Source organism: Salmo trutta, chromosome 23 (genome assembly GCF_901001165.1).
Source record: "Salmo trutta chromosome 23, fSalTru1.1, whole genome shotgun sequence".
NCBI classification, from domain to species: Eukaryota; Metazoa; Chordata; class Actinopteri; order Salmoniformes; family Salmonidae; genus Salmo; species Salmo trutta.
In genome coordinates this window covers 6,046,969-6,191,147 of record NC_042979.1, presented here as the reverse complement: position 1 = coordinate 6,191,147, position 144,179 = coordinate 6,046,969, and the positions used below count along the sequence as shown (strand labels likewise).

The 144,179-nt window shown below is 43.3% G+C and overlaps 4 protein-coding genes across 6 annotated transcripts in view; 1 reads left to right on the top strand and 3 right to left on the bottom strand.

Moving 5' to 3' along the window:
• LOC115159168 (proline-serine-threonine phosphatase-interacting protein 2) overlaps window positions 1–12,656 on the bottom strand; it is a 20,684-nt gene extending 8,028 nt beyond the window's left edge. For all 3 annotated transcript variants that reach the window (XM_029708626.1, XM_029708627.1, XM_029708628.1), the window contains exons 1-6: window positions 12,508–12,656; window positions 11,494–11,594; window positions 3,431–3,505; window positions 2,527–2,561; window positions 2,287–2,393; window positions 1,956–2,018 (exon numbers count right to left, since the gene is read on the bottom strand). In XM_029708626.1, coding sequence (XP_029564486.1) covers window positions 1,956–2,018; window positions 2,287–2,393; window positions 2,527–2,561; window positions 3,431–3,505; window positions 11,494–11,594; window positions 12,508–12,540 — 414 coding nt within the window. In that variant the 5' untranslated portion in view covers window positions 12,541–12,656. The remainder of the gene's footprint in view (window positions 1–1,955; window positions 2,019–2,286; window positions 2,394–2,526; window positions 2,562–3,430; window positions 3,506–11,493; window positions 11,595–12,507) is intronic.
• Window positions 12,657–13,034: 378 nt separating this feature from the next.
• LOC115159167 (activated RNA polymerase II transcriptional coactivator p15) lies at window positions 13,035–25,225 on the bottom strand. Its single transcript, XM_029708625.1, has 5 exons — window positions 25,073–25,225; window positions 22,930–23,011; window positions 21,119–21,247; window positions 13,804–13,912; window positions 13,035–13,428 (listed from the first exon to the last, which is right to left on the bottom strand). Exons 2-5 carry the CDS (start codon window positions 23,008–23,010, stop codon window positions 13,349–13,351), a joined length of 399 nt encoding a protein of 132 aa, XP_029564485.1. The 5' UTR covers window position 23,011; window positions 25,073–25,225; the 3' UTR covers window positions 13,035–13,348.
• Window positions 25,226–30,234: 5,009 nt separating this feature from the next.
• Window positions 30,235–43,989, bottom strand: LOC115159166 (Golgi phosphoprotein 3). Its single transcript, XM_029708624.1, has 5 exons — window positions 43,904–43,989; window positions 43,552–43,758; window positions 42,875–43,006; window positions 32,578–32,692; window positions 30,235–32,305 (listed from the first exon to the last, which is right to left on the bottom strand). The coding sequence occupies exons 2-5, from the start codon at window positions 43,753–43,755 to the stop codon at window positions 31,881–31,883; spliced, it is 876 nt and encodes a 291-aa protein (XP_029564484.1). The 5' UTR covers window positions 43,756–43,758; window positions 43,904–43,989; the 3' UTR covers window positions 30,235–31,880.
• A 22,201-nt stretch (window positions 43,990–66,190) lies between these two features.
• LOC115159164 (integrin alpha-1) lies at window positions 66,191–135,867 on the top strand. Its single transcript, XM_029708623.1, has 30 exons — window positions 66,191–66,529; window positions 102,814–102,934; window positions 107,179–107,291; window positions 108,639–108,727; window positions 109,397–109,511; window positions 110,602–110,729; window positions 111,562–111,710; window positions 111,859–112,009; window positions 112,504–112,678; window positions 112,998–113,071; window positions 118,008–118,152; window positions 119,135–119,277; window positions 119,750–119,893; window positions 120,165–120,425; window positions 120,707–120,837; window positions 121,974–122,149; window positions 122,399–122,544; window positions 125,249–125,356; window positions 126,757–126,833; window positions 127,010–127,136; window positions 127,823–127,903; window positions 129,730–129,806; window positions 129,918–130,007; window positions 130,132–130,240; window positions 131,325–131,438; window positions 131,672–131,776; window positions 131,856–131,960; window positions 132,065–132,160; window positions 132,261–132,374; window positions 132,563–135,867. Exons 1-30 carry the CDS (start codon window positions 66,487–66,489, stop codon window positions 132,620–132,622), a joined length of 3,567 nt encoding a protein of 1,188 aa, XP_029564483.1. The 5' UTR covers window positions 66,191–66,486; the 3' UTR covers window positions 132,623–135,867.
• The last annotated feature ends 8,312 nt before the right edge of the window (window positions 135,868–144,179 follow it).

Sequence of the window (144,179 nt, the reverse complement as noted above, 5' to 3'; positions counted from 1 at the left end):
CAACTGTGCATAGACTACAGGGAGCTGAACAGGAAGACTCACCCTGACCGCCAGCCAATACCCAGAGTACAGGATATCATGGACAGCCTTGGAGGACATTCCTGATTTTCACTCTTGGATCAGGGAAAAGCGTATAACCAAGGGTTCATTGCAAAGGAAAGCAAGCCCATGACAGCCTTTGTGACCCCCTGGGGACTGTATGAGTGGGTTCGGATTCCGTTTGGACTCATGAATGCACCAGCAGCCTTCCAGCGCTGTATGGAGGAATGTTTGGATGGCTTGAAAGATGAGATCTGTATCCTGTATCTGGACGACACCCTTGTCTTCAGCAAGACCTTTGAGAACCATATCAACATATTTCGAAAAGTACTACAGAGCCTAAGAGAATATGGGATAAAGCTGAAGCCCAGAAAGTGTGAGATATTCACAGCGGAGGGATCGCTCTTTAGGGAGAATAGTGTCTGCCAAGGGAAGCAAAATCGATCCCGCTGATACTGCAGCAGTCAGAGCTCTGAAGGACAAAAGACCAAGTACAGTAGAAGAGCTCAGAGGAACCATGGGGCTGCTGAGCTACTATAGGCAATACATCAAAGACTTCTCACGCATTGCTAGCCCGCTCTACAACCTGCTCACAATGTCTCCTGAAGAAGTTACAGGTACACACAACAAAGCAAAGAAATGGCAGACAAAGGGGAAAACAAGAGGATTTCACTCTCACAAATCAATGACGTGTACAGATACGCATCAACAGTTAACGGAGTGGCTGATAGATCGCTTAGTTCAGCCTCCTGTACACGGTTTCCCAGACTTCTCAAAGCCGTTTATCCTTCACACAGACGTGTCAAACAATGGTTAAGGAGCTGTGTTGTATCAGAAACAAGACAAAAAACTGAGTATGATAGCCTATGCATCTCGGACCTTGACTGCACCTGAGAAAAACTACCATCTCCACTCAGGGAAATGTGAGTTTCTAGCCCTGTACTGGTCAATCACAGTAAAGTTCCGCGACTACTTGTACTATGCACCGACCTTTACAGCCTAGAGTGACAACAATCCCCTTACCTACATCTGATCGACCGCCAAGCTGAACGCAACAGAGTGCAGATGGGTTGCAGAACTCGCCAATTTCCATTTCACTATCAGATATCGTCCAGGCAAAGAGAACATTGGCGCTGACAGTTTGTCCAGAATGCCAATAGACATCGAAACACTGTTGAGAGAATGTTCAGAGGAGTTGAAATCGGACTCATTAGGAGCAACTGCGCAACTGCGATGCACAACAAGACTCAAACATATCCTGGCCAATGGCAGTCTCCGCTGTGTATGCAGCAACAACAGAAACCAGATCCATCACGCCTTTCTCAAAAGCAGAGATACCGACAGGCACAAAGAGAAGGTGAGAGTATCGGCCCAGCGATGGAACACAAACTGTCAAGTTCAAAACCAAAAGGGCAAGAACTGAAAACATTCAACATGAAAAGCAGATGTCTTCTTCAAGAGTGAGACAAGCTCAACTTGGATGAGCATGGTATCCTCCATCGCAAGACACTATGGGGTATTGTGTGTAGGCCAGTGACAAAAAAAATCTCAGTTTAATCCATTTTAAATTCAGGCTGTAACACAACAACATGTGGAACAAGTCGAGGGGTGTGAATACTTTCTGAAGGCACTGTATGTAATAATAAAATGTACTAACTTATAATAACTTCCCATTCATTCGAGATGCCCCAGGACATATAATGTAACTTCCTATTTATTTGAGAGGTTTCCCCCCCTTATTAACTTCTCATGGCTGTTGATGAATTTCCCACTTTTTAGAGGAAGGATCACTTATATTACAATAGTCTGTTTCACATTTTGGTAACACGATGACTGAAACTAGACATGACTTTAGATGACAGATGGGATGATAACTGGTGGTTTGATTAATAATAAAGGAAAGTTCTCCAGCTTACCTCCATGGTTTTCTTGAACTGTGTGGCCCTCTGTTTGTGTAGGACATCCATCTGTTGTTCTACCTGCAAAGAAGTGTCAAAGATATTATATGGTACCCAAGACGATAGAGATGATATATCCATGATTTGCAATTACAGTGTGCATTATCACATCCATGCAGGACGCTTTGATATAAGCAGTTATAAGTGGCTGATCACTATAAACGCATTCACTATTAAGCAGAGTGCACTGTATTAGCAATGCATTATTAGGTCGATAAGTAATGAAAGATTTAAAAAATGTTCTACATTTATTTCAGGGGTTTAAGTAGTTGATAGAATGCAACGGTACCTTTTTCCTTGTCTCTTTCTGTCTCTCCCTGAAGTCCTCCAGTTTTTTTGCCTCATCCCTCATTGTTTGTGCCAGTTGTAGGTGTGACAAACTCACATGTTCAGTCTCTATGTTGTAAAAGAGGGTTTGAGTGAATGAGTAAATTATGTGGACGACACAACACGCATCACATGGAAATACCAACTCATAGCACGGTCATCATCGTATATCATCAGGCACATTGTTGTGAGCAACACTTACGCAGTTTGAACACATCCAGCGATCTCTTCAGTGTGCTAAACAAACACACAAATAACGTAAAATGATTCAATGTAATTTATGCAAAACAACCTGACCTCACATAAAAGAATCATTAAGAATGAAGAAAATGAGCTGTTTGATGAATCGGTTTAAGAACCCCCCCCCTCCCCCTCCTCCCACCTTACCGGAAAAGGCCTTAACCACAAAACCATTTGAAGCATGTGACCAAACTGAAACAGGATGGACACTCAAACCACTGGCAGAATCCTTCTCAACAGAAAAAGGCCCCAACAGTAACTCAATCGTGTAACACAAATGCACTAATAACGCTCATGCATACTTTTATCTCGCTGTGTAGTGCTGCATGGTCAATGAGCCGTTGAAGCGTGCAGACCATCTTACAACGCGCCAAAAAATGGGTTTGGTCAACTTCAGACATTGCTGTCAGTGGGCAGATCCACAGCCTTCTAGTGTGCCATCTGAAGGCTGCATGCCAGGCAATATCAACAACCCAAACATTAAAAAAACAACAACAAAAAAACAACTGTTTTTGCTTCGTCATTATCGGGTATTGTCTATAGATTGACGAGGAAAACAAATATTTAATCCATTTTTAGAATAAGGCTTTAATGTGGAAAAAGGCGTCTGAAAACTTTCTGAATTCACTGTAAGTTTGCATTTACTTGTCTTGTTTGAGACAGGCTGGCACCAGGGTAATAAGAAGGCTATTAAACATGTTATGTGATGGCTTTTAAGGGCTTCAACAAAGCCCATTACAAGGGCATCTCTACCTTCAATAGCAGGCCTTTCAAATTATGTCTGTATACATTTTTACAGTGCCTGACTGATGGCAAGCAATATCGACTAGAGCATGAATAACATCGGCAACAACAGACTGACTTACTTCATCTCATTGCACCCACACATCTTCTTGGAGAGGCCCAGTAGCTCTTTGGCATACTTCTCCTCTATGGATGCTCTGAAAGATGACCAAACACATCTCTTCAGAGGTGCATTCAACAAGGTAAACCGTTCACAAATGTTATCTACAATATGTGCATGAGAGAACATTCGGCTATAGTGTGAAGATTTGCACCACAGAAGGTGTCCATGAGATAAAGAAAATTAAAATATAGACAACTTTCACCATAAGTGCTTTTTTTTCCCTACATATGACTGCAATATATTTGCAAAACCACACTTTATATCTTTCAATATGACAGTGTTATAATGGGCTGTGTCCTGATTGCACAGTCTGTATTGTGCTTTGATTAATGATTACACAGTAAGTATACCAGGGAGAAAGAAGGAATTTATTTTGTCCCCTACACCAAACGCGATCACGACACGCAGATTAAAATATCAAAACAAACTCTGAACCAATTACATTAATTTGGGGACAGGTCGAAAAGCATTAAACATTTATGGCAATTTAGCTAGTTAGCTTGCACTTGCTAGCTAATTTGTCCTATTTAGCTAGCTTGCTGTTGCTAGCTAATTTGTCCTGGGATATAAACATTGAGTTGTTATTTTACCTGAAATGAACAAGGTCCTCTACTCCAACAATTAATCCACACATAAAACGGTCAACCGAATCGCTTCTAGTCATCTCTCCCCCTTCCAGGCTTTTTCATCTTTGAACTTATATGGTGATTGGCATCTACACTTTCATAGCATTACCACGACAACCGGCAAAACAGTTCGTCTTTCAATCACCCATGTGGGTATAACCAATGAGGAGATGGCAAGTGGGTACCTGCTTCTATAAACCAATGAGGAGATGGGAGAGGCAGGACTTACAGCACAATATGGGTAAGAAATAGAAAGGAGTTCTATTTTAGCCCTTGGCAATGCAGACGCTCGTTGACGCGCGCGAGCAGTGTGGGTGCAATAATTGAATAACATAGATTTCAAAATGTATTTTGCAACGCTCGCAATGCAAGCGGTGTGGTCAGCCTTTAACACGGGACACGTCTGGGAGTGTTTTTTGTGTGTCAGTGTAAATAACGTCGGGTCCGGGAGCCGCAACAGGCTCCCCTGCCTCCGCCAGCTCGTCAGGCTCCCCTGCTTCCTCCGGCTCGTCAGGCTCTCATGCCTCAGCCAGATTGCCAGGCTCCCCTGCCTCAGCCAGTCTGGCAGGTTCCCGCGCCCCAGCCGGCTCAACAGGCTCCCGCGCCTCAGCAGGGGTGACCGGCTGGAGCCGCACGTCGGGAAGGGGGTACTGTCACGTATACTCCCTCTCCGGCCTCTAGGTCATCAGGCTGCTGATTATCCCACACATCTATCACCATCGTCAGGCGCACCTGCGCCTCATGACACTCACCTGGACTCCATCACCTCCTTGATTATCTCCCCTATATCTGTCACTCCCCTTGGTTCTTTCCTCTGGTGTTATTGACTCTGTTTCATGTCGGTGCGTTGTTTGTGTTTCGTGCTAATTGTTTTGTTTGTTTATTTATTAAAACACTCACTCCCTGTACTTGCTTCCCGACTCTCAGGGCACTCGTTACAGAGACAATAAAATCAAACATTTGGTGAACTATGCTGTATCAGTTGGTCAGGAAAGGTTTCTATTTAGATAATGGAGAAATTCTCCCCCTTCAAATCTTGTGGTGTATTACACAGTAACTAGGTGCTATCTAGAACCTTAAAGGGTTCTTCGGCTATCCCCATAGGATAACCCCTTGAAGAACCCTTTGTGGTTGCAGGTAGAACCCTTCTCTACAGAGGGTTCCACCTGGAACCCCAAATAGTTCTACTTGGAAACACTTCATCTCGGGCCTAACAACACCCGTGCCAATATATCCTCCAAACACCGGCTTCTCTGGCATTATCACTTAAATGACTTTCTTATCTTATTTCTTATTTCTGTATTTTCCAGCACAGGAAAAAAAAATAAAAAATAAAAATGTATGAAATTGTATGAAATGTATGCGTTCACTACTGTAAGTCGCTCTGGATAAGAGCGTCTGCTAAATGACTAAAATGTAAATGTAAATGTATCGTGGAACGAATCCTCATGCCCTTTGAAAAGGTCAGCCCACAACAAAACATTGCTGATATTCAGTGAAAATAAACAGACAACAACATGACAGCAGAACATGTGGGCGCTGTCACCTATCTAGAAAAAAGAAACGCACACCTATAAAGGCGAGGTGCTGGCTAGCGGAGCAGAACACTAGAAAATAAAGGAAAGCCGCACACTCTAAGAGCTCAGATGCAACAATTTAATAACCAACGTTTCGACAGCGAAGCTGTCCTCATCAGGGTATCATCACAAACACTGCGAGATGAGTCATTTATATAGTGTCAAGAGACACACAGGTGTTTGTAATCATGGCCAAGTATGGCCTAATATCATTGGTTAACTCAAATATTTAAAAAAAATGGTATACAAAGAACGCAAAGGCGCTGTCACCTATAACAGAAAGATAGCATTCATAGTCTCTTTTTCATAGTATATTCTCTGTAGTACACTGTTAATAAAATAGAAAAAAAACAAACACCATTGTGTCGTAAAACCATGAAAAGTAGTGCACCTATGCTGATATCTGGTGTTCGGAGGGTGTTTGAACGTAGACCCAAGTGTTATGATACACTGATTGAATTTCTAAACGGAAGTACTCTGAAGTGGTTCTTTAATCTGAATAATTGTGTTTTAAGTGAGTGTTGTAAAAACACTTTTTTTCACGTCCTGACCATAGTAAGTTGTTATTTTCTATGGTAGAGTAGGTCAGGGCGTGACAGGGGGGTTTTCTAGTTTAGTTTTTCTATGTTGTTATGTTCTAGTTTTGTATTTCTATGTTGGGTTGTTCTAGTTTTTGTACTTCTATGTTGGGCTTTGTTTGAGATGATCTCCAATTAGAGGCAGCTGGTCATCGTTGTCTCTAATTGGAGGTCATATTTAAGTTGGTGTTTGTCCCACCTGGTTTGTGGGAGATTCATTTTGAGTAGTGTATGTTTCACCTCTGCGTCACGGTTTGTTGTTTTCTCATTTAGTTTATTTATGCATTGCATAGTTTCACAGTATAAATAAAATGTGGAACGACACACACGCTGCACTCTGGTCCGCTCCTTCCTACGACAGCGGTGACACTATTTGATGTTCCAGTGCATGTAAAAGCAGCATCAACACATAAAAAGTATGTTTTGCAAGGCTGTCTCGCATCCAATTTGATGGTTTTAAATTGCAAATGGTTTATTGCATAAATATTGATTGATGATGATTTTCAGTCAATATTTGATTGATGATGTTCAGTCAATATTTTAATCAACATTTTAAAGAAGACACTGGGAATTGAATACTTTTCCTAGGATAGACCGTGGCACTAATTATAGGCTACATTTGCCAGAACCCATTGTAAGATGATAAATATTGTTACAATCAAAATGTTTAGGGCAATCTAAGTTATAGCAGAGGTACCATGAAGTAATGTGTAAAATGGGCCTTCATCACTGGTATTCATGTGAGGTGGATGTGAACCCGGGTCCTGCTTGTCAAAACACTGCCTTAATGCTCTCAGCCAGTCTTCAGGACTAAACGGTTGTGCTGAACCACCCTTGTTATACTGAGCACATGTGGCCCGATTCAGACTTGAGATAAGTAGACCTAGCATGGACTCCATAAAGCATGGATTCAAGTAATGTTGAATCAACTTATCTCAAGTCTGAATAGGGCCTAGGAAGATTTTTTGGGGGGTGAAATTCCATCTTTATTATGGCGTGAAAGTTGGAAAGGCAGAAGCAGGAATTGAACCCTCAAACCTCCAATTTCTTTGGATTTTACCCACTCCACCACACAGTTACATACCGTATGATGAACTGTCACACCATGATCTGTTTCACCTGTCTTGTGCTTGTCTCCACCCCCCCACCAGGTGTCGCCCATTTTCCCCTGTGCATTTATACCTGTGTTTTCTGTTTGTCTGTTGCCAGTTCGTCTTGTCTCGTCAAGCCTACCAGCGTGTTTTTTCACATACTCCTGTTCGCTCTAGTCCCTGTTTTCTAGTTCTTCCGGGTTTTGATCATTCTGCCTGCCCTGACCCTGCCTGCCATTCTGTACCTTACTGACTCTGCCCTTGTTTACTGACCTCTGCCTACCCTGAGCCTGCCTGCTGTTCTGTACCTTACTGACTCTGCCCTGGATTACTGACCTCAGCCTGCCCTTGACCTGTAGTTTGCCTGCCCCCTGTTTTGTTATTAAACATCTGTGACTCGAACTGTCTGCATTTGGGTCTTATCCTGAGTCCTGATACAAACATTGTGCTGCCGTACTGTTCAGAATTTTCCCAGTCTGAGGTATGGAGGTGGAGAGGGGGCATTCGTGGAAGATGTGCCCTCCAGCAAACTCTATGGTCGAGTAAAAAAAACTGCCATGTTTGTTGGTCGTTCACGAACTCAGGTGAAAGCACACCAGATGCTCAGATTAAACTCTCCAAAACAATCCAAGGAAGTATGTGTCAATGAAAATGTGAGTACAAAATGTTATCACATTAAGGAAGGAAACAGAAAAGGAATTCACTCAATAAGAACATGGGTTTGTGTAGAATTTCAGCCACTAATGCTTAGTAGTCAAAGTCGAACAGCAATTTTGATGAATTGATCAGTTTTCATGATGCCACATGTCATTGTTTGCAGTTTTGCACCTTTCGTGCACTTGTTTTAAATTTAGGCAGGCTTTTCAGTTAATACTGCTGGCTTGTTTGCCTGGTAACTTTATGAGCTTTGTCTATTATTTGATGTATGACCCACATGTTATGTGCTACAGTAAATTTAGCCTGCTCTAGCATTTGGCCTACCCCATTCATAGATGCTAACTGCTTTAGCGCCGATTGACGATCCTTACCAAAGCCAGTGAAGACAAGAATCACAAACTAATGCCAACTGAATTGTCAGCTGTCAATCATGTCATCATCTCAACTCTACTGTCATTCAATCCATGTGAACAACTTTCCATGACATGTACCATCATCTGAACATAAAGACTCAGGTCTGAGACATTAAGGTAATGGATGACTTGAGCCCTGGGCTGAAGGTTTGTACAAGGTTTGTTTAAGTGCTACTGCTCACATGAGCAGTCATTGCATGTCTTTTTCCCCCATTGATATACAATATAATTCTATATTTCTGAAGAATATTAATATGATAAATAGCTTCGAGATCTTTGAACTGTCTTTATGAATATAAAAATATAAAAGACCTGTTCAAGTTGTCATTTGATCGTTTGCAAAGAAAAGAAAACATTTGAAGCTTCAGAATCATGTCTTGAAAAAGTAATTTTGTACTATTTAATTATCGTTCTGGACTAACGTATTCATTTGTTCTTTCACAAAACAATCTTGTGTCCTATGTTAAAGTGGAATGTACATTTGACCTATTGGAATTACTGTAGAGTTTGTCAACATGCCATATAAGAGCAGTGAATAAACACTAAGAAAAGGGATAACCATTTACAGTATTTGGAAACTAATTCTGCACTAGACAGTAGGCTTAGGCGGTATATCGTATATACCGTATACTGAGGTATTTGGAAATAGCCATTGGATTGTTTTTCAAAACCGTTGAAACTATTTATTTGAAGTTTTTCAATACATTAGTATATTTTAAAAGTTTTTAACCTGAGAAAAGTAGGCTGGCTACACCGAGAAAAGTATTGGAGAAAAGTAGCTACACATCAGTCAGAGCCAGGGTGACCACATGTCCCGGATTGTGTGGGACAGTCCCACATTTTGTCCCTTTGTCCCGCAACAAAAACAATTATGTGCCACATTTTATCAACAAATGAAAACACCACTAATTTAGACAAAAGGTTGATTTGTTCCGTATTTCATTCAGACTTCCCATTAAGTCGATGACAATTTACATTCCAACCTCTCTTTTGTGGCCACTTTGCGCTTATGACATGATATTACATCATAAGGATGTGGTGTTGTGTCACGCCCTGATCTGAGAGAGACGTTTTTCTCTGTTTAGTAAGGTCAGGGTGTGATATGGGGTGGGCATTCTATGTATTATATTTCTATGTTTTGGCCAGGTATGGTTTCCAATCAGAGGCAGCTGTCTATCGTTGTCTCTGATTGGGAACCATACGTAAGCAGCCCTTTTTCCCTCCTTGAGTTGTGGGATCTTGTTTTTGGATAGCTGCTTTTGAGCAGCCCCAGAATGTCACATTTATTCTGTTTATTGTTTTGTTTGGTTTCACTTCTAAATAAAGGATGTGGAATTACCGGCATGCTGCGCCTTGGCTTATTTATGACTGGGAGTTCGAGGACAGTGATTGTGACATGCTGGTGATAAATACTTCTCCAATCATTGTTGAGATCTGATATTAACAATGTCATATCGTCAACCAATCACATTTGTCAAATCCTTTTAGACTAAATTCCAGCTAAACTTGGAGAGGACAGTTAACTACCGGTACTTACAAAAACTGTGCATCTTACGAAAAGCTTCAAAAAGTAAGCAAATAGCCATATTAGACTGAATGATAAGATAATTTCATCAAACTCTCAATGCTCATTAGTTGCTCATTCAACATATTTGCTGATACTTCACTCAAGACCGTTTTAAAAGTCTCCCTAACTAAGACCAACCAGAAATGTTTCCTTGGCCACATATTCCCAGATTGTCATAAAACTGCCACAGTCTCTCATTTATGGATCACAACATTTTGTGGGAGGCTTGCTCGTTGCAGCGGGAGGGAGATTTTTGTGTATGTGAAAAACATATTCAGGTGTAGGCTACACTATACTGCAAATGTCCCACTAAATCTTCCCGTTGTCCCGCATTAGGGTATTTTAAATGTGGCCACCCTAGTCAGATCGCTGTCTGCTGACAGAAAGCCCGTTTGTGAATTCTCATCCGAGTGGAAAGTGCAACTGAAGCACAAAATTAGTCTGATGCCGAGCAGAAATTACAAGAAGCATTCTAGATCTTCGTTTATAAAACGCAGCAAGATATTTCTTATGAGTAACAAAAAAAAATTTGCGTGAAATATGCAAAATTCTGCATTAATGCGACCCCTAATTTATAGTGTTCGCTTTCTTAATTGTTTGAGAAGTCAAAGCCTTTTGGGTGAGTTATCTGTACAGCTGCCACTGCTCGATTTCCTTGCGTTTTTTTCTCCTCTCCGTTCTTGGCCTGTCTGCTCTGAGCAGAGTACAGTGTGTACACATGCTGCTTCAGAGTCAGTACTGTTCTTCCTTCAGACAAGCATGTGTCAAAAGTTTGTTCATTTGCACAATGTCTCTCATTCACATTCGCTTGTAAATGTCCAATCTCACCAAAAAATAACATTCGGTAGCTCTTACCTATATATTGATAACTTTATGAGCTGGATTGACTGTCTTTGCAATTAGTTTACTTTCATTTGTGCTTGTTAGCATATTTAGCAATCAGCCTCCAAGGAAATTCGCAATTACTTGTGCTAATTTCGTTAGCATTCTGGTACTAGACGCTCAATGGGCTTTTTTGCATTCTTGACTCCACTTACTAAGCCAGTAATACTCTAAATCACAGTATGAGCGAAGGACTGTATAACCTTATGAATATCTGGATACCGCACAACCCTACTAGACAGGATTTGAAACACCACAATAGTGTTTTAGAAGTTTTAGAGAGAGGAAACGACACCAAAAGAGATGTAATCTAATTCTTCACCACATAGGACTACAAACGCCATAATTTCAACCTTTTCCGGGATAGTGCTCCCAGGCTATGGCAAGGTGTTGCACAACTCTTGATTATGTGGTGCTACAACACGCCACGTCATACTCCATAACACCTCAGGATGAATGTTTCAGTACCCTCACAACCATGTTTCAATAGCAGCAAAATTAAGACTTTCTTTAAGGTGGTGGCAGTTCAGTTGGGCACTAGTTAGTGTTACAAAGCACTTCATTTTTAACAGTGTAATCTGAGGATTCAATGCATGGTTTCTATTGGACGATATCTTAGATGATTTCTCACCTGGCTTTCATGAAGTCTTCTATCTCCTTGCATGTCTTCTTGCCATTGTTGAGGTGCTGGATGATACTGTCATAACCCCCAGTGCTGGTGAAATCCCCGTTCTGGCAATTTGGGGAATGTGGAAAAGCAATACATAATCACAGAACACCATGGAATGCCTCTCACACCCTCCCAGTAGTAGTCATTCCAACTCCAATACACCTCACTGCATTGCCTTTTAACAGTCTATCAAAAAGGAAACAACTCATTCCAAAAATTCAGAGAGAAGACCCCCAAGTGCTCCAACCAAAATGATCCATAATGTAAAAGGTCCCCAATAGGCTACAGCACACAAGACATCAAACAATGGAAACAATAAAGAAAACAGTAATGAAGCAATAGAAGTATTTTGTGAGCCTGAATAAATTGGTGTTTTGTGTGCTAAACTGCAGTTGAAGTTACCTGTAATGTATGTCTGCATGAGAGAATGACATAATAATTTTAACCACATGTGATTTGAGAGGTACAGTAGGCCTACAAATGTAGAATATTTAAATTTGAGCCAGTTCGCTACAGCAGGAAAATGATCCTGCAGCAAGAGCAAATGCGAATTATAAAGGGGATTGCAATTAATGGACAGTTTGTCAGTTTACAGTTTACGTATGGTAAAATCAAATGAGATGAAATGACCAACCACAGAATACTTTTTAAACCTCAAATGCATTACAAGCTTTACATTTCCTGCATTGATATAGCCTACACTGTAGCGGTACACTCCTAAACCCTGCCATTCTGATTTGCATCGAGACATTACAAGGTTTTCAAAAGGACCAGAACCAAATCCATGCAGTATGTGATACTCTAAAAAAGTTAAATTACGAAACAAATAGACATAGCTAGACCTGTTCCATTATTGTGTAGGCGTATGTTGTTTACCACCTTATAAATGAAAGAACACATTTGCATAACTTATTACATGAAAATCATATTTAGATCTCTAAAAACAAATAGCTCTGCAATCACATTTGTACTCACCCAAAAGCAATCCTTAAAGTTAAGTTCTCTCATTGTAGACAAGAATAACGGCAGTAGAACTCTTCAAATTCCGCAGCTTGTTACCGTGCGAGCGACTGACGAACTTCTCAATGGAGGGTGCGTTTACGACTCATACCGCAACGGAGCACTAAACTCCTTCTCTGGGTCCTGACGACCGGGGAGAGACTCCTACCGACCTACGAGCAAAATAGATTCTGTTGGATTTGGTGCCACTTGGTGGTCACAAGCAGATGAGCAGGAGAAGGAAGGACCTCTATGAGTCTTGCCAATTCATCTTATATTGGCTCTTGGTTCCTCTTTTATCTGTATTTATACCATTCTCTTGTACATTTTACATTTTAGTCATTTAGCAGACGCTCTTATCCAGAGCGACTTACAGTAGTATGCTTTTAATAGAGATGATGAAATCGAGATATATCTGGAGAACAGTCAAACATCCTCATTTACAAGCTGACATACAGAAGTGATACAAACTACTGTAATAATAAAAACATTTCAACAAAATGTTGTCCCTTTAAATGGCTTTTATTGATTACTTATTATAGCAAACCCAATAAGACAAACACACACATACGGCTACATCTGAAGCACTCAACAAGCATAACATACATTGGGTTTTCAAACACAGCACAAGAAGAAGTAAACAGAAACTTAAAGCTTAAAATATACACAATGTTGTCTTGGTCGGTCACTTAAAAAATGTGGGTCTCTTCCTTTAAAAATGTTTCAATAACAATATAAAAAATGGTGGGAAAGTTAACAACAAAAACAGAATGTATGGTTGTGGATGGTAAATCCCAGGCAGCCAGATGCCTCCCTCTTATATCGCCTTCACAGCGTCGTCTATCTCAGAGATTTGATCCTTCAGCTGGTTCCACTGCTCTGGGTTTAGTGAGATACCTGGGCACGGAACAGAGGAAAGTTGGACAGAGGAAAGTAAACTGACCTAGGTTCAGTTAATGAATCCAGAAAAGTAGCGTCACTGGGCTTGATGTCAAACATGGGTGCAGTGTGTCTCGGTATAGAGGTGGAAAAATACACATAGAAATTATGATTACACTTAACATTTGTTATCCTTTTAAAAATGTTTGTAAAGGGCTTATGGAGCTGATAAATCATTAAAAAAAATCAGTTTTAACTCATTGTTTGAAGCACCGAAACGACGATAAAACTATTTCAAACAATGATTCATCATTCCAAATCCATATGTGTGTTTGCAGAGTGACGGCATGACGGTGGGCTCAGGGGCCAGGGTCCTGCTGTGACGGATCTTACCTTTCCTGCCCGGCTTCATCTCTCCCTCCTGGTCCATCCAGTACTCACGGATGTCGATCAGACACTTCCCTTTGAATTCACGAACACTCACATACCTCATCTTCCCAATCTGAAATGAAAAACAAAGATGCACGTGAAGACAACCATATCGCAGACCTTCCAACTTTGAACCGTTTTTACGAGTACCACATCAGCGCAACGGCGGCCCCCACCAGCCCCCATGCGCGCAACACCCACACTCCTAAAATCATGGGCAAATGCACTAATTTCTTATTGACCTAATAATGATATTGGCAGAAGACCGTCTCAGCAGGAACGGTAGCCTACAAGGTGTCCGTATTACCGCCACATTGGCAGTCAGGAGTCACGACCTCAGTCAAATTCCATGTGACCGCTGAGACACCGTAGAGCTCGGATGCCCCTGATGGTCATTAGTAGAATACCAAACGTGCTAACTGCCAGTTGCTAACGGCCTGGTACTCAGCAATCCATTGTCCCTGTAATCGCTCTGGCATCAATGCAAAGCGACCGAAAAATCCTATCAAACTCTTCATGAGAGCCTTGGCTTTCAAAGTTTGAGCGGAATAGGATGACCTGTAGCTCAGGTAGCGCCAGCTCCTCATAGCTGGTTGATGCAATGTCCCTGTCGTGCGACATATCTATAAGGCTATGCCATGCAATTGAGTGACAAAAGAATGGGACTGACGAAGTGTGTGCAGCCTGCACAAGAAACAGAGCAGAGCAGTTCCCTTTCATGAAACTTTTTTTTTTTTTTTATCATAAATTTGTCACATCATGCAGCCTTGGAATGTATTACAAATCAAAACATATAGCCTAACGTTTGTATCACAACAAAAGTTTCATTAAAAAAAACTAAATGAAGCACGTAGGAGCACAGTGAAGCACCTGTTTGTTAACCGCTCAACACAGAATAGCCACGTGCGCACACTCCCTCAGAAATCATTTGGGGGGGAAAAAATAGCCTTTCTATTTTATTCAGCTATGTTCATTGTATTTTTCTTATCATAAAATATAAAGTAATGCCACAGGAATTATAAGCAAATCGTGTCTGCTAAATGAACTAGTGTAGCCCACAGCATGGCCAGATCAGGACCTAACATAAATGACAACTCAAGAATATGCTATTCTGTTCTTCTAAATTAGGCTACATTTTTTTCATATCATAAAGTTTCTTTATCCCTGCCTAAAATAAAGATTGGATTTACTGTGATGGTGTAGGCTATATTAAATGGATCTATTACTTTAAAAAAAAAATGGATGTAGGCTTGATGTTCCAAAAGGTTCGCATCGGTGGCTCGTAGGCTATGCGTGGAAGCCGGAGAAGCTAAACATGTTTATGTTAGTTAACGGTCAGTTACCGTGAGACCGGCAGTTATTTGAATGACAAATCACCGGCTGACAAAATTTCATGACCGCCCCAGACCTGGGCTACACTCTCAGAAAAAAAAAGGTTCCAAAAGAGTTCTTCAGCTGTCCCCATAGGAGAAAGCTTTTTGGTTCCATGTACCAGGAACCAGAAGGGTTCTACCTGGAAGAAAAAAAGCTTTCTCCAATGGGGACAACTGAATAACCCTTTTATGTTCTAGAGAGCACCTTTTTTCGAAGAATGTACATCGAGTTATAATTTCAAATGAATAGGTGCCTTTATGTGGATAGTGAATTGACAATGTAAACTGTCTTCCAAATTTTGTTTGGGGAGAAAATCTGAATAATTCAATTACTGGATACAATGCAGTAGTCTAACTTACTGTAGGCTATTTGGAATATGAAACAACTGAACTAGACCTACTGTATATGAACTTGTTTCAGGATCTCCATCCCGGACCTAATCCATCAAGTTAGGTTTGACTTCTAGGTTACCATTCATTCAACATGCCTTATTGTCATTGGTGACAAACCATTCATGAGGCAAAGTTGTTCGTCAACTGAAATCACAACAAGTGACTTTAAAGTTTCAGCATGTTGGAAAAGATGGCTCTTTGAAACTAGTTGTCTTCGGTGATGCTTCGCTAGGGAACCTTACAGATGGAGACACACAACTCGTTTCAAAGAGTCATCTTTTCCAACATGATGAAACTTTAAAGTCACTTGTTGTGATTTCAGTTGACGAACAACTTTGTTTGCCTCATGAATGGTTTGTACAGTGGCGTGTTTTGTGTTAGATGCCAAGTTGTTTTGTGTTAGATGCCAAGTTGCAACCATCAGGTCTACTTTGTCTCTGGAATTAAGTTTCCATTTTTTCTGGCAGATCACTGTCATCAGCAATCTGAGTGACTCTGAGGCATATGTCAGTGAGTCTTTTGGGAGTTCTTTAGCAGCCAGCTCCTCAAAACCTCTAGATGTGCTTTAGGCACTATTCCAGTTAAGGATTATTTAAGGGTACACACCCACCTTGTTGAGACACATTTTTGGCCAATGTCTTTGACTTCCTCAAACACTAAATTTTTCCTCTAATTACTGAGCTCATCTAGCTTAGCTGAGTCAAATGACACATCCTTTGTTTCAAGTACATCATCATTTTGAATGTCATTCTGTTTTTCTCAATTTTCCATTGGTTCAATTCTGAGATGATCTACAAGTGACAGGTCAGCTGACCCTGTTGTACCAGAAGGTGTAGCTGGTTCAGAGTACTGCAAGTTGTACCAGTTCTGGTGTTTTCTTTTTGCTTTTCCTGCTCGTCCAATGACGGTTGCTGTATGTGGAATACCACTTTCTCTGTCCATGTACACTGCTCAAAAAAATAAAGGGAACACTTAAACAACACAATGTAACTCCAAGTCAATCACACTTCTGTGAAATCAAACTGTCCACTTAGGAAGCAACACTGATTGACAATAAATTTCACATGCTGTTGTGCAAATGGAATAGACAATGGGTGGAAATTATAGGCAATTAGCAAGACACCCCCAATAAAGGAGTGGTTCTGCAGGTGGTGACCACAGACCACTTCTCAGTTCCTATGCTTTCTGGCTGATGTTTTGGTCACTTTTGAATGCTGGCGGTGCTTTCACTCTAGTGGTAGCATGAGACGGAGTCTACAACCCACACAAGTGGCTCAGGTAGTGCAGCTCATCCAGGATGGCACATCAATGCGAGCTGTGGCAAGAAGGTTTGTTGTGTCTGTCAGCGTAGTGTCCAGAGCATGGAGGCGCTACCAGGAGACAGGCCAGTACATCAGGAGACGTGGAGGAGGCCGTAGGAGGGCAACAACCCAGCAGCAGGACCGCTACCTCCGCCTTTGTGCAAGGAGGAGCAGGAGAAGCACTGCCAGAGCCCTGCAAAATGACCTCCAGCAGGCCACAAATGTGCATGTGTCTGCTCAAATGGTCAGAAACAGACTCCATGAGGGTGGTATGAGGGCCCGACGTCCACAGGTGCTTACAGCCCAACACCGTGCAGGACGTTTGGCATTTGCCAGAGAACACCAAGATTGGCAAATTCGACACTGGCGCCCTGTGCTCTTCACAGATGAAAGCAGGTTCACACTGAGCACATGTGACAGACGTGACAGAGTCTGGAGACGCCGTGGAGAACGTTCTGCTGCCTGCAACATCCTCCAGCATGACCGGTTTGGCGGTGGGTCAGTCATGGTGTGGGGTAGCATTTCTTTGGGGGGGCCGCACAGCCCTCCATGTGCTCGCCAGAGGTAGCCTGACTGCCATTAGGTACCGAGATGAGACCATATGCTGGTGCGGTTGGCCCTGGGTTCCTCCTAAGGCAAGACAATGCTAGACCTCATGTGGCTGGAGTGTGTCAGCAGTTCCTGCAAGAGGAAGGCATTGATGCTATGGACTGGCCCGCCCCTTCCCCAGACCTGAATCCAATTGATCACATCTGGGACATCATGTCTCGCTCCATCCACCAACGCCACGTTGCACCACAGACTGTCCAGGAGTTGGCGGATGCTTTAGCCCAGGTCTGGGAGGAGATCCCTCAGGAGACCATCCGCCACCTCATCAGGAGCATGCCCAGGTGTTGTAGGGAGGTCATACAGGCACGTGGAGGCCACACACACTACTGAGCCTCATTTTGACTTGTTTTAAGGACATTACATCAAAGTTGGATCAGCCTGTAGTGTGGTTTTCCACTTTAATTTTGAGTGCGACTCCAAATCCAGACCTCCATGGGTTGATAAATTGGATTTCCATTGATTATTTTTGTGTGATTTTGTTGTCAGCACATTCAACTATGTAAAGAAAAAACTATTTAATAAGATTATTTATTTCATTCAGATCTAGGATGCGTTGTTTAAGTGTTCCCTTTATTTTTTTGAGCAGTATATTTAACAGTTTGTCCAGTTTTCTGATTAGAACAACCATGTCGTCTTAACACGTGGCTGTTGTTGAATGTTTTCCTCATTTGAACGCTCAACAGTATTATCTGTGGCATGGTTGAAGGCCTCTGCTCAATTTCCTGTGTCAGTTTCAGTGTCCATATCATTGGATGCGTCATCTGGTAGGTTTGTGTCTGTTACTGTGTCCTTTTCATTAGGAGACTGATTCTCAGCAACAGCCCCTCTATCTTGTTGATCATTTACTTTCCGCAATCTTGAGTGATGCACCCTGACCATGGTGCCTCTGTGCCTCACAAATGACAGTCAACTTGTTTGTAGTACACTTTGTTTCCAGTTTCGTACTTCTCATCGGTGGGTCGTCGCTGTTTACGCAGAGCCCTGCGAATTCTCTCTGAGCACTCTGCTTCAGTGAACGCTTTTCTCGCTGCATGTAGTGCTGAAAGGTGCTGTCCCACCCATGCACTCACGCTGGTCCCTTCTAGTGCTGGTGGCTTGTCAACCAATACAGAGGGAAGATTAGGGTTCTGCCCAAACACTAGTTGGTATGGGCTGTAATCATGAACAATGTGCAGCGAGTTTTTTGCCATCAAAGCCCAATCTATGGCTGTTTTCCAGTCACATTCATTGCCTTGCTTCACTTTCAGCATGATCTCTGTGAGTGTTTGATTGTGTCTCTCCAGAAGTCCATTGCTCCATGGACTGTATGCAGCAGTTGTCTTTACTTCCATGTTGAATTTCGCTGCCATTTCTCTTATTTTCATTATTATTGAATTCTCCTCCATTGTCACTGTACCATTTCTGGGGAGGGCCATGCACACTTACCCAGGAATGCATGAAGTGCTTGACGATGTCACTGGGTTTCTTTGTATTCACAATGCTTCCAGCGCTGAAGCGTGTGAAGTGGTCAATTATGTGAAGGTACAACACACTTGGTCCTAACTCATGTAGATCTACAACCACTGTTTCATTGTACTTGGAAGCTAGTGGCAAACCAACAGCTGGTTTGGGCTTAGGTTTACTGTATTTTGACATGTCTCACAACTGTTAAATATCTGCTGTAGAATGGAAATACTCTCATCATCATTATTCCCTGAACCGTTGAGTAATTTCTGAAGTCTGTCAACTGTAGAATGTCCAAACTGTTTGTGAAGCTTTAACAATACTTTGTGTTTTTCTTTTGTGTTTATGTTCTCTGTGACTGTCAGAATCTCCATGTGCTCTGTGTCCATTAGAATCTAATTTTTACATGGACTCTCTGTGATGTCTTTGTCTAAAATGTTCACACAATAGTGGCCTGAGGTAGTAAGTTCAAGAGTCACTGGTTGTTTAAACATCACTGCCTTGTCATTTTTTATGTCTAGTACAGCCCCTGCCTTCTTGAGGGAAGCTTTGCTTAATAGTAAGGGGACATCTGTAGGGAACACCTCTGTTTCAATGTGACACTTAGTCTGACCAATGTTTGCTGGTATCTTAACTCTCTTGGTAGAATGGACGATTCTCCCATCTCCAAATTTCAAAGCGCTGTTGCTTGGTGTGTCAATCATATTTTGTACTTCTTTCATATTTAGTTCACTGACATGGCTATCAAGCCATTTTGCACCACACACTGTCCGTGTCCATGCAGTATCAATCACAGCAGATCCTAAGGATTCAACTATAAAAATCTCAGTATCAGAAGCAGATTCGTTTGAAAACAGTGTAATGTTACACTGCTCTCTCTCTGTGTTTACATTTTCCTCTGTTAATTTAACTTGTTCATTTTTATGAGGACAGTCTTTAACCCAATGGTAAGTGCTTTGACAAATAGCACATTTCGATCTCCTTCCATATTTGTCCAGTGGATTTGTGCCGGGCAATGGCACCCTCTTCTGGTTGTCTTGAGAACGTGACTTGTTGGCCCCCTTTTCTCTGCTGCTCAGTGTAATATGCTGCGCTACTCACTTGCATTCCATCTGTTATTGGCGCGACAGACGTCAATAACATTATTATTTAGTGCCGACCTCATTGACGCAAAAGTCAGCACAGTACAAGCAGTCAAAGCCAACTGTTTCTCCCTACCATCTAGACAGGCAGTATCTAGCAACTTGAAAGCTAACACTGCATCTGGGAGAACCATGTCGTACTTGCGCATCCTATTGTACCTCTGTTCGAAATCAATGATGTAGTCCGTCATTGCAACCAAAATATCTCCCGTAACACTGTCAAAGTTTGAATATGCCTCGTAGGCACGGTCTTTCTCTTTAAGAAATACAGAATCCAGTGCTCTGATCAAAGTTCCCATACCGTCATCCTTGTTCAAATCCTCAACGGATATTTCCAGTGCTGTATCTCTCGCTCTTCCCTCGAGCGATAATACCACCGCAAGTGCTTGCTTTTTCACGTCCAGATTAGTAACCCGTGTCCAGATTCCAAGTTCATTTTTCCAACTTTCGTACGACCTCTTCTCGTCGAAGCGAGGTGGCACATTGTAGTTATTAAACATCCTCTGCTACCAATGTTAACTCGAAATGACACAACGGCAAGGTTCCAGTTTAACAAAGTTTACTATACCGTATGAACACACTACAAGGTAGCCATCGCACACCAGGCTAGGTCCATCAACAGAAAGCGTTCCCGCGCAGGCGCACTCTTGACAGAGTGATAGCCCCGTAATAACAGGGATACTTAAAACATGAACTTAACAGATAGTACTGCGACTACGGGGCGGACGGAGCGGAGAGCTAGAGATGTTTCTCCTTGCCCGTCCTCCAATTGTCTCAGCTCCAACTTCAGACAGTTGAGTCAAAAACCACAACGTGCAAACTAGAAGCCTATTTTTTGTGTTTTAGGGTCATTTTTCATACCAGCATGCTTTGACCTCAAATTTCATCCATGGTATGCAAAAGGTCTGATATCGACATGCAACTAATGTTGCATCTTTTGTACTGGGGATGGACTGACACGGTGTCCTTCTGTGCTGGAGTCTGGTCGAGCAGCAACACAGAGCTCGGATCTCCTTACCTGGAACTTGTTGTCATCCTTGTCCTTGTTGCCGCTTCCCTTGGAGGTTCCACCAGGTTTGGAACTCTCCCCCCCTTTCGGTTTCTTAGCTGCTGGTTTCTCTGGGGCTGCTTGCTTTCTCTTCTTGGCCTACAACAGGGGTTCATTTCGACACATATAAAAATGGACTTTCTCTTCTGTGAGTACAAAAGTCAACCTCTGATTATAATACGAACTGTAGCAGGTTAACGTTTTTCGTCATGAATCTTGTTCTGGAGGCAGCTCTGCAGTGGTCACTAGCTGGCAAGGCCACAAAGTCATGAAATCTGAATTTAAACTTTACCCTAGCTTTAACCCTAACCACACTGCTCACCCTAACAGCTAACCATAACCTTAAATTATGACCAAAAGGCACATTTTTGTTTTCATGAATTTTTACAATATAGCCCTTTTTTTTTTACTTTGCAGATGGCCTATCTAGCGGATATCGCTCAGTTCTGCCTCAAGGACAGGACTCATCCCAATAAACGTCAACCTGCTTTGGGCTCCCGAGTGGCGCAGCGGGATAAGGCACTGCATCTCAGTGTGAGAGGCGTCATTACAGATACCCTAGTTTGAATCCAGGCTATATCACAACAGGCCGTGATTGGGAGTCACATAGGGCGACGCACAATTGGCCCAGCGTCGTCCCTGTTTGGCCGGCATTGTAAATAAGAATTTGTTCTTCACTGACTTGCCTAGTTAAATAAAGGATACATTTAAAAAAATCTAATATATTCAGCTATACAAAAACACAGCTTTGAATCTACGTACACTACCGTTTCAAAGTATGGGGTGACTTAGAAATGTCCTTGTTCTTGAAAGAAAAACATTTTTTTTTGCTATTAAAATAACATCAAATTGATCAGAAATACAGTGTAGACATTGTTAATGTTGTAAATGACTATTGTAGCTGGAAACAGCTGATTTTTGATGGAATATCTACATAGGCGTACAGAGGCCCATTATCAGCAACCATCACTCCTGTGTTCCAATGGCACAGTGTTAGCTAATTCAAGTTTATCATTTTAAAAGGCTAGTTGATCATTAGAAAACCCTTTTGGTTAGAGCCAGTTTGCGCTGTTCTGTGAAGAGAGTAGTACACAGCGTTGTACGAGATCTTCAGTTTCGTGGCAATTTCTCGCATGGAATAGCCTTCATTTCTCAGAACAAGAATAGACTGACGAGTTTCAGAAGAAAGTTATTTGTTTCTGGCCATTTTGAGCCTGTAATCGAACCCACAAATGCTGATGCTCCAGATACTCAACTAGTCTAAAGAACCCCAGTTTTATTGCTTCTTTAATGAGAACAACAGTTTTCAGCTGTGCTAACATAATTGCAAAAGGGTTTTCTAATGATCAATTAGCCTTTGGATTAGCTAACACAATGTGCCATTGGAACACAGGAGTGATGGTTGCTGATAATGGGCCTCTGTAAGCCTATGTAGATATTCCATTAAAAAACAGCCGTTTCCAGCTACAATAGTCATTTACAACATTAACAATATCTACACTGTATTTCTGATCAATTTCATGCTAATTTGTAAGTCGCTCTGGATAAGAGCGTCTGCTAAATGACTTAAATGTAAATGTATTTTAATAGACTTTTTTGTTGTTGTTGCTTTTCTTTCAAAAACAAGGACATTTATTTCTAAGTGAACCCAAACTTTTGAACGGTAGTGTATATCTGAGCATTTTGAAATATTTGTGTCCTTTTCAGTTCTTTTGACGGAAACACAATGTCTTTACTTTGTGGCTTTGGATACAACACAGGAGCAGGGGGTGTCTGTTTACCTTGGTCTCAGCCTCACTGTCTGAGTCACTGGCACTGGCACTGCCAGAAGTAGATGACAGAACTTCCTTTGACTTGGGCATCCTGGAAAAAGATGATGCAACGACTGAATGAATACCATATTTTCGTAAGACTTCAATGCACAATGTTATCAAAATAAATCTACATACCGAAGTGCATGATTTTGTGCTATTGCAGTGTAACCTCTGATAATCTGCTTTATTATGTCTGTTTGTTACTGTGTGCAATGCATTATACAATAGTTAGCAGATTAATGATTATCAGTGACCTAGTCTATAATGCACTCTTAGAAAAAAGGTGCTAAGTAGAACCATACAGGATTCTTCGGTTTGTCCCCATAGGGGAACCCTTTTTAGTGCTGGGTAGAACCCTAGCTAGAACCCTCTATGTACGGTTCCTCAAAGAGCCCCATGTATATGGTTCTACCTAGAACAATAACCATTTTGTAATCTAAAGGTTCTTCCTGGAACCGTCTATGAACGATTCCACCAGCTTTACCAACCTTTAAAATGGTATTATTTAGGACAAAACATTACATTTATCATCAGGCCTTTCTTTGAGGACCTAGTCAAAGATTTGTATAACTTAACCAAGATAAACCACACCCTGTCGTTTCAAATGGGAACAAATGAGCCATAGTGGGCAGAACAAGCAAGGAGATTGGCAGAGTCAAGCACGAGCTAGCGAAATCCTATTGGCGCATTCTAGCATGCATTTGCATATTTCCATTGGGGAACGCCTACTCTGTAAAGTGCATGTGTGTAATAACTCAATTTTCCTTTGAACTCCTTCTAAACAACCCAACTTCGGCAAAGGATAAAGTCTACAAAACTTTGTCCACTGTTCGTAACAGATTGTAGTTTTGGGAACCGAAAACTGTATTGAGATCAAATGCTTAATCGATGAGTAAATTAACAGAATGTCGGCCAAAATCCATCTCGTTCCATCACTGCCGGCCCCTGGCTTCGTCTTGCTACCATATTTGACGGTGAGTGTAAACGCCAACCGGGTGCTTCACATTTATACATCCGTTGAAATATCTGTCTCATTGTTCTATCCGTGGCCTAGTTATACTCTGACACAGTGGTGTTAGGAATCTCCTGGTTTACAGGCCACATCAGGCCTTCAGGTCACATTATGCGGGTTTGCAAAGTGATGTGTATTTCCTATTGGAATCCAGCCTGAGTTAGCATATCCAGTAAGTGGAATTGTTAATCCCCCACAACCTGCATTCAGAATGACTGCCAGGGTAGGGAAAACTGAATACTGAGACTACCTCAATCATCTAAACTGGAACAACCATCTAAGTAACGGGTGCCATAAAACCAACAGATTGGATTAGTTTAGAAAATTGTATGTTATTTATCTTTGTGTAGCATAAAATGTATTAACCAATCATGTTGGGAGATTTTCAGAATTGTTTGTTTTACTGTAAAATATGTTTTTGCATGCAAACCATATTTTACAGTAAAACAAACAATTCTGAAAATCTCCCTACATTCTGGGAAACATAGATGGTTCTATGTAGAACCCTTCATGCCTTCCAAAAAAACATCCAAGAACCCTTTCTTCCAAAAACGGTTCTTAGGATGTTAAATGTTTCAGATAGAACACTTTGCCTAACAAAGCATCCTTGTCTTCCAAAAGGGGGTCTCATCAAAATGGTTATTGATTGAACCCTATCCCTCCGCAATGAACCCTTTACTACAGGTAGATAGATAGATGATGTAAAACAACTGATGTCGATATATACAGAAATCTATAACATTTCCACTGGACATTTTCCTACCTAAAAAAATTGCTACACGGTTCCCTCACGCTGATTCAGATGTAGTCCACGTGACCACCGAATATGTAAGTTCAAGTAATTTTTATGTTTATTATTACCATTTGCAATCTAGGACTGATTCGCTCGAATTATTGCACAGCTCGTCGAGCTGCTGTAGAAAATAGCACGCGCATACTCTGGTTAGGTAGGCCTGAATTAACCAATAATTCAACAATGTATCACGATCAATCGAGTTTGTAAAGTTCTTGCAGCACGGTTACAATGTTGCATTTAGGTTTGCACCATTGTTTGCTGCAGCTAGAAAATCTACATAGTAACAACAATACAGTACTTACGTGCAATATTTCACTGTATTGAGCTCGAGTGTCGTGTACGCGGATACTGTGAAGGCGCGAGATAAAGGCCTGCAAATCAATAATTTCTTGTCTTGTCAGAACCTGCGCTGTTTACCAAATCTTCCTTTCAAATGAACTGGACGAAGTGAAATCAGCACGAGGCTTTCTTCCTGTTCATGTGATCTAGAAATCAGTGGCGCAAGTTTACTGCAGCTTCGATGCATCCGGAGGTAAACGGTAGTTGTGGGAAATGGTGTTCCCTGATTGTGCTCCTGCTTTACCGTTAAAGGCGCTGCATGGTCAATTATATGTTTTTATTTTACAAGGCAGTTAAGAACAAATTCTTATTTACAATGACGGTCTAGGAATAGAGGCAGAACGACAGAAGTTTACCATGTCAGCTCAGGGATTCGATCTGATAACCTTTCAGTTACTGGCCCAACACTCTAACCACCAGGTTAGCTGCCGCCCCATGTGTCTGCATTTGCGGTGATATGGCCTCTGCATAAATCAGGGCATTCATGCTTCTTGAGATTCGCCGATCAGCGCAGAGCTGTCGTAAAGGAAGTTGACAAGGAAGTGAGTTTGTGTTTATACAGGACCTGCAGCACTCACCTACCGTCAACCAATCATGTCAATGGAGAGCTATTCGGAGACCTCCTCATTGTTACAACATTTGAGACGGTACAGAGCTAAATTTGGCCTCTGCGTGCTACATGTACAGTCTTTATGCCATTACATAAAACGTATGTCTACAGAAAGTCTCTGCACTGTCAGAAAGCATACATTTGGTAACAGTTCAAAAAAATAAAAATGCATACATTTTGGCAATCATTATGAAAGTAATAGGGCCTGAATTATTCTATCAATGACCTTGTAATAGACTTGTAGTAGCAGCACATAATAAATAATAATTTGGTGGGTGCTTATATTTGTCAAATTTCACACACATGTATGAATTGGATTTTTTGCATATTCCAACTCGCTCCTACGACACATTCAGAGAGTGAGGTCATAGCCAGGGTCAGCAATTATCAATGGCGACCTTGGAGCAATTAGGGTTAAATGCCTTGCTCAAGGGCACATCAACAGAATGTTTACCTTATCAGCTCTGGGGTTTGAACTAGCGACCTTTCGGTTTGTGACCCAAAGTTCTAACTGCTAGGCTACCTGTCATGTTCTGTGAAGTACAGTATATAATGTGATACAGAATACTGTGTGATAGTCTTATATTCACTACAAACACATTTCCTTTGCATCAGTTCATTATAAAACTAAAGGTAAAAAAATGATAGCATTTAAAAAAAATAATTCATAAGCAGAAGCATGTTTGCTCCAACTCTAATGTGAAACGGCGCAGGTCCTAATCCAGGCACTTGTCATCTCCCGTCTGGATTACTGCAACTCCCTGTTGGCGGGGCTCCCTGCCTGTGCCATTAAACCCCTACAACTCATCCAGAACGCCGCAGCCCGTCTGGTGTTCAACCTTCCCAAGTTCTCTCACGTCACCCCGCTCCTCCGCACACTCCACTGGCTTCCAGTTGAAGCTCGCATCTGCTACAAGACCATGGTGCTTGCCTACGGAGCTGTGAGGGGAACGGCACCTCCGTACCTTCAGGCTCTGATCAGGCCCTACACCCAAACAAGGGCACTGCGTTCATCCACCTCTGGCCTGCTGGCCCCCCTACCTCTGCCCTGCAAGGCCCCCCGACTTCTGCGGAAGCACAGTTCCCGCTCAGCCCAGTCAAAACTGTTCGCTGCTCTGGCACCCCAATGGTGGAACAAGCTCCCTCACGACGCCAGGACAGCGGAGTCAATCACCACCTTCCGGAGACACCTGAAACCCCACCTCTTTAAGGAATACCTGGGATAGGATAAAGCAATCCTTCTAAACCCCCCCCCCCCCCCCAAAAAAAAGATATAGATGTACTATTGTAAAGTGGTTGTTCCACTGGATATCATAAGGTGAATCCACCAATTTGTAAGTCGCTCTGGATAAGAGCGTCTGCTAAATGACGTAAATGTAAATGTAAACATCCTCTAAAATCTTCCTTGACACACTGTTTAGGATGTGTCATAAAGTACACGTAGTTGACCTTAAGGAAAGATAAGATGATTCTGCTAAGTGCCTTGGAACAATGGTTTATTGGGCCTCTGGGTTCAACCAAGGGTCATATTCTTTAGGCACCAAACGGAAAGAAAACAGACTGAAACAGGGAGGGACTAGCTGAACTTGTCCAATAAGAAACTCTTGTTTTCATTTTCTGTTGCAAAACGTTTTGCTACAGTGTGCATCAATGAATATGACACAGGAGTCAGCTGACAACAGGTGCACTCATTGCAGACACTGTAGAACTGTACAGTACTTCCCCACATCTGATAGGCACGCCCACAATACAGGACAAACCTGTTAGTCACTGCTATTACTGTTGTGACCAGGGATATGAGAACACTCACGATAGGAGGGAAATTATGTCCACATCAGTTCTGAATTTGGTGCAAGTGCAGGCCTTTGAAACATATGTAATATTGTTTGAAAACCCATAAGCAGTGAGTGCCCTGGCCTGAAATAAACCTAAAAAAAATTACATATTTGGGGAACTAGCCTAGGGTCAAATATGCTCCGTAATGTTCATTAGAAACAAACTGCCAATCAATATTGCACAATCTAGCCTTATCAATCATCGTTTGACATTTTATCAATTGAGGTATGTTCCAATCACAGGTGAACTGTTTCATAAGACATGGACAGATGCTCCTGTCCTGTGTTGTTATTCCGTCTATCAATGAGTACATCGAGCAAACCAATTAATCTTAACAACTGTTTTACGTAAGTGTGCAAGCTTTCTCCCAGTGATATCAATCAAATAACATGTTGTGTCCTAACCCAGCATGCTATTAATTGCAGGTGTGGTGTTTCTAACATACACAGCGTCACTTTTGACAGATTATGTTGACAGATTTGATGGACTGTCGCTTGCTGCGGTGGAAAGTGTACTGTGCCAGTCAACTTTCAAGTGGAGACCAAGAGAATATCCCTAATTTACATTTTCCAATATTCCATTTAATTTGGTAACTGTCTAGTATTTTATGAATCAATATTTCAGATATTTATGAGTATCTTTTTGTTCCACAAAATAATATAAAATAGTGTAACTATCTATAGTCCTTTATTCATCTTTACTTGGGTAATTGATCAGTGAGGGCCAAAGGAATATCCAGAAGTAGTTTATGGATAGTGTAATGTATGATTTTTTTCTAGGCCCACCCCACGAACTTCCTAGTGAATTAGCCTACAATGATAATCAGCTGCCTATTTGATTGCAAAGTAATCTTTGAGGAAACACAGCACACAACATTGTAATAAAAAACGAGGACTGAGCATAACTGTAAAACAGCAGCTGATTAGGAGGCGAGACTTGCACAAGGGATCCACAATTTACGTCACCAAGGCTATATAACGAAGTTAACTTCTGACTTTAGCAGAAACCTCACTGCTGACTGATAAGCCTTACAGAGCTTCATAAATTCGGATACTCAATCGACTCTGTACCACAAGCACAACATAACTCTGGAAGAGCTCAACAAAGAAACAGAACGCAAGTCCAATCAATATGACTGGAAAAGGTAATTCATATTTCTGCTATTTGATTTTGTACAAATGAGACATTATCCTATGCTAAACTGACCGACTAAACGATTACTTTCTTTTCTCTCCAGATCTAACTGCCGTTCTGGACTGTGCACATCAGCTGCGTAAAGTTGGAGACGGCCTCGCTAGTGACGTCCTGGACTGGAGATCCAAATTGTTGGAAATATTGACAACCCATTACAAGAACATAATCAAAGTGAAGTGAGGAACTTCAACCCACTCACTGAAGATCACGGAAACAAGAAGACGGAATACTACCTCGTGCCTGAGGGCAACGGTTTTGTTAACCATGCTGTGGGCGGGATGGAGGGTTCCAGTTCGCCCTCGGTGATTCAGGGGTGCATTTGCGGCCACCTAAGGTGAAGTCAAGAGGATACTCTGCCTGGACCTGGCCCACAATCAATGCCAAGGTGGCTGGTGCTCCCCACGAAGTCACGGAGAGAGTGAACAGTGAACCTGTGACATTGTAATGGCAAAACCAGTGGACCACCATGTGTTGTTTGACATTTGGCCAGTGGTGGAAAAAGTACCCAATTTTCATACTTGAGTAAAAGTAAAGATACCTTAAAAGAAAATGACTCTAGTAAAAGTGAAAGTCACCCAGTGAAATACTACTTGAGTAAAACTTCAAAAGTATTTGGTTTTAAATATACTTAAGTATCAAAAGTAAATGGAATTGCTCAAATGTAAAATAGTATCACAAGTAAAGGTATAAATCATTTAAAATTCATTATATTAAGCAAACCAATTTTGTTTTTTTAAATTTACAGATAGCCAGCGGCACACTCTAACACTCAGACATAATTTACAAACTAAGCATTTGTGTTTATTGAGTCTGCCAGATCAGAGGCACTAGGGATGACCAGGGATGTTCTCTTGATAAGTGTGTGAATTGAACCATTTTCCTATCCTGCTAAGCATGCAAAATGTACTTCTGGGTGTATGGAGTAAAAATAACATCATTTTCTTTAGGAATGTAGTAAGGTAAAAGTTGTCAAAAATATAATTAGTAAAGCACAGATACCCCAAAAAACTACTTTCAAGTATTTTTACACCACTGCATTTGGCAGACCTGTGGCCAGTCATATGGACGAGTCGACTCAAAAAGGAGGTCCAGAGCCCCCAAAAAATATCATACAAAGTGTGATGAAACAAATTATCTGTTGTTGGGGACAAGTGTCCTATCATGTTCAACTACATGGAGACCAGAGTGGCCTTCAAAGTGCTTTAATGTGTTATGCGAGGCCGGAGGCCTAGGAGTTATTTTTGCTTCCATTAATTACTACATGTGCCACTAAAAGCTGTGTTTAAAAACTGCATCTTGTGAAGTTAGTTATCAATTGTTAGTGTTTTTGATTTTCATGTTAAAAGAAGAAAAGTCAGACAACAGTCCTTTTTACACTTTGTTGTAGTACAATCAATCTGGAGGCGTCTGTTTTGAGTACTGGTAATTCATTCAAGGAATTATCATACAAAGGCGGCAGATAAAGACAGGGGCGCTACACAGTGCTAAATTCAGGCACTTAAAAGATCCATCCTTTATTGTGTGGTAAAAAAAAAAAGCTTACAGAAGATCCCTTTCATTACGCTGTACATTAATTGATCAAATTTGATATTATAATCAGTTCCTCTCAGGAAATCCATACTATATAAATCATCCCCATCCAATCCCTCCACCATACTTTGTCTGTACACCCTCCAGATGAGTCAAATGCTCAAGGTAGAAGTTAACCCTAACCACAGATCTAGGATCAGATAACCCTTCCCCCTGTCCTAACCTTTAGGCAGATCAAATAGAAATCTGACCCTGTATCAGTAGTTAGGGCCAACTCCTAGTGATGAATAGTACAACCAACTAGCAGGCATAAAAGAGAAAATAAAAAAGCCCAAACCATGAATGAAGACCAACTAAATATGAACGTAATCATGTGAATTATATTAAAGCAATAGAAATTGGCTCAGTAGAAAATAAAATATACATATTATGGCATAAAATCAAAAGCGTTAAGATTATACTGCCAGAGAGGGACACGTATAAAATACAATTAGCCCGTTTTAGATATTTCTTCTACCCAGTCATATGCCACAATATCTTTTTTCTCAATACACTAACTACATGACATAGATATTTAGCCAATTTGAGAGAATTTCTTTCTTGGAAACTGTACCTCTTCAAAACATGACTTTGCACACATGTACACCCGAAACCAGTTTGCCTGCAAAGAGGAGACGTGCAATGTCTGGAATAGGATGATAGAGTTGCAGAGAATAGTCTCCCATCTGAAACGGATGGTAAGCACAAGCTACGATTCTTTAGTACATGGAGAGGGGGACATAAAGTAAAACTGAACAGGAATAAAGCATGCACTTGTTGGTACCCTGAACAAAATAAATGGTGCTCGGAATTCAACTTCAATGTTTTTTCTGTTTGTTTTTACAAATAGTAAACTCTTCTATATCCCGTGGTGAATGTGCAAAATGGTTTGGAGATGGTTAACATTTATTAACAACAAACAGACGTGAAATCTATAGGCCCGTGAGATCTATAGGTCATGTCTAAAAACCTCCTCAAAGTGACTAAACGCAAAAGAAAAGACAAAAAGAATTACTTATGTTCTGTATGGTCATATCAGCTCATCATGGTAGGTCTGGGCCATGATGGTCAAGCAAAACCTGGGGGTTTTAAAAGTTCCTCCTAAAAGGAAGGACACAGACCTGGGTGGGTGCCAGCTACTGACGCAAGTGCTTAAAGTTACACTAGGTCTCACAGTGAACAGAAAGGCCACAACCCAAATGGCACCGCATTTCCTATGTAGTGCCTACTTTTGATCAGAGCCATTAGGGCCCTGCTCAAAAAGTGCCCTATATTAGGGAACAGGGTGCCATTTGGGACGAACCCACAGGGTACTTGATGTCAACCAACTGGCCAGGAGATAACAGGACAGTGACTCCGAGAGGTCAGGGGTCACAGCACTGCCAATACAGAGGGAGAGCCGTGCTTCATGATCTTCATCGTCGTCTTCATCACTGCCAACACCATCATCATCATCATCCTCGTTGTCGTCATATCAGAACATGGGAGATCTGAGAGCTCTGAGCCCCAGAGGTCTGTAGTGTTTTTTAAAGTTCCGTCTCACGTTGGTTTCCGGTAGGGCTTCATTTGGTGAAGGCGGCAACCACGGCCCACAGCAGCTCGTTAGCGTTGGCCTTGGTGCTCTCCGCCTCTGGCTCCAGGTCTAGCAGCAGACGTACCCTCTTCATGGCCAGGTCATACTGTTCGTCCAGCAGCGGGGCGAAGGCGTTCTCCAGCACGTCTGACGAGTGGGCCAGGAAGATCAGGGCCAGCACGCGCTTGTCGAAGCGCCCCGGATCGTTCACCCACTTGTCCAGGACGGACTCCTGGACCTTCTTGACCAGCCGCTGTTTGATGGTGTCGTTGGTCAGCGGGTGTGTGGTCATGTCGAAGAGGAGGAAGTTCTGTTTCTCTGTGGTCAGAACGCCTTTCTCGACCAGGTTCTTGGCCAGACGTTCACGGACATTCCTCAGCTGGTAGTGCAGCTTCAATGGGTTCCACGTCTCACCTGGACAACAAAACAAATGACGGCTCATTTCTGTACAATTTTACTTGGAAACCTAATAGGCTAGCTATTGTTTAAAAAGAATATCTAGACAAACACATTTCATTTCAAACAGGACTGGGAAGGGGGCACCGTGTGGTAATATCAAATAATCATGATGATAATAAAGAACAAAACACTAAGAATGGAAGACAGGCAGATATAGCACCAAAAAATACAGTAGTTTAAAATAGGGGGAGTAATGGAGGGTGGGCGTATTCAATATGGCTTCTCACCGCTCAGCAGCTCTATCCAGCTCTGGACTGTCTCTGGGGGCTGGGTGTCTTTGACATGCTTCAGAGCCTCGTCCAGCAACATGTCTCCTGTAGGGGCGGCGGACTTACAGATAACCTGACAAAATAGATATCAGTTTATTTTTTAAAAGGTTGATTTCACACACACACACACACACACACAACAAAACCTTACTGTAACATTGGGATATACACACATAAGCATAAACTGCTAGAGTTGGCAGACTCTACTGGTCTACCACATTGCAATACCACACACAAACGGCAGGTAGCCTAGCGGTTAAAGCCATGGATGATGAAAGCGTTCCACTGGGATGCTGGCCTATGTTGACTCCAAAGCTTCCCACAGTTGTGTCAGGTTGGCTGGATGTCCTTTGGGTGGTGGACCATTCTTGATACACACGGGAAACGGTTGAGCATGAAAAACCCAGCCGCATTGCAGTTCTTGACACAAACCTGGTACCTTCTACCATACCCCGTACAAAAGGTACTTAAATCCTTTGTCTTGCCCATTCACCCTCTGAATGGCACACATACAAAATCTGTGTCTAAATTTTCTCAAGGCTTAAAAATCCTTCTTTAACCCATCACCTCACCTTTATCTACACTGATTGAAGTGGATTTCACATATGGTTTCTATAATGGATCATAGCTTTCACCTGGATTCACCTGGTTAGTCTTGGAAAGAGCAAGTGTTCTTAATGTTATGTACAATCAGTGTATAAGCAAGTGGGTTTGTAGGCTGTTGACACTTGAGAGAGAGAGGTGGAAGAGGATGTTCTGTGTGAAACAGACAGCTGTGGAGACGGCACGTTGGAAGAAGATAAGGAGTGTGTTAGAATGGCGAAAAAGGAAATAAGAGAAGTAAGGTTCCGGTGGAATCTTGTAAAACCAAGTATAGTTCTGCCTCGTTTTTAGTCCGAGTGAGGGTTTTGGACTGATGGGGTTTCCCGGGACATCTGATCAACATCGCAATACAAATCATGGATGCATTGGGTAATGTGGCATCAGTTAGGGTAACAAGAAGGTACGGTCCCTTCACAAAGTATTCACGCCCCTTTACTTTTTCCACATTTTTTTGTGTTACAGCCTGAATTTTAAATGGATTTTTAACAAATTGTGTCACTTATCTACACACAATAGCCCATACATTTTCAATTGGAATTTTGTTTTGTAGATTTTCTTAAAAAAATAAAAATTAAGCACTTTTGGTGGTGATTACAGCTGGGAGACTTTTGGGGTAAGTCTAAGAGCTTTGCACACCTGGATTGTACAATATTTGCCCATTATTGTTAAAATTATTCAAGATCTGTTGTTGATCATTGCTCTGGGGGTGTGAATTCTTATGTAAATGGAATATTTCTGTATTTCATTTTCAATAAATGTGATAACATTCCTAAAAACATATTTTCCCATTGTCATTAGTGTGTAGATGGGTGATTAAACAAATCTATTTAATACATTTTGAATTCAGACTGTAACACAACAAAAATGTGGAATGAGTCAAGGGCCAAGGGATATGAATACTTCCTGAATGTACCGTAGCTGCTTAACTAACAAACCCTTGACCTGCCCATTCTGGTGTGCTGGTGTAGGAGTGGATAGGTATGGCGAGTGGCCGGTCTGCGAGACACTGTCACAGACTATTAAATAACTCTGCATTTGATTGAATAAAGACAATGATGTCAGATGAAACTACTTAGGAAAGAATAGTGATAAATAAATAAAAAAATGAACTGAAATGTACGACTAAATCAAATCTAATTTTATTTGTCACATGCGCCGAATACAACAGGTGTAGACCTTCCCGTGAAAAGCTTACTTACAAGTCCTTAACCAACAATGCAGTTCAAGAAATAAAAGTTAAGAAAATATTTACTAAATAAACTAAAGTGATTTTTAAAAAAAGTAACAATAAAAGCACATAACAATAATGAGGCTATGTACAGGGGGTACCGGTAACGAGTCAATGTGCGGGTGCACAGGTTAGTCAAGGTAGTTTGTACATGTAGGTTGGGGTAAAGTGACTATGCATAGATAATAAACAGCGAGGAGCAGCAGTGTAAAAAGCAAGGGGTGGGGTGGGTTAATGTAAATAGTCTGGGTGGCCATTTTAACAATTGTTCAGCAGTCTTACAGATTGGAGGTAGAAGCTGTTAAGGAACCTTTTGGACCTAGACTTGGCGGTCCGGTACCGCTTGCCGTGCGGTAGCAGAGAGAGCAGTTTATGACTAGGGTGACTGGAGTCTTTGACAATTTTTGGGGCCTTCCTCTGACACCGCCTAGTATATAGGTCCTGGATGACAGGAAGCTTGGCCCCAGTGATGTACCGGGCCGTACGCACTACCCTCTGTAGCGCCTTACGGTCGGATGCCGAGCAGTTGCCATACCAGGCGGTGACGCTACCGGTCAGGATGCTCTCGATGGTGCAGCTGTAGAACTTTGCAGATCTGGGGACCCATGCCAAATCTTTTTAGTCTCCTGATTGGGAGAAGGTGTTGTCATGCCCTCTTCACGACTGTCTTGGTGTGTTTGGACCATGATAGTTTGTTGGTGATGTGGACACCAAGGAACTTGAAAAACTCAACATGCTCCACTACAGCCCCGTCGATGTTAATGGCGGCCTGTTCAGTACGCCTTTACCTGTCGTCCACGATAATCTCCTTTGTCTTGCTCACATTGAGGGAGAAGTTGTTGTCTGTGACCTCCCTATGGGCTGTCTCATCGTTGTCGGTGATCAGGCCTACCACTTGTGTCGTCAGCAAACTTAATGATGGTGTTGGAGTCGTGCTTGGCCACGCAGTTGTGGGTGAACAGGGAGTAAAGGAGGGGACTAAGCGCACACCCGAGGGCCCCCGGTGTTGAGGATCAGCGTGGCAGATGTGTTGTTGCCTACCCTTACCACCTGGTGGAGGCCCGTCAGGAAGTCCAGCATTGACTTGCAGAGGGAGGTGTTTAGTCCCAGGGTCCTTAGCGTAGTGAAGAGCTTTGTGGGAACTACGGTGTTCAACGCTGAGCTGTAGTCTATGAACAGCATTCTCACATAGGTGTTCCTTTTGTCCAGGTAGGAAAGGGCAGTATGGAGTGCGATTGAGATTGCATCATCTGTGGATCTGTTGGGGCAGTACGTGAATTAGAGTGGGTCTAGGGTTTCCGGGATGATGGTGTTAATGTGAGCCATGACCAGCCTTTCAAAAGCACTTCATGGCTACCGACGTGAGTGCTACGGGGCGGAGGCCATTGAGGCAGCTTACCGTTGCTTTCTTGGGCACAGGGACCATCGTGGTCTACTTGAAACATGGATATTACAGACTCGGTCAGGGACAGATTGAAAATGTCAGCGAAGACACGCCAATTGGTCCGTGCATGCTCTGAGTACACGCCCTGGTAATACATCTGGCCCCACGGCCTTGTAAATGTTGACCTGTTTAAGAGGTCTTGCTCACATCAGCTATGGAGCACGTGATCACAGAGTTATCCGGAACAGCTGGTGATCTCATGCATGCTTCAGTGTTGCTTGCCTCGAAGCGAGCATACAAGGCATTTAGCTCGTCTGGTAGGCTCGCGCTACTGGGCAGCTCGCGGCTGGGTTTCTCATTATAGTTTGCAAGCACTGCCACATCCTACGAGCGTCAGAGCCGGTGTAGTAGGATTCAATCTTTGTCCTGTATTGACGCTTTGCTTGTTCGATGGTTCGTTTCTTATAAGCATCCGGATTAGTGTCCCGCTCCTTGAAGGCGGCAGCTCTAGCCTTTACCTCGGTGCGGATGTGGCCTGTAATCCATGGCTTCTAGTTTGGATATGTACGTAAGGTCACTGTCAGGACGATGTCGTCAATGCACTTATTGATGAAGCCGGTGACTGAGGTGGTATACTCCTCAATGCCATTGGATGAATCCCAGAACATATTCCAGTCTGCGCTAGCAAAACAGCCCTGTAGCGTAGCATCCACGTCCATATAGAGCGAGTCACTGGTGCTTCATGCTTTTGTTTTTGCTTGTAAGCAGGAATCAGGAGGATAGAATTATGGTCAGATTTGCCAAATGGGGGGCGAGGGAGATCTTTGTACATGTCTCTGTGTGTGGAGTAAAGGTGATCTACAGTCCCCCCCCCCCTTCGGTTTGCACATGTGACATGCTGGTAGAATTTAGGTAAACCGGGTTTAAGTTTTCATGCATTAAAGTCCCCGGCCACTAGGAGCACCGCTTCTGGATGAGCATTTTCTTGTATGCTTTATGGCCTTATACAGCTCGTTGAGTGCGGTCTTAGTGCCAGCATCAGTTTGTGGTGGTAAATAGACGGCTATGAATAATATAGATAAACTCTTGGTAGATAGTGTGGTCTACAGCTTATCATGAGGTACTCTACCTCAGGCGAGCAATACGTTGAGACTTCTTTAATATTAGACATTGCGCATCAGCTGTTATTGACAAATAGACACACAACTCCACCCTGGCTTACCAGACGTAGCTGCTCTGTCCTGCCGCAACTTTATGTACAAAATAAGTTAAACAATGCGGGGGGAAAAAATAAAAATAGCACAGTTGGGTAGGATTCTGTAAAACGGCAGCCATCCCTTCCAGCGCCATTATCAATGTAGACCAATAAGTGTTCTTCAACAACCTATTTAATACCAATGTTTGTACCTTATTTTTACGGTTGCTTTTATAATTATTTATGTTTATGACTTTTTTATTATGGTTTTGTCTCTTTTCCCAGCCATAGGCAAGAGATGGGTTGGTGGGGTTGTGGGGGAGAGGGTAGATGGAAAATTGGGTGAGGGGTGAGGTTAAAAGTGGTTGGGTAATTTTAAAAAATCCTGTAGGATGAATTACTATTACGTCACTGTGCGGGAATAATTGTGAAAACATAATAGCATTTTTTGGTTTTGTTTTATTTGGGGGTTTGTGTGTACGTGGAGCCGAAGAAATGTGCTTTGTTCCTCAAAAAGATATCAGAATGTAATGTGCCGTGTGTGGCTCTTCAATGCAAGGCACCAATCAAGGGGGATTTTCTCTGGGGTGGTGCTGGAAGTGAATGCAGATGTCGACTGACCAGTATAGTGGATGGAATGAAGAAGTTTACTCCTTCCATACTAGAGGTCGACCGATTAATCGGAATGGCCGATTAATTAGGGCCAATTTCAAGTTTTCATAACAATCGATAATCGTTATTTTTGGCCACCGATCTGCCAAATTTTGTATTTTTATTTTATAAATATTTTTTAACTAGGCAAGTCAGTTAAGAACACATTCTTATTTTCAATGACGGCCTAGGAACGGTGGGTTAACTGCCTTGTTCAGGGGCAGAACGACAGATTTTTACCTTGTCAGCTCGGGGATTCAATCTTGCAACCTTACGGTTAACTAGTCCAAAGCTCTAACCACCTGCTTTACATTGCACTCCACGAGGAGCCTGCCTGTTACACGAATGCAGTAAGAAGCCAAGGTAAGTTGCTAGCTAGCATTAAACTTATCTTATAACAAACAATCAATCAATCAATCAATCATAATCACTAGTTAAACTAGTAATGTCATCAACCATGTGTAGTTATCTAGCCTATCCTGCGTTGCATATAATCGATGCGGTGCGCATTCGCGAAAAAGGACTGTCGTTGCTCCAACTTGTACCTAACCATAAACATCAATGTCTTTCTTAAAATCAATACACAAGTATATATTTTTAAACCTGCATATTTAGTTAATATTGCCTGCTAACATGAATTTCTTTTAACTAGGGAAAATGTGTCACCTCTGCAACAGAGTCAGGGTATATGCAGCAGTTTGGGCCGCCTGGCTCGTTGCGAACTGTGTGAATACTATTTCTTCCTAACAAAGACATCCAACTTCGCCAAACGGGGGATGATTTAACAAAAGCGCATTTGCGAAAAAAGCACAATCGTTGCACGACTGTACCTAACCATAAACATCAAAGCCTTTCTTAAAATCAATACACAGAAATCTATATTTTAAACCTGCATATTTAGCTAAAAGAAATCCAGGTTAGCAGGCAATATTAACCAGGTGAAATTGTGTCACTTCTCTTCCGTTCATTGCACGCAGAGTCAGGGTATATGCAACGGTTTTGGCAGCCTGGCTCGTTGCGAACTAATTTGCCAGAATTTTACGTAATTATGACATAACATTGAAGGTTGTGCAATGTAACAGCAATATTTAAACTTATGGATGCCACCCGTTAGATAAAATACGGAACGGTTCCGTATTTCACTGAAAGAATAAACGTGATAGTTTCCGGATTCTACCATATTAATGACCTAAGGCTCGTGTTTCTGTGTGTTATGTTATAATTAAGTCTATGATTTGATAGAGCAGTTTGACTGAGCGATGGTAGGCACCAGCAGGCTCGTAAGCATTAATTCAAAACAGCACTTTCATGCGTTTTGCCAGCAGCTCTTCGCAATGCATTGCGCTGTTTATAAGTTCAAGCCTATCAACTCCCAAGATTAGGCTGGTGTAACCGATATGAAATGGCTAGCTAGTTAGCGGGTGTGCGCTAATAGCGTTTCAAACGTCACTTGCTCTGAGACTTGGAGTAGTTGTTTCCCTTGCTCTACATGGGTAACGCTGCTTCGAGGGTGGCTGTTGTCGATGTGTTCCTGGTTTGAGCCCAGGTAGGAGCGAGGAGAGGGACGGAGCTATACTGTTACACTGGCAATACTAATGTGCCTATAAGAACATCCAATAGTCAAAGGTATATGAAATACAAATCATATAGAGAGAAATAGTCCTATAATTCCTATAATAACTACAACCTAAAACTTCTTACCTGGGAATATTGAAGACTCATGTTAAAAGGAACCACCAGCTTTCATATGTTCTCATGTTCTGAGCAAGGAACTTAAACGTTAGCTTTCTTACATGGCACATATTGCACTTTTACTTTCTTCTCCAACACTTTGTTTTTGCATTATTTAAACCAAATTGAACATGTTTCATTATTTATTTGAGGCTAAATAGATTTTATTGATGTATTATATTAAGTTAAAATAAGTGTTCAATCAGTATTGTTGTAATTGTCATTATTACAAATAAATAAAAACCGTCCAATTAATCGGTATCGGCTGTTTTTGGTCCTCCAATAATCGGCATCGAAAAATCATAATCGGTCGACCTCTATTCCATACTATTGTTCTTTGATGAACAGTCTCTCCCTTCACATATAAAGTTAGGCTTTATGAGATATTCTGTAAGAGCTTTCGTGCTAAATTCCTTCAAGTATGATAAATGCAAAATATTTGGTCATGTGGCCATTTATTTGGCCATGCAGATGGGAAGAGTATTGTATGCCAGAGGTGAAATGTGGTGATGAATATGCTTTCGTTCAGCCAGGGGCCATCCCCAAACTGTTTCCACAAAGTTGGAAGCACAGAATCATCTAGATTCTAGAATGTCATTGTATGCTGTAGCGTTAAGATTTCCCTTCACTGGAACTAAGGGGCCTCGCCGAACCATGAAAAACAGCCCCAGACCATTATTCCTCCTCCACCAAACTTTACAGTTGGCACTATGCATTTGGACAGGTAGCGTTCTTACCCCAGAGAACACGTTCCCAATGATCTAGAGTCCAATGGTGGCGAGCTTTACACCACTCCAGCCAACGTTTGGCATTGCGCATGGTGATCTTAAGCTTGTGGCTGCTCGGCCATGGAAACCTATTTCTTGAAGCGCCCGATGAACAGTTATTGTGCTGACGTTACTTCCAGAAGCAGTTTGGAACTTGGTAATGAGTGTTGCAACTGAAGACAGACAATTTTTACGCGCTGTGCGGTTCAGCACTCGGCGGTCCCGTTCTGTTAGCTTGTGTGGCCTATCACTTCACGGCAGAGCCATTGTTGCTCCTAGACGTTTCCACTTCACAATAACAGCACTTACAGTTGACCGGGGCAGCTCTAGCAGGGCAGCCATTTAACGAACTGACTTGTTCGAAAGGTGGTATACTATGACGGTGCCACGTTGAAAAAGTCACTGAGCTCTTCAGTAAGGCCATTCTACTGCCAATATTTGTCTATGGAGATTGCATGGCCGTGTGCTCGATTTTATACACCTGTCAGCAAAGGGTTTAGCTGAAATAGCCGAATCCAATCATCTGAAGGGATGTCCACATACTTTTGTATATATAGTGTATTACATGTTAAAAAGGTGGACTTTGTATAATTTATTGCAATGGTCATAAACTGTACAGCACAAGTGGAGAAGGAATCTGAGAAAATGTGCATCATTGTGAGTGCGGCTGAATGTTTTTGGACATTGTGATTTCAGAACTGAGGCCTTCGAAGGAATCCTGCTGAAGACTGTTCCACCCTCACAAGACCCTGAGCCTGTGTAGGGTTTGTGGGTTTTGGATTGGACTGTGACTGAAGGAGTTGGATGGGTTTTGTTTGAAGAAATGGCCCACCGCCCCCTTTTCCCGCAATGGATTTAAAAAAAAAATAAAAATGACTACTCCGTACAGCAGGTGGCGGCAATACACCTTATAGGTTGTAGTCTGCCAATAAGACTCAAATAATAAGAAAAAGACGCAAGCACAGTTAGAACAATGAGCCAGATCTTTCACTGGATGCGAAGCATCCGTTTGGCATTACCGCTGACGAGAGGAAACCCAGTGGCAAAAGATGGAGCGAGATGGATTTTGGCCGACATTCTGGAAATGTTCTCATCGACGAAACATCTGATCTCAATACAGTTCTCTGTTAACAAAACTAGAATCTATTACAAAGAGAGTGGACTAAGTTTCGTAGACTATTGCCTTTGCCGAAGTAATTTTTTTTTTTATAAATGGTGTTGTTTAGAAGGAGTGCAAGGGCAAATTGAGTTATTGCACACGCGCACTTCAGAGTAGGCATTGCCTAACAGAAATATACAAATACTCGCTAGCTCATGCTTTGCTATGCCCACGTCCTTGCTTGTTCTGCTTTTTAATGATTCATACTCCCTTTGGAAACAACAGGCTGTGGTGGGGAGCAATGGCAGAAGCATTGTGTGATTCTGGGGCGCGAGTAAAATTGGTGAGAATGAGTGTGGACGACGGTGAAGAGTGCAGTAAAAAGGCCTCAAGTTGGAAATGAGCAGAAGTTTGTTGGAGTGCGATTCACCAGCATGTTTTTTTGGGTGACCCGTTTGCGGTCTCAAAGATCGTGAAGGACGAATTGGGAAAAGTGGAATTGGTCAGAGTGACCAGGCGCGGTATGATGTTGATTTTGTGTGTGTCAAAAGAGCAAAAGCTCTATCGACCTATGACCTATGATGTGGAAAGCTATGATTTTCTGAGTAGAACACTGATTAAAAAGGTGTCATCTCGGGTGTCTCGTTGGATAGAGGCTTCATGGTTTAGGGAGAACATTCCAGGAGTGGTAGGCGCATGTCGCTTGACCCGAATGATAGACCGGTAGAAGGTTGGAAAGTCTATCGGCTTTACTGTCGTTTGATGAAGTGATTCTCCCGACTCAAGTAAAACTTAGGCATGTGAGATATGCGGTGAGACCGTATGTACAAAAACCACTGCAGTGTTACAATTGTAAAAGGTTTGCAGAAGGAATTACATGTCATTGGTGAAGAGTCTGAGAAAGCATGGTGCTGCAATTGTGGCGGGAACCACATTCCCAAGTTCCTGGAGTGCCCTGTAAGGGTGAAGAAGATCGCAGTGTCTAGGATCAGGGCATGCTCCAGAAGGTCTCCTTTGTGGAGGCAGTACAAATAGCTGAAGGAGCGAGTGGAGATGAAATGGTTGTGGATGCCCCACAGCCTGTAGTGAGATGGGGTTCATCAGAGGGATCCTGAAATACTAATAGTGAAGAAAGTGGACTGTTGCATTTTTGCGCAATTGATAAATTGCACTGGACAAACTAATATATACAAAAATATGAAACTAGGCATCATTGTTTAGGTGGCAAAAATATTTTGGGATCTCCAGGACCCCAGGACTGAAACGGTGCAGGGAAAATTGAATGTAGATGTTCCCCCCTCTCAGGCTCCCGAGCCTGTGTAGGGATCTGAGTACACATTTGAGTCTGACTGAAGGAGTCAATTTTTTTCCCCTTTTAGAATACTAGGAGTATGTTTTATTTTCACCTATTATTTCTGTTTGAAAGTTTCTCAGTTTTCAACCTATCCAGTAGGTGGCGGCATGCACATTTAATACTTGTTTGCGAATCACCATAATACCATGGAAGAAGATGACAGACCACAGCCTATCTTGGGTTAGGTAAAATCTATATTTGACACAAGTGTGGTAACCAAGTTAATCAGTGTGTTTTACTCACCTTTCTGGCCAGTAGGCTTTTCCTCCTCATGCCACACGCCTCTAGCTGCAGTCTCCCTCTCAAAGCCAGTTCGATGAGCATACAACCTCGGAGACCAGAAGAAATGCAGTCATTCCAGAATGAAGTGTAGCCCTGTTGGAGGAAATTTGTTTTCAAGCATTTGGCGAATGCTTCACATGACGACACGTCCTGGTTAAATTAAGCAAACATCCTGCTGATGACAGAAGTGACACGCACAAAGTGACACGTTTGAAAACCTTTATGCCGCGTCAAAACAACTGGGAACGCGGAAATCTCCAACTTCGGAGAGTTCAAGTCAACTGGGAACTCGGGAAAAAACGAGCTTCGAATGGAAAACAATAGTTTTAAACGGTCATCCAACTCGGAAATTCGGGCATTTTTCTAGAGTTCCGACTTCCCGACTTGAAGATCACTGACGTTATGATTTTACCTCGTTCCCGCCCCCAAGTTCCCAGTTGTATTGAAAGCACTATTAGTTTGCTATGTTGAATAGACATATGACATGACGGTAAAGCTAGCTAGCTAACGTAGGAAAAGCGCATTAGCTTAGCTAGCTATGTTAGCACATAACGTAAGCTGGTTGGAACGTAAATAAACAGCTACTGTAGCTAGCTAACGTTATAGCAACATGCTAACGACGATAACTAACACCATACCTCTCGATCTTTCAATCCCAATAGCAACACTTCTTCCATCAACGTCAGTCGAGTTTCTTTGGAGTCTCCTTTCTCATCCTCTTCCTCTTGACGTGGCTCGTAGTCCTCATCATCAGACCCCCTCTCCTTATCGGCAGCTGCATTGCGAGAGGCCTCGGTCCTCCTCTGCACCAGGCCCGAACTTCGCTGTGTTAGGGAAGTCATACTCTGGATGCACGTCCCAACAACAGGTAAATACAAATTATTTGGTATCTCCTGAAGGTTTTAGTGTTTCCGATACATAAATAAAACCCAGTTGATCGTAAAATTGGGTGTATATTGAATGAATATTCGAATAACTACAACAGCAAACCTGCAACAGATTTCCACTTCAATACTTTCCACTTCCTGACCCAATATGGCGACACGTGATGAATGGATACACGTGATGACGTCAGATGAGGATGTGCCACTCGCTTTCAATTCAATTCAATTCGCTTTATTGGCATGACGTAACAATGTACATATTGCCAAAGCTTACTTTGGATATTTACAATATAAAAATAAATAAAAATGAGAATCAAAAATTGTCAACGGGACAACAGTAACAACAATAACCAACGGTCAATATAACCATACATTCAACAATAACAATAATCATACAGTTGAGGACATGTGCAGGTTTATTGGTCTGTCAGACACTGTCCCTCAACTTATGGCAGGCAGCAATGTAGTGCGCTGCCAACCCACAGCTCTCTGCGTCCTCCCCCAACAGGATGGGTAGCCTATCCTCATCAGAGAGGTCTTTAAAACCTTGAATAAGGGTTTCAAATTTGGGGAAATGACACTCTCTAATTGTTTTATATTTTTGACATTTTGTCAGGAAATGCAGCTCCGTCTCAGGTTCTGCTGTTGTGCAGTGGTTGCACAGCCTTTCCTCTACAGGGAGCCAGGTTTTCCTGTGTCTACCCTTCTCAATGGCAAGGCTGTGCTCACTGAGCCTGTACTTTGTCAAGGTTTTTCTAAGGTTTTGATCAGTAACCATGGTCAAATATTTAGCCATAGTGTACTGTCGATTTAGGGCCAGATAGCACTGCATTTTGCTTTGTGTTTGTGCTTGTGTTTCCCAATAAGCAATGTAGTTTTGTTTTGACTGTGTTGTAATTTGGTTTATTCTGATTGATTGGATGTTCTGGTCCTGAGGCTTTCAGTGTGTTAGTAGAACAGGTTTGTGAACTCAGCCCCAGGACCAGCTGGGTGAGGGGACTCTTTTCTTTGCTCAGCTCTTGGCATTGCAGGGCTTGGTAATGATATGAGAGGGGGTCACTGTATTTTAGATGTTTCCAAAACTTAATTGCTCTTTTTTGAGTTTTTATTATTAGTGGATATTGGCCTAATTCTGCCCTGCATGCATTGTTTGTAGTTTTCCTCTGGACACGTAGGAGAATCTTACAGAACTCTGCATGTAGGGTTTCAATGGGGTGTTTGTCCCATTTGATGAAATCTTGTTTTGCAAGTGGACCCCACACCTCGCTGCCATAAAGTGCAATTGGTTCAATGACATATTCAATTAGTTTTAGCCAAATTTTAATAGGTATTTCAATTTGAATTTGCTTTTTAATGGCGTAGAATGCCCTGCGTGCTTTCTCTCTCAGTTCATTCACTGCCTCATTAAGGTGTCCAGTTGAGCTTATTTTTAAACCTAAGTAATTGTAGTGTGTACAGTACTCTATATATTTTGTACCAATTGAGAACTTTGGTCTAATTCCCTGAGATCTGGATCTTCTCTGGAAAATCATTATTTTAGTCTTTTTGGGGTTTACTGCCAGGGCCCAGGTCTGGCAGTACTGCTCTAGCAGGTCCAGGCTCTGCTGTAGGCCAGGTGCTGTGGGTGACAGCAGGCATAGGTCATCTGCGAAGAGTAGGCATTTAACTTCTGAATTGTGGAGACTAACACCAGGGGCTGAGGATTTTTCTAGAATAGTGGCCAATTCGTTAATGTAAATATTGAAGAGTGCAGGGCTCAGATTGCAACCCTGACGAAGGCCCCGCCCCTGGTTAAAGAATTCTGTCCTTTTCTTACCAATTTTAATGCTGCACGTATTGCCAGTATACATTGATTTAATTATGTCATATGTTTTACCCCCTACACCACTTTCAATAACTTTGTAGAACAGTCCTGTATGCCAAATAGAATCAAATGCTTTTTGGAAGTCGATAAAGCAAGTGTATATTTTGGTATTATTTTGGTGGACATGTTTATCTATCAGGGTGTGTAAGGTGTAAATATCATCAGTTGTGCGATGTTTTGGTATAAATCCAATTTGGCTTTTACTCAAGACATTGTGCTTATTAAGGAAGTTTAGAACTCTTACATTGATGATACTACAGAAAACCTTCCCCAGGTTACTGTTCACACAAATGCCTCTGTAATTGTTAGGGTCAAATTTGTCTCCATTCTTAAAGATTGGGGTTATGAGTCCTTGATTCCAGATGTCAGGGAAATAACCTACACTCAGGATCAAATTAAACAATTTTAATATAGCCAATTGAAATTTTGCACTAATGAGTTTGAGCATCTCATTTAGGATGCCATCAGGTCCGCAGGCTTTTTTAAATTTGAGAGCCTGAAGTTTCTTATAGAGCTCCTGGTCAGTAATTGGGGAGTCCAATGGGTTTTGATTGTCCTTTATAGCTTTTTCTAATCCATTCAACTTCTCATGGATTTGGCGTTGTTCTGCGTTTGTGTCAATTTGAACGGTGTTGTAGAGTGTTTTGAAATGGGTTGTCCATATGTCACCATTTTGTATTGCTAATTCCTCTTGTTTAGATTTTTTTAGTTTTTTCCAATTTTGCCAAAAGTTGTTTGTGTTTATGGACTCCTCAATTAGTGTCAGCTGCTTGCTGTTGTACTGTGCTTTTTTGGTTCTGAGTGTACGTTTATAGAGTTTTAAAGTCTCACAGTAATGAAGGCGTAATTCACCATTATTTGGGTCTCTGTGCTTTTGGTTGGATAGTGTTCTAAGTTTTTTCCTTATAATTTTACAATCTGCATCAAACCAGTTGTCATCTGTGATTTTTTTAGTTTTGTTTTTTATCAATTTCAATTGTGCTTCTTTTGCCGTTTGCCTGAATATATAGTTCCTGCAATAGCTCTATTGAACAAGGACAATTATAGCTACTTGCTGCTAGGAAGTGTGATTGTGCAATCGGCAAAACACAAAGGCCACAATAATTGCTACAAAACATGACTCCATAAATTTTTTGATCAGACAACAGGCTAAATCAACCAATGATATCAACCAATGTGTGTGTGTGTGTGTGTGTGGCCTGCAAATCTGGAACAGCATTGATCTTTATTGCTCCCTGTTGGGGAACACGAACCTTCATGTTTTCTTCTATGGGAAATAACAGGACGAAATACACATTCAGTCTGCCCGCTGTGAGTCATCTGTGTGTAATACACAATTCATACCGCAAGATGGCAGACTAAAAGCAAGTAATAAGATGATACCTTTTCAATTACTTGCTGTACTGTACTGATACTGGTAGCACTGTTGTTGTAGAAGCTGTTAGTAGTTGTAGTCAGCATTTATCTTTTCAACTGTTTGTCTTCTACTAGCCAGAAAAACAAACATGTGAAATTAAACTTTTGACATACCAATCTAAAAAGGAAATGTATTTGATTTTCATTACAAAAAACAACCCTGGAAATTGCTCCCTTATAAATCCCATTTATTTCCCCTGCAAATAGAGATGTCTTAGTCTTAATAACGTCAGTTTGGGAACTTCAGGGAATCAACAAGTAGCAACGTATATGACACATGTCCTCGGGTGGCACAGTGGTCTAAGGCACTGCATCTTGAGGCGTCACGACAGACACCCTGGTACAAATCCAGGCTGTATCACAACCGGCTGTGATTGGGAGTCCCATAGGGCGGTGCACAATTGGCCCGGTGTCGTCCGGGTTTCGCCGGTGTAGGCCGTCATTGTAAATAAGAATTTGTTCTTAACTGACTTGCCTAGTTAAATAAAGGTAAAAACATTTATAAATGGCCCTTGATTCCCATTGTGAGCAGAAAAGCTGCCCTTTCATGCTCACAATAAAATGAGATAGCTTCAGCACTCTTGTGAGAAAACGGTAGAGAAGCTTCGGCCCAGTATTAGAGTACACTCAATTCCCAGCGTTCAGATTCAGAAAGAATTTCTGGAAACGAAAACTGTGTTTTAGGGACATGAGGATGATGACTATGATGAGAATGAATGTTTTTTTTTTCTTTTTGTGTACAGCAAATTCTCCAGCGTTAAATCAACACAGAATGTTCGAACACTGAAGGCGTGGACCCATATAGACGTTGGAACAGTATTGAATTAACACACTGCTTGGTGTAAAGCCCAATTTCCCAGAGTGCCATACCTTTCGAGTGAATTGTAGAGTTACCACCCATGACTGTATTTGTTAGTGACAGAGATGGTTATTGCGTTCATCTATTTTCAGTCCTAGGGACTTCACCAAGTGAAATCCTGAGCTAATATATCATCATTAAAATGTAATTGTTTAACACTATACAATATGCACTTCTTAAGGCAGGGGTATTCAACTCTTACCCTACGAGGGACGGAACCTGCTGGTATTCTGTTCTACCTAATTAATTGCACACACCTGGTGTCCCAGGGGAACAATGAAAAAATGCAGTGGAACTGGCTTCGATGTCCAGAGTTGAGTTTGAAGGTCGTAAGGCCTTATTTTGAGGGCCTACACTCTAAACATAACAATTCACTCTAAGTGTTGAATTAACCCTCATTGGTCTAAAATAACCCCAGTGTTTCCAGCATGCTCTATTGCAGGTTAATTTTAACAATTGATTGTTTTAATGTCTATGGTTTTGCATGTACATTGATTGATGAATTAATCTTATGATTCTCAAATATAAATGGCATACATTTTCTAAACTAATCCAATATGTTACTTGTACTTATTGCTCCCGTTACTGAAATGGTTGTTCCAGTTTAGATGCTTTAGGTAGTCTAATAATTCACTCTTACCAACCCAGGCAGTCATTCTGAATCCACGTGTTAAAAAATAAATGTTAGATATCCCCACTCCGGCTGGATTTCACTTGGAATTAACATCACTTTGCAAGCCAGCTTAATGTCACAGGTTGTGTCAATAACCTGAAATGTTGGTTGTTTGGGTTACCCAAACATGAGTAAATGTAACCATCAATTGAGGTTTTATTCACTTTCATGCTGCGTTGACCAAGCAGCTGTTTTTAAAAAATGTAATCCAAAGATTATTTTCAGGAGGCGTGGCTTATTAGAGGAATGGCTTTTATATAGTTACCTTTGGCCACCCGTGAGAGTAAATGTCAATCCTGTTAAGTTTGTACACTGCAATGTTACATTTCACTTGAATATTATTGCACATTACACATAATATATTTACATATTGCAACAAAGTGGTTAGTATCACATTGGAATTTGCATAGGCTTTTAAGGAACACATACACTTCTGTAAAATATCATTTTATTTGGCTACTCCAAAATGTATCATAGTTTAAAATGTTCTACAAGTTCAAATTCATCATTCATTAAAAATGCCAAATAATAATCAATTCAAACACTAAGTAATCAATTCAAATTAGGCAAAGACAAATGGTCATCCAATAAAACAAAAGCAATCAATTAACAAAAAAATGATCTGAAAGAAATGTCAGTCCATCCAGTCAGTCAATTAGTCTGTGAGTCCACAATGTGTCTTTGTGATGGGGGAGGGGAATGGGTGGGTTCTGGGCTGGCAGTAGCTAAAAGAAATTGGCAGTTGTGGTAGTTCGGTGCTGTGTCCAGGGTTGGTGCTGGCGTTGGGGCCGGGACTGGAAGTTGTGCTGGGACCGGGACTGGAGTCCAAGGGTTGTTGCTAAGTCTGGTGCTAGGGACAAAAAACAGGAACCGGGAACTGGGGCTGCTGCAGGTGCTTGGTCGGGATCTGGGTCTGTACAGGGGAGGAAGGATAACCTGAGGAACAAGCAGACGCACCTGGAAGCACAAGACTCGGAGGTCAGTGGTGGTACTCCCCTGTGGTATGCTCGCTCCAGGCATAGGCCTAGAGCTTTAGTCCTTCCTCCGCGCCTCTTTTGGTGTGGTGATGAATGGTTCCTGGTCCTGGTGTGGTTCTGTGAGTGGCAGAAGTGTAGAGGGAGGAAGGGGGAAAGGGATGGAGAGGGAGAAGGGGGATGGGAGTGGGTATGTCCATAGGCCTGTGTTGGGGCAGCAGCGATGCGGCAGCAAGGCTGGACGCTGGAAGCTGGAAGATAGAGGGAGCAAACAGAGCCCAGACTCACCTGGCCAAGGAGCACTCACAAATAGTTGGTAGGTGTGTTCAGTGGGTGTGCCTCCATAGGGGCAGCTCTCTATACGTACAATGAGCCATCTATAGATGGATTCCCTTGAGGGGAGGCAACCATGCACAGCTGTCTAGAGAAAATCCTTCTGTTTGGAGTGTGTTGTTATGGTCTTGATGATGGATTTTTGGGGGGAGGTTGGTGTTGGCCATGTCATTGCATATTTGGATGAGGGCATCTAGTGGGTTGTTTGTGTTAGCTGGTTCTTGGCTGTTCCTTGGTCTTGGTATGCCTCCCCACTGACTGCCTGGTGAAACCCTGCACAGTCTTGGTGATGGTATGGGGGATGCTGGGGGGGTGAAGGTGGTTTGGAGGGTTCGAGAAGTCTGGACTGAGGTAGCCTGGTTTGATGCTGTGCGGGCTCAGGGGCCGAGAGGGATCAGGGGTGTGGATCTGGGTTGCTAAGGAGCAGGTGGAAGAGTCAGGGGCAGTACGGGGTATGGTAGGAGGGTCAGGGGCCATTGGTGGTGGGAGTGAGGATTCAGGACAGTAAGGGATAGGGAGGAGCGATCAGAGGGCATCTCAGTTTGGGTTCTGGGGTAGTCTTTTGGTCTGGTCTCTTGTTGGTCTTTTCTATTTGGTAAATTTTGTCCAATTTGGGTCATCGTCGTCATCTAAGAACTGGAGTTGTGTGGTCAGGTGGTCTTCCGGTTGTATGACTTCTCTCGAAACCAGCTCCTCTTTGACCAGGGGTTTGGAGGGGGTGGAGGTAGCTAGGAAGGGATTTGTTGGGAGTATAACGGTGGAGGGGCCAGCAGGGGTGGGGGCTGTGTCTGGGGCGTCTAGTGGGGTGACAGGGATTAGGGCCATTTTTGAGACACATTGGGTGGTTGGTTGGGTGTTGCCTGTGGATAGGTCTGGGTCTTCGTTGTTGTTGTCTGATGGAGGGAGTTGGGGAATGGTGGGTTTGGGATTTGGGTTGATGACGTTGATGTTGGCACTTGCTCTGCCGGCGTAGGAACTGGGGAAGGTTCTGATGAAATGGCCCCCTTTCCCTCACAGGTTGCAGGGGCGTGTGGAGGTACAGTCTGAGGTAGGGTGGTTGTCTTTACAGATCTTGCAGATGATGGCTGTGCAGGCTGCGGCCAGAAGGCCCAGTTGGCCGCAGTTCCTGCACAGTTTGGGCATGGAGCCTCTGTTTCCCAGCGTGATGGTGCTAGGGAGGTGTTCCTTCCGCCCACTCCGGTTGCATCTGGTCTTAACAGTACCAGCCATTTTCTTGCCCCAGTCCAGACGTTGTCTTCGTCCAGGACCCTCCTAGCCACTGACTTGAGGTGGCGAACCTGCATAACCAAACTTGTATGTTGTAGTCCTGAATGCATTCGTTGTGAAACTGTACTGTAACTATCTTGGATTCTGGAGGGTATGCTCTGGGTTTGTTTAACAGGACTGTATCTTTGCACTTTCTGAGTGATCAAAACTGTTCTAGTAACTGGGGGGTCTTGAAACTGGCTTCAAATGATTCCTGTGGCCCTGGGGGTTTCACCAGGCAGTTCAGGTCAGATGGCACAAAGCTCATATCTCTCTGGAGAACTGCCCTGCTGACCTCCAGGCGGGTCATGGTTTCAGGTCTGACGGTTGTTGTTGCTGCTCCCCGGTGATTAGCGGCTCCGTCCTCAGCAGCCTCCTCATTGGGGATTAGCGCCAGCCTCACCGTGTTGTAGCGGCACATCACTCCTGGGTTCATCCCGGTCATCTTGTTCAGGTAGGTGGTGCTGGTTTTTGGGTCTGCTCCGGGCCTGCAGAGGAAGGAAGGACAAACCTCAGAGCGGGCAGACAAACCTGAAAGCCCATGACCTGTAGGTCAATGGAGGGACTCCTCTGTGGTCTGCTTGCTCCAGGCTTAGGTTGGTGTCTTTGGTCCTTCCTCCTCGCCTCTGGTTCTGGTGGTTGGCAGTCTGCTGGTCCTGGTCTGGTTGGTGGTGGCCTGAGGAGGGCAGATGGAAGAAAAAAGAAAGGCAGGGGAGGAGGGCTGCAGGCCAAGGGTAGAGGGCTCGCCTCGGCAGCACTCTACTCGCCTCAAGGCCTGCAGTCCGTCGTCTCCCCTCAGATAGCTAGTTCGTTGCTGGGTCTGGATTCTGGAGGGGTTCCGGGTGATCCCTGGATTGGGGAGTCAGTTGCGGTCAAGCCACGGTTACCCTTCCATCTTCCCCAGTACTTCAGGCTTTCCCGGACTTTCCTGCTGGACCAGAAAGGCAGTGCCAGCTGTGGTCAAGCCACTGTTACTGTTGCTGCCTCCTGGTGCATGCAAAGGAAATGATAGAAGAGAAAGAGAGTAGAGAAAGGGACACAACCAAAGAAAACCTCCACCATGCAGTGTTGTGCATAATGACGAAAAACCAGCGTCAGCTTACATTTCTGTAAGCTTTATTAAAGCTACAAAAGTATTGGTGTTCACCCATTACATGGGATAACAGTTCAACAGAACAGTTTAATTAGAGGGACATTTACTCACACGGGTGGCCAAAAATCTTCTGATCTGACCCGCTGGGTCATATCTCAATAACCCAGCATCAACAAACCAACCTTGCTCTTTTTAAAAAACAACCCAACTAAGTGGCCCAATGCCTGCAACATGGCAGTTTTTAAAATAAAAAAACAACAATAGAAACAACCATGAATAAAAGTAATTTTTCTTGTAAAACATCCAATCTGTAAATGCCATTTAAAATGTGTACGAATGATTTAACAAAAGTTAAACGTTTTTAAAACATGAAAACATATAAAAAAGTCACTTTGTTAAAAAGCTGTCTTCAGTCCTTTGTACGGGAATGGGGTGAGTCCTTATCAAACTCGCCTCCTCCTGCTCTTCCGAATCAATAACCATCCTGTCTTTCAGGGGCCATTGGAGGTCCCTCCCCTAGGTGCCACAGCGCTGTCAGGCCGTGGCCGCCGAGACCTTGGGTCAGACAAACAACCCAGTATTTTTTAGTGTAAGCCCTCAAAACAAGAACTGAAAATGGATGAATGCAACAGTCATGTCTCTGTCACTAACAAATTCAGTCATGGGTGGTAACTCTACATTTCACTTGAAAGGCAACACACTCTGGGAAATATGCAACTAAAGCTTTACACTAAGCAGGGTCTTAAGTCCAACACTTCAGTGTATATACGGGTCCACATTTTCAGTGTTCATTTAACACTGAGGAATTTGCTGTGTGAGAAAGAGTTGGCTAAAACATTCAGATGTTTATTTTAACTAGGCAAGTCAGTTAAGAACAAATTCTTATTTACAATGACAGCCTACCCCAGCCAAACCCAGACAACACTGGGCCAATTGTGCACCGCCCTATGGGACTCCCAATCACGGCCAGATGTGATGCAGCCTGGATTTGAACCAGGGATTGCAGTGACACCTCTTGCACTGAGAAGCAGTGCCTTAGACTGCTGTGCCACTCAGGAGCAGAGATGTACCTCTGTTCATTTAAAAATCTCATAAGAAACCACTTCTAAGATCCTATCATCATGCCTTAGTTTAGTTCCTAGACTGTTTCACCCACATCTGCAGTCAGAGTAAAAGCTGAAGCAAAGCTCAGCTGTGTTGTACAACGGGGAGGCCCAATGGCTGAGAGAAGCCTCAGAAGCTCTCAAAGAAATTATCCCCAAAAGGTATTGAACTATGTCCAGTTTAGACAAAACGCCTCCTGTAGACTATCTCAGCCAAGCGCATGCAGCTCGTCTCTCTGACCATGTAAGTAACATATTTGCACACTATCCAAGATGACAAGATACACAAGCAATGCTCTCTGGAGAGAATCTGTTATATGTAAGAGTAGCTGTCTATGTCCCAAAGGGCAGCCTATTCCCTATATTTTAACCAAGGCCCATAGGGTTCTTTTCAAAAGTAGTGCACTATATAGGGAATAGGGTGACATTTGAGACACAGAATCTGACTCCTAGCTTTATCTTCACACACAAAAAAAGCCAACTGTTGTAAACTGAAATTGTTGCCAGTTTTCTATATTTGCAGCAGGTATTAATCAGAGGAGGCTGATGGGAGCAGCTGTAGGAGGATGGGCTCATTGTAATGGCTGGAATGGAATTAATGGAACTGTTTCAAACACATACAATGAACCTGTCCTCCTATACAATGAACCTGTCCTCCTATACAATGAACTTGTCCTCCTATACAATGAACTTGTCCTTCTATACAATGAACCTCTCCTCCTATACAATGTACCTGTCCTCCTATACAATGTACCTGTCCTCCTATACAATTAACCTGCCCTCCTATAATCTTAACTTAAATTTCAAATATTTAAAATGTTGCTTTATTTATTTCCATCGTGATTGTTTTCTCAGCGTAAAAGGATACATGGATATGACATTGGATATTTTGTGACACAACATTTCCCCTAATTAAACTAATCCTAATGAACAACTTCCCTTCAAATACTTACAATGTTTTCAGTTTGAGATCTCTTCCCCAAAACAAACTATCTCAGAAAATATATATCATCGTTTACAATCTATTTTTGAATTCGATAATAACAAGGTCCTAGGTGTTCTTCTCCAAAACGATTGTTTGGCTTGTACGTATGACTCAATAAAAGCGAAGCACAATTTTTCACTTGCTGAACCAGAGTTCCATAGCCTGACAAGAGCCTTAAAATCACTCCCTGTGGTTTTAAGAGAGCCACACTCTGGCCTATATTTGAGCCATTTCCTGTCTCTTGAGTAGGCGAGAGGGAATGACCTGGACCCCCAGACCCAACACCCAGAGCCCAGGGCTCAGGGCACGCAGTGCACCCCTCTTTTAAGTCAACACCCCCACACTGAGAAACAGGGGAGCCATTTTCCGGAACAGAAGAACAGAACCCAACTGCAGATAGGAAATATCTGAATAGTTCACACAGATCACTGAGGTCACAGGATATGTCTTACATATAATTAATGGGTGTTAGAAAAATGCCATCATCTTTAAAAGGTAATTATATCGCTCAATTTTAAAAGCACAGTGAGGAGATCTAAGTGAATAGAGGACTGACAAAAAGCAGAATCACAGTTTATGGTCTGTGGAACTCCAATGACTTCACAAAGACGTTTCTTGCTCCCTGTTACAGTAATAGAGATGTGGGCTATTCTCTAGTAAAGGTGCATGGAAACATCTGAGATCGGAGATGAGAGAATTAGTGCCCAGTCTATCCATATCCAGGAGTTAGTTTCTCTCTACAGGATTCAGTTACTTGGCTGATCTTGCAGAGAACGTTGGTCTGGTGGTGTGAACCTGAGGCGCGCAGTGAAACAGAAGCCTGTTGGTTTTCTGCTGCTGTGGCTCAATCATGGTCCTATTATGGTAAGAGTCGAGGACGCATTGTTATTATGAGTCCACGTTCCGGGTGGACTTAATAAGGCCCTGCCTTCGCTTCACTAACGTGGCACTAAAACACTAGACAAATGAGGAAACTAGGAGAATGAGAGAGAGAGAGGGAGGTGGGGGAGAGTAGATTGAGTTGAATTGAAAGAATGAGAAAGATGTAGAGAGAGAGAGCGAGAGAGAGGAGAAGAACGAGGAACGAAAGAAAGTGATGGCACGTTTCAACATCTGCTCTTTGCCTCGACAATGGTAGGAAGTGGTGTTCTGTAGCTTCCCATCGGTAGAGTGTACTGTACCATAACAATAACGTTATGGGGAATTTGTGAGGGAGAGACAACAATAACACTGATGCAACCTCTACTTATGGCCATTCAGTAAGAGGAAGTCACTTAGTCAATCGGTGTTTGTTAGAATGTTATGTCATTGTGACTTTTCATATCGGTGTTAAGTGTTACATTCATTAAGGCGATACTGATTGCCCATAAATCTGATTTTCATCTTCTCCCATGCTTAGCTAGAGCATGATTTTCTCCAGGGTTGGGGTCAATTCCATTTCAAAAGCGAATTCCTTAATGTCATTTCCACATTTTTCACATTGAAAATCATTGAAGAGAATTGGAATTTGAATTTCAGTGTACTTCCTGAAATGACTGGAATTGAAATGGAATTGACCCTAACCATGGTTTTCTCCATAGCATTCAAGCCTTTAATGGCATGTAATTCTTAAAAATTCTAAAGACTGGAACAAATTCTCAAGGCAAAAGAAAACGTATGCTACACCTTGGAATATCTCCAGAATATCGACTGTTTGTTTGGTTTTATTCTCATTTGGGGAGGAGGGGTAGTCTTATTGTTCAGCGTAAGTAGGCTACTGTGCGGCTTGCAGCTTGCTGCCAAACACTGAACAGTGAACTACATGATCCTCCCTTTCCTCCACCCCCAGGGGATCTGCTCAGGAAACACTTAACAATAGAACCCCACTGCCTCATAACCCTTCTGAAACCCTTCCCACTCCGCTTTGAAGAAAACACAGTGAGGGAGAGAAACCTACATATAGTCCCCTGTGTGCCAGCATCCAGTCGCTTCATAGGAAGTCACGTGTTCTACTCTCTATTACCTCTACTATAAGGTTGCTTCCCGACTTTCTAGCCTTCTCCCAGATTTTAGTGTAAGCATTGACTGGAGGGAGGTGGGAGTTTCCATCATTGCTAAATCCATGACAGTGAGTGTGCAAATGTGTCTCAAACACAGAGAGGGAGAGAAGGCTAGCACTCAGTCCCTTTATAAACTGCAATAGAGCATGCTGGGAATATGATAATGATGAGCGTGATTTTACAGACCAGTTTGACCGGCTAGCTAGATCATGCTGGACCAGTATACACAAAGTTATTGAGGGGTTCGTTGTCTGGAGTGAGGGCAATACAGCATGTGTAACACATTTTTTGGGGGGGCATATCAGGAAGGGTTCTTTACTGCTGTGATGGTTGTGAAGAATCATCCTGTTCTTTCCCTCTCCACCATGTTTTCCTTTTATCAATTAAATGCTACACCGTTAAAAAGTTCCTGGACATTTACGAGACACTACTGGTTGCAGTGAAAGTATGGTAAATGAAGGTGTTATTGCTGTAAAAGGACAGTATGCTGCTGAATGCTGGTTACTTGAAAATATGCCTCACTTGAGATTCTGGACTCACGACCTCTTGGTTGATAATAACCGGAAATTCCTCTTACGCCAACATGTCTGTGGGCATGACAGAGATTGCATAGTGACTATGCATAGATAATAAACAGTGAATAGCAGCAGTTTACAAAACAAATGGAATGGGGGATCTGTAAACCACTCCCATTGTTGTCATTTTTCCCAGCATGCTCTATTGCAGTTAGATCTTTAGAATTGCTTGTTTCAATAGCTGTGTTTTTGCATGTTCATTGATTGATGGATTAATGTCACGTTCGTCCGAAGGATGAGACCAAAGCGCAGCGTGGGTATCGTTCCACATCTTTTATTTTAATGTGAAACTTTGCAAAACAAACAATAAACTACAAACAAAACACAAACCGTGACGAAAGCGGTGCAACATGCACTAACTCAAAATAATCTCCCACAAACACAGGTGGGAAAAACAACTACTTAAATATGATTCCCAATTAGAGACAACGATGACCAGCTGCCTCTAATTGGGGATCATACAAAAATCCCAACATAGAAAAAAGAAACCAGAACCAAAACAACATAGAATTAAATAAACTAGATAAACCCCCCCAGTCACGTCCTGACCTACTCTACCATAGAAAATAAGAGCTTTCTATGGTCAGGACGTGACAATTAATTTATCTACACAAAGATAAATAACATAACATTTTCTACACTAATCCAATCTATTAGTCGGGTTTATTGCACCCATTACTGAAATAGTTGTTCCAGTTTACAAGGTTTAGATAGTCTCATTCATTTACCTTTCAAACACTGGCAGTCATTCTGAATGCAGATTGTGAGACTCCACTCTGGCTGGATTCCATTAGGATTTACATGTCACTTTTCAAGCCAGCATAATGTGACTTGATGTTGGTTTTGCTTATGCTGGTCACCAGTGTTGAAAATACAGTGAATGCTGGTCACCATCGAAAACAAAATGAAGGCTGTTCTGCTAGCATAACCAGCTAGACCATGGTAATTGGCCAGCAGAACCAGCTACACCATGCTGGTCAGACTTACTTGGCCAGCTAGACCATGTTGGTCAGATCAGCTTGACCAGCATCCAACCATCATTGACAAGCATGGAACATCATAGACCATTATGGACTGGCTTGACATTTATGCTGGTCTATGCTGTTTCTTTCAGCAAGTTTGATTCCTCATTCTCTACGCTTCTCCTGAAGTATTGAGTTCTACCGAAGTATGACTGATTCCCTGTCACGAATTTACAGTAAACACATTGGATTGGTGTAATTATTGGCTGGAGGTGGAGTTTCCACCATTGGGAAACCATGAGAGGGAGCACACTTCAGGAGAAGGCTAGAGAATCTGGAACGCACCCTAATTTGCAAAACAGAGGAGTCACTGTCAGTCCTTTTGAGTTTCGAGTCTCTCCCAGACAAAGTCGTTAGGATATATCAGTTATCCTGTTTAAGCTTTTGTGCAGAATCCACTGTGCTGTTTTAGGTGCAATGTTTATAGTCATGTTGCAGCAGTGTGTAGGAGGGAGATTCCAAGTTGTGGGAAGTGTGCAGGAGGACATGGGACAGAGGATTGGGTAGTTTCGGTGGATGTGTATCAACTGTAGGGGTGCTCATGTTGTTGGGGAACGGAAGTAACGTGTGCGAGAGAGGCCGGTTGATGTGGCCAGAGTCTGAGTAGTGCAGAGGGTGTCGTATGCTGAGTCAGTGAAGAAAGTGGAGGAGGATGGGTCAAGGGTGAGGGTTCCTGAGAGGATCCCGGTGAGTAGTAGATTTGTGTCAGCACAGAGAGATAGGGCAACGAGTGAGTTATGCTTCAGTAAGGTTGGCTTCTTAGCATTCATAGCAATGGTGATCAACTATACAGCAGAAAGGGAACGTAAATAGATGTTGTGGTGGCAGCTGCAGACAAGTATTTGGGTATAAGAGATTTGACGTCAGAAGAGTTACAGGGTGTGTTGAGGGGTGGTGTCCCGTCCTCCCAGGCCGTTGGCATGGTGCAGGAGCAGATAGGGTCAAAGTAGTGGAATGGGGTAGCGGATTTTAATGAGTGTAGGTGGCAGCAGCGGAGAAGCACCTGGGTGTATGAGATTTTACTGCAGAAGAGTTAATGGGGTGATGATGTTTATTTTTATGAAATAGTGGTATATATTTGTAGGTTTAGTTGGTGGTGCAATCTTTCCCTTTTAGAAACAGGAATAATGAAGAGAATTTAATGTAGGTTAGCTGTGACTGGACTCACACTTTAGTACAGTAGGTGGCGTTGTATGCACCTTTGAGTTGGATGCGATCCGCCAACCCAATCCCATAGAAGATGAAGATAAAGAACCTAACCTAGACCTGCTTGCTAAACCAAAAAGACAGTAAATGAAAACCAGTGACAGATGATACAATGAGAACAGAACAACAGTGCTAAGGATAAGCCAGTCTTGTTCCATTTCATCTCTACCATGATTACTCTGCCTTTGGCCGCCTTCTATCCACGGCGAACCTGCCCTCCAGCCTATAGGCTATCTATCAATGGTCAAAGGCTAACTTGTGTTTCAATCTAAAATGAATGTGTTTGAGGGTTAGAAGTCTTCTCAATGTGAGCACCACAAGAGAGCATAGCTACCCGAGTATAGGCAATTTAGCATGGGTCAACTCAGCCTCTACAACATGGTTCAACTCCCCATCACCGGAGAGCAATATTGCAGACACTTGAGGAGATTTGACTCCCCTGAAGTGTACCAATTTTAATGCCACATAGCCCTGGGTAGATTGAACTCACCATGGTCAAAGGAAATCTTTCAAACTAGAAGTAACTAAACGAGAAAAGTACAGTTTAGACTGCCATACTGGTCCCGCATGAGAGATGTTGTTTGACAATCAAACGTGTCACAAAATGAAAGCAAGCAGCATCACTGGTCCTTTAGTTGTTGTTGATGCTGTCGGCTCTGTTGTAATCGCTGTGCTTTACAAAGGGCCACCCATGTCCACATGAATAATTGAAATGCCATGCTGAAGGGGGTGTAGATCCAAGAAGCCTGACATTTGTTGGAATTGACCTTGCAAGTCTGATCCACCGGAGCACTTGGCTACAGCACTCTGGCATGCCATATGTCACACTTGGGACTTCTCCTGTTCAGAACTGCAGAGGGGCAGAATCTGATATCCTCCAATCACACTGAGCGACGGAAATGTGCGCAATGTGATGTCACGTGGTAGACTGGGAGTCGTAAAAAGAAAAGAGAAACAGCCTCTGAGTTCCTCAGACGATATTCTCACAGGACCACTGCTGGCATACTGTAACCTAGGGAAAGCACTGCGGTGTAGCGTGGCATTCATTACAATTTTAATGGTTCACGCCACTTACTGAGGGAACACAACTAATTATTGCAGGAGCTGATTTTTTTTAAATGTTTTTTTACGGGCGCCGGTAGAAGTAGCTTTCATAAAAACGTAAGAGTTCACTTTTGACTCTGCTTTTCAGATCTAAGTTGACAATGTAGTGCATTGAATTACATAATGGCTTCTAACTTTTGAACTCTCCCTTCACAACAACACAGTTTAGCCCCATCAAATATGTCAACGGTGAACGAATCGCAGAGAAAATAGGTTTCACAACACCAAAAGTAACTGGACCATGGGAGAGAGGTTATGACCTTGCTGTAACCTCCAGCTTTGAGCCATTGTTGATAGAGCCAAAAGGCCAGGGCACCCTGATGGCCTAGGCATGGTTGTGAAGACATGAGACAAGGGACGAAAGACTATGTTTGAGCCATTAAGAGAGAGAGACGAGAGACGATGTTTGAGCCATTGTTGACAGAGCCAAAAGGCCACAGCACCCTGATGGCCTAGGCATGGCCATTAGGACAAAGGGGAAGATAGGGCATCCAGGGGCCTCAGGAAGGTACATGGGGGAACCAGAGTGTTTACTTGGCCCTACGTGGCCAAGATAAGGTTGTGTCTCATCAAACCCAGAAAGTTTCAAGTTTCAAAGTTTATTCGCCACGTGCACAGGATACAACAGGTGTAAAACAGCACATTGAAATTCTTACCTTGAGAGCTCTTTCCCAACAATGCAGTGACAATAATAATAATAGAAAATATAATAAAAAAATAACAATAATAATAGAAAAAAAACTCTGGAAGTACGATATAGGTTAAAGAAACATGAAAAATGTGAGTATATACAGGTCAGTGCCAGTACCTTATTCAATGTGCAGTGGTACTAGAGTGGTTGATGTACACTCTTAGAAAAAAGGGTTCCAAAAGGGTTATTCGGCTGTCCTCGTAGGATAACCCTTTTTAGTTCCAGGTAAAAAAGGGTTCTACCCGAAACCAAAATGTTTCTACCTTGAACCAAAAAGGGTTATTCAAAGGGTTCTCCTATGGGGACAGCCAAATAACCATTTTAGGTTCTAGATAGCACCTTGTGTAGGTTTATACATAAGCATGTAGGCTGGAGCCTTTGGCAATGTTTTTGGGCCTTCTCAGACACCGCCTGACATGTATGTCCTGGATGGCTTGGATGTTGCCCCCCGTGATGTGTTGGGCAGTCCGCACCTCCCTCTGTAGGGCCTTCTGGTAATGGGCGGTGGAGTTCTCATACCAGATGGTGATACAACTAGTCAGGATGCTCTCGATGGTGCAGCAGTTCCTGAGGATCTGAGGGGACATGCCAAATCTTTTCAGCCTCCTGAGGGAGAAGAGGCTCTGCCGTGTCTTCTTCAGGACTGTGCTGGTGTGAGAGGACCATGTTAAGTCCTCAGTGATGTGGATACTGAGAAACCTGAAGCTATTGACCCTTTCCACTGCGGCCCCGTTGATGTGGATGGAGGTGTGCACCTCTGTTTCCTGTAGTCCAAGATCAGCTCCTTGGGCTTGCTGACGGTAAGGGAGAGGTTGTTGTCCTGGCACCACAATGCCAGGTCTCTGACCTCCTCCCTGTAGGCTGTCTTGTCGCCGTTTGTGATTAGGCCTACCACCATAGTGTCATCAGCAAACTTGATGATGTAGTTGGAGTCGTGCATGGCAACACAGTCATGTGTAAACAGGGAGTACAGGAGGGGGCTAAGAACACATCCCAGGAGGGGTCCCTTGTTGGGGGTCAGCGTGGCGGAGGTGTGGTTGCCTACTCTCACTACCTGGGGTCAGCCCGTCAGGATCCAGTTGCAGAGGGAGATGTTCAGTCCCAGGGTCCCGAGCTTGGTGACGAGCTTGGAGGGCACTATGGTCTTGAACACTGAGCTGTAGTCGATTATCAGTATTCTCACATACTGTAGGTATTGCTTGTCTCGTAGAGTGATGTTGGTGATTCATTCCCTAAAAGATGGTTCCTGTTTATTTTGTATGAACAGTGTGTTTTAAACAAACTGTCTAAATACCATTCCTAAAGGACAAAGAGAGAAGCATACAAAGGTGAGAAAAAAAGTTGATCTGGAAATAGTCTCAAAGGACATTCAGTAGGAATCTCTCTGCTTTATTTCATACTGAGATGTCAGAACGTAGATTGAAGTCTTTACAATCCATGTCCCCTGTGTAGTAAAAGGTCAGTGACTCAACATCCATCTTGAGCTGAACAGGGTTTCCCTAGCTGTGCTATTCGCCTGTAACGGGGGTGGATGGAGGGTTTCAACAATGGTCAGAGAGAGAGAGACATGAAAGCAGTAAATCAGTTTTAAAAATGAATGAATAGACTCTGACAAAGCAGACTTCTTACTGTCTTTTCTCCTTCCTTGTCATGACTAATTAGATTATTTGATTCAGAGAAGGGAACTTCCTCTGTTCTATCTATCTTCCGTCTTTAGTTATTCACATTAACTATCAGTTTATTGTTTTATGAGTGAGATTCTGATTGACTTCTTCCGTAACAGGCTAGTATAATCGGCTATTAACTCACCACCAAATGACAGCTTAAAAGCTTTTCTTTGAAAATTAGATCATTGGTTTCTAAGAGTTTAACATGGGAATGGATGGGAACATTTGTAAGTTGGGGGTGAATACGTCAAGAGAACATTATAAACATATAACCATAAATAGCTCCAAAACAATAATCAAAGAGGAGCATTGGAGCAAGTCTGTAAGTCAAAGTAGTTTAGAAAAAGATACCACTATGAAGTATGAAGAAAATTATTTCATATAGTTTACATTCAAATTGTATCACTTAGATAATACAGATAAGGTGTGTGTATTTGGTATTCTCTCCAAATATTCTGGGTTCCAAAATGAGTATTTTGAGAATATGAAAACACCACTGAGTTTAGTGTTAAGTGGTGAGTTAAATGGTGAGATGCACATAGACTATATAAAACAAAAGTATGTGGACACCTCTTCAAATTAGTGGATTCGGCTATTTTAGCAACACCCGTTGCTGACAGCTGTATAAAATTGAGCACACAGCCATTCAATCTCCATAGACAAACATTGGCTGTAGAATGGCCTTACTGATGAGCTCAATGCCTTTCAACGTGGCACCGTTATAGGATGCCACCTTTCCAACAAGTCAGTTCATAAAATTTCTGCCCTGCTAGAGCTTCCCCGGTCAACTGTAAATGCTGTTATTGTGAAGTGGAAACGTCTAGGAGCAACAATGGCTCAGCCGCGAAGTGGTAGGCCACACAAGCTCACAGAATGGGACCGCCGAGAGCTGAAGCGCGTAGAACGTAAATATCGTCTGTCCTCGGTTGCAACACTCACTACCGAGTTCCACTGGAAGTGGCACAGGAAGAACTAAACTGTTTGTCCGAAGCTTCATGAAATGGGTTTCCATGGCCAAGCAGCCGCACACAGCCTAAGATCACCATGTGCAATGCCAAGTGTCGGCTGGATGGCATAACCTCAACTAACCTGTACCCCCGCACATTGACTCGGTACTGGTACTCCCTGCTTTTCATGGTTTGGCTAGGCCCCTTAGTTCTAGTGAAGGGAAATCATAACGCTACAGCATACAATGACATTCTAGACGATTCTGTGCTACCAACTTTGTGGCAACAGTTTGGGGAAGGCACTTTCCTGTTTTAGTATGACAATGCCCCTGTGCATAAAGCGAGGTCCATACAGAAATGGTTTGTCGAGATCGGTGTGGAAGAACTTGACTGGCCTGCTCTGTGCACCTTTTCAATGAATTGGAATGCCGACTGCGAGCCAGGCATAATCGCCCAACACCAGTGCCCGACCTCACTAATGCTCTTGTGGCTGAATGGAAGCAATTCCACGCAACAATGTTCCAAAAATGTTGCGGAAAGCCTGAACAGTGGAGGTTGTTGTAGCAGCAAAGGCGGGACCACTCTATATTAACGGAATGAGATGTTCGACAAGCAGGTGTTTACATACTTTTGGTCATGTAGTGTTTATAATGTACAGAACATACAAATTCCAGATTCTTATGTATTTGACAGATTCCTTGTATGTAACAGAGTCCTAGTTGTTCAGAGATAATAAGCATATTGTTTATGTGGCTTTTGACTAATTCGATGACCAATATTGTTATGTCACACAATCCAAAATAATTTAATTCATTTTAAAGGATTTGCTCAGGATATGCATCTTCGATAAGCTGTCTGTAGCATGTACACTTCCAATATCACGATCCACATTCTCCATTCTGCCATCACAGTCAGTGACAGTGGGAAGGGAAGTGGAAAACATGGACACTAATCAGTGTCTTAGAATGTAGTCATGGGAGATATCTGGCGGGCTGAAGACACAGGAAATACTTTTGTGTGTGTGTGTGTGTGTGTGTGTGTGTGTGTGTGTGTGTGTGTGTGTGTGTGTGTGTGTGTGTGTGCGTGTGTGTTGTGCAGGCACATGTGCTTGTACGTGTATGCATGTGTGTGTTTTGTGTGTGTGTGTCTGTGCGTGCATGTGTTTGAGTTACAGGATCCATTAACAGTAAATAACAGTCATCTGTAATGTGTTAACTAACAGATGCAGTGAAACCCCAGCGAATTACATCCTGCGTGTATGAAACATCTAGAAATATTTATTATACGGTACTGAAATGAACACATAGTGTTCATGCCACTGAGTGAGTGTAGAAACAGAGACAGGTGGAAAATGGTCCCAAATGGTCCCAAAAAAGACAGGTCCCAACTGGAAAATGACGTCAAGGTAAATAGGAACACATCTCATGTAACCAGCATCCAAAACCACACACACACACAGACACACCCACACACACACACACACACACACACACACACAGTCTCAATCTGTCTCAATTTGAAATGGAAACCTTCAGGAAAAAGAGGGCTAACAAGAAGAATGTCAACAACGGCGATGGGTCAGTTGTGAGTTGAAGGTTGCCACTTCGGCTATTTCTGTGGCTGCATTGTTCTCTTACTTATTATGAGATTTTAACAACAGGAGGTAAATCACAATCTAGCCTGGAATCCAAACTGATATACTCCAAAAGAGAACATATCAGTTTGGGTTCCAGGCTAATCCCAAACCCCTCATACAACTACTTTATGGATGTTGTTTCCTGTCTACCATGTAAAATGTGTCCACGCATGACTGTAAATTGCTTTGGACAAAAGCGTCTTGCTAAATGGCATATATTATTATATTATTTTTAAAAACTCTCTTCTCCAGAACAGGTGTAGTGAATTAACTGTCAGTAGGGTTGTGAAAGTCAACCATACTGTGTACACGCTTGTCATAACCCCATAAGCCAGGAGCACGGCCCCAACACCTAAAGCTAATGTTATCCTGTAATTACAGCGCAGAAAGTACAAAAATGGTTACTCGTCCAGATTGTGTTTATCGATAAGGTGGTGGTAAATGGGATGTTCTTTAAACAACAATAATAGAGCTATTTCCTCAAAACCAAACCAAAGCATGACTGAAGGATGATTATAGCTGGCAAAATATTCTGAGGGACATGGTTCTGTCATTTGAGCTCCGTTGCTTTTCTTACTGTCAATTAGTTTTCTTTGACATTATCATTTTAGTAATGCTGTAAACATGACATATCAGGGAAAGGTATAGAAAGGTTGAAATCACCTGCTATTTTTTCATCACTTTACAAGAAGTGGCAAGGAAATGTCTTTTGAAAGATATATTGGCTATGGATTACACTGATGGTGGTGGAACACTCACAGGAAAAGTGGACATTTCCAAAGTAATTTGGGTTGGTGGTGGTTCCCGATTCCAAAGTAACTACTCTTATACACAGAGTCAGACCTCACTGTGATTGGTTTTTTTGCATGATAAGATTTGCCCATGGGTTGTCTTGGCAAGCCAACTCCCACAAACTTGTTCTCCTGCCCTGTCCACTCCACGCAGTAGCCTACGCAGCAGCAGAGGATATGGAGCGGTGACGTGCCACTGAACAGAAGAATAACACTTATTTTTAAAAACGGAATAAACGCCCTAGTCTTTTTAGTGGCACTTACAGGGTTCCTCTTGTACTTCAAACACAGATGCTAGAATACAGGAAATGTCAGGTGAATTTTCAGAGTAGTTCAGTCACCCCTCGCACCTATAGAGAGATCTGTCTTTAGTTGAATATTGCGCGTCAGACGGGAAGGTTCGAAGAATACCGCTCCTGCCGCCCTGGAGACCGATGATACCAAGATGCTCTGGCGAATGCAGTATATTAAATTAACGACAGCACTCGGTAAGTGAGCTTTACTCGAATATGCATGTTATTACAAGCGAACAGTACATCGTGCCGTGCGCGCATGGTTTACCTTACTGGGTCTATGTTCTATTGGGCGCATCTGACAGGCACAAATCATTAGGGGTGTTCTATATTATTTATGAGTAATCGTGACCCATTAAAGCATCCATTAGGTGTAAGTGACTTTTGGAGAGGATTGACCCCTTTCTAACCTGAAGGTTATTAAGCAAGTTCATCATGTGCACTACCATGGTTTATTTGAATAGACCTGAGAATCTAACGGTTTTGAAATGGTCCTTTTCTGCCGGTATAAATGTTTCTCTGGTGAATGTGATAGTGGGACACGTACAGTTATGTACCCATATGCAATTCATTCCCAAGTCTAACTATGGAAACCCACTGCAATTAGACCCTAATTTTTTCTGCTCTGTTTGGGACATTTTAAGAGAGAATAACAATAACTCTGGACACAGAAGTTAAGTCATCATGAGTGATGATCAGATCAAGTAAAATCAAAATGTTTTTTGTCACACGCGCCGAATACAACCTTACAGTGAAATGCTTACATACAAGCCATTAACCAACAATGCAGTTTTAAGAAAAATAGCTACAAAAAATATGAAATAAAAGTACCGGTTAGTCGAGGTAATTGAGGTAATATGTACATGTAGGTAGAGTTATTAAAGTGACTATGCATAGATAATAAACAGAGAGTAGCAGCAGCGTAAAAAAAGGGGTGGGGGGGCAATGCAGATAGTCTGGGTAGCCATTTGAATAGATGTTCAGTCTTATGGCTTGGGGGTAGAAACTGTTTAGAAGCCTCTTGGACCTAGACATGGTGCTCAGGTACCGCTTGCCGTGCGGTAGCAGAGAAAACAGTATATGACTAGGGTGGCTGGAGTCTTTGACAATTTGTAGGGCCTTCCTCTTACACCGACTGGTATAGAGGTCCTGGATGGCAGGAAGCTTGGCCCCAGTGATGCACAGGGCCGTACGCAATACCCTCTGTAGTGCCTTGCGGTCAGAGGCCAAGCAGTTGCCATACTAGGCAGTGATGCAACCAGTCAGGATGTTCCTATGGTGAAGCTGTATAACCTTTTGAGGATCATTTCCTGAGGGGGAACACATTTTGTCGTGCCCTCTTCACGACTCTCTTGGTGTGACAGTTTGTTGGTGATGTGGGCACCAAGGAACTTGAAGCTCTCAACCTGCTCCACTACAGCCCCGTTGATGAGAATGGGGGCGTGCTCGGTCCTCCTTTTCCTATAGTCCACAATCATCTCCTTTGTCTTGATCACATTGAGGGAGAGGTTGTTGTCCTGGCACCACACGACCAGGTCTCTGACCTCCTCCCTATATGCTGTCTCATTGTTGTCAGTGATCAGGCCTACCACTGTTGTGTCATCGGCAAACTTAATGATGATGTTGGAGTCGTGCCTGGCCATGCAGTCATAAGTGAACAGGGAGTACAGGAGGGGACTGAGCACGCACCCCTGAGGGGCCCACGTGTTGAGGATCCACTTGGCAGATGTGTCGTTACCTCCCCATACCACCTGGGGGCTGCCCGTCAGGAAGTCCGGGATCCAGTTGCACAGGGAGGTGTTTAGTCCCAGGGTCTTTAGCTTAGTGATGAGCTTTGAGGGCACTATGGTGTTGAACGCTGAGCTGTAGTCAATGAATAGCATTCTCAGATATGTGTTCCTTTTGTCCAGGTGTGAAAGGGCAGTGTGGAGTGCAACAGAAATTGCATCATCTATGGATCTGTTGGGCCGGTATGCAAATTGGAGTGGGTCTAGGGTTTCAGGGATAATGGTGTTGATGTGGGCTCTGACCAGCCTTTCAAAGCACTTCATGGCAACAGACGTGAGTGCTACGGGTCGGTAGTCATTTAGGCAGGTTACCTTAGTGTTCTTGGGCACAGGGACTATGGTGGTCTGCTTGAAACATGTTGGTATTACAGACAGACAGGGCGAGGTTGAAAATGTCAGTGAAGACACTTGCCAGTTGGTCAGAGCATGCTCGGAGTACACGTCCTGGTAATCCGTCTGGCCACGCGGCCTTGTGAATGTTGACCTGTTTGAAGGTCTTACTTACATCGGCTACGTAGAGCGTGATCACACAGTCGTCTGGAACAGCTGATGCTCTCATGCATGTTTCAGTGTTACTTGCATAGAAGTAATTTATCTCATCTGGTAGGCTCGTGTCACTGGGCAGCTCGCGGCTGTGTTTCCCTTTGTAGTCTGTAATAGTTTGCAAGCCTTGCCACATCTGATGAGCGGGTACACCTGCCACTCCTTGAAAGCGGCAGTTGTACCCTTTAGCTCAGTGCGGATGTTGCCTGTAATCCATGGCTTCTGGTTAGGGCATATACGTACAGTCACTATGGGGACGACATCATCGATGCACTTATTGATGAAGCCAGTGACTGATGTGGTGTACCCCTCAATGCTATCGGAAGAATCCCGGAACATATTTCATTTAACCACTTTTTTATTGACCCAGTCACTGGTGCTTCCTGCTTTAGTTTTTGCTTGTAAGCAGGAATCAGGAGGATAGAATTATGGTCACATTTGCCAAATGGAGGGTGAGGGAGAGCTTTGTATGCGTCTCTGTGTGTGGACTAAAGGTGGTCTAGAGTTTTTCCCCATCTGGTTGCACATTTAACATGCTGGTAGAAATGAGGTAAAACGGATTTAGGTTTCCCTGCATTGAAGTCCCCGGCCACTAGTAGCACCGCCTCTGAATGAGCGTTTTCCTGTTTGCTCATTGAGAGCGGTCTTAGTGCCAGCATCGGTTTGTGGTGGTAAATAGACAGCTACGAAGAATATAGATGAAAACTCTCTTGGTAGATAGTGTGGTGCCTAATTGAGCAGTTGAGTCAGTGGTGCAACTGACTGTAAGAAACAGTCAACCTGCAGTGTAGCTTCTAGAACTGTCCTGATTCTTATTAACTGTTATTATGACTTAGGAAAGAATATTGATATAATACACTTTTTTGCCAAAATGATGATGGCCTTTATTTTCGAGTACAAATGGTTTACTGTGTATGATAACTAGGAAAAATTGGGAACGCACATACAATAAATAATCTGAAGTGAATTCAATTCAGTTCCTCTGTGATGTTAGTCCACAGCCAGACCTCATGTCATGCAACCAGGTGTGGGGGTTTCTGACACTACCAGTGAAGACCAATTATTGAACGTTTTTGGAAATAGATATGCCTGTTACTGGTATTGGGAAGTCCCTCAGTGACTGAGCACTCAGTTATAAATCCAGCAGTACTGAATTAACTTCTCAGGTCATGTTCTTGTAGTTCAAAAAGGGAGGAAAGTACCAACAACATATTGGAGACTTGGTCTGCCTCCCTGGCACCTACTGTATATGTTCCCTATATCGTGCCCTACTTTTGACCAGAGCCCTATGGGCCTTGGTCAAATGTAGTGCACTATATAGGGAAGACGGTGCCATTTGGGACACAACCTGGAACTGGGTCTGAAACCCTGAAACACTCCTCTGTTTCTGTAAAGCCAACGGTCCCTCTGACTCTCAGATTCCTACGCTCACATGTGATGCAGGCCCGTGACCATCATTAGAGAATTGAGTTAGAGATGCAGCTGGAGATAGAGGCTCACATTAGCAGCTATCACATCACACCAAGGCTGAGTCCCAAATGGCACCCTATTCCCCATGGGCCCTGGTCAAAAGTAGTACCCTATATAGAGAATAGAGTGCCATTTGGGACAGGGACACGGACTAAGAGTTTCCCTATAACCTCTGGGTCCCATCCCCACTGACCACCTACTACACACCCAGACAGCCTCAGTCCATGCATTACAGCCTGGGGAGAGCTAGAAATACTCATTCAAATGTTCTGTTGCGAAACGTTTTTCATTCCATGCTCTAATGAAACTGACCCTAGACTGCTATAGTCCAGATGGAACACAGCCATATCCACAGCTATAGTAGTGGGAAAACATCTTCCATACATGCCCTCACATCGACTCGGTACTGGTACCCCATGTATATAGCCAAGTTATCGTCACTCATTGTGTATTTATAATTACATTTATTTTGACAGGTTTTACTTTTCTATCATTTCTCTATTTTCTTTCTCTCTGCATTGTTGGGAAGGGCCCGTAAGTAAGCATTTCACTGTTACTCTACACCTGTTGTTTACAAAGCGTGTGACAAATAACGTTTTTTACATTTTTATTTGACACCTCCCCTTCTTGGAATAATAACCTTGTGAGGAGCTTTGTTTAATGGTTACTGTCCTAGCTACTCTTCCTGAGTATTGGCCTCGTCTATGGCCTTGTCCCCCTCTGTGAGCTGCCTGATTGTTTATGAATGAGGGGGGCTGGGCAGGAGCATGCTGGTTGGGTGTCACGTCCTGACCAGTAAAAGGGGTTATTTGTTATAGTAGTTTGGTCAGGGTGTGGCAGGGGGTGTTTGTTTTGTGTGGTTCAGGGTTTTGATGTATGTTCTATATTTTCTATTTCTATGTTCATTCTATGTTCCCTATCTATGTTTTGTATTTCTGTGTTTTGGCCTGGTATGGCTCTCAATCAGGGACAGCTGTACATCGTTGTCGCTGATTGGGAGCCATACTTAGGTAGCCCTTTTTCCACCTGTCTGGGGTGGGAAGTTGTTTTTCCAATGCTGTGAGCAGCCTGCGAAACTGTTCGTTCGGTGTGTTGCTTCTTGTTTTGGTTTTTGCTGGTTCACCGTTTATATTAAAGTATGATGAACCCAACCCACGCTGCGCCTTGGTCTCATTCCAACAACGGACATTACATTGGGACCGTACTGACAAATCTCATGTTGTACAAGGAGAGCTGTTCCAGCATGGCTCAGGGGCCCACATCTGGTTACTGTGGTGGTGGCATTTAAACCTAATGCTAACAGAGATGGGAGTACAGGTGTTTGGTTTAGGACCCGGAGGAGAGCTCATCTGGCTTCAATGAGAGGTGTGTGGGACTGGAACAAGTGAACTTACTCTGGATACTTGAAAACACACACGCGTGCATGCACACACACACACACACGCACACACGCACGCATTACACCATGACATTCATGTGGGAGGGTGAACTCTATATTGAAAGCAAGCGCTTTGCACATACTATTTTTTATGGGCCTAATAATAAAGACGTAATTTAAACTGTGAACAATTATTACCTTTTAATGTGGCGTGAACACAACCCAGTCATGGTATCTTAATTTGATTGTCAAACAAATCACTTTAAAAAGTAGGCTACCTGTTCATGTTCATCCACTCCAAAATAATTTCAGCATCCAAACTGCATGTATACTCGCGCCATTTGATGAATGGATCTGTTACAAAACACCAAAAAGTATGCCTAATGACATTCAGCGATTGCCATTGATTAGGCCTGCATTATGTCTTGCTGACAAATGTACCTTTTTGTTGTAGCCTGAAAAGTTTGGACACCTGAAATGGGGCTGAACCCATTGCTGATGATGTCCTAACTGTAGGCTGTGGTGACAGAGATGAAGAAGCAGAATGCGACCACGATGTGAAGCTCCTGGCACTGATGGAGCGTTGCCGATCAGTTAAGCTGCGCCTTGGATTGAAGAAGCTGCAGTTCAAGATGAAAGATGTCCACTTCTATGGCCACATTCTCTCGACCAAAGGCCTGAAGCCGGACCCAGACAAAGTCAGAGCGATCCTCGACATGCCAAACCCGTCTGATGCAAAAGGAGAGCAGCGTCTCATCGGCTTTGCAAACTATCTTGCAAAGTTCATGCCACACCTATCAGCAGTCTATGAGCTTCTGCGCTGGTTGCTGGATAAAGACACACCATGGCACTGGCTACCCAAACCCAGACTATTTGCATTCCCCCCCCCCCTCTACGCTGCTGCTACTCTCTGTTATTATCAATGGATAGTCACTTTAATAACTCTACCTACATGTGCATATTACCTCAGTTACCATGACGCCGGTGCCCCCGCACATTGACTCTGTACCGGTAGCCCCTGTATATAGCCCCACTATTGTTATTTACTGCTGCTCTTTCACTAATTATTTGTTATTCTTATCTCTTACTTTTTTTTAGGTATTTTCTTAACTGCATTGTTGGTTAAGGGTTTGTAAGGAAGCATTTCACTGTTGTATTTGGCGCATGTGACAAATAAAATATGATTTGATTTGAAACACGAGGCTGCAGTGCAGGACATGACATCTCTGGCTTCATCCATGCCAGTGTTGCGCTAATACGACGTCACGAAGCCTGTCAGAATTCAGAGCGACTCCAGCCAAAGTAGACTTGTATGCTGTCTTATGCAGGAATGCCAGCCCGTTGCATTTGCAGCGAGAGCACTCACCCCCACCGAACAAAACTATGCACAAATTGAGAAAGAGTGCCTCAGCATCGTCTTCTCCTGCAAGTGCTTCCATCACTACTTATATGGTTGAGAGCTGGTCACTGCTGAAACTGACCACAAACCACTCATTGACATATTCAGTATACCTCTCCTCAACGCGCCCAAAAGGCTTCAAAGCATGCTCCTAACTCTGCAAAACTACAGCCTGAAGGTCATCTACAAGCCAGGACCAGAGATGTACATCAGTGAGACACTGAGCAGGACAGGCACAGACACTGCCTATCAGCGGCATGCCATCTGTTCGCAACAGCAGGAACAACAAAATGTTCAACAAATCAATCAGGCAGACTACTTAAACTTGACAGATCACTGCCTAGCCCAGATCAGGCAGCACACTGACAAGGACATACACCTACAGTCACTGAAGTCCATGGTTCTCACAGGTTGGCCGTACCTGAAAGAGGAGACACCTTTCACAGTGAGAGATTGCTGGACCTTTCGAGATGAGATCAGCGTGCAAAATGGCATCTTGTTCGGAGGTCAGAAGGTCATTATCCCCAAATCGCTACATCCAGAGATGCTTACCCGCATACACTCCAGTCACGTTGAAGGTGACGCATGCTACCGCCAGACATGTGAAACATTATACTGGCCAAACATTCAAGCAGAAATGAAAGACTTTTTCAGCAGCTGTAACACATGCAATGAGTACACTCATGAACAGCCAAAGGAAACCATGATGTAACACAAACTGCCCACAAGGGCCTGGCAAATTGTCAGCATGGACTTATTCAGCCACGGACAAAAGGACTATCTTGTCATTGTTGATCACTACTCTGACTTTTGAGAAATTGAACTGCTCCCTGACTTGTCTACAGAGATGAAGAAGGTCGCCGTTTGCAAGGCAGGGCCAGCCTGACAAGGTCATCACGGACAATGGCCCACAATTCACTAACAGTTCAAGCGTTTCGCCTCAGAATGGGAGTTTGACCACATGACCACCTCTCCAAGACACCCAAAGGCAAATGCAAAGCAGAGTCAGCTATCAAGATTGCAAAACAAAAAACCTGTTACACAGGGGCTTGCATGACAGCAACGACCCCTGGAAAGCTATCTTACAGTGGAGGAACACACCCACCGAAAACATGGACAGCAACCCAGCGCAACGCCTTCTGAGGACTACCATCCCCGTAGCTAACAAGCTACTTGAGCCCTGCGACATGGTTGGCGTCACGGACAAACTGCACCACAGAAAGCAGCTCGCTAAGTGCTTCTACGACCGGACTGCTCGAGACCTACCAGAGCTGGAGGTGGGTGAAACGATAAGGATGAACCCGCTGCTGGGAGACCACACAGAACTTTGGAGGCTGGGCAAGTGCTTATAGAGAGTTGCACCACGTTCTTACCGGGTGGATGTTGGTGGCTCCCTTTATCGTCGCAATTGGGTGGACCTGCGCGTAGCAGAGCAGACAACAAACCATATGTCTGTCAACTGAAATTTGATGGAACATATAATGAGTCTATGCAAAGAGAATCCTCAGCATTCTTTAGAGGAGTGACATTTTCCCTTCGCCATATTTCAGCCTGTGTACATAGGCACTACAGTGTATCTATCTCTACTCCCTTAGATAAAATGGACAGTCTACATTTATTTCACTGTCTGGGCTGATTTATGTATGGAACGCTGCTGCAGCTGATTTGATTAAATTACTAATTCACTGGCTGTTTGAAGATAAGTGGGGTGGAAGCTGGTCGGTTTGTCTTTAGACATTAGTGCTCTGGCTGAATTTATGAGTCTGGAGAAAAGGAGACTGGCTGAATCCACAGACCCACAGCAAATGATTGCAACCGCTGCACTGTATATGCCAAAAATAGGATAATATCATTTATTTGAATCTGATGAACTCCACTCCATTGCCTCATGCAATGGAACCAAGGAAGTAGTCCCAAAAGTTGAAATCGCCCATCTGGTACTCTAGGCAGGTTCAACAAAGGTATTTGAAAGAATTTCAACCCAGGTCAGGGTATAACAGAAGAGAGGGAAAGGGAATGATAGTCAAGCTTTGTCCAACAGAAAAACGGCCAATCCCTCACCCTAACCATGGCCCTGGTATTGGGAGTCCCTCCTCTGCACTCAGCCAGCACTCCAGACAGGCCAAATCAAACTATATACAGTTGAAGTCGGAGGTTTACATACACCTTAGCCAAATACATTTAAATTCAGTTTTTCAAAACTCCTGACATTTAGTCCTTGTAAAATTCCCTGTCTTAGGTCAGTTAGGATCACCAGTTTATTTTAAGAATGTGAAATGTCAGAATAATAGTAGAAAGAATGATTTATTTCAGCTTTTATTTCTTTCATCACATTCCCAGTGGGTCAGAAGTTTACATACACTCAATTAGTATTTGGTAGCATTGCCTTTAAATTGTTTAACTTGGGTCAAAACTTTCAGGTAGCCTTCCACAAGCTTCCCACAATAAGTTGGGTGAATTTTGGCCCATTCCTTCTGACAGAGCTGGTGTAACTGAGTCAGGTTTGTAGGCCTCCTTGCTCGCATATGCTTTTTCAGTTCTGCCCACACATTTTCTATAGGATTGAGGTCAGGGCTTTGTGATGGCCACTCCAATACCTTGACTTTGTTGTCCTTAAGCCATTTTGCCACAACTTTGGAAGTATGCTTTGGGTCATTGTCCATTTGGAAGACCCATTTGCGACCAAGCTTTAACTTCCTGACTGATGTCTTGAGATGTTGCTTCAATATATCCACATCATTTTTCTTCCTCATATGCCATCTATTTTGTGAAGTGCACCAGTCCCTCCTGCAGCAAAGCACCCCCACAACATGATGCTGCCACCCCCGTGCTTCACGGTTGGGATGGTGTTCTTTAGCTTACAAGCCTCCCCCTTTTTCCTCCAAACATAATGATGGTCATTTTGGCCAAACAGTTCTATTTTTGATTCATCAGACTAGAGGATATTTCTCCAAAAAGTACAATCTTTGTCCCCATGTGCAGTCTGGCTTTTTATGGCGGTTTTGGAGCAGTGGCTTCTTCCTTGCTGTGCGGCCTTTCAGGTTATATTGATATAGGACTCGTTTTACTGTGGATATAGATACTTTTGTACCTGTTTCCTCCAGCATCTTCACAAGGTCCTTTGCTGTTGTTCCTGAACAGTATGATGGCTGTGTGGTCCCATGGTGTATATACCTACGTACTATTGTTTGTACAGATAAACGTGGTACCTTTAGGCCTTTGGAAATTGTTCCCAAGGATGAACCAGACGTGGAGGTCTACCATTTTTTTCTGAGGTCTTGGCTGATTTCTTTTGATTTTCCCATGATGTCAAGCAAAGAGGCACTTGGTTTGAAGGTAGCCCTTGAAATACATCCACAGGTACATCTCCAATTGACTCAAATGATGTCAATTAGCCTATCAGAAGCTTCTAAAGCCATGATATCATTTTCTGGAATTTTCCAAGCTGTTTAAAGGCACAGTCAACTTAGTATATGGAAACTTCTGACCCACTGGAATTGTGATACAGTGAAAGTGAAAGTGAAATAATCTGTCTGTAAACAATTGTTGGAAAAATTACATGTCATGCACAAAGTAGATGTCCTAACTGACTTGCCAAAACGATAGTTTGTTAACAAGACATATGTGGAGTGGTTGAAAAACGAGTTTTAATGACTCCAACCTAAGTGTATGTAAACTTCTGACTTAAACCGTAACTACTTGAAAGAAAGCAAATAGTATTTGAACCCAGGTTTGGTGAGAGGGAGTAATGGTCAAGCTTTGTCCAACAGACAGACGTCCACTCCCTTCCCTTACCCTAACCAGGACATTGGCAGTCTCCCCTCTCTCCCCTCTGCGTGGTCGGTCGTAAATCCAGAGCATCCCCTGACGGATGCTCCAGATCTCCCAGAAGACCTCACTCTGAACCGTCTCTCTCCATACTTGGAGCAAACAAAATACATTCCTTTACTGTCCGTTTGACGGGCCGAACCACTGTCTTCTGTCTTCTCTTTTATCGGCCTAAATGAAACAAAGGAAGCAAGAAGCTTATTGTTTCTTACAACAAGTGTTGTTTTTGTGTTGTTGTGAGAACCAAAAACTAGATATCAGGAAGGTTTTATTTGTGAGGTTACATCAATATGGTGTAGTAGTCACAGAAACAAAATATGAGAACTGAAATATCAGAATAAATATGACTTGATGTGATCTATAACCAGTAAACAAAGAACATGTAAATAGTGAAACAAGACATTGGGTAAAAATAACCAAGAAAATGTCCATCCAGGGGATAGTATCTACTGTAACAAGCATGGGGTTTGACTCCTGGAAGCAGATCCCATGTATTCACAGATCTCATATACAGCTGGTGTTTGCAAAGCTTTTAAGAGCCCAGAATAGCGAAAAATTACCTTGTGGAAGGGTTCAGCTTTGGAATATCAAACACCAAATGACCTCTATCAAACATCACTGTTAGTATATGCCAACATACACAAGTACTGGCTTGGAAAGCAGCTAACTATAATACTTGTAGGAATTTCATGTCTATACACATAATTGATTCTGAACTATCAAAACATTTGTGTTGAATGCAAAATATAACAATCTTGCTGTCAGGAAACCTAAACCTCAAGTGAGTTGTTAGGTGAACATCTGTTTTTGTGTATCACGATGTTGATATACTGTTACTTTATGTTCATTGACAGTGATGGTTAGTAGATAGAAGATCAAGAAAAGTGCTTCTGTCACTTCCTATTGCTGAGATGGCTATAAATAAGGCTATCAAGCAAAGGAAGAATTCTGAGTGCAAGCAGTATGTTTATGTACACAGTTCTAATGGTTTGGTTGTTTTGCTGGCAGATTGTGGGTAGTAGGCATATCAGATATGGCAGGGGCACAAGTTTCCATCAAGTTAACAAATACACACTGCAGTTTGGCAGTAGACACACACAGGAGCATCGCTGACTCACACCATAAAAATAATTGCCTATCCATATATTTTTGGGGATAAATCTCATCAAACGCTTGTTTAAGGCTAACCGGGAGCATTTCCTAAGTTTGTTGATCAGTTTATTAGTGTTGGCCTCTCCTCGGTGCACCACGAAATTAAACATTTAAGATTCTTAGCGTTCAACTTTTCAGCTATGTTGTCTACTTCAGTGTTTTGTTTCTTGTTTGTTCCTTTCATGCTGAGTTGCAGCCAGGAGAGGAAGTGTTTAGCAGGATGTATGAATGTGTGAGAAAGCTGCAGGATGCTCTGTCTGAGAAACGGTTTGAAAACGTATTGAAGCTGCAGGGGAGGCTGGCGTTGAAATTGTGTGTCATCATGTTTCTTACGAATCTGTGCTCATATGCACGCAGTCAAGCCATGTCTAGATAATCACACCTCGTAGTCTGTGGTCGACGCTAGATATCGACTCTGTAGCCAAATGTATTTCCTCTTACACACGCTGATGTTCTGGGAAGTATGCAACAGCAGCATGGACCCACAATGCTCTTGGACATGTAAACTCCGCTATGTAGTCACAGTTCCTCTCTCTCTCACACTCTGTTCTAAGAATCTTCCAGGTGTCCATGCTGGATAATTCTTCGAAACTCATTGTGTGTGAGAGACTATGACTGGATATATCATGGCATTGTTGAATACTTGTTTTTGATTGGCTTGAAGGTCATTCTAGAGTGTGCATTATTTCCCTTCATGCAACTGGTGGGTCAAATCCTGGACACTGATTGGTTAAAACCGCATTCCAGCCGGTGTCTATTCCACAAGTTACCACCAGCTAATGCTATAATGTTGAAATACCTATTGTGAGCGGACCAAGTCATTTGGTGTCACTCTAAAGTGGAAAGGTGGAATAAACGAGTCCAGAGTAGGTTTTCTTGATTCAACACAGTTCTCTATTGAGGGATTTCTGACAATACAAACACTCCAACACAGTCAATGAGAATCTCCAAAGGAACAACATACATCTTCTTTAGATGACACAGGATCACATTACGATTATCTTCAAACTATAACAACAATCACATATTCATCACCGTCTTAATGGCTCTTCATGGATAGCACCTCTCTCTCCGTAGCCATTCCCCAACGATAGTTTATCTTCCTCTCCTCTTGCTAGTTCCATCCTCTCTCTTGTAGGGGAAAGAGAATATCTCATTAGTACCGTCAGCTGTGCTTAATTGACTCTGGTTACCTGGTCTCACATGCCTTGTTGGGCTACTATCCGTGAGCCCAGCCTGCCCTCTGGTGGTCCTTCCACATACCTCCCCCCTCAGGACCGGACCGGAGGGTCGGGCGCCAGACGCACCGTCTTGGTCGCGTCGGGACAGCGCGTCTGCATTCCCGTTCCTCGATCCGGCCCTGTGGATGACATGGAAAGAGAACGGTTGTAAAGCAAGAAACCATCTGGCTATTCGGTTGTTATTGTTTCTCTTACCAGCCATCCACGTGAGGGGCGCATGGTCCGTAACTAATGCAAACCTCCGACCCAGTAGGTAGTACCGGAGATAATCGAGGGCCCACTTAATGGCTAGGGCCTCTTTCTCTACGGTAGCATATCTCTGTTCCCGATCGCTGAGCTTTCTACTTATAAAGAGAATCGGCCTCTCTGCTTCGCCTTCACCCTGAGCTAGTACGGCCCCGAGCCCCGTATCCGAGGCATCTACCTGTACAATGAACTCTTGTGAGAAGTCCGGAGCCTGTAGGACGGGATCAGAACACAGGCCCTCTTTTAGCAATTAAAAGGCCTCCTCCGCCTCATCTTTCCACTCTACCCGGTTTGGCAAGTTTTTCTTGATGAGGTTTGTGAGGGGGTTGGCAATGGTTGCATATCCAGGGATAAAACGGCGATAATATCCCGTTATCCCTAAGAAGGCCCGAACGTGCCGCTTGGTCTGGGGTCGAGGCCAGTCCCGAATTGCCCTGGTCTTCTCTGCCTGTGGGCGTATTTTCCCATTCCCCACGGTGTACCCCAGGTATTCCGCTTCGGACAGACCCAGGCAGCATTTTTTTGGATTGGCCGTCAACCCTGTGGCTTCCAGACTCATGAGCACCGCCCGTAGTCGTAGGAGGTGACTATCCCAGTCCTCGCTGTGGATGACCACATCGTCTATGTACGCCGCTGCGTACTCTTGATGGGGCCGTAGAATGGCATCCATGAGGCGTTGGAAAGTTGCAGCAGCACCATGCAGTCCGAAGGGCATCCTCACATACTGAAAAAGCCCCTCCGGTGTGGCGAAGGCGGTCTTTGGGCGGTCCTCTGGAGCCACCGGCACTTGCCAATATCCCTTCGTCAAATCCAGGGTGGTGATGAACTTGGCCTTTCCTAAGCGCTCCAAAAGTTCATCCACGCGGGGCATGGGATACGCGTCGAATGTAGAGATTGCATTCACACTCCTAAAGTCGTTGCAGAGTCTCATACTACCATCGGGTTTGGGGACCAGGACTATAGGACTGGACCACTCACTCGTCGATGGCTCGATCACCCCCATCCTCAGCATCTCCCTTACCTCGTTCTTGGCGATGACTCGGCAGGCCTCAGGAATCCTGTACGGACGGATATGCACCTTCTTGCCGGGTTCAGTGTGGATATGGTGGAACAAGACATCTGTTTGTCCTGGGAATGGAGAGAATACCCGGCCGAAGTGAATAATCAGCTTGTCTAGCTGTCTCGACTGTTCCGGCAAGAGAGTTTGGCCATGGCGCACCTGTGGTAGAACCTCCTCTTTTCCTTGGCCCTCCATGGCCATCAAAGCCACCTCCTCCTCTCTTCCATGGTACTTCTTCAACAGGTTTATGTGATAGAGTTGGACCTTCTTCCTCCTGTCGGGTTGTTTGATGAGGTAATTGACGGGTGAGACCCTTTTCATTACCTCGTAGGGCCCCCTCCACTGCGCCAGCAAGCGGTGTTCCGCTGTGGGCACGAGCACCATCACTTTCTCTCCCACGGAGAACTCACGGGATGTCGCGGACTTATCGTAGGCCCAGCCTTGGGTCCTTTGCGCCTTCTCCATATGCTCTTTTACTATGGGCCATACTGCCGACAGGCGGTCTCTCATCAGGGTAACATGTTCTATTGTGGATCGAAAGGGACATGGTTGGGTCTCCCAGGTCTCCTTGGCTAAGTCGAGGATCCCTCGACAGGGTCTGCCGTAGAGCAATTCAAACGGGGAGAATCCAGTGGACGCCTGGGGTACTTCTCGCAGGGCAAACATTAAGTGTGGGAGAAGCATGTCCCAGTTTTTCCCGTCTCTGGACACCACTCTTCTCAACATGCTTTTAATCGTTTTGTTCAAGCGTTCGCACAACCCGTCTGTTTGAGGGTGGAATATGCTTGTACGTATCTGTTGAACCTGATATAACCGACACAAGTCCTTCATCAACCGGGACATGAACGGGGTTCCCTGATCGGTTAGGATCGTCTTGGGAAGGCCTACCCGAGAGAACATCATGAACAATTCCTTGGCAATTCCCTTGGACGACATGTTACGCAGGGGTATGGCCTCTGGGAACTTGGTAGCGTAATCTACGACCACTAGGATGTACTCGTGTACTCTGGCAGATTTTGGGAGGGGTCCCACGAGGTCCATAGCTATGCGTTCAAAGGGAGTCTCTATGATGGGGAGAGGAATCAAAGGGTTACGTAGGTGTGGCCGTGGAGCTGTACGCTGACATTGATCACACGTCCTACAATACCTGGCCACATCCCGGGTGACACGGGGCCAATAGAATCTCTGCATGATTCTGTCAATAGTCTTGTCCCGTGCCAGGTGTCCTCCTAGGACGTGGGAATGGGCTAACTGTAGAACTGTATCCCTGTATGGTCTAGGCACCATTAGTAATTCCTGGATTTCCCCCCTTCGTTGCACGACCCAATATAAGAGACCCCGCCTGATTGCATAGTAAGGAAGAGGGGGCTCACCTGATCCGTCGACGTTCCTCCCGTCGATCACCTTCACCTTCCTCATGGCCTCCCTTAGGTCTGGGTCTCTATGCTGCGAGGTGCCGAACTGTCCCTTTAATTCCTGGGGCAGGTCAACCTCGGTAGAGGGGTGTGGAGGTTGTTCCCCATCCCCTCCAGGGGTGACCGAGGAGAATCCCTTCCAGGTTCCCTCCTCGGATGGGGCTTCAAATATATCTCTTAGCGCCTGGTTGCTCCTTCCTTCCTGCGTTGTGTATAACCCTTCGCAGGTGTCTTCATCGGTGGTTTCCTGGAATATCTGTCGTAAACGTTGGGTCTCTATTTCTTCCTCTGCTCCAGAGGACAAGGACGAGGCTACGTCGCCTTGTAGGACTACTACCTCGGGCTTGGATTTGTTTTTTTTCTTCTTTCCTGTCCCCCTTCTTCCCATGCATAACGTCATCTGCCGCAGCTCTTTATATAGAGGACAGTCTTTCCCTATCAATAATGGCACCTTCAGCTGGGGTACTTTCCCTGCCCTGACTGTACACCTTCCTTTCGGAGTGAGAATAGACAGATTCACGGTGGGGTAATAGTGGGTGTCTCCATGGATACAGGACACGGCTACTTTGTCTGGTAGCAGTGTTGCTGAGGTCACCATCCGCTCCTCTACTAACGTAACCATACTTCCCGAGTCGAGAATGGCAACCACATCTTGTCCTTCTACTCGAACCGGAATCTCTGGGGCTGGGGCTATTTCTGTTAACCAACAGTGTTGATCATGCCCTCTCGAACCGGGATGCGTGGGGATGGGCAGCGATGACTCCGTGACCATGGACTCGTCCTTGCTAGGACATTGTGAGGCATAATGGTCTGGAGACTGACATTTAAAACACCGACCCTGCTGTGTGGGGGATGACTTCTCCCACCTCCGGAGGGGGTTTGGAGGTTTCGGTGGCGGACGTGCCGGGGCGAGTCGTGGTACGGGATTTGCAGAATCCTTCCGTTCCTTCTTGTCCCCTTTTAACAACTCCCCTGTAGATCGGTATGTTTCCACCGCCTGGGCTATGTCGTCGGCTGACAACGGGTTGGTTTGACCCACAACCCTTTTTAAGTCACTGGGTAATTCCCTCAATATCTTGTCCACAACGAGGGTCTCTATTACGTGTCCTACTCCCTTTCCGGGTTCCAGCCACTGTTTCATCAGTCGTATTAGAGCGAAGATCTGGGCACGGACGGGTTGGTCAGCCATATAGGTCCACTGATGGAACTTCACAGCTCTATCTCTGGCAGTCAGCTGGTACCGGGACAGGATCTCGGTTTTTAGTCGCCCATAGTCCGCAGCTTTGTGGGAATCCAGGTCAAAATAGGCTTCCTGGGCCACCCCGGTCAAAAGAGGGGCTAATGCGCTCGCCCATTCTGTGGGCGGCCACTCTTCCAAGGTGGCCGTCCTTTCGAAGGTCATGAGGAAGGCCTCGATATCATCCTCCTTGGAGAGACGAGGTAAGATGGCATGAGCAGCCGCTCTAGGCTTCACTCTAGGTTCTTCTCGCCCACTCAGCTGTCGTTGCAGGAGTTCTATGGTTGTCTGCTGTGCCGTGATCAACTGTTGTAGTAGGGCGTTGTCCATCGTTCTTGAATGGTTCCTCTGTCTACTGGAAGAATCTTGATTTACTCACTTATCCTTGTGTCACTCGTCCACCTATGCCCACATTCTCCACCAATGTGAGCGGACCAAGTCATTTGGTGTCACTCTAAAGTGGAAAGGTGGAATAAACGAGTCCAGAGTAGGTTTTCTTGATTCAACACAGTTCTCTATTGAGGGATTTCTGACAATACAAACACTCCAACACAGTCAATGAGAATCTCCAAAGGAACAACATACATCTTCTTTAGATGACACAGGATCACATTACGATTATCTTCAAACTATAACAACAATCACATATTCATCACCGTCTTAATGGCTCTTCATGGATAGCACCTCTCTCTCCGTAGCCATTCCCCAACGATAGTTTATCTTCCTCTCCTCTTGCTAGTTCCATCCTCTCTCTTGTAGGGGAAAGAGTATCTCATTAGTACCGTCAGCTGTGCTTAATTGACTCTGGTTACCTGGTCTCACATGCCTTGTTGGGCTACTATCCGTGAGCCCAGCCTGCCCTCTGGTGGTCCTTCCACACTATTTACTCTGTTCCATCTCACTGCGCAATCCAGTGTCTCATCAGCCCAGCCAAACAATTTATAAACTTGATCTCCACTCTAAAAAGCATCTAGACATTATCTCCCATTTATTTTAGACTAGCAATTGGTTTTCAATAGCACACATTTGTATAAACCTTGCTGTCTCTCTGACATTTGCAAAATTGTTTCAATATTCAGATTCGATCTCCAGCTGTCCCATAGTAATGAACGTGTCGGAATGAGACAGACAGACAGGCAGCTTCACTCGGCCAGGCGAAATCATGAATCAGCATAATTTATAATGATATATACAAAGAAATGTCAATAGAAAACAGGTCAAATGAAATGAAGTGCAGCTTGTTTACAGTCTATCCAGCTTTATTTTTAAGTGATTGTGTTAGCTGTGTTTTTGGCTAGCTCCTCCTCAACAACGGTGTCCTATGGCAGGTGAAATCGAACACGTCATTAGTTCATTGTTATGGATGTATTCAAATAAATGTCTCTGGAAAACAGCTTAAACGAATGCAAATGCAACTACTATGTTGTTATTCTGGCTGCACTGTTTGACATGACTGTACGTTAGCCGTAGTTGGCTAGCTAGCAAGCAAGGGATAAGAACGTTGCCAGCCAGTATGGCAATAGAACATTAAGAATGAACGAATGGGTCTCATACATAGATACAGAACAAAAAGACTTAACGACTGGATCACGTCTCTGGCAACCGAACCGATAGAACTAACGAACGACCAGCCAGCTTTGGCAGCTATATTTATGTGTGTGCGTGTGTCTTGTGGAAGGATGAAATAGTATGAATAAATTCAGCAAAATAACATTTTTAATTAAAATATGTAAATCATTATTTGAATATGTTGGTAACCCGTGATAATGACCTTGAAGCCTCGAAGTGTTTGGAGGACATATTGGCATGGTTTTCCGGCCCTCTACGTGCCAATATATCCTCCGAACATCGGCTTCTCGATCATTATCACTTAAATAACGCACAGTATTTAAGTATTTACACCAATTCAATGGCTATAGTGCATTCTTACATGTTCTATGTTTGAGCTGTTTTTGAAAGCAAAAGTTGAACTAAAAACATTATTGGCATTGTTGAATTCGATTTTCATAATGGCAAGCTAGGACTGATGGCTTGGTTAGCTACTAGCAAGTCTGTTTGGTTACCTGGCAACTACTGTAGCTACAGTTGAAGTCAGAAGTTTACATACACCTTAGCCAAATACATTTAAACTCAGTTTTTCACAATTCCTGACATTTAATCCTAGTAAAAATTCCCTGTCTTAGGTCAGTTAGGATCACCACTTTATTTTAAGAATGTGGAATGTCAGAATAATAAAAGAGAATGATTTATTTCAGCTTTTATTTCATTCATCACATTCCCAGTAGGTCAGAAGTTTACATACACTCAATTAGTAGTTGGTAGCATTGCATTTAAATTGTTTAACTTGGGTCAAACGTTTTGGGTAGCCTTCCACAAGCTTCCCACAATAAGTGGGGTGAATTTTGGCCCATTCCTCCTGACAGAGCTGGTGTAACTGAGTCAGGTTTGTAGGCCTTCTTGCTTGCACACACTTTTCCAGTTCTGCCCACAAATTTTCTATAGGATTGAGGTCAGGCCTTTGTTATGGCCACTCCAATAGCTTGACTTTGTTGTCCTTAAGCCATCAGACCAGAGGACATTTCTTCAAAAAGTATGATCTTTGTCCCCATCTGCAGTTGCAAACCGTAGTCTGGCTTTTTTATGGCGGTTTTGGAGCAGTAGCTTCTTCCTTGCTGAGTGGCCTTTCAGGTTATGTCAAAATAGGACTCATTTTACTGTGGACATAGATACTTTTGTACCTGTTTCTTCCAGCATCTTCAGAAGGTCCTTTTACTGTTGTTCTGGGATTGATTTGCACTTTTCGCACCAAAGTACATTCATCTCTAGGAGACAGAACGCGTCTCCTTCCTGAGCAGTATGACGGCTGCGTGGTCCCATGGTGTTTATACTTGCGTACTATTGTTTGTACAGATGAACGTGGTACCTTCAGGCGTTTGGAAATTGCTCCCAAGCATGAACCAGACTTGTGGAGATCTACAAAAAAAATTCTGAGGTCTTGGCTGATTTCTTTTGATTTTCCCATGATGTCAAGCAAAGAGGCACTTGGTTTGAAGGTAGCCCTTGAAATACATCCACAGGTACATCTCCAATTGACTCAAATGATGTCAATTAGCCTATCAGAAGCTTCTAAAGCCATGACATCATTTTCTGGAATTTTCCAAGCTGTTTAAAGGCTCAGTCAACTTAGTGTATGGAAACTTCTGACCCACTGGAATTGTGATCCAGTGAATGATAAGTGAAATAATCTGTCTGTAAACAATTGTTGGGAAAATTACTTGTGTCATGCACGAAGTAGATGTCCTAACCGACTTGCCAAAACTATAGTTTGTTAACAAGAAATTTGTGGAGTGGTTGAAAAATGAGTTTTAATGACTCCAACCAAAGTGTATGTAAACTTCTGACTTCAACTGTATCTATTAAACTTAGTAGCTACTTCAGTGGATGTTGAACACATTTCAAGCGGCAAATATGTTCAATTTTAGCAATGGTATCAAAGGGATAATTAACTCGGGGGTCTATGCCTTCTCTGGAAAATAATAGATTTCTGTGGAAGGTCAGTTCCACTCCGCTAGCGTGTCGTGGAACATCTCGGCGTTCATTATTTTCCATAGAACGCATCGCCCCTCGGCTTTGGATATATACTGACCAAAAATATAAACGCATCATGTGAAGTGTTGGTCCCATGTTTCATGAGCTGAAATAAAAGATCCCAGAAATGTTCCATATGCACAAAAAGCTTATTTCTTTAAAATGTTGTGCACAGATTTGTTTACATCCCTGTTAGTGAGCATTTTATCCTTTGACAAGATAATCCATGCACCTGACAGATGTGGCATATCAAGAAGCGGATTAAACAACATGATCATTACCCAAGTGAACCTTGTGCTGGGGACACTCTAAAATGTGCAGTTTTGTCACACAACACAATGCCACAGATGTCTCAAGTTTTGAGGGAGCATGCAATGGGCATGCTGACTGCGGGAATGTCCACCAGAGCTTTTGCCAGAGAATTGAATGTTCATTTTTCTACCAATGTCATTTTAGATAAATTGGCAGTATGTCCAACCGGCCTCACAACCGCAGACCATGTGTATCCACACCAGCCCAGGACCCCCACATCCGGCTTCTTCACCTGTGGTTTTGTACTCCCGGAGAACTTCTGCAAAAACAGTCAGAAACTGTCTCAGGGCATCACATCTGCGTGCTTGTCGTACTCACCAGAGTCTTGACCTGACTGCAGTTCTGCATTGTAACAACGAACACAATTGCATTTTATCAATGGCAATTTGAATGCACAGAGATACCGTGAAGAGATCTTGAGGCCCATTTATTTCAATTGACTGATTTCCTTATCTGAACTGTAACTCAGTAAAACCTTTGAAATTGTTGCATGTTGTGTTTATATTTTTGTTGTGTACACGGCTCTTGGACATGCAGACTGTGTTAGACTCTGCCATGTAGTCATAGTTCTTCTCAAGTTCCTCAGAGTTGGATAGTGCGTGCAGACCAAGGCCATGTGAAGACATTAATCACTGTACTGTAGTCACAAGGGCTTTGCAAACCCAGCAATGAAGGAAATGTCTGTCTGGAATTCACATAAAAACACACTATGGCACATTTCACATGGTTCACCCACTTCAAACAATCTGACAAACCCACATCCACATAGGTTTGACTTGAAACACACACACACACACACACACACACACACACACACACACACAGCGAGCAGATGCCAATATATCCTCCAAACACCAGCTTCGAGGGCATTATCACTTTTATACAACGGGTTACTCAGTGGTGTAAAGTACTTAAGTAAAAATATTTAAAGTACTAAAGTCGTTTTTTGGGGTATCTGTACTTTACTTTGCTATTTATATTTTTGACAACTTTTACTTTCACTTCACTACATTCCTAAAGAAAATAATGTACTTTTTACTCCATACATTTTCCCTGACACCCAAAAGTACTTGTTACATTTTGAATGCTTAGCAGGACAGAAAATGATTCAATTCACACACTTATCAAGAGAACTTCCCTTGTCATCCCCACTGCCTTTGATCTGGCAGACTCACTAAACACAAATGCTTAGTTTGTAAATGGTGTATTATCCGTAAATATAAAAAACAAGACAATTGTGCCGTCTGGTTTGCTTAATATAAGGACTGTTTTATTATTCGTACTTTAACTTTTACTTGTGATACTTAAGTATATTTGAGCAATTACATGTACTTTTTATACTTAAGTATATTTAAAACCAAATACTTTTACTTTTACTCAAGTAGGATTTTTGTCACGACTCCCGCCGAAGTCGGCCCCTCTCCTTGTTCGGGCGGCGTTCGGCGGTCGACGTCACCGGCTTACTAGTTACCACCGATCTATGTTTCCCTGTTCGTTTGGTTTTGTCTTAATTATACCCACCTGTTTCATATTCCCTGATTATGTTCATTATTTAACCCTCTGGCTTTCCTGTTTGTCTTGTCTGTGATTGTTTCCTGTTTTGTAGTTGTTGGAGGTGTTTCTCCCAACTATGTTTTATTACTGTGGGAGAAGTTTGATTATTGTTTTGAGTAAATACGTTTTGTTTGCACTCATTCCTGTGTCCTGCGCCTGACTCCTATACTTCCCCTAAAGAAAGCATTACAATTCTACTGGGTGATTTTCACTTTTACTTGACATTTTCTATTAAGGTATCTTTACTTTTACTCAAGAATGACAATTCGGTACTTTTTCCACCACTGGGGTTACCAACATATTCAAATAATGATTTACATATTTTCATATTTTTTTTTATTTTGATCAGATCATCTGGCTTGCCTGAGTTTTCCTCTGTGTTCAACTTGACCAAGAAAACAATGATTTCGTTTTGATTAGCCCTGTTGTACTGCCCTGGTTTGTTTTGAGGGAGAGAAAAACGTCTTACTTCCTGGCAGTAGCTTTTGAGCTCCTGGTGTATTGTGTTGGAATAATCCCCATGTAATGAAACATAATAGGGAAAAAAGCCAAGTTTCGCCCATTAAAATGTTCTCAATAACAGCCGGGACTCTCTGGTGGGGCTGGAGCAGGTGTGACGACACATTTCGCGTCAGCTCATCTAGCGACCCCAAGATCCCAGGTGTTAAAGCTGTATCCGTTGAGGTTTTCTGATAGATGACTGTTCTGTTCCGTTCACTTCAATAATTGCAGGATGATGATTTATTCTGCAGAGGTTTCATACACAGACTCATACACAGAATGAGTGTTAAAGTGATGTCGCCTTGTCCCCTTAATAATCAAATCAAATTGTATTTGACACGTGCGCCGAATGCAACAAGCGTAGACCTTACAGTGAAATGATTACTTACAAGCCCTTAATAATGAATCCAAGTGTGTGACATGGGGTAGGGGACCAGTGACTTTATGATCAAACTTTATCAATGTAGAAGCAACAGTCATTTTTCATACTTTGGTCATCGTACTTTCATCTGGTTTCCTTCAAATATCATCCAATCATGAAAAACATGATTTTGTTTGTTTAAAAATACTTTTAAAAATACCTTTAAAAATACTATATGATCATTGGTGCAAGCTACATACCCTTCCTAGTGTTAAAAATGCTATATGACGTGTTATTGCAAAACACAAAGTGTTAATTCCCTAACATTGACAAAGTGTAACAGCATCAGCACTAAGCACAATGTTAATTTAACACCGTCAGTTTTGATTTAACACTGGAGAATTTGCTGCGTATAAACAATGCCTTACATTTTTACACGTAATATACCACATTTTCTGTCTGAAATGGGTATGAGTAACTTTAGTGGAGAGTATTTTTCCATCATGTGACCTGACAGTGTGCCGTGTGCAGTTGTTGTGGGGCATCAGGAAGGAGCAGAGGGGAAGTGGGGTGAGGGAGAGAGGGGAAGGGGTGGGCAGGAGATCTAGGATTGTTGGGGTGAGAAGAGGGAGGAGGATGGTGGGAGGAGGAGGTGAAGGAGGAACGAGGAAGTAGGTGGATGGGGTAGATTACATTATCCTCCCTTTAGCACAACAACATGAACAACAACAGTGGGGAAAAGAGGTTAAAGAGAGGCTAATGCGAGGCCAGACACCAGAGCAGCCAGGGCCGTTAGGTTCACAAATAAGTAGCTCTGCTCAGAGGAAAGTCGAGCTCTTCAAAAGGCAACACATATGCTCGTGGATACTGGGTAAAACAAATGTGTTTGTTGTTTTCATGTGGTATTTATGGAATTCTTATGGAATTTTCTGATGAAATGTAATTATATGGTTATGGAAAAGTGTTGTTCTGGTGTGCCTCTTGATGGTGTTAAACTAAGTAATCCTTTTTAACACAATGCTTTGAAAACAGAGAACACAGTCCATGGTATCTGGTGTTTCTCTGGTGTTCCAGATGTCATATCAACACCCCACCATTGCACACACACACACACACACACACACACACACACACACACACACACACACACACACACACACACACACACACACACACACACACAGGTCAGGATCAGAGGTAGTCAGCAGATTCTCAAGACCCCTGAGTGGTGACAAAGTGTGTGCGCGCATGGGTGTGCGTGTGTGCACCCATGTTTTGTGCATCTGTTTTGTGCATCCGGCCGTGTGTTTCTGTGTGTGCTTCAGCCTTGCATCATCTGTTCATCAGACTGCACCAGAGCAGTGATCAGATCAAACCCTATATCCTCTCACCACCCAGCAGGCTAGGCTAGGGCCCATCAATCACCCTGGCATCACACCGAGATGATGTGCAGACTGCACGGGGCACCTCGTTCACATTAACCACAGTCCTCAGCGATAGCAGGGCAACACGCTCTACAGAGCCTCCACTGTATTGCCATGTTGTTCTCCTCCAAGACATGCTTTTTTTCCCACTAAATGTTCTTCTGATTTAGGCCAGGGGGGCAACAAGCTTGATGTTTTTCTTAAGGAAAATGTTTCTCTTAGAAATGAGCTTTTTAACCAGGGAACGTTAGAAACCTGTAAAGCACTTAATCATTTTCTACGATGCAATTTAAGCCAGAAGGGCAACACACAATGCACTGCGTGCTCATGCTTTTCTTCAAGACAACTATTTTTTTCTTCGAGTTTCGCTTTTGAACTAGGAACCTACCTGGAAAGTACTTAGAGGTACTTTGTGAGGGATCAACCTGGCTTATGTTTGTGACCCTGAACTGTGGCCCATGGAACCCTAGAAGTTCACACAGCTCCTACATTGAGTTATTTCTGGACGTAGCGATGTCACTTACAGTAATAAGCTAACTGAATACACACACCAATTGTTCAAATAAAATGAAGGACAAAACTGGATTCTATCCCAGCCACCCCAACGACATCCGATAGATGATTATCAAATCAAATCAAATCCAAGTTTATTTGTCACATGCGCCGAATACAACAGACCTTACAGTGAAATGATTACTTACAAACCCTTAACCAACAATGCAGTTGTAAGAAAAATAAGTGTTAAGTAAAAAATAGAGGCTATATACAGGTACCGGTACAGAGTCAATGTGCAGGGGCACCGGTTAGTCAAGGTAATTGAGGTAATATGTACATGTAGGTAGAGTTATTAAAGTGACAATGCATAGATAGAAAACAGAGAGTAGCAGCAGCGTAAAAGAAGGGGCGGTGGGGAGGGGGTGGCAATGCAAATAGTCTAGGTAGCCATTTGATTAGCTGTTCAGGAGTCTTATGGCTTGGGGATAGAAGCTGTTAAGATGCCTTTTGGATCTAGACTTGGCGCTCCGGTACCGCTTGCCGTGCGGTAGCAGAGAGAGCAGTCTATGACTAGGGTGGCTGGAGTCTTTGACAATTTTTAGGGCCTTCCTCTGACACCGCCTGGTATAGAAGCTTGGCCCCAGTGATGTACTGGGCCGTATGCACTACCCTCTGTTGTGTCTTGCGGTTGGAGGCCGAGCAGTTGCCATACCAGGCAGTGATGCAACCAGTCAGGATGCTCTCGATGGTGCAGCTGTAGAACTTTTTGAGGATCTGAGGACCCATGCCAAATCTTTTCAGTCTCCTGAGGGGGAATAGGCTTTGTCATGCCCTCTTCACAACTGCCTTGGTGTGTTTGGACCATGATAGTTTGTTGGTGATGTGGACACCAAGGAACTTGAAGCTCTCAACCTGCTACGCTACAGCCTGTCAAATCAAATCAAATTTTATTAGTCACATACACATGGTTAGTAGATGCTAATGCGAGTGTAGCGAAATGCTTGTGCATTCTAGTTTCCGACAGTGCAGTAATATCTAACAAGTAATCAATTCAACAACAACTACCTAATACACACACATCTAAAGGGACGGAATAAGAATATATTCATGAATATATATATGGGTGAGCAATGACCGAGCAGAATAGGCAAGATGCAATAGATGGTATAAAATACAGTATATACATATGAGATGAGTAATGTAAGATATGTAAACATTATTAAAGTGGCAGTATTTAAAGTGACCAGTGATCCATTTATTTTAGTGGCCAATGATTTGAGTCTGTATGTAGGCAGCAGCCTCTTTGTGTTAGTGATGGTTGTTTAACACTCTGATGGCCTTGGAAGCTGTTTTTCAGTCTCTCGGTCCCAACTTTGATGCACCTGTACTGACCTCGCCTTCTGGATGATAGCGGGGTGAACAGGCAGTGGCTCGGATGTTTGTTGTCCTTGGTTATCTTTTTGGTCTTCCTGTGACATTGGGTGCTGTAGGTGTCCTGGAGGGCAGGTCGTTTGCCCCCGGTGATGCGTTGTGCAGACCGCACCACCCTCTGGAGAGCCTTGCGGTTGAGGGCGGTGCAGTTGCCGTACCAGGCGGTGATACAGCCCAACAGGATGCTCTCAATTGTGCATCTGTGAAAGTTTGTGATAGCTTTAGGTGACAAGCCAAATTTCAGTTTGTTCGTGATGTGTACGCCGAGGAACTTAAAACTTTCCACCTTCTCCACTGCTGTCCCGTCAAAGTGGATAGGGGGTACTCCCTCTGCTGTTTCCTGAAGTCCACGATCATCTCCTTTGTTGACGTTGAGTGAGAGGTTGTTTTCCTGACACTACATTCCAAGTGCCCTCACCTCCTCCCTGTAGGCTGTCTCGTCGTTGTTGGTAATCAAGCCCACTACTGTTGTGTCATCTGCAAACTTGATGATTGAGTTGGAGGCGTGCATGGCCACGCAGTCATGGGTGAACAGGGAGTACAGGAGGGGGCTGAGCACACACCCTTGTGGGGCCCCATTGTTGAGGATCAGCGAAGTGGAGATGTTGTTTCCTACCTTCACCACCTGGCCACCTGGGGGCGGCCCGTCAGAAAGTCCAGGACGCAATTGCACAGGGCGGGATTGAGACACAGAGCCTCAAGCTTAATGATGAGCTTGGAGGGTACTATGGTGGTGAATGCTGAGCTGTAGTCAATGAACGGCATTCTTACATAGGTATTCCTCTTGTCCAGATGGGATAGGGCATTGTGCAGTGTGATGGTGATTGCATCGTCTGTGGACCTGTTGGGGCAGTATGCAAACTGAAGTGGGTCTAGGGTGGCAGGTAAGGTGGAGGGGATATGATCCTTGACTAGTCTCTCAAAGCACTTCATGATGACAGAAGTGAGTGCTACGGGACAATAGTCATTTAGTTCAGTTATGTTTGCCTTCTTCGGTACAGGAACAATGGTGGCCATCTTGAAGCATGTGGGGACAGCAGACTGGGATAGGGAGTGATTGAATATGTCGGTAAACACATCAGCCAGCTGGTCTGCGCATGCTCAGAGGACGCGGCTAGTGTTAACATGTTTAAATGTCTTACTCATGTCTGCCACGGAGAAGGAGAAGAGGGCCCCGCAGTCCTTGGTAGCGGGCCACGTCGGTCGCACTGTATTATCTTCAAAGCAGGCAAAAAAGGTGTTTTAGTTTGTCTGGAAGCAAGACGTCTGTGTCCGTGACATGGCTGGTTTTCTTTTTGTAGTCTGTAATTGCCTGCAGACCCTGCCACATATGTCTCGTGTCTGAGCCGTTGTATTGCGACTACACTTTGTCTTTATACCGACATTTCACTTGTTTGATTGCCTTGTGGAGGAATAGCTACACTGTTTATATTCAGCCATATTCCCAGTCATCTTTCCATGGTTAAATGCGATGGTTGGCGCTTTCAGTTTTGCGCGAATAACGCCATCTATCCACGGTTTCTGGTTAGGGTAGGTTTTAATAGTCACAGTGGGTACAACATCTCCAATGCACTTCCTATTAAACTCACTCACCAAATCAGTGTATAAACCGTCAATGAGAATGGTGGTGTGCTCGGTCCTCCTTTTCCTGTAGTCCACAATCATCTCCTTTTGTCTTGATCACGTTGAGGAAAAGGTTCTTATCCTGGCACCACACGGCCAGGTCTCTGACCTCCTCCCTATAGGCTGTCTCATCGTTGTCGGTGATCAGGCCTACCACTGTTGTGTCATCGGCAAACTTAATAATGGTGTTGGAGTCGTGCCTGGCCATGCAGTCATGAGTGGACAGTGAGTACAGGAGGGGACTGAGCACGCACCCCTGAGAGGCCTCCGTGTTGAGAATCAGCATGGCGGCTGTGTTGTTACCTCCCCTTACCACTTGGGGGCGGCCCGTCAGAAAGTCCAGGATCCAGTTGCGGAGGGAGGTGTTTAGTCCCAGGGTCCTTAGCTTAGTGATGAGCTTTGAGGGCACTATGGTGTTGAACGCTGAGCTGTAGTCAATGAATAGCATTCTCACATATGTGTTCCTTTTGTCCAGGCGGGAAAGGGCAGTGTGGAGTGCAATGGAGATTCCATCATCTGTGGATCTGTTGGGCCGGTATGCAAATTGGAGTGGGTCTAGGGTTTCAGGGATAATGTTGTTGATGTGGGCCTTGACCAGCCTTTCAAAGCACTTCATGGCTACAGATGTGAGTGCTACGGGTTGGTAGTCATTTAGACAGGTTACCTTAGTGTTCTTGGTCAGAGGGACTGTGGTGGTCTGCTTGAAACATGTTGGTATTACAGACTCAATCAGGGACATGTTGAAAATGTCAGTGAAGACACTTGCCAGTTGGTCAGCACATGCCCGGAGTACAAGTCCTGGTAATCCGTCTGGCCCCGCGGCCTTGTGAACGTTGACCTGTTTGAAGGTCTTACGTAGTGCATCCCAAGTGGCGTTTTGTGTGTGTGCGCGTGTGTGCGTGTGTGTGCGTGCATGTCTGTGGGATTCTAAAATGTAAGCATCTTCTCACTCTCCTTTGGCACATCCGTTTCCAATCCAATTTCAGCGTTGGGAAGTGAGCTGGATAATGTCCCGAGCCGAGATCAGGGCTGCTGTGAAAGATTCTGGTTAGCCCAGGAGGATTTGGGGGTTCTCTCTCCCTCTCTCCTCTCTCTCTCTCTCTCTCTCTCTCTCATGTGAGAAAGCCCTGACATTTCCATATCGAGTATCAGGGCAGAAACTGGACATCCGATGCCTTCTGATACACTCTCTTCTGAGAAAATTCATCCCATTGTCTGTCTATATGCTGTGCTTAGCAATGTTACTGTGTAGAACAGAACATCATGCAGTGTGTTGTACAGATCATTACAACGTATTTCAGTGTAGCAGGAAAAGGAAACAGCTTAGTGCATCCCAAGTGGGTTGTTATGCTCTGAGGCTTATGAAACGGACCATAAAAATGGACAAGGTATGAAATCAAAAACGGCTTGTGAAACGTTACTATATAATTCAATAAAAGGATAAAGAATAAGTACGTTAGTTATTGTTTATTACATGCAATCCCCTTTATCTGCCATCGCCACGCAGAAATGATAACTGTTCTTCTCTTTCCTCATCCCTTGTTGTCCGTCAAACCTTGATAAGCCCACTGCAATATTGTATATGCAGAGATAACAAAGCTTATACAGTATATTGTTTTATAGTCTAGACATTGGCACCACATATAGGACGATCTGCTACAGTATGGGCATGGTTTATAAATCAATTGACAGTCGACAGTTTCTTGTGAACCATGGACCGTTTACTCGCAAACTATGCTGCCCACTGACTCTCTCAAATTACACTCATGACTATTTGCTTTAGGTTGCCTAAGGGGAGAAAGAGGATGTGAAGCCTGTGACCTCATGAAGGGATGTATTTTTAGTCTCTCCATGAAATGTCTAATCAAGCCCAGCTCCCTTTAGACTGCCTAGGGCCCAGCTGTGTGCTGTAAGTTAGGTCCGCTGATCAGCACTTTTTGAGCATGCATCTGTTGTTAATGTTTGGATCTGGGTTTGGAATAGGGTGTGGGTGTGTGATAGAACATAATTGGGGATGGATGGGGAGTTTGGAGTCGACCAAGGGGGGATTCTGGGATGAAAGCCTTGACAACCGGCAGGGAGTATTATGTCATTCCGTGGGCGGCGACATGTATTCCTATTCCTTGTTCCGGGCCAATAAAAATCAGCGCTCCAAGGAATACATCTGGAAGTTCCAGTTCCAATATGGAATTGGATATGGCATTCAGCTCTATGGACTCGATATACATTCACATCCACACACAGTGAATGAATGGGAATAGTCCCAATTGAATGAATAAGTCAATCGGAGATGTTTCAATTGACATTCAATTGAGGCATTATGTTACGGTATGGTTTCCATTGTTGTCCATGTTTAATGTACAACATCCACTTGACTTGACCCACAGGAGTCAGCTTATGTTTACTCAGCCCCGTCTTCATTGTATATTAAAACGGATAGTACAACCTACACACACATCCAATTACTTTACTTAGAGATTGATGAGGAGGGCCTATAAATAAATAGCCACATCTATGAGTAGAGATGACTTTGTAGCTTAATTATATAACAATCAAACAGTGACTAAGCAAATAGATTAATTGCTGACAACGTAAGGAAGTGAGCGCAGCAGAAGTTGAAGCCACTCCATGCCAACAAATGGAACAGAGTCCGGCTGAGACGGAATCCATCTCATTAGAGAGCAGAGCAGAGCAGTGCGCTGCTGACGTATCTGAATCCTTTCACTGGTCGGAAGGGTCAAACACTAGCCAACTGATTTAGTATCAGTTTTATCACATCAGTCTTAGCCTGAACTGAGTTAGTGACCATCATCTGCTTAGGAGGGTGAAATGCCAGACATTGAAAAGTTTGACTGCTCCATATGTTGGAATGGACCAGCAGCACCTCTGCCAGACGACCGATTTAGGATACGTTTTATCCAATTATCAAGGCACACCTTACCGCTAGACTGAACTGATTTGGTGACCAGAGAGAGCTACCTGGGAGGGTCAAATGTCAGATGCTGATACAGGATCAATTTTAACATGGCCCACCATCCTCTTGACTTTTTCCACATGTTGTTACGTTACAGCCTTACTCTAAAATTAATTTAAAATGTATTTCTTCATCAATCTACAGTACACACAATACCCCATAATGACAAAGCAAAAACTGTTTTTTAGAAATATTTACAGATGTATTACAAATAAAAAAATGAAATCACATTTACATAAGTATTCAGACCCTTCACTCAGTACTTTGTTGAAGCACCTTTAGCAGCGATTACAGCATCGAGTCTTCTTGGGTATGACGCTACAAGCTTGGCACACCTGTATTTGGGGAGTTTCTCAAATTCTTCTCTGCAGATCCTCTCAAGCTCTTTCAGGTTGGATGGGGAGCGTCGCTGCACAGATATTTTCAGGTCTCTCCAGAGATGTTCGATCGGGTTCAAGTCCGGGCTCTGGCTGGGGCCACTCAATGACATTTAGTTGTCCCGAAGCCACTTCTGCGTTGCCTTGGCTGTGTGCTTAGGGTTGTTGTCCTGTTGGAAGGTGAACCTTCGCCCCCAGTCGGAGGTCCTGAGAGTTTTCATTAATGATCTCTCTGTACTTTGCTTCGTTCATCTTTGCCTCAATCCCGAACTTGTTCTCAACTAGCCTACCTGGTTAAATAAATGTTAAATAAAATAAAATAACAACGATAAAGTTAACCCACATTTTACAATGATACCAAATATAGTTTTCAATTTATATGTCAAAACTGTGTAAAAATGTCTGTCTTGAGAATTTCATACAAATGTTGGCATGAATGATGCTCTCATTATTTGCTACACATTGAGACTAACATGAATTGTAAATGTAATAATTGTGTATTCATTTCAGTACAAATTAAGCTCGTAACAGGGTTGACACTTAGATAACAGGGTTGACGGAACAACATATTTTGCCATGTCATCTGTGTAGCTTTTCAAATTAAGGTATAAACATCCCCATGAAATAAGAAACATAGGCCTAAGGAACATAGATATTATGTTTGCTGAAAAAAATTGTATTTGCCAATGAAACAGTTGTTTTGTGTAATGTTTCTTAATGTTCACTGTCCCTGAGTAAGAAAACAACTAAGTCAATTTTAAACGAAGTAAAGTTTTAACATCAATGCCGTTAGCAGTGCAGATTGACATTCGTTTAACAAGTTTGGACCACACTTGTTTCAGAATTTCAACTCAGCAGCAGTTGGTGGTGCCATGATATCTGTAAATATAGCATTCACATAGTTAAATCAATGTGTATAGTTTTGCATGAGTTTAATACATTTATTTCAATCGGAAGGCACTCTTTGGTGTTATTTCCCCCTCATAATAAAAAAAAAAAGTTGAAGCTCATTTACTTTATTTCTAAACAATAAAAAAAAAATGTACAAATGATATTTGGAGAACAACAAAAACAAGCAAAGATTTCCCTAGCCATTATCATCTTGGCTGCTTGTAGGCTGATTCACCTCAGTCGATCTACAAATACATTGCCTATTGGCTGTAGCTGTTCAGTCAGTTGTAATGATGAATTGCATAAAATCATCGACTCTTTTCTCAAATCACATAGCTTTCACATTTTGTATTCCTAGGCATTACTAATCAAGCTCCGCACACAGAGTATTATCACATTCACGTGAAATGTTAGAATATTACTTGTATTAATATCAGTGATGTAGTGGTAAAAAAGGTGGGTAATGGGTAAACTATAAACTCCAGTGGGCGATCGAGGTAAGACGAACAATGTTAATAACTGTATTTTTTGCATTTTGAATGCATTTTAATGTAGGCCTATAGGGGAAAGCTGTTCATATTAGGGGAGATGTTCACATTGAAACATGTATTTTCTTAGTTCCTGACTTGTTTGGTAAGATTAGTACAGGTTTTCTCAGGGAACACCACATGGTGCCCCGACCCCACGTTTGGGAACCACTGTACTAACCTATGCTGGTAGACAGGATCATGTCAGGATCATGGGACGGTTTTAAAAATGGCCTTTTGTCTGGCATCTCGCAAACACACTGTCAGCAGCGTCTCTAGTTGCCTACTTGACTCCGAGCTTGGGTGGTTTGTTTCACGTCTCAGGCCCTCGGCCTCTGTCGCGAGAGGGCGGAGTTAGCCGTTTGAGAGAGAGTGGTGAATGTGCTTGTAAAAAGGCAAATCTGGGGGACGCAGGCGAACATAACGAACAAACCACTGTTCATGATTCCAATTATTCGCAAAGAGGCAGGCGGATTAGAACTCAGTCAGATCAAGAATATAAGCGTTCTGAGCTTTGATCCAACCTGGGAGAATTATTTAGATGTTGACCCGTAATTGACTTTCTTTATTGTGTACAACATACATTTGTTTATTTTAAAATGACCGAGGTCCGGACTTCGGGGGCCTCATATGTAGTTACGTCCCAGCCTGTGTGTCTTCTACTTTTTAAAGCTTTTACTCAATCAAGAGCATTGTTATCCACAAATGTCCTCAAATGTTATCCACCATATTATCCACTGCATATGTCTTTCATTTGGTTAAGATCTGTTAGTGAGCTTGGGGGTAGCACTAGGCTGTTAGGCCCTATCACCGTGTAACCTGCATCACCGTGTCTTATTTGATTATGGGATGTGTAATTACTTACTCCTCCATCCGGTGCCCAGTGTCCAGAGACGATGGATATGAGATTGGTTATTCTGGGAGCCACCTCAGGGTATATCTGTGCCTTTTGGCCGTCTTTGGCCGACGATTTGGGAGCTAGATACACACGATGAGCTTCCTCTGCAGTCTCCGATGTGGCTTGTAAACAGACATCGCTTGCGTCCCAAATGGCACCCTATTCCCTATGTAGTGCAATACTTTTGACTAGAGTCCTATGGGCCCTGTTCAAAAGTAGGGCACTATGTAGGTAATAGTGTGTCATTTGGGATGCCGCCGATGTCTGTTGTTTGCAAGCCACATCGGAGATTGCAGGGGAAGCTCATCATGTGTATCCAGCTCCCAAATCATCGCATACCCCCCAAATAAAACGTCTGCTCCCAAAGACAACAGAGACCGATGATGACCAGCCATAATGTCCGTGCTGATGTTCACAGAGGCATTCAGTTCAGACAGGGGTGGTGCAAAGAACAGCTCCCTAGCAAAACAGAGACTGATGACCATACACATCCATGATGGCTACAGACAGGGACATAGGGCCATTCAAACTGTTCTCCTCGTCCCCAGGCTAAATGCGTACGGAACCGACTTGCTTCCGAGCTACAGCATGGGAGGAAGTGTCTGGTTTTGTGAGACTAGGACAGAGGTGATGCCAAGAAAACGGAGCCTGATTATAAGACCAACCATGCCCAGTCGTGTCTTAGGTATGTACTGTATTCACAGAGGTGATGCAAAGAAAACAGATGCTGATGACCATCCATGTCCTGTCTGGTGTCCTGTCCGCAACATACTGAATGTCAGGATAGACTTAGCACCAGCTTTGTTCTGTCCTAAGTACAGAACCTTCTCAAAAAAGTTGCTTCCTAAGATAACCACACAAACTCAGGACAGAGGTGGTGGTGGTGATGATGCAAAGAACAACGGAGACTGATGAACAACCATGTCTAGTTTGGTCTCAGGGAGTTGGGAGCATTCACACTCAGGAAAGAGAAGAGCTGGTGCAAAGAGAAGGACTCGTTTGGAGGAAGGGCCATGGTGTCCAAGTGGTTGCAGTGTACAGACCACTTAATATGTTTAATAAGAGGCCTCTATAAAGGCTTGTTTGATAGAATGTGCGCCACCAAAGTAGATGAAGTACTGGAACTGGAGAGTGGCCTGGAAATGGGAACACTTACAGTACATACCGTGAGCTTTGTAAGGAAGGCCTGTGGCCTGCACATGAACCATTCATATTGACCATGTCTGCTCTGCTCTCTGACACACACTACAGTAGAGTGCAGTACAGTACACTGATCTCTCTATTTGCTTCTGTTTGTCTGTTACAAATACATCATGGACTAACCCAGCAAACCAAAATTGGTTCTGTGAATGTTCCCAGAAGATTCATTAGGTTGCCCCAAAAGTTATAATAACATAACAACTGTCCAGTTGTTTACATTTACATTTAAGTCATTTAGCAGACGCTCTTATCCAGAGCGACTTACAAATTGGTGCATTCACTTTATGATATCCAGTGGAACAACCACTTTACAATAGTGCATCTAAATCTTTTAAGGCGGGGGGGGGGGGGGGGGGGGGGTTAGAAGAATTACTTTATCCTATCCTAGGTATTCCTTAAAGAGGTGCGGTTTCAGGTGTCTCCGGAAGGTGGTGATTGACTCCGCTGTCCTGGCGTCGTGAGAGAGCTTGTTCCACCATAGGGGTGCCAGAGCAGCGAACAGTTTTGACTGGGCTGAGCGGGAACTGTGCTTCCTCAGAGGTAGGGGGGCGAGCAGGCCAGAGGTGGATGAACGCAGTGCCCTTGTTTGGGTGTAGGGCCTGATCAGAGCCTGAAGGTACGGAGGTGCCGTTCCCCTCACAGCTCCGTAGGCAAGCACCATGGTCTTGTAGCGGATGCGAGCTTCAACTGGAAGCCAGTGGAGAGAGCGGAGGAGCCGGGTGACGTGAGAGAACTTGGGAAGGTTGAACACCAGACGGGCTGTGGCGTTCTGGATGAGTTGTAGGGGTTTAATGGCACAGGCAGGGAGCCCAGCCAACAGCGAGTTGCAGTAATCCAGACGGGAGATGACAAGTGCCTGGATTAGGACCTGCGCCGCTTCCTGTGTGAGGCAGGGTCGTACTCTGCGAATGTTGTAGAGCATGAACCTACAGGATCGGGTCACCGACTTGATGTTAGTGGAGAAAGATCGAGTTGAGTTTGAGGGTCCTAGAAAGTCAGATGGTAATGGTCAATGGAGGTAGAGGGGGTCTCTGACAGACATAATTGTCTTAGCATTCTATGATGACATTGCTCTGGCTTCTTTTGACGCTGGAAGGGCACTCTCTGTACATATGGTTATGATTTCCATATTTGACTCCCATCCCCACCACCTTTTGTATTCTATACAATTCAATGCACAATGCTTTATTTGCGTGACAAACATTACATTCGTATCGCCATAGCAACAATATACAAAGAAAAAAAAAACGTTTAGAACATGTTTTATAAAGCAAATTGTGCTGAAAGTGGGGAATGTAAGCGGTTCATCATCCTGTATTTGCGCAACTGGCATTTTGCTTCTTGTTTGTTTCCTGAAACATATTGTATAATTATTTATGCATATCATTTCTTTCTGCTTGCCAATAACTTCTCTGTGAATATGAAGGAAGTTCATTGCCACTGCAATATTTGTACAAAATTACACAATTTGTTAACATGATTCTTGTTAAAAGGCTTATAGCTCTTTTCTCCAATGATTATTATTTTTTGATTGCTCTGTAGTAACAAAAGTTGTATTTTCTTGCAGCGTTGCTACCGTGTGTGTTCTCGTTTAACGTGGATGACAAGAATGGACTGAATTTCAAAGGTTCGCTGGAGGACATGTTTGGATACTCAGTCCAGCAGTTTGAGAACAGTGAAGGGAAATGGTGAGTCAACTCGTGTTATCATCCACCAGGCCTGGGTTCACATAGTGATAGTTTTCTTTGAAATACTTAAGCTGCCCTTGATTTAGCTTGGTTCCGTGGAACCAATGGAATAGTCCCAAACGTGTAAAAAGCAAACCCCGCCCATCTGGCACTCCAGGCAGGCTCAAGGAAACGCTCAAAGTATGTAAGGGGCAATCAGTTGCTACATCCATTTTTGGACTTGTAATGACATGCAATGCAAATTCCAATTCTCTTCAATTTCAAATTGGAATTTGGTTTACTTTCTGAATTGACTGGAATTTAAATGGAATTGACCCCAACCCTAGTTTGGTTTCCTGTTAACTAGATAACTTCAGCATTGAGATCTCTTGCAATACTGACTGCAATCATTACATGACTGATGGGTCCCTCCCTGTAACGTTGACTGTTTCTACTATTTTCAAACATCTTTACCAAAATCAGAAAAAAATGTTATTTGTAAGGCACATGGTTTTATCTAGAACCTTTAACATCATAAGAACCGTTTTTGGAAGGAAGGGTTCTTTTGATTATTCTTTGCAAGGCAAGAAGGGTTCTAAATAGAACCATATAATACTTGGTTTAGAGTGTCGGATACATTTTTACTCGGTCTCGGACAATTTAGACACGTCATTTCTTCTCGAGGCCAGCAGAGTAAATCATACAGCTTCCATTCAATCAGCATATAAAACCACTTCGCCAGGCCAAATACTGTATGTAAGCTCCTTTCACGAAACATGAATATCTTATCGCCTATTGAAACCTGCGCCTCCTACTTTACTCGTAACATTACTGTTCTTTACTTTCGTTGAAAAATATCCTACACCTTCGTCGCGCTCGTCAGAATTTCCTTGGTTCGCTGGTAGGGAAGAGTGGGGGGTGGTTGTTTGAAAGTTGCACGCTCACTATTAATAAGGGACAAAGGCACCTACACGGATAATGCTACCAACAACCATAGCCACACTGCTTACACAACCTATGGTAGCCTACAAAAACACAACCATTAGTCTAAGCATTTCCCACTCGAAATGTACAACTACTACCACCATGATACTCAGTATAAAGCACTTCAATTCGGCAGGCAGACCGGTGGACTGGTCGCCGGCTTATCGACTCGTCGTGAACCCAATCAGCCACTCAAAACGTTCTTCATCGGCAACAAATCTGCTCAATTAGCTGATTAGCTTTCCATACACCCACTCCTTCGGACAAACCCGCTCATACATACTCCTGTCGCTCTATTGGGCTGCATCTACCCATACTTGACAAAAAGTGATTGGTTGATTCCACTGTCACTCCAAAATTCTGCCCTAATACAGTTGAATGGCAGAGGCCTTCTATCTAGCTTCTGATGGCGTAGCTAATGGCTGATTTAGCTAGCTATACTAAACAAAAATATAAACGCAACATGTAAAGTGTTGGTCCCATGATTTCATGAGCTGAAATAAAATTTCCCAGAAATGTTCCATACAAATTTGTTTACATCCCTGTTAGTGAGCATTTCTCAATTGGCAAGATAATCCATCGACCTGACAGGTGTGGCATATCAAGAAGCTGATTAAACAGCATGATCATTACACAGGTGCACCTTGTGCTGCAGACAATAAAAGGCCACTCTAAAATGTGCAGTTTTCTCACACAAGTTATGAGGGAGCGTGCAATTGGCATGCTGACTGCAGGACTGTCCAACAGAGCTGTTGCCAGAGAATTGAACGTTCATTTCTCTATCATAAGCCGCCTCCAATGTCGTTTTAGAGAATTTGGCAGTACGACCATGTGTAACCATGCCAGCTCAGGACATCCACATCTGGCTTCTTCACCAGATTGTCTGAGACCAGCCATCCGGATAGCTGATTAAACTGAGGACTATTTCTGTATGTATTAAAACCCTTTTGTGGGGAAAACCTAATTCTGATTGACTGGGCCTATGCCCACCCATGGCTGCGCCCCTACCCAGTCATGTGAAATCCATAGATTAGGGCCTAATGAATGTATTTCAATTGACTGATTTCCTTAGATGAACTGTAACTCGGTAAAATCTTTGAAATTGTTGCATAATGCATTTATATTTTTGTTCAATATATTCCTTTCCAACAAAAACTGAAGAGATTCAATCAAAACATAATTGAAAAGAATAATGTAATAATAATTATTATTATTATTAGACTAATAAGGCTGGTGGAACAATTCATAGAGGGTTCTAGGAAGAACCCTCCAAAGATAAAACGGTTCTTGGTAGGACCCTTCATAGACGGTTCTTGGAAGAACCTTTAGATGTTAAAATGGTTCTCGGCAAAACCCTTCATAGTGGGTTCTAGCTAGAACCATATACAGGCAGTTCTTTGAAGAACCCTACATAGATGGTTCTATGTAGAACCCTTTGCAAAGGCTTCTACCCAGCACCAAAAAGGGTTCCCCAATGGGGACAAACTGAAGAACCCTGTATGGTTCCACTTAGCACCTTTTTTTTCTAAGAGTGTAGTCCTGTGGTCAAGACACTAGCTCAAATAAAGTCCCTCCCTCCGTCCCTCCAAGTGTATCAGTTAGGCCTGCAGGTTAACACAGTCTGTCTCATAAAGAGTCCCCCCTCCCTCCGCCTGTTAAGTGGAAACAACCCACCAGAGTATGCACCCAGTCTGCCAGTAAAGGCACCGTGAAACCACACGTCTGTGGCCCCTCTCTTAATTGGTGAAGGAGCACGTTTTTTACATGCTAGTAAACTCAGTCTGCCTCCCTTTAGAGAAAGATACAGTGTCCCTCAGACAGAGAGACAGCCGGTCCCTATACTACGCCACTAGAGGCTCATACAGTGTGATCCCGGCCCCTAAATAACTAGCTCACTATCCCCCCCTTTTTTTTACATGCTAGTAAACGACATCTGCCTCGTTTAGAGAAATGAACAGTCCTCCTCAGACAGAGAGACAGCCGGTCTGTATAGTTCTCTACTGGAGTCCCTTACAGTGTGACCCCGGGCCCCTAACTAACTAGCTCACTATCCCCATACATTCAGCTGGAATGGGCTTGTAAAGCTCATATGGGATCACTTCCAGTGATTTAGTCCTTCTCAATCAGCAGGAGCGACTGTGATGAGGAACGATGAACGATCCCACAGCTTTCTCGTGTAGAGAAGGCTCCTATAGGCCCAGTTGCTCTCACTTATACACAGATACCATTGTGTAAGAGTGACGAGGGCTATATGTTCCGATATCCATACTTGCATACCACTTTAAGGCATTTTCACACTGTCAATTTCACACAGAGATAATGTAAAGAAAGACCTGATCGTTCCAGTTACATTCTATTAACCAGATACCTATGTATACGATTGATGAAGATATGATCCTTCCATTATCCATCCATACCACACCTTAGAATATATGGTCATATCATAGCTTCATTCTAAGAAAAGTATGCTCGTAGTATGTATGTGTGGATATTGGAACGGAGCCTTATTTGGGTTGGTAATTCACAGAAACCGCCATTGGAGACAAAGGGAGAGAGAGAGATTGTGTCTAGATGCCTATGTTACTTAACCTGGGTTACTGTAGATGTGAGGTGAGTTATCATTCACAGATGGCATGGCTCCATTTGAAGGCTCTCATTTAGAGTGAGTGCTGTTGCTGGAAGTGAGCCAGGCCGGTGTGGATCAGGCACAGATGTCTGTTCTCTGTGCAGTGTGTCACTTAGCGGTGAGATTTGATAGGATGACTGCGTTCTCTCTCTTTCTCTCAGATGGCTGCGATTCCAGAGAGCCGACTGTGTTCCCGCTGGTTGCACCCTCTTTAGTTGATCAGCGGTCATTAGGAGAGTGGAATGTTGATGAGGCGAACTGTTTACGTGCTCGCAGATAACTAGCTCATTTAGCATTATATCGTACCCACAAGATTTCGGCTGAGAGAGAACCAGCACTGGACCACACAGATTACGCTCACAACAACAGAGCCCAGCTAACAAGCTGTATTCCGATGTAGAGCATGAGTTACTCACTCAGAAATACATAAACAATGTTAGGACGAGTAAACATAGTAGGGGTAAGTGCTAAATTGTGTACTTTCCACTGCACAATAAGCATTTTAGATCATTTTTGTTATAAAATGAAATTGACTTTTCCGTGGGTAAAACACAAAACCCAACGCTAGGTCATTGAGAGGAACTCTAGTTGTTGGTTCTTTGTTTATGGTGGGTGGGTGGGTATGGAATACTAACCTCTGTTTCTGTCTTTAAAGGGTACTTATAGGTTCTCCCCTGGCCGGCCAGCCAGCCAAACGGACTGGAGATGTCTACAAATGCCCTGTGGATCGAGGACCAAACCCTAAATGTATCAAACTGGAGCTGCCTGGTGAGCACTCGTTTATACTGTGGGTATGTGTTTGCATATGTGGGTGCAGGTGATTGTTATTGATACTCCCTCTATTAGCTGCGTCTGAGTTGAGGTTTTAGCCCCTAACACACAGCCTTGTATCGTCCAGTGTGCTGGTTTGGGACTCCCTGCGTTGTGTGCTGGACAGGACGTGAGCCAAAGCAGGAGCACAGGAAGACACTACATAAACAGGATTTTAATGTCTCATCTCATTCACTCATAATTATATCATGCTAACCAGATAACCAGCATGCCTCCTCTGCTGCATGCGCTTCATTCACCATGCCTCAGGGCTTCTGATGGCGCTGACTCGATACTGAACAGGGCTGGGGTCAATTCCGTTTCAATGAAGTCGATTAAGGAAGTAAACTGAATTGACTGAATTGAAATGGCATTCACCCCCACCCCTGATACTGACTCACTTCCAAAAGGCAGGGTGGAGATGAATTAGGATCACTAAAATCAATTTAGTAGAACTAAATCAATTCATTTTGGGGATACATTAAAATTCTGCAACAAATTCTGTTGACATTATCTGTTGTTTTGTTAAGTATTTTGATGTTTATACCTATTGTTTATGTATTTTCTTTTTATACAGTTTATCTTTTGTAATGTTCTCCGGTAAAATGATAAGAATATTTGTCCACCATACATTCTGGTCATATACGGTGTGAGCCTGACAATGGCTGTATTATCCTACAGCTTGACAGGGCGGCGCGTTGTTCTGCGGTCACTGGACGTGACGTGAATTATGAGTGCAGAGAGAGTACATTATGAGAGTAGCCTACATGATTCCTCATAAGACGTCTTTGAAAAATGCTTCTAGACAGAGAGCACATTTAATTAGACATAGAATGCCATTTAGCAGACACTTTTAGCCAAAGAGACTTCCAACAGTGTATTCACATACATTTGAGTATTTGTGACCCCCAGTCGGAATTGAACCCACAACCCCCTGTGTAGCTAGAGCCCTTCTCTTACAACCACACAGGACAAATTCAGCACACACTGCTAACTACGCTACAGTATTTATGCTGGAAAACAAAAGATGCGTGTATGCTTTTATCGGTAAAGACTGTAGAAATAGCCCATAGCCTTATGCATAATTATCTGAGGTAAATAACTATCCTATAAATAGCTACATGTCAGTAATGCACATCGTGATAAGTGAGATCCGGAGAGTTCCATGGTTCTGGAAGGGTAGTCTGTCTTTCTGCCTATGGGAAAATGGACAGAGGAATTTGACCAGCTGTTCATTCTCTTCAAGGACTCTTTCTTTCTTTCTTTCTTTCACTGACTTTATTTATTTATTCCATATTTTCCCAGAAAACACAACAATTCCTAACTTACACGAAGTGAAGGAAAACATGACCATGGGAACGACGTTGGTTACCAACCCTCAAGGAGGCTTTCTGGTAAGAGGCCATGTGGGAATCTAGACGTCAGCTCTGGACTGCAAGAGCCAGTACGGTTGTTACTATATGTAGAGCTGACATGTATATCACATACGCACGCCAGTGGAGGCTGCTGAGGGGAGGACGACTCGTAATAATGGCTGGAAAGGATCGAATGGCATCAAACACATGGAACCCATGTATTCGATGTATTTGATGAATTCGACGCCATTCCACTCCAGCCATTACCACAAGCCCATCCTCCCCAATTAAGGTGCCACCAACCTCCTGTGACTCTCTCTCTCTCTCTCTCTCTCTCTCTCTCTCTCTCTCTCTCTAGAAGAATGGGTCTGAGTATTTATAATGATGACATAAGATATACATTACAAAGCGCGGTTCTGACCAGAACTTTCCCCCTCTGCCTCTTCACTGGGCTTGTACCTCACTGCTCATATAAGGACTGTTGACTAGAGAGTCCTAGCCTATCAGATCCTGTGCTTCGGAGAGTCAGTTACTTTGAGTCCAGGTTAACCCAGTGTGCGTGTGTGTGTGTGGCGTTCATGGCCTCATGATGAGGTAACGTCAGCGCTGCGTCTTCAAAAAGTTTCAGAGGGAATGTCCTAATGACCTTATTTCAGATTCCGCCGTGACACGTGCGCGCGTGTGTGTGTGTTTACTATTTTCGTCCAGGCTTGTGGTCCCCAGTACGGCTACATGTGTGGTCAGCAGATGTACATCTCTGGGGTCTGTACCAACGTCAGCTCAAACTTCCAGGTACTCAACTCCATCGGCCCGGAAGTGCAAGGTACAGGACAACAAAACACACACACCGATAACTACAGTCAGACCAGAGCTGCATGATCCCTCGCCTTGGTGTTCCTTTTACAGCCTACCCCAGACAGGACTAGAGCAGAGGTATCTCTCTCTACATCCTCCCCCCTAACCCATTGCTCTCTTCACCCCCTAACCAACCAACCCCTAGAGCCACGTGGCCCCAGAGAGAACCATCGCTTGTGTACATAAGAGCATTCCACTTAGTGTAAACTACTCTCCAGTCTCTTGCTGCCATGCATGCCCAAGTTAGGACAGCTTTTCGAGAGACTTGTCATCGCTGTCTTAACACTGCACATTGACAGCAACAATCCCGAACAGATGTAATATTTGACGAAAACATAATCATTTCAAACCTTGTATACGATCACATTACAGTATGTCTCTCCATTATGCGCGGGAATACTTTGGAACAGATTTCCAGAAGTACAATTACTTGGAGCTGATTTTCTGGTGTTTTTATGGTATTTTATGTCCAACAAGTAAAAACAAAAATTTGGTCAGAAAACTTGGGGGGGCCAAATAAAATCACCCGCAGGCCGCCAGTTGGGGAACCCCGGTGTAGACTATTAAGCCTCAGCATAGATGAGATACAGCTTTCCACCTCTGTGTACTCTCACTATCAGACACTGTATTGGACATGCATTCTAAGCACATTATAGTGTAGTCTGTGGCTGTGTTCCAATATCCATGCTGGCATACTGTACCACTTAGAATGCATGTCCAATAGAATGCATCGGTAGTGTGTACTCTGGTAGTGTGGATATTGGAACGAGGCCTTTTTAACGAGACTCAAGAGGGACTACTGTAGATGGGAGAGCTTCTCGGTATTGTAGTGTTACTCCCTCTCTTCACCTCTCTCCACTGCACAAACCAACTGTTTAATGCATTTATTGTATAAAAACGGTTGGCAACTGTGACTTTAATAGTTTAAACATTGACGTACAAAACACATGTCTAATGTTTTCCCAACAAAATGTTTACTTTGCGTGTAATGTGTGAAATATTGGTTGTGTTACACAGATCATAACGGCCACATTATTTGAATCCCTCTTGTGTTCCAGAGTGTGCCAAAGAGCTTGACATTGTCATGGTGCTTGACGGCTCCAATAGCATATGGCCGTGGACCAGCATCATTGAGTTCCTGGTCAAGTTTCTGAAAAATATCGAAATTGGACCTAAACTGTCCCAGGTGATTTCTCCTTTCTGTATACTAGAAGAAAAAAAAATGGGTAACACTTTAGATGAAGGTACCTGTAGAAGAACTCTCTAGAATAACCTTTTATGGTTCCAGCCAGGTAAAACAAAGGTTCCTTTAAGAACACAGTATCAACTCTGGGACATGACTGAGAGAGGGATAGAAGGGAGAGATGGATAGAGAAAAGAGGAGGGACAGGGAATAGAAAGATGCCTGCAGCATCATTTGCAATTCACTGTCTTTTAATTATGTAACAGCACAATATAATAATAATATGTCGTTGCCTTGCCTTTGAGTTGCATGCATACTATGATCATCTACTCATTACAGTCACAAGTCTCAGAACCACTGTTAAATCATCACTCATACTCTTATTAGTTTAACGTTCAAGGGCATTATGTGTTAAATAAAGGTTACCGGAGAGTCCTTTTTAAAATACCCCTGCCTCTGGAGAGGAGCTGGTTCACAGTGGTTTAGCTTAATGGTGAAATTACAGTTTTCCTCTGTGCTGCACTGGAAAATATTGTCCTACAAAGTTCTCCCTTTATAGATCCCATATTCCGTAGCCGGATAAGTACCCTGCGTGCTATATAAACAGAATGACATCACATTAGACTCACCAGACCAAACCACATAGCCTTCCTTATAAGACTGTGTTGGAGTGTGCCACAGGATGGGACAGTTAGAAAAGAGGGAACTGGAAGAGAAGGGCAGAGAGTGAGATGAGGGTAAAGGAGGTTAAAAGGGAAGGGAGCGAGTGAGATGAGGGTGAATTTGTACGTTTGAGTGACTGTCGGTCTGTCTGAATCCCGTCTTTTTGTTCCAGGTGGGCATTGTGTCGTACGGAGAGCAAGTCATTCACAATGTGAACCTCAGCCAGTTTAGTAACACTCAATCCCTCCTGGGCAAAGTGATGAATCTTGAACAGCAACAGGGTGTCAGGACCATGACCTTCCTGGGTATTGACACGGCAAGGTGCAGTACAAGACTCTGGTCCTGCTCAGTTTACAAAAAATGTACTTCATTTAATTGAGTTCAGTTGAATTTAGTGTTCCACTCAGTTAAGTGTGTCTATTTCTTGTACAGCGTGTGAAGTGAGTTAAAAATGATTTATGATATTCAGGAAAGAGGCCTTCACCGTGGAGCGAGGGGCGCGGCCCGGGGTCAAGAAGGTCATGATAATCGTGACGGATGGAGAGTCACATGACTCGCATAACCTCAAAAGTGTCACCGCAGAATGCGAGAAAGACGACATTGAGAGGTTCGGTATTGCTGTGAGTATAAGGCCGCCGAAACCATAATACCTCAATATTAATACCTCAATAGCCTCACCACAGTAAAAGCTGTAACATACCTTTAAGTCAGGACAAGATCACAGTCACATCCCTAACAGACCTCAAATAAACACACCATCTATCACGTAGTTTAGATGGTTTGGTATGAGGGTTGCAAAATCCCGGGAACTTTCCAAAAATTCTCAGATTTTCCAGAAATCCTGGTTAGAGGCTTCTATGAATCAGGAGAGAATAAGCAGTAAGGGAATCCTCCAACTGGGAGTTTGCAACTGGGAATCTTCCAGCCCAGGCAGGCCAAGAGTTATGGGTTCAATTCCTGTTTCCTACATGGACCACAGTCTGTATATAGAGGACTGTTTTTCAGACTTGATATCGTCATTGCGAATATGATTCTGTTCTTAGTTGACTTACCAGTATAAATAACGGTTAGTTAAATAAATAAAATAAAAACTACACTATTTGTTTCTCTTCAGGTGCTCGGTGATTACAACAGGAACAACAGAAGCATCACTGAGGTGAAAAAGTTCATTGAGGAGATCAAGAACATCTCCAGCGATCCTGTGGGAGATCACTTCTTCAATGTGTCCGATGAGTTTGCCTTGCTTACCATCGTAGACGCTCTGGGAAGCAGGATCTTTGCCTTGGAGGGTAGGCTGAGCTAGTTTCTTCTATTTAAATCATGAAGACATGCTTTGTGTTACTTTGATCTCAGTGATAACAACGGCAAGCGCAGTTCTTCTCCGGAACTGTGCTAGAGTTCTTCTCTACATAGTGAAATAAAAAGAGATGAGATGAGATTGTATTTTATTCATCCCCAAGGGGAAGTGAGTTATCATCCAAACAGCCACACAGTCGTACGATTTAAAACAATAACGACATTAAAAACAGTCTGTAGACAGTTCCAATGAAAATGGATCAGTGAGAGTGACCGTATAGTAATGGATCAATGTGAACGTCCTTTCCACAGCAACGTCAGGTAACTACACCTCGTCGTTTAAGATGGAGATGTCCCAGGCAGGTTTTAGTGCCCACACCTCTAAGGTGAGTCCACATTACCTACTGTTGTTTCTTTCTACTCCTGGGACGTATTCATTACGCCGATTCTGTTGCAAAACGCTTCTTAAACGGAAGCAAACTTGAAGGCAGGAGGGACCTACATACATTTGTCCAATAGAAACTCGTGTTTTGCTCTGCTTGCTTCCGTTTGGTTCTTAAACGGTAAACGGTTTTCGTAATAAACACACCCCTGCTTTCCTTTCCTCTTTCCTACCAACTAACTCCTTCTACCCTTGCTTTCCTTTCCTCTTTCCTACCAACTAACTCCTTCTACCCCTGCTTTCCTTTCCTCTTTCCTACCAACTAACTCCTTCTACCCCTGCTTTCCTTTCCTCTTTCCTACCAACTAACTCCTTCTACCCCTGCTTTCCTTTCCTCTTTCCTACCAACTAACTCCTTCTACCCCTGCTTTCCTTTCCTCTTTCCTACCAACTAACTCCTTCTACCCCTGCTTTCCTTTCCTCTTTCCTACCAACTAACTCCTTCTACCCCTGCTTTCCTTTCCTCTTTCCTACCAACTAACTCCTTCTACCCCTGCTTTCCTTTCCTCTTTCCTACCAACTAACTCCTTCTACCCCTGCTTTCCTTTCCTCTTTCCTACCAACTAACTCCTTCTACCCCTGCTTTCCTTTCCTCTTTCCTACCAACTAACTCCTTCTACCCCTGCTTTCCTTTCCTCTTTCCTACCAACTAACTCCTTCTACCCCTGCTTTCCTTTCCTCTTTCCTACCAACTAACTCCTTCTACCCTTGCTTTCCTTTCCCCTTTCCTACCAACTAACTCCTTCTACCCCTGCTTTCCTTTCCTCTTTCCTACCAACTAACTCCTTCTACCCTTGCTTTCCTTTCCTCTTTCCTACCAACTAACTCCTTCTACCCCTGCTTTCCTTTCCTCTTTCCTGCCAACTAACTCCTTCTACCCCTGCTTTCCTTTCCTCTTTCCTACCAACTAACTCCTTCTACCCTTGCTTTCCTTTCCTCTTTCCTACCAACTAACTCCTTCTACCCTGCTTTCCTTTCCTCTTTCCTACCAACTAACTCCTTCTACCCTTGCTTTCCTTTCCTCTTTCCTACCAACTAACTCCTTCTACCCTTGCTTTCCTTTCCTCTTTCCTACCAACTAACTCCTTCTACCCCTGCTTTCCTTTCCCCTTTCCTACCAACTAACTCCTTCTACCCCTGCTTTCCTTTCCTCTTTCCTACCAACTAACTCCTTCTACCCCTGCTTTCCTTTCCTCTTTCCTACCAACTAACTCCTTCTACCCCTGCTTTCCTTTCCTCTTTCCTACCAACTAACTCCTTCTACCCCTGCTTTCCTTTCCCCTTTCCTACCAACTAACTCCTTCTACCCCTGCTTTCCTTTCCTCTTTCCTACCAACTAACTCCTTCTACCCCTGCTTTCCTTTCCCCTTTCCTACCAACTAACTCCTTCTACCCCTGCTTTCCTTTCCTCTTTCCTACCAACTAACTCCTTCTACCCCTGCTTTCCTTTCCCCTTTCCTACCAACTAACTCCTTCTACCCCTGCTTTCCTTTCCTCTTTCCTACCAACTAACTCCTTCTACCCTGCTTTCCTTTCCTCTTTCCTACCAACTAACTCCTTCTACCCCTGCTTTCCTTTCCTCTTTCCTACCAACTAACTCCTTCTACCCCTGCTTTCCTTTCCTCTTTCCTACCAACTAACTCCTTCTACCCCTGCTTTCCTTTCCTCTTTCCTACCAACTAACTCCTTCTACCCCTGCTTTCCTTTCCTCTTCCTACCAACTAACTCCTTCTACCCCTGCTTTCCTTTCCTCTTTCTACCAACTAACTCCTTCTACCCTGCTTTCCTTTCCTCTTTCCTACCAACTAACTCCTTCTACCCCTGCTTTCCTTTCCTCTTTCCTACCAACTAACTCCTTCTACCCCTGCTTTCCTTTCCTCTTTCCTACCAACTAACTCCTTCTACCCTTGCTTTCCTTTCCTCTTTCCTACCAACTAACTCCTTCTACCCCTGCTTTCCTTTCCTCTTTCCTACCAACTAACTCCTTCTACCCCTGCTTTCCTTTCCTCTTTCCTACCAACTAACTCCTTCTACCCTTGCTTTCCTTTCCTCTTTCCTACCAACTAACTCCTTCTACCCCTGCTTTCCTTTCCTCTTTCCTACCAACTAACTCCTTCTACCCCTGCTTTCCTTTCCTCTTTCCTACCAACTAACTCCTTCTACCCTTGCTTTCCTTTCCTCTTTCCTACCAACTAACTCCTTCTACCCCTGCTTTCCTTTCCTCTTTCCTACCAACTAACTCCTTCTACCCCTGCTTTCCTTTCCTCTTTCCTACCAACTAACTCCTTCTACCCCTGCTTTCCTTTCCCCTTTCCTACCAACTGACTCCTTCTACCCCTGCTTTCCTTTCCTCTTTCCTACCAACTAACTCCTTCTACCCCTGCTTTCCTTTCCCCTTTCCTACCAACTAACTCCTTCTACCCCTGCTTTCCTTTCCTCTTTCCTACCAACTAACTCCTTCTACCCTTGCTTTCCTTTCCTCTTTCCTACCAACTAACTCCTTCTACCCCTGCTTTCCTTTCCTCTTTCCTACCAACTAACTCCTTCTACCCCTGCTTTCCTTTCCTCTTTCCTACCAACTAACTCCTTCTACCCTTGCTTTCCTTTCCTCTTTCCTACCAACTAACTCCTTCTACCCCTGCTTTCCACTGTCCTACACTGTTAAAAGAAACAGTTTGAAATATGCAGCTAGGCTTTCCCAACACCCAATGGCAACTAATTGCATAAATCTATCAAATGTTTCAAAATACTCTCTTTTAATAGTGTACTCCCACTGTCCTAGCCCACTGGGCTAAAGGTCACAGCATATTGCCGTGGGGATCGGTTTCTAGGATATCACGTTTGTGAATCTGTGACTGCCCGCTGATCGGCCCCAGTCAGATACAGTACAGAACGACGGTGGGTGTTGTGTTATTCACCGGGCACAGACATCAATTCAACGTTTGTTCCACGTCGGTCCAACGTTATTTCATCGACGTGAATTTCATTGAAATGACGTGGGAACAATATGGGTTCGACCGGTGTGTGGCCAGTGAGATCTTTCATTCACCATCTTGTCTATCCCTGTGCTGGTTCGCCATGATCCAACTAAAGTTCTGGAGACAGAGGGACCCTCTGTCCTCTCTTTCCTCTCCTCTCTCAGCCCAGAGAGACCTGTGCTGTGGGGGAGAGGAGAACTAACAAGAGACGTTTTTTCCGTGAGAGGATGTTCACTTTGAACAAACAAATAGCTTTTTTTTTCTCCCAAACCTTTATGCGCATTCATCAGGCATTTCCCCTCTGTAGATGAGTTGGAGTGAACATGCTCTACACTCTTACAAAAAAGGGTTCCAAAAGGATTATTCCGTTGTCCCCATAGGAGATCCATTTTAGGTGGAAAGGGTTCTACCAGGAACCAAAAGGGTTCTACTTAAACTTTTGGTTTCACCTAATTTTGACATTCTGTCATAAAGAACACATGTGCAACTTAATAAAAAGCATGTTTTCCCATCTCAAAAGGTAAAATAAAAATGACTATAGGAAGTGCATATTAAGTGCCAAATAAAGTAACAAGGTTGACTGTAAAAGGGTTGACAATTTCTTCTTAAATCAGCCATAAATCCCCTTGTGACAGTGCTAATAGAAGCTTATTGTGTGCAACAGAGGGTGACAATTGAATGCAAGCTTCACAACAACAACAAAATGTAACCGTTAAAACATTCGTAGCTTGTTAATCTAAGGGCATCAGGGTTGACATGTTATTTTCAACCCGCTCCGTTTTCCACCACAAAACACCAGCTCAGCTGCTTTTACTGAATTGACTATTAGATGTTCACTGTTTCTTTTGAAAAACATTTTTTAAGGAATAGTTTCACCGTATTAAAACAAATGGACGCAAAAGGCACTTATTTCGTGGAACGACCCAGTTCCATCAATACTTTACCCTGTCCTGTCTTCCTGTATTCATGAAACAGGGTCTTCTTCTTCATGTTCTGTGGGGGAAATGGCTACATGACACAGTGCATTGTGACAGTGGTCTTTCTCACTGTAATCACTGGTTCAGCCTTCACTCAAATGAGACTTTTCCACTTCCTGGGGGGGGGGGCTTTTCCTGTTGACTCCTGTGCTGTAGCATAATTGTCCTAAAGAGTTGGTTGGAGGCCCTTAATGTCACTGCCCATGCTGTCACAGAAGACGACATTACAAAGACAGAAGATTAGCTTTCTAGTATGTCTATGAGCTGTTGTCTCATCTGACTCTTTCATTTTTTTATGTGTGCATTGTTGTATTAGGAACAATGTGCTCTTGTCCAGACCTGCTTTTTTCGGCCTCTCTCTCTCTCTCTCTCCCTCCCTCTCTACCACACCTGCTGTCTCGACCTCTGAATGCTCGGCTATGAAAAGCCAACTGACATTTATTCCTGAGGTGCTGACCCGTTGCACCATCTACAACCACTGTGATTATTATTTGACCGTGCTGTTTATCAGTGAACGTTTTAACATCTTGAAGAACGATCTGGCCTTAATGACCACGTACTCTTATAATCTCCACCCGGCACAGCCAGAAGAGGACTGGCCACCCCTCAGAGCCTGGTTCCTCTCTAGGTTTCTTCCTTTCTAGGGAGTTTTTTCTAGCCACTGTGCTTCTACATCTACATTGCTTGCTATTTGGGATTTTAGGCTGGGCTTCTGTGTAAATACTTTGACATCTGCTGATGTAAAAAGGACTATATAAATACATTTTATTATAGTCCTTAATACAAAATGATGTCTGTCACAAGTGTGTAGGTTTCGAAAAACATGATTATTGAAAAGACAGATACTGTACATATTGTTGTACTCACATGGCTGAGGCAAATGTATTTTATAGTTGTTAAATACAATTCATTCATTCATTCATAGGAGGTTGTGATGCTGGGAGCAGTGGGGGCGTATGAGTGGAACGGGACAGTAGTGATGCACATAGGCCAGAGTACCATGGTTCCCCTAAACGCAGACTTCCATGACCCCCTGGACGAGAGGAAGGAGAGCCTGGCGGGGTATGTGGGTAAGTACAAACGACACACACACACACACACACACACACAGCCTGGTGGGGTACGTGGGTAAAGTCCAGACCCGACCAGACAAACCACCCGCATGGATTACATTGTATTTATTTACCCTTTAAACCTTTATTTAACCATACATGGCTGTCGTGTATATATTTGAATTGAAGACAGTTAAGAAGAACAGCTTATTTAGATTACGGTACAATGACAACCTGTACAATAACAACCTGTACTGACACTTTGGAAACTGGACGGTGGGCTAAGTCCTTAGTGCCTTCCAGCTCCTGTATAAACAGCCCAGGGTAGCATGGTGGATTACCAGCCCATTACTCTACAATAGACAGAAACATGGCCTACGTCCCAACTGGCACCCTATTCCCTCTATAGTGCACTTTCTTTTTGGACCAGGGCCCGTAGGGCTCTAGTTAAGAGTGGCGCACTATGTAGGGAATAGGGTGCCATTTGGGACGCAGCTATGCTTATACTCTAACTGAAATAACAGACCCACAGGGCTTACAGTAGCCTACATCTCCCCTCATACTACCTTTTACGGGCTGTAGGGAAGACGCTGTGTGGGATGAAAGAATAATGTTATTTAATGAAGGTGTCACGGAGAACAATCTGGGTGGCTGTTCGTCTCAGACCAGACAAACACAAACACTGAGTATGTCTGACCTATGAACTGTCTGTGGTACAGTGTTCTTCAGAAAAACGAACCACGCACACACACTCATGCAGGCACACGCACACATGCACATACACACTCCTCTCTGTTCTCCAGTGTTTTACTGCTTCCTCTTAACAATGAGACTAAACTAAACTAATGCCAGGAGACCAATGTACTCAAATAACCCTCTAATAGAGACTCTGTGTCCTTATTCTGTGGTCCTGAACTGCTCGTGTGTGTGTGTGTGTGTGTGTGTGTGTGTGTGTGTGTGTGTGTGTGTGTGTGTGTGTGTGTGTCTGCCCACCGTGCAGGTTATGATGTGCAGTCGGCATCAACCCCTAATGGTGTATTATACATCACGGGGGCACCGCGGTACAACCACACAGGCAGAGTCATTGTGTACAAACTGGATGAGAACCACATCACAGTCACACAAGTGCTGAAAGGAGAGCAGGTGACCAATCGTCAAACCATCCTTCATCAATCTTCCACCACCATCATCACGATACATTACAAGCAACATCTTTACGTTATGTACTGTAGTTGCTTTGTCAAAACGCGTGGGTTATGTGATTAGACACAGCAGGTGTGGGAAGAGGCTGTACATTTTTTAACCAATGCAACAAAATTTCGTTTTAGGACATCATTGGTATGCATTAGATAGAAATGAGATACTGCAAAGTGAGCAGAAAATAAAGTACTCTAATTTCTGGAATTCACAAGAGTTCACTTATGTCAAGGCATTAGATCATACAGTATTTCTACTACATTTTGAGCATGGAATTCAGAGAGGACTAAGTTAAGGATATATTAAAGCATGTATTTGGACTTAACGGTTGAGTGGATTATAAATTTGACCCGTAGAATATATAATTCGGGATTAGAAGTTCCAAGCCCGTCCTATGGATTCTGTCTGTCTCCTGTAGATTGGCTCCTACTTTGGCAGCGTTCTCCAGACGGTGGATGTTGACCAGGACTCGTACACAGACATCCTGCTGGTGGGAGCTCCTATGTACATGGGCCCAGAGAAAGAGGAACAGGGGCAGGTGTACGTTTTCAAACTCAATGAGGTATGTGGTGTACTGTTTGTGTCTTTGACCTGTCATAGTAAATTAAGTTCAATGAAAATTCATTTCCGCGAAGGTCAATAAGTGAATGTTACGATCTAGTTGGAGATCACACTTCAGGGATATTTGCCTGTTACAGTACGAAGTCTCATTAGAAAAAGCTGGCATTGGATTAGAACAAGGGTCTGATGACGCTCAATAAACATTTCTCTCCCCCCTTCCTTCCTTCTTTCTCTCTCTCTCTCTCTCCATCACCCCCGCCCCACACCTCCAGAAGGGCATGTTTGAGCACCAGGCCACGCTGAAGCCCGACAACCAGACGTGTTGTACCTCGGCCCGCTCCCATGGCTGCACCAACGTTAGTAAGAATGACCCGTGTGGCGCCCGTTTCGGCACCGCCATCGCAGAGGTCAGCGACCTGGACCTGGACGGGAACCGGGACGTGGCCATCGGGGCACCGTTCGAGAATGACCACAGAGGAGCCGTCTACGTCTACCACGGAGCCAAGAAGACTATCAAGGAGAAATATGTCCAGGTGAAGAAAGAAAAGACCATGTGATCCGACTGTTCCCGTCTGTGGAGGCTGGTGTCACCAGAAGTCAAAGGACGGGCTCATTCTAATGGCAGGAATGGAATGAATGGAACACATGTAAACCATATCCTCCGATTTCTCCCTCCACCAGCCAACACTGGTCCTCATCTGTAATCAATGTGTGGGATAGTGGTTTGTGTACGGACACTCTGCAGTAGATATGCAGTTACAGTAGGAGTAGTCCTGTTAGCCCTCTGAATGTGTGTGTGCTGGTGTGGTTTCAGCGTATCCCAGGTCCTGGAGACGGGGTGAAGACTAAGTTCTTTGGCCAGTCAATCCACGGAGTCATGGACCTGAACGGAGATGGAATCATTGACATTACCATCGGAGGTCTGGGAGGCGCTTCTCTGTTCTGGTGAGTGTTCAGTGCTTCTGCGTTTAGAGTCAAACATAAAATTCATGCCGCGCACGCATATAAGCAGGAACACACACATACACACACACACACACACACACACATACACATACACATACACATACACATACACATACAAACACTCACTCCACTTGAACTATTAGTAATAGCAGTAACCTCATATCATCTCACACAACTTTATTATTATATCTTTAGCTCATTTATCAAAGACTGTCACTCTGGTTTACACAGCTGTGTCCCTCTCGGGATTTGAACCAACAACCCCCTCCTCAAACCCCCTGGCCCTCCTCTCCTCATAGAGTTCATGGAGCTGAACCCTCTTCACTCCTTTCCTCTCATCTCATATAACGGAATTGAGCTCTCTACACACCACAGGGCCCCCAGCCAGGGATCCCTCACACCCACTCAGTTTCTGCTGGAACGAGCCTAGCTGACCAGGGCCGACCAGGGCTGTGTGAAAAACTCCAACTCCCAGCAGGCAAAGATTTTAAAACAGGATTTGGCAGCTCTTCCTCCTGGGCTCTTGGACCTCTGCTTAACAGAGTGTGGCTGTAGACTGTTGGAGAGTCACTCCCTAATTCCAGAGCGTCCATGACAGTGGACCTAACTGTGGCGCTAACAGTTTGATACTGCAGCTGTAGAACTCAGTTACGCCACGGAAACCAGTGACCTCCGCCATAATGGATTCCTTTGTAGAGCTGCCATGGCCCGCGATGTGATTTAGAGCGCGGTCGCAAACATCTTTTCATGAAGACATGAATAATGTGCTTCAAAGGAATGGAAGCAGTATACCTTTTGGCTTCTGCTGTTTTCCTTTTTTATTAAGTTTAATTCACAGGTCATTCACTTATGTAACTTGAATATGCCAGTTCCATGTGCTAATGTTGTGTTGAAAACAACTGGGAACTGGGAAATCTCCGACTTCAGTGCGTTCAAAACAACTGGGAACTAGGAAAAAAATGTGCACCAACTGGGATAAATACGTTTTGAACGGTCATCCAACTCGGAACTCGGGCCTATTTCTAGAGCTCCGACCTGAAGATCACCGACGTCATTATCTGTCCGAGTTCCCAGTTGGTTTTGAACACTGCGTAAATCTGGTGTTTGTCATCCAGGTCCAAGGATGTTGCTGAGCTTTATGCCAACATGACCTTTGACCCGAGCAAGATCAACCTACAGCAGCCCTCTAAAGGCTGTATGTTGGGCGGGAGGGAAACTGTGTGTGTGAAGACCAGGGTCTGCTTTAGCTACAGCGTCAAGTCTGAGAAGGATGGCACTAATTTGGGCACAGGTGAGTCTGATCGACCCCTTTCCTTTCATACAGTATGTTTACATGTTTACAGTGTAAACCTCCTTCAATAATGTGCAACGATTAAAAGTGGACTCTCGATAAGAACAGTAAAAAGGAGTAAAATAGAAAGCTTTCATTTTGTGGTTGCTGTAGCTAACCCTAACCAGGATTTTTAGAAAAACTAGGCATTTTGGGAAAGCTACTGGAATTTTGCCACCCTAATCATGACTGGTGTTTGCTGTGTTTCAGCCATTAAGTACACCCTGACGCTGGACTCTCTGAGGGCGAAGTCGAGGGCTGCGTTTCTCAACATGGACGAGAAAAGTGAGAGGAAGGCCCAGGCCACCGCCAAGATCATAGACAATCTGTGTGTGGAGCATTTATTCGCCATGAAGGCAAGTAAATCCTTCCTCACCCAGCCTGGTCAACATGGAGAGAGAGAGAAAGAGAGGCAGATGGAAGTGAGAGAGAGGGGGGGGATGGAGAGAGAAAGATAACAGCCCCATAGAAAAACAGCCTTTCTTACATAGTTTAGTAGAACATTGCTAAATGGGTTATGGGCTTCAGTTTTTAATTGTGATGGCGTCAGATAAAGCGCAGTGAAAGACAAGTGCCTTACCGTAATCAGCCTGGTTCGAGAACTTTTTATGCTTTATAGCCAACTTCTATCAACTATCATATGTTTGGCATGACAATGACCATTACACTTGGGTAAAACAGCACAAACAGATTTGGTCCCAGCCTAAAGGGCCATTAGTATCTCAGTTGGACATTAGTATATCAGTAGACCTCCTCAAGAGACTGGCTAGTGGATGTATAGGATGGAGCCTAGTTGCTCTGGTATTTATTTATTGTAGGACAGCCTGGCCTCAAAAAGATGTAACATATTAAACGTAAATCTGTGATTCACCTATGTTACACTCTTAGAAAAAAGGATTCCAGAAGGGTTCTTCGGCTGTCCCCATAGGAGAACCCTTTTTGGTTCCAGGTAGAACCTTTTTGGTTCCAGGTATAACCAAAAGGGTTCTACCTGGAACCCAAAAGGGTTCTACCTGCAACCAAAAATGTTTTTTCGAAGGGTTTTCCTATGGGGAAAGCCGAAGAACCCTTTAAGGTTCTAGATAGAACAAATGGTGCTAAGAGTGTACATTTGGTATGGTTACATAAGACGGAAGGTTACTTAAGTCAAAAATGAAAGGAAGGAAGTTGGTTGGGGAGGATGGATGTGTGGGCGTATAATGCAAAAGTCTAGCAACCCAAAGGTTGCGTGTTCGAGTCACATCCAAGACAGCTTTAGTATTTTAGCTAATTAGCTACTTTGCAACTACTTAGCATGTTAGCTAACCCTTTCCCTAACCCTAACTCGTAACCTTAATCCCTAATCCCTAGCCTAGCTAATGTTAGCCACCAAGCTAACGTTAACCACAACAAAGTGGAATTCGGAACATATCATACGTTTTGCAAATTCATAACTTATTGTACGAATTGCAATTCGTAACATATTATACGAAGTGGAGGGATACAGTTTACATTTACTATGTTACGTCTATCCCTGAGTCCAGGTTGGGTAGGAACGCTCTTAACATGAAAGTGGAGAAAGATCTCCCTCCCTTGATCAAAGGGAAAGCATTTTCAGGAAAACAACCACTTACAAAAGGCCCATTACTGTACATACACACATTTCATCTTAAATGTGGCCTAGAAATAGATTTACTTTACATTGATTGTTAATTGTTCTATTGGTTGTTTTGTATCAGATAGTTGTACATTATAAGGTTTTCGTAAGGAGGCCAGATGAAAAGAAGAGAGCTTTTAAATTACTGAAGACCTTGACTGTAATGGGAACCAGAGCTTTACTGATCAAAGCAAGGTGAAGAGAATGCCCTGACGATGACTGTTAAACTACCCGCAGGACCTCTGAGAAAGGGAGCGAGAGAGAGAGAGAAGGGAGGTGAAGAGAGAGAGGTAGGGAGAGGAGGAGATGGAGGGGAGAGAGAGACGAAGAGAGAGGTAGAGGGAGAGAGGGTGAGAGATAAGCGTAAGAAAGTGAGAGTGAAAGAGGGAGGGAGAGAAATAGGAGAAAGAGAAAGCGGATGAGAGAGAGGGAGATAGGCATGTTAGAGAGAGAGGTGTAGAGAGGCATATTTGAGAGAGGAGAGGACTTTGAAAGAGAGACAAAAGAGAAGAGAGAAAGAGAGGGAATGAGGGAGAGCTAATGGATGGTTGGAGGGTGCCGATAGAATTACAGGAAATTAAAAACTCTCCTCTGTCAGGAAGGGGGTCGCTAAAATGTTTTGAATGCAAGTTGTTGGGAGGGTCCACACAACAACATTTCACTTAGGGCCACCCAAAAGGCTAGGGCTAGCTCTGACTGCATATGTGGGTATGGATGTGGGTACACAGACCTGCTAGTCTACTGCGGCCCCTCATGATGAGTTCAGATTTTTGGTGGCCCCCACCCCCATCAAAGATGCCCATCCCTGCTCTAGTGCACACAGTATCTTCAGTGGAGGAAGTGCGAGAGTGTGGAGTGACACACACTGCGTTTGATTCGATTTGTGGCAGCCGGTGAAGGGCAGGAGGTATGCTTGATGAATAAATAAACCAAAAATATTTTGTTGCTTCTCTGTAATACTAGCCACCTAGCAATTTTATAAAGTTAGCTTTAGCTAGCCAGATAGATAGGTTCCCAATCTCCCAACCTCATAACTAGCCACCAAGCCATTTCAGGCTATCGATCAAGTTAGATTAGCTTGTCTAACTATTTTAGCTGACATGCCTGCTGGAAATGTTGCTAGACTTTAGAAATTATAATTAAAATGGCAATTGAACAGGTATAAAGAGGTATACTTAGATAACCTATGCAGAGAAATAGACACACATATATATATATATATTTACATAGAATGAGGCATAATGATAATGTCTCTAGCTTACAGGAAAAGCTGTTTCAGATGTTTGAAAAATGCCAAATTATCCCAGATTCTCCAACCACTACCCCTCACTCCTCACCTACATCACGCCGCCTCTAAAATAAATGGTGCTTGATGCTCCTGGATACATTGTACATGTAATTACATTAGCCCGTCCTCCCTTTAGGCTGAATTGGACTTCAGAGACCCAATCATGGTCTCCCTAGAGTTTGGCCTGGCTGAGGACACGGGTCCCGTCCTGGATGGAGATCTACCAACGTCAATTAACAAAACGGTAAAATGAACCACACTGTTCCCGATTTCTCTCACACACACACACACACACACACACACACACACACACACACACACACACAGAGACACACACACAGAGACACACACACACACACACACACACACACCAGTAACTTTTGGCTTGCAATGAATTTTATATACCTTGGCTTGCTTCCCTCTTTAGCCACTAGAGGCCCTCATTGGCTAACAATATGTGTGCACACATTGATTTCCTACCTTACTGATTGGTTTAGACCTCAGCTATCACATAATACAGTACAATGGTGAATATGCAATGTGTGAGCAGAGAAGTCAGTAATCAGTAGTTTACACAATCATGCAGTCATGCTCTCTGCAGCACTTATCATCAGCAACAGCTGTCCTCCATCGTTCACTAGTTCATATCAGAGGCTTATAAGCTTTAAAACACTGACAGGCAGTTATCCTGTTTCCATAGTGGAGCTCCCACACACGCATAGTTCTTATGAGCTGTTTGCCAGACGGACGGAGAGCCAAATTCCTTGAAGCCTCAAATTCCTCAACACAAAACAGAGTGTGATTACATCCAAGTTACATGTCTGTTTAGCAAAGTTAGCACGTGTTCACTGGTTCTCAGGCCTGAGTTCTCATGCTATCAACACACCGCACCACTCTCAGTACAACCAGAGTGAGAGGGTCCACTCCCGTCAACATCTGTCCACACAGGAATACACCGATAAACTGACTGATAAACTGACTGATAAGCTGACCGATAAGCTGGCCACCTGCCTTCCCGTCTTTGGGACGACTCCTATTATTACGGCGGAGACAATACCATCTCGTCAACCACAGGAGGTTGGTGGCACCTTAATTAGGGAGGACGGGCTCGTGGTAATGGCTGGAGCGAAATGAGTGGAATGCTATCAATTACGTCAAACATGGTTTCCATGTGTTTGATGCCGTTCCATTCGCTCCTTTCCAGCCATTTTTATGAGCCGTCCTCCCCTCAGCAGCCTCCACTGTTATATACAGTGTCTCTGGTACAACGTGCTACTCAGGGTCATGGAGGATACTCTTCTGTTACACTAGAGGAGTGGTCCTGTTACTGTATAGTGAGGGCAGAGGTGTTGGAACAAATAGACGAGTGCACGCACGCACACACACACACACACACACATAGTTATCACACGAAAGACACTTGATCTCGTCATCATTCCAATGCCACTGGGAACCAATGGGGTCTCATATCCCAAACGTTAGGAATGCATTTCACTAGTTCAGTCAAGAACAAACAAGAACACAGACAATTCACTGTCTCTTGGTGCAACTACTAAGCTAGTGAATTTGTTTTTTGACTGCTTTCTTGCTAGTTCTGTCTTGTACACGGTTTAAATTTCTTGTAACCATGCACATGTCATTCAGATTCCTTTGGTGGACTGTGGGACCAATGACAAGTGCATAGCTGACCTATCGCTGAAGGCTGTGCCAAGTATACAAAGGTATTATCACAATGATTGTATTCCTTCAGTCCATCAAACTGTCAACGGTTATGTGACAGTTCAGTAGCAGTTATGTTGCCCTTGAATTGTACTTTGGCGCCCCCTTGTGTTGCTTCAGTTGAAATGCCCAAATTACATTTACCCTGCTGCGGTAGTAACTTTCCCATTCTTTGCAGTCTTGTGATCAAAGCGAACAAGGAGAAGTTCCACGTTCTGATCACCACTAGAAACAGCAAAGACAACGCTTACAACACCAAAGTTATGCTGAGCTTTACTGAAAACATTAACTACGTCAAGGTCGAGGTGAGGTTCCTCTCTGTCTTTATAACAGTTGTGTAATTATATATATATATATATATATATATATATATATATATATATATATATATATATATATATATATATTTATATATATTTATATATATATATATATATTTTTTCACCTTTATTTAACCAGGTAGGCTAGTTGAGAACAAGTCCTCATTTGCAACTGCGACCTGGCCAAGATAAAGCAAAGCAATTCGACACATACAACAACAGAGTTACACATGGAAAAACAAAACATACAGTCAATAATACAGTAGAAAACAAAAAGTCTATATACAGTATATACAGAGTGCAAATGAGGTAAGATAAGGGAGTTAAGGCAATAAATAGGCCATGGTGGCGAAGTAATTACAATATAGCAATTAAACACTAGAATGGTAGATGTGCAGAAGATGAATGTGCAAGTAGAGATACTGGGGTGCAAAGGAGCAAGATAAGTAAATAAATACAGTATGGGGATGAGGTAGTTGTATGGGCTGTTTACAGATGGGCTATGTACAGGTGCGCAGGGATCTGTGAGCTGCTCTGACAGCTGGTGCTTAAAGCTAGTGAGGGAGATATCAATCTCCAGCTTCAGTGATTTTTGCAGTTCGTTCAACTTCTTCATTTCACAGACATAATTTCTGTCAGTATGTTTTGACATCTTTCCCTTTACTCCTCAGCCCAAAGAAAAATACTGCAGTCTAAATAATACCAAAATTGAGTGTGCTGTGGGATATCCATTCCTCAAAAGCAATGTAGAGGTAAGACGTTTCTGTATTATTATATATTGTTTTATAAATATTTGTTTATTTTATTTATTGATAAAAAATATTTAAGGGGTAGATCAGCTTTAATATTGCAGATAGATTGTAGCTTCCATCAATGTAATTGTCTGCATCACTTCCAATCCTCCATATATTTTTTTGTAAATATATAGTACCAGTCAAAAGTTTGGACACACCTACACATTCAAAGGCTTTTCTTTATTTTTACTATTTTCTACATTGTAGAATAATAGTGAAGACATCATAACTATGAAATAACACATATGGAATCATGTAGTAACCAAAAAGGTGTTAAACAAATCAAAATATATTTTTGGGATTCTTCATCGTAGACACCGTTTGCCTTGATGACAGCTTTGCACACTCTTGGCATTCTCTCAACCAGCTTCATGAGGAAAGCTTTTCTAACAGTCTTGAAGGAGTTCCCACATATGCTGAGCACTTGTTGGCTGCTTTTCCTTCACTCTGCAGTCCAACTAATCCTAAACCCTCTCAACTGGGTTGAGATCGGGTAATTGTAGAGGCCAGGTCATCTGATGCAGCATTCCATCGCTCTCCTTCTTGGTGAAATAGCCCTTACACAGACTGGAGGTGTGTTGGGTCATTGTCCTGTTGAAAAAGAAATGATAGTCCCTCTAAGAGCAAACCAGATGGGATGGCGTATCGCTGCAGAATGCTGTGGTAGCAATGATGGTTAAGTGTGCCTTAAATTCTAAATGAATCACAGACAGTGTCACCAGCAAAGCACCCCCACACCATCACAACCGCATCCTCCATGCTTCACGGTGGGAACCACACATGCGGAGATCATCCGTTCACCTACTCTGCATCTCACAAAGACACGACGGTTGGAACCAAAAATCTCAAATTTGGACTTATCAGACCAAAGAACAGATTTACACCGGTCTAATGCTCATGTTTCTTGGCCCAAGCAAGTCTCTTCTTATTATTGGTGTCCTTTAGTAGTGGTTTCTTTGCAGCAATTCCACCATGAATGCCTGATTGACGCAGACTCCTCTGAACAGTTGATGTTGAGATGGGTCTGTTACTTGAACTCTGTGAAGCATTTATTTGGGCTGCCATTTCTGAGGCTGGTAACTCTAATGAACTTATCCTCAGCAGCAGAGGTAACTCTGGGTCTTCCTTTCCTGTGGCGGTCCTCATGAGAGCCACTTTCATCATAGCGCTTGTCGGTTTTTGAAAAGTTCTTGATATGTTCCGCATTGACTGACCTTCATGTCTTAAAGTAATGATGGACTGTTGTTTCTCTTTGTTTATTTGAGCTGTTCTTGCCATAATATGGACTTGGTCTTTTAGCAAATAGGGCTATCTTCTGTATACCACCCTTACCGAGTCACAACACAACTGATTGGCTCAAACGCATTAAGAACGAAAGAAATTCCACAAGTTAACTTTTAACAAGGCACACCTGTTAATTGAAATGCATGAAGCTGGTTGAGAGAATGCCAGGAGTGTGCAAAGCTGTCATCAAGCCAGGGTGGCTACTTTGGAGAATCTCAACTATAAAATATATTTTTATTTGCTTAACAATTTTGGTTACTACATGATTCCATGTGTGTTATTTCATAGTTGTGATGTCTTCACTATTATTCTACAATGTAGAAAATAGTCAAAATAAAGACAAACCCTGGAATGAGTAGGTGTGTCCAAACTTTTGACTGGTACTGTGTATGTGTATATATATATATGCAAATTTTGCAATAATACATATCTGTTCTCAAACCATTAGACTCACCATGGACTTCAGGCCACTGATGTGTCTGCTTGTTCTCTCTCTGCAGGAGGTCTTTAAGATCCTGTTTGAAGTCAACCCTGCACATATCTGGAAGGAAATTCAGATCAACGTAACTGCAACCAGGTACAGTAAGCCATGGTGTCACACTAAATCTAAACAACAAAAAATAAATGAGCGATCAAATAGGTATCGAAATGTCAAAATTCTAATGCATTGGCTTTCCCCTTACTACAGTGACAGTGATGAAATGAACGCCACCCTTTTTGATAACTCTGTGAAAATCTCCATCCCTGTGAAGTACGAGGCTGGACTTAGATTCACAGCGTGAGTACAGACAGCGCCTGCAACACATACAGCACATTCTTATTTCCACAGATAAAAAAGAAAAGAAAGTTCGACCATTTTCCAAATCTTTCCAAATCTCCTTTCTCATTCCTCCATCTCTCAGCGACAGGCACATGAAGGAGGACCACATCATAGTGAAAGAGGGAGAGCAGCACCCCAGCGTCTTCAACGCCACCAGTGTGATAGGAGAAGAGGTCAAGATCAGCTACACGGTAAGACGTGCAGCACCAGTCAAAAGTTTGGACACACCTACGCATTCCAGAGTCTTTCTTTATCTTTACTATGCCAAGACTGTGCAAAGCTGTCATCAAGGCAAAGGGTGGCTACTTTGAAGAATCTCAAATCTCAAATATATTTTGGATCGTTTAAAATACATTTTTATGCGATTTTTCTCGTAAAATAGCGATAATATTCCGACCGGGAGTCGTTGTTTTCGTTCAAAGACTGGAAAAGTAAAATGGACTCTTCACGTGCACGCGCAGACCCGTCTCATTGTTCTCAGATCGACCACTTACCAAATACGCTACTGTTTTTCAGCCAGTAACTGCAGAGTCATCATTCAAGTTGCCCTAGCTTTTGAAGAAAGTAAAATGGAATTCAAATGTGACTGAAAAACCTGTGACTTTACTGATTCTCTCTGACTAGGGTTTAATATTTTTCCAGAGAATTTAGCAATTTTCTTTCCCGAGCAAATTGCATGAAATTACTGGGCATCCCGGTATTCCTGTTCAAACCGGAAGTGCTACTTAAAAGCATAGCCTATAATCCCAGTGGAAAAAAAAAATCGAACATGATTATACCACCATAAATGGAGAAATATACACGGGAATATAACATTTTCTTTCTGTACTTGTTGCAATTGAATCAACTCAAAGTTCTCTCAAAGTCACTACACTACGTTGTTGAGGAAGTTTAGTTATAGGCTACGTAGGCTATGGCCATCTTTTTTTGAGCGCCGATCTGCATAGCCTTTAGGCCTACTTCCTGTTTGCATGGCGTGGTCGCATGCAGCGCTTTGAATCCATGCCGACTTTGTGCAAGTAAATAGGCAACAGCGCACACACACACACTCACAACCACACACTTGAGTGTTGACGATTGATCATGCCGATATCAGAGCAGAGAAGGCAGCAGAGAAGACAGATTTAGACGTCACGTATCATTTAACAGCTCCATTTCACGTCACGCTGCTCATAGAAATCATTCATTATTTATCCCCTGCAACGAGAATGAGTTTGGGTGGGGAAATCTCGGTGAACCCGGCTCCCGCTATTAAACCGTATCTCTAACCTCCAGATGAATAGGGATGTGGATATGGCGACTCCTCCTCTGAAGCTAAGGGTGAAGTACCCGTACCTCTCACCCAGAGAGAACATCCTGCTTTACCTGACTCACGTCACCTCCTCACAGGTAAGGCCTCTCTCTCTCTCTCTCTCTCTCTCTCTCTTCATGTGGTACATGTGCTGTAGCATAAGAGGTAGACTTTCTATCTGTACTCTGCACAGGGTTTTCTGCCGGTCAACAGATAATCCCACTGTGAAGTCAACGAGACTGCAGGGTTTTAGCGGTGTGGATCAACTCGATCCAATGTGATGGATTGACTGATGATTGATTTGCTGATGGATCGTGTCTGTCTCCCACAGGATGTGAGATGCCATGCCGGACATCTGATTAACCCTTTGAAGATCAACCACAACAATGCCCACACTCTCAACCTTAAAAAAGAGACCCTCAGCGACTTCCTGGTGGTGAGTCAACAATGTGTGTGTGTGTGCATGTGCGTGTGTGTGTGTGTGTGTCTCACAGTGTGTATCCCCTTCTTTTCAGGGCTGTAAGGACCACCCATGTAAGTTATTTGACTGCTCCATTCCTCACGTCAACAACAGCCAGGTCAATGTTACCTTCAGGGTGTGGAAGCCCACCTTTATCAAAGTGAGTATAGTGGAGTGATCGATCAATTGAATGAAATATTGAATGATTGTGTTTTTTTTGACTGATTCTGATTCACTCATCTGATTCAATTCTTTGCTGAGCAGGCAGAGTTCACCAGTCTTCATATGACAGTTCATGCCACCCTGGAGAACCAGAACACTGATCTCTTCATGTTGAGTACCGCTAATAACGCCAGGGATGTGAGTGCAATGATCTATACATTTTCATGTGATTTGATGTGTTTGCTTGTTGTCCTTTGTTGGTTTTCTGGGCCATGTAACACTCTCGTTTCTATCTCAGGTGAAGATCCAGGTGTCTAAAGAGGCTTTGGGAGGTATACCGCTGTGGATCATTATAGTCAGTATCTTAATAGGACTTCTCATTCTGGCGCTGGTCATCTTCGCCCTATGGAAGGTATGTGGGTGTTCACGACCTTCTGTCTGCTTGTGTCAGTCGGGAAGAGATAACGTAGCACAGGCTTGCATTATAGAGTGGTTCAACATGTGTGGCCTTGTGTGCAATACACTTTCAAATCCATTCATCTTAAAATCAAACTTCAGACTTGAATTGAATTGCGTTTTCTTCTTTGCTCCGTTTTCCAGGCTGGATTTTTCAAAAGAAAATCCATGGAGGACATGGAGAAGGAGGACATGAAGAATTAACCCTTCCACCACCCTGTAGGTCTGTCTGTGCCCCACTGTCTTTAGGTCTGTTTTCAGGTCAGTCAGAGGAGATACCGTAGGAAATACCACAACAACCCATTCACCTGAATGCCATCAGGTCAGAGGAAAAGCCAGAGTTTATTTATGGCTTTGCACCAACGCATTCGCCTGAAAGTGATGTGGCCTATCTTTATGAACAACATGGTCTACCAGTCTTAATAACAACTTGGTCTGGTTCAGTGGAAAGAGAAGCCGTGGGAAACATTGAACTTGTACACTGTGGTCTTCCGCCTCTCCAACTTGGGCACCAAGACCTGGACCTTAAGGACCTAAGCTAGAAGAGACATCAGAAGACCTAGATGTATGGCATCCTGACTCAGAACTGATCATATGATGCCACAACCTCATCAGCTTTATACAACAGAACAAAACATTCTCAGGTTTACTTATAACATCCCAACGTCACTAAAAACACCTCAGACTATGGCATTAAACCAAAGTTGCCCAAGTCCATGTGAACTCTGGTGGGTTTGCACAGACAATCTGTGATGGGTTCGAATCCTGTGTCCTAGTTGTTTGATACTTTTAACGAAACACTGTCAATCTATGCTATATCTTAAAACGTGTTATTGATTCTATTTTGGCACATTCCTCATCTTCTAAGCAGAATGTTTGCTTTTGACACACTGACATTTTCAAAATGTTCTAGTCTTACAAGCTCGATCTGTAAGTTAGATTTTTTTGTATGTTTAACAAAAATGTTCCTCTGAGTAATAAAGAGGTGTATGCTAGTGTACCCACCAAAAGAATGTATTCTGTATAAAAGAAGAGGAGGAATATATGCTATTGAGATAAATACTTTTATTCATCTTGTCACGACATGGGGGTAGAGAATTTACAGATTGCACCTTTACAGTATTAGGAAAACATTTCATTGTGCTGTTAATGTAAGTAAATGTAAAGCTTGTACATGAAGTTGTTTGCAATAATTCCTAGAATTTAAGATAAAATGGACATAAATCCAGCATGTATCAACAAGGCCCTACACTCTTAGAAGAAAAGGGTTCCAAAAGGGTTCTTTGCAGAGGGATAGGGTTTTTACCAAGAACCATTTTTGATCAGAAGAACCCTTTTCAGAAGACAAGAGTTATTTGTAAGGCAAAGGGTTCTACCTAGAACCTTTAACATGCTAAGAACCGTTTTTGGAAGAAAGGCAAGAATAAGGCAAGTACATAGAGCCATATATAATATTTCCCAGCATGCAGGGAGATTTTCATTTTTTTTATTTTTCTGTAATATTCCTGTTTTTGCATGTACATTGATTGGCTAATACATTTTATGCTACACAAAGATAAATAACATACCATTTTCTAAACTAATCCAATCTGTTGGTTTTATGGCACCCGTTACTTAGATGGTTGTTCCAGTTTAGATGATTGAGGTAGTCTCAGTATTCAGTTTTCCCTACCCTGGCAGTCATTCTGAATGCAGGTTGTGGGGGATTAACAATTACACTTGTTGGATATGCTAACTATGGCTGGATTCCAATAGGAATTGCACAACACTTTGCAAGCCAGCATAATGTGACTTGCAGGCCTGATGTGGCATGTAAACCAGGAGATTCCTAACACCACTGTGTTCTGGTATAACTAGGCCCCTTAAAGAAAGGCCTTATGATATATGCAATATATTGTCATAAAGAATTAAAGGTTGAAGGCTAATAAGGCTGGTGGAACCATTCAAAAAGGGTACTAGGAAGAACCCTCCAAAGATCAAAGGATTCTTGGTAGAACCATTCATAGACGGTTCTAGGAAGAACCTTCAGATGATAAAATGGTTCTTGGTAGAACCATATACAGGGGGTTCTTTGCACCAAAAGGGGTTCCCCTATGGGGACAAAGTGAAAAACCTGTATGGTTCTACTTAGCACCTTTTTTTGTAAGAGTGTATATGTCAGTAATAGAGAGAAAATAGCTAATTTGCTTCAACGTTTCTCAGGTGATACGTACTGTATGATAGTATGGTGATAGTATAATGAGTATGTTCGGCCTTAATAATATGGAGTATATGGAGCTTTGACGTCATCTGAATTAGATAAAACAAACAAATGTAGTATTTTCAAAAAAAAATATTGGTCTTATATTTTGATCAAAATCGAAATGTCCAACAAATGTGTATTGGAACTAGATTCATTTTGCATCCAATCCGCTAAGATTTTTGGTTTTTGACTCCTCTTTCTTTCTTTTCTGTCTCCTCTCTTTTTTGGGAGATTGATTCGTGAGGTAGCCTACAGTCACGTACAGTAATCCGGAAAGCCTCTCAGTGGAGTGTAACTTGATTCCTGATGTCTTAACTTGACAGTAGCACCGAACAAAAAGACGTTTGTCATGAAGACGGTCAGAAACTGGAAACTAGGCGATTGACGGTCACATACTGGGGGTGAATTGACAGTCTATGATGGACCGGTAGAGGTTTGAAATCACCCTCACCATGTGACACTCATGAATGTGAGTTGCATTTCCCCCCCTCTTTTGATATTTATGCAACTTGGCTTATTCTCCTGAATCGATCTGCATTTTGTTTCCATATTTTGCATACGTTGTATTGTATATAAGAGACACTCATCAGCTCACTCATCACTTTTGAAAGCACATGTAATAAAAATTTAAAAAATGTCTGTAAAATGTGTAAGATAATGTTAAACACAGCGATCCTCCATCCTGTCCCCTTCTGGAGAACTTATTTGTCACAGCTCGGCAGTGATAAGAGTCAGCCGATGAAGGTGTTGAAGATTTGATTACGGATGAGTTGAATCAGTACCCGTCCTCTGAACCCAGAACCAAATGTGTGTGTGCTGACCAGCTTCTCGATTTGACATTTAATAACTTTCACGTCAACAGCCTGTCTCAAGAGATTGTTGTATCAGGTGTGATGGCGCTGAGGTTGGATAACAACCTGCGTTACTTTGACTCTCCAGGAGCAGGGTTGAGGATCACTGATCTATCGTCTCAGTCCACTTTGACTGAGGGAGGGAGGGAGGTAGGGAGGGAGGGGGCTGAGGACTGCATCTGACTGATATGGTCCTGTCATACACACTGCTGTGAAATGTCCACTTAATGCACTGGTTTGTCATACTGTATGTACTATCATTAGCACAGATTTGAACGCATTTAGAAAGCATTGCACATGTTGTCAAGGATCTTATGCAACAACAAAAAAATAAAGCCTTGTTTTTTAATGTTGGACATCAATGACCTAAGTCATGCCATAAGACTGAATTAGTATAATTGTAGGCTGTAGCGGGTGAGTTAGTTGTATGCGTGCATACGTGCCGCGTTCGTGTGTATGTTTGCGTGAGTTATCGTTGTGTGCTAAAACGGCAACGTTCTCTCTCTGAAGGGCAGGCAGCAAACCAGCTATTTTGTTGCAGACAGGTTGCTCATGCGTTTGGGATTACTGTACACATCAGTTAATCCTTTCAGCTGGATCTTGTTCACAGTCAGTGGGCAGTCCGGGCAATGCAGCCATACTGACCCCATTACCCACACAGGATGGGCTTCATGGTTTCAGATTGAAAGAAAAGGGGCAAGGCAGCTTCCATTATGATTATGCTTGTGTGTTCTAGGTGTTTGTGTCTTATAAAGAACAATAACTAAAGAAAGAAAGACAGACAGACAGACAGACTTTGTGTTTTCATCCTCCAGGAATTCATGACAATATTATTGTGAAACCTGCCACTTTACTGTAAATGCAGAGAGCTGTGGTTCTGTTAAATCTATCTCAGTCTCGGGTCAGGTATAAAACAGCACATGGGTATTATTTGGGGATCTGTGGTGTGAGACAGAGAGAGAGAGAGACATCTACATCAATGAATTGTCAAAAACATTAGAAGAATCGGTATCACCCTACACAACACTGAAATCAAGTGTCTGCTGTACGCAGATGACCTGGTGCTGCTGTCTCCCACTAAAGAGGGGTTACAGCAGCACCTAGATCGTCTTCACAGGTTCTGTCAGACCTGGGCTCTGGCGTTAACCTAAAAAAAACAAATATAATGATATTCCAAAAAAGGTCCGGAAATCAGGATGACAAGTATAAATTCTATTTGGACACAGTTCTATTTGAACACACCAAAAACGACACATATCTAGGACTAAATATCAGCAACACAGGTAGCTTTCACATGGCTGTGAATGAGCTGAGAGACAAAGCAAGAAGAGCATTCTATGCCATTAAAAGGAACATCAAAATTGAAATTCCAATTAGAATCTGGCTCAAAATTTTCCAATCAGTTATAGAACCAATTGCTCTATATGGCAGCGAAGTATTGGGTCCAATCTCTAACAATGAATTTACCAAATGGGACAAACATCCAATCGAAATACTGCATGCAGGGTTTTGCAAGACTGTATTGCAAGTGCAAAGAAAAACTCCAAATAACGCATGTAGAGCAGAATTGGGCCAATACCCCCTCCTCATTCGATTAGAAAAAAGAGACATCACATTACAACCATCTAAAAACAAGTGACCCCAAAACATTCCATCACACAGCTCTACAATGTCAAGAGATGAAACCAGAGAAGAGTCCCCTCAGCCAGCTGGTTCTAAGGCTCAGTTCACTAACCCAAACCAACCCCATAGAGCCTCAGGACAGCACTCAGAAAATCTGGCTCAACCAAATCATCACAAAACAAAAATAAAAATATATCACCTATTGGAAAGACACCACAAAAAAATCTAAGTAAACTTCAATGCTATTTGGCTCTAGACAGTACATGGTGGCAGACTATCTGACCACTGTGACTGATAGAAAACTGAGGAAAACACTGACTAGGTACAGACTCAGTGAGCACAGTCTGGCTATAGAGACCAGTCATCACAGACAAACCTGGCTGCCCAGAGAGGACAGGCTGTGCTCACTCTGCTCCAGGGGAGAGGTAGAGACAGAGCTGCATTTACTATTACACTGTGACAAATACTCAGACCTAAGAGAATATTTCTTTCCCAAAATTATAATTCAATACAAAGAATTTGAAGCTATAGAAGATGAAGAAAAAAATCTAATATTTATTGGGTGAAAAGCAAAATGTGCAGTTTTGGCAGCCAAATATGTGTCCTCCTGCCACAACCTGAGGGACAGCCAGTGAAAAGTGCAATGTAATGTTGATAATATTTCCCATGTAGTTTTGTTTTGTCTTTCATACCAGGTCATGTGTCTTCTCAGTCATGTTGACACTGGTCTACTACCATCGCTTTAATGTATTGTTGTTCTGATTAATATTGTTGTTGTAGTTGTTGTTAATGGTAATCCCATGTCCACTACTACTATTATTATTGCTGTTGGTCCCACCATTTATTTATAAATATATATCTCTTTTCTATATATATAAATATATATATTTTTTTATATATGTATACTTTGACAATGTAAGTAATAATGAACTTTCCATGTCAATAAAGTCAATTGAATAAAGTCAATTGAATTGAGAGAGAGAGAGAGAGAGAGAGAGAGAACCCTGACTGCCTCTGGGCTCCCGTAGTACTGTTTACTACGTCTCTCATCCTCTTTTGATGTGAAGTGGGAAGACCAACAGTTTGTTCAATGAATAATATCTTAAACACATTGTAAACAACACCCGTATTATCTCAGAAGGGTAGCTCTGAGGGTACGGTATCAGTCACTGTCCTAAGATCAAACGCATGGGTCAGAATGTTACTGTAGTACGGCTGGTATTGTCTCATGGTATGTCAGTTGCTGTAGAGGATTGTAACGAACACACCCTGATACTCAGGTCCAAACAGGTTTGGAGAAACGTGTTCAGATTTACTACCTGACTGAATAGTTGGAGACTTTTTGAGAGCTTGAGGAAGTGGTGTATCATCTTTCAGGGAGGAAACTATGAACGGACGTGGGTCCGGGGGGGGGGGGTGGCTTGAGTAGCAAATAGTCCAAGAGACCCCTGTCAAACTTCTGTACCGTATTATCTGGAAACATATAGACTGCAGACATAGTGTAAATCCTAAATCAGACTACTGCATCATGATGATGACTCATTGGTGAATGTCCATATCTGTATTGAAATACAAAAATCTGTGTATCACTAAGCGCTTGAATTGTAGCATGTACTGCATTACTACGTACAGTGAAATGCATTGCACAAGTACAGTGAAATGCCTTTCATGCAAACTCTTTCCCAACAATGCAGTAATCAATATCAGTAGAACTATGTAGTAGTACCCCCACCAGAAATAAAATAAGAAGAACATGAGTTAGTAAGTAAGCTACATACCGGGGATATACCGGGTCAGTTCCAGGGTCAGTGTCAATACCATGTTTAAGATGTGCAGGGATACTGGAGTGGTAGGGGTAGATATGTATAGTAGTAAGGTGACTAGGCATCAGTACAAATGATCAACAGAGTAGCAACAGTGTACATGATTGTGTGTGGAGTCAGTATGAATGTTATGTGTATGAGCAAATTAAGTGTGTGCGTACGGGTATGTGTGTGTGCGCGTGTGAGCAAATGAGTGTGTAACGGCTGTCGTAGAGAGGGGACCAAAGCGCAGCGTGTTGATTGCTCATGATGAATATTTATTTTAACTCAGAACACTAAAGACAAATTAACAAAGAGAAAACAGAAGCGCACAGTTCTGTCAGGTACATAAACTAAACAGAAGACAACTACCCACAAACACAGGTGGACAAAACAGCTACTTAAGTATGATCTCCAATTAGAGACAACAAGGACCAGCTGCCTCTAATTGGAGATCATCCCCAAAAAAACTACATAGAAATAGAAAACTAGAACCCAAACATAGAACTACAAAACATAGAAAAACACAAAACAACCCCTGTCACGCCCTAACTTACTCTACCATAGAAAATAACATCATAGTATGGTCAGGACGTGACAGTACCCCCCCCCCCAAAGGTGCGGACTCCGACCGCACCTAAACACAACAAACCCCCCCCACAAAAAACAAAACAAAAAACAAAAGGGAGGGTAGGGTGGGTAACTCCTGTCTATGGCGGCTCTAGTGCAGTCCACATAACCTTATCCTCCAGCGGATCCTCCAGCAGAGGAGGCGGCTCCGGGCGTAACCCCCGCTCCACCCGCTGATCCCTCTGCTTCAGTACCACCGGACCGTGGATCGTTGTCGGAGGAACCGGACTGTAGATCATCGCCGGAACCTCCGGGCTGCAGGCCGCCGCCTCAGGAGGTTCCGGGCTGCGGAGCGCCGCCTCAGGAGGTTCCGGGCTGCGGAGCGCCGCCTCAGGAGGTTCCGGGCTGCGGAGCGCCGCCTCAGGAGGTTCCGGGCTGCGGAGCGCCGCCTCAGGAGGTTCCGGGCTGCGGAGCGCCGCCTCAGGAGGTTCCGGGCTGCGGAGCGCCGCCTCAGGAGGTTCCGGGCTGCGGAGCGCCGCCTCAGGAGGTTCCGGGCTGGGGAGCGTCGCCTCAGGAGGTTCCGGGCTGGGGAGCGTCGCCTCAGGAGGTTCCGGGCTGGGGAGCGTCGCCTCAGGAGGTTCCGGGCTGGGGAGCGTCGCTGCAGGCTCCGGACTGGGGACCGTCGCTGCAGGCTCCGGACTGGGGACCGTCGCTGCAGGCTCCGGACTGGGGAGCGTCGCTGCAGGCTCCGGACTGGGGAGCGTCGCTGCAGGCTCCGGACTGGGGAGCGTCGCTGGAGGCTCCGGACTGGGGAGCGTCGCTGGAGGCGCCGTGCCATGGATCATCGCTACAGGTTCCGCGCCATGGATCATCACTGGAGGCTCCGTGCCATGGATTATCACTGGAGGCTTTGTGCCATGGATAATCTCTACAGGCTCCGGGCCATGGATCATCCCTACAGGCTTCTTGCCATGGATTATCCCTACAGGCTCCGGGCCATGGATTATCACTGGAGGCTTCGTGCCATGGATCATCACTGGAGGCTTCTTTCGTGGAGCTGGAACAGGTCTCACCGGACTGAGGAGACGTACTGACAGACTGGTACATGGAGCAGGCACAGGACGTACTGGGCTGTGGAGGCGCACTGGAGGGAGAGTGCGAGGAGCAGGCACAGGACGTACTGGGCTGTGGAGGCGCACTGGAGGGAGAGTGCGAGGAGCAGACACATGCTCACCACGATAAGCACAGGGAGTTGGCTCAGGTCTCACCCCTGACTCCGCCAATCTACCCGTGTGCCCCCCAAAAAAATATTTGGGTGTGCTGCCTCTCGTGCTTCCCCGGCAGGCTTCTGCATCTGTCCAATACTTGGCCCCAAGTCCAGTCTATCCTCTCTCGCCACTCCTCCAGAGACCAGGAATCCATCTCCTCCCGGGCACGCTGCTTGATCCAGTTGTGGTGGGTAGTTCTGTAACGGCTGTCGTAGAGAGGGGACCAAAGCGCAGCGTGTTGATTGCTCATGATGAATATTTATTTTAACTCAGAACACTAAAGAAAAATTAACAAAGCGAAAACAAACGCGCACAGTTCTGTCAGTTACATCAACTTAACTGAAGACAACTACCCACAAACACAGGTGGGAAAAAAAAACCTACTTAAGTATGATCTCCAATTAGAGACAACGAGGACCAGCTGCCTCTAATTGGAGATCATCCCAAAAAACAACAACATAGAAATAGAAAACTAGAACCCAAACATAGAACTACAAAACATAGAAAAACACAAAACACCCCCTGTCACGCCTTGACCTACTCTACCATAGGAAATAACATCTTACTATGGTCAGGACGTGACAGAGTGTGTACCACTTGCCATCCAGAAGCAGAGAGAACAGTCTACTGATTAAGTGGCTGGAGTCTTGAACAATTCTCCGGGCCATTCTAACACACCGCCTGATATAGAGGTCATGGATGGGATGGTGCTCGGCCCCAGTGATATACTGGGCTGTCCACACCACCCTCTGTAGCACCATGCGATTGAGGGCGGTGCAGTTGCCATACCAAGCAGTGTTGCAGCCTGTCAAGATGCTCTCAATGTTGCAGCTGTTAAACTTTTTGAGGATTTGAGGGCCTATGCCAAATATTTTCATCCTTCGGAGAGGGAAGAGGCGCTGTTGTGCCTTCTTCGCAACTATTTGTGAGTGTGTGGACCATTTTAAGTCCTTAGTGATTTGGACACAGAGGAACTTGAAGCTCGCGACCCGCTCCACTGCAGCCCAATCGATGCAGATTTTGGTATTTTATTCGGATCCCCATTAGCTGTTGCAAAGCAGCAGCTACTCTTCCTGGAGTCCACACAACATGAAACATGACATAATGCAGAACATTAGTAGACAAGGACAGAACTACATCAACAAAACCTTTTTTTAAAGGCACACATGTCAATACATACACACAAACTATCTAGGTCAAATAGGGGAGAGGTGTTGTGCCGTGAGGTGTTGCTTTATCTGTTTTTTTAAACAAGGTTTGCTGTTCGTTTGAGCAATATGAGATGGAACGGAGTTCCATGCAATAATGGCTCTATATAATACTCTACGCGTTCTTGAATTTGTTCTGGACCTGGGGAACTGTGAAAAGACCCCTGGTGGCATGTCTGGTGGGGTAAGTGTGTGTGTCAGAGCTGTGTGTAAGTTGACTATGCAAACAATGGGTTTTTCAACACATTAATGTTCCTTATAAAAAGAAGAAGTGATGCAATCAGTCTCCCCTCAACTCTTAACCAAGAGAGACTGGCATGCATAGTATTTATATCAGTCCTCTGACTACAATGAAGAGCAAGACGTGCCGCTCTGTCCTGGGCCAGCTGCAGCTTAACCAGGTCTTTCCTTGCAGAACTCGACCACACGACTGGACAATAATCAAGATAAGACAAAACTAGAGCCTGCGGGACTTGCTTTTTGGAGACAGACCTCTCCCCATCTTTACAACTATTGAATCTATATGTTTCGGCCATGACAATTTACAATTTAACCTCTCTGGGCTAGGTGGCACCAAATCGTCCCACCTACGTAACAGCCAGTTGAATCCTGTGGCGCGATTTTCAAATACCTTAGAAATGCTATTACTTCAATTTCTCAAACATATGACTATTTTACAGCTATTTAAAGACAAGACTCTCGTTAATCTAACCACACTGTCCGATTTCAAAAAGGCTTTACAACGAAAGCAAAACATTAGATTATGTCAGCAGAGTACCCAGCCAGAAATAATCAGACACCCATTTTTCAAGCTAGCATATAATGTCACAAAAACCCAGAAGACAGCTAAATGCAGCACTAACCTTTGATGATCTTCATCAGATGACACACCTAGGACATTATGTTATACAATACATGCATGTTTTGTTCAATCAAGTTCATATTTATATCAAAAACCAGCTTTTTACATTAGCATGTGACGTTCAGAACTAGCATACCCCCCGCAAACTTCCGGGGAATTTACTAACAATTTACTAAATTACTCACGATAAACGTTCACAAAAAGCATATCAATTATTTTAAGAATTATAGATACAGAACTTCTCTATGCACTCGATATGTCCGATTTTAAAATAGCTTTTTGGTGAAAGCACATTTTGCAATATTCTAAGTACACAGCCCGGCATCACAGGGCTAGCTATTTAGACACCCAGCAAGTTTAGCCTTCACCAAAATCAGATTTACTATAACAAAAATGTTATTACCTTTCCTGTTCTTCGTCAGAATGCACTCCCAGGACTTCTACTTCAATAACATATGTTGGTTTAGTCCCAAATAATCCATCGTTATATCCAAACAGCGGCGTTTTGTTCGTGCGTTCACTACACTATCCGAAATTGTAAATAAGGGTCACGAGCATGGCGCATTTCGTGACAAAAAAATTCTAAATATTCCATTACCGTACTTCGAAGCATGTCAACCGCTGTTTAAAATCAATTTTTATGCAATTTATCTCGTAAAAAAGCGATAATATTCCGACCGGGAATATGTGTTTAGCTAAATAGAGGAAAAAAAAGAAAGACGGGGGCGGCCAGTGCATGCGCCTAATGCCCATTGTCTACTGATCGGCCACTTGACAAAGGCTATCATGTGTTTCAGCCTGGGGCTGCAATGACGACATTCAGCATTTTCCCGGGCTCTGAGAGCCTATGGGAGCCGTGGGAAGTGTCACGTTACCGCAGAGATCCTTTGTTTTGGAAAGAGATGTCAAAGAAAGCCAATAAATGGTCAGACAGGCCACTTCCTGTAAAGGAATCTCTCAGGTTTTTGCCTGCCATACTCACAGACACCATTCACCACTGTTATACTCACAGACACCATTCAAACAGTTTTAGAAACTTTAGGGTGTTTTCTATCCATATCTAATAAGTATATGCATATTCTAGTTACTGGGTAGGAGTAGTAACCAGATTAAATCGGGTACGTTTTTTATCCGGCCGTGTAAATACTGCCCCCTAGCCCTAACAGGTTAAGGTCACGCCAAGTAATTTAGTCTCGTCAACTTGTTCAACAGCCACACCATTCATTACCAGATTCAGCTGAGGTCTAGAACTTAGGGAATGGATGGGGGCGTGCTCGCCCCCCTGTTTCCTGTAGTCCACGATTAGCTCCATGGTCTTACTGACGTTGAGGGAGA

Coding starts and splice junctions, on each gene's coding strand:
- LOC115159167 (XM_029708625.1), bottom strand. CDS start 23,010: ATGCCCAAGTCAAAGGAAGTTCTGTCATCTACTTCTGGCAGTGCCAGT. Junction 13,913..21,118: donor AGGATGACAACAAGTTCCAG/GTAAGGAGATCC, acceptor TTTTCATTTCAG/ATTGGGAAGATGAGGTATGT. Junction 13,429..13,803: donor GATGAAGCCGGGCAGGAAAG/GTAAGATCCGTC, acceptor TTCCGTGCCCAG/GTATCTCACTAAACCCAGAG.
- LOC115159164 (XM_029708623.1), top strand. CDS start 66,487: ATGCTCTGGCGAATGCAGTATATTAAATTAACGACAGCACTCG. Junction 125,357..126,756: donor CAACGTCAATTAACAAAACG/GTAAAATGAACC, acceptor CATGTCATTCAG/ATTCCTTTGGTGGACTGTGG. Junction 131,439..131,671: donor CTCACGTCACCTCCTCACAG/GTAAGGCCTCTC, acceptor TGTCTCCCACAG/GATGTGAGATGCCATGCCGG.
- LOC115159166 (XM_029708624.1), bottom strand. CDS start 43,755: ATGACTTCCCTAACACAGCGAAGTTCGGGCCTGGTGCAGAGGAGGACC. Junction 43,007..43,551: donor TGGGATTGAAAGATCGAGAG/GTATGGTGTTAG, acceptor TTCCTCCAACAG/GGCTACACTTCATTCTGGAA. Junction 32,693..42,874: donor AAAGCCTACTGGCCAGAAAG/GTGAGTAAAACA, acceptor CTATTTTGTCAG/GTTATCTGTAAGTCCGCCGC.